Source organism: Barbus barbus, assembly GCF_936440315.1.
Source record: "Barbus barbus genome assembly, chromosome: 35".
NCBI classification, from domain to species: Eukaryota; Metazoa; Chordata; class Actinopteri; order Cypriniformes; family Cyprinidae; genus Barbus; species Barbus barbus.
In genome coordinates this window covers 20,125,454-20,269,632 of record NC_136763.1, presented here as the reverse complement: position 1 = coordinate 20,269,632, position 144,179 = coordinate 20,125,454, and the positions used below count along the sequence as shown (strand labels likewise).

The 144,179-nt window shown below is 36.6% G+C and overlaps 4 protein-coding genes across 9 annotated transcripts; 3 read left to right on the top strand and 1 right to left on the bottom strand.

Annotated features, from left to right (window-relative positions):
• The first annotated feature begins 23,442 nt into the window (after positions 1 to 23,442).
• On the top strand, positions 23,443 to 33,543 carry LOC306854869 (uncharacterized protein). The gene is made up of 4 exons (XM_079393149.1): positions 23,443 to 23,611; positions 24,757 to 24,972; positions 25,644 to 25,804; positions 32,213 to 33,543. Exons 1-4 carry the CDS (start codon positions 23,563 to 23,565, stop codon positions 32,258 to 32,260), a joined length of 474 nt encoding a protein of 157 aa, XP_079249275.1. The 5' UTR covers positions 23,443 to 23,562; the 3' UTR covers positions 32,261 to 33,543.
• Positions 33,544 to 47,013: 13,470 nt separating this feature from the next.
• On the top strand, positions 47,014 to 109,167 carry LOC306855322 (3',5'-cyclic-AMP phosphodiesterase 4C-like). Of its 3 annotated transcripts, none has more exons than XM_079393926.1 (15): positions 47,014 to 47,541; positions 96,579 to 96,755; positions 97,167 to 97,203; positions 98,680 to 98,750; positions 98,864 to 98,913; positions 99,069 to 99,181; positions 101,615 to 101,708; positions 101,893 to 102,062; positions 102,694 to 102,792; positions 103,044 to 103,208; positions 103,314 to 103,413; positions 104,450 to 104,604; positions 105,293 to 105,415; positions 105,566 to 105,748; positions 107,088 to 109,167. In XM_079393926.1, the coding sequence occupies exons 1-15, from the start codon at positions 47,336 to 47,338 to the stop codon at positions 107,490 to 107,492; spliced, it is 2,148 nt and encodes a 715-aa protein (XP_079250052.1). In that variant the 5' UTR covers positions 47,014 to 47,335; the 3' UTR covers positions 107,493 to 109,167. The 3 variants fall into 3 exon arrangements, with proteins under 3 accessions (XP_079250052.1, XP_079250053.1, XP_079250054.1); XM_079393927.1 differs by lacking the exon at positions 47,014 to 47,541 and adding an exon at positions 80,496 to 80,687; XM_079393928.1 differs by lacking the exon at positions 47,014 to 47,541 and adding an exon at positions 90,321 to 90,512.
• Positions 109,168 to 112,370: 3,203 nt separating this feature from the next.
• LOC306855340 (ras-related protein Rab-3A-like) lies at positions 112,371 to 136,082 on the top strand. Of its 3 annotated transcripts, none has more exons than XR_013782924.1 (6): positions 112,371 to 112,458; positions 121,314 to 121,541; positions 126,110 to 126,228; positions 132,023 to 132,147; positions 133,538 to 133,938; positions 134,226 to 135,067. XR_013782924.1 is itself a non-coding variant. In XM_079393957.1 (5 exons), exons 2-5 carry the CDS (start codon positions 121,314 to 121,316, stop codon positions 133,726 to 133,728), a joined length of 663 nt encoding a protein of 220 aa, XP_079250083.1. In that variant the 5' UTR covers positions 112,371 to 112,458; the 3' UTR covers positions 133,729 to 136,082. The 3 variants fall into 3 exon arrangements, 1 of the variants encoding a protein (XP_079250083.1); XR_013782925.1 differs by having other exon boundaries at positions 134,211 to 135,067; XM_079393957.1 differs by having other exon boundaries at positions 133,538 to 136,082.
• A 710-nt stretch (positions 136,083 to 136,792) lies between these two features.
• LOC306855343 (U6 snRNA-associated Sm-like protein LSm4) lies at positions 136,793 to 140,646 on the bottom strand (the record flags this gene model as incomplete). 2 transcript variants are annotated; one of them, XM_079393961.1, is made up of 6 exons in its annotated part: positions 140,498 to 140,646; positions 139,314 to 139,355; positions 139,003 to 139,101; positions 138,679 to 138,880; positions 137,554 to 137,634; positions 136,793 to 137,061 (listed from the first exon to the last, which is right to left on the bottom strand). In XM_079393961.1, the coding sequence occupies exons 1-6, from the start codon at positions 140,498 to 140,500 to the stop codon at positions 137,057 to 137,059; spliced, it is 432 nt and encodes a 143-aa protein (XP_079250087.1). In that variant the 5' UTR covers positions 140,501 to 140,646. The 2 variants fall into 2 exon arrangements, with proteins under 2 accessions (XP_079250087.1, XP_079250086.1); XM_079393960.1 differs by lacking the exon at positions 136,793 to 137,061 and having other exon boundaries at positions 137,534 to 137,634; positions 140,498 to 140,639.
• Between the last annotated feature and the right edge of the window lie 3,533 nt (positions 140,647 to 144,179).

Below are 144,179 nucleotides of genomic sequence, written 5' to 3'. Positions count from 1 at the left end.
GCTAAAAGTGCTATCGCCAGACCCGGAGATCGGCTGAATGGATTCAAAAATGGTAAAACTCAACTGTTTAACTCTTGGAGTTGTAAAATGAGCCTATTTTCAAAAAAAGTGGAATGTTCCTTTAAGATTTTGTATGGATACATATCAACAGTAGGCCTATATACCTATTTTCACCCTCAGTTTCTGTGTAAAAGTGTGTGTGTATCAGTGTATATGCAGCCCATTTTACTGACATCTTCCTTTCTTTCCCTTTCTCTTCTCGTCTCTGTTTCCTTTCTTTGCTTGTCCTCCTGCCATACTGTCTGCAATGCAATTTTTTAAAAAGACTGTTAAGATTTTGTATGGATACATATCTACTCCTATAAACCTATTTTCACCCTCAATTTCTGCGTAAAAGTGTGTGTGTGTGTGTATACAGCCCATTTTACTGACATCTTCCTTTCTTTCCCTTTCTCTTCTCGTCTCTGTTTCCTTTCTTAGCTTGTCCTCCTGCCATACTGTCTGCAATGCAATTTTTTAAAAAGACTGTTAAGATTTTGTATGGATACATATCTACTCCTATAAACCTATTTTCACCCTCAATTTCTGCGTAAAAGTGTGTGTGTGTGTGTGTATGTGTGTGTGTGTGCAGCCGATTTTAGCTGAAAATTGTGGCCCATTTTAGCTTAACCAGCCATTTCTACCTAAAATGACCTTTTCACAAAAATCTAAGTTTCTTTTATAAATTAAACTTTTTTTTTATTTGAAAGAGCATGTCAAAGCATTGTTCATAAACCTTTGCTTTGTTGGTAAGCTTATTTATAATTGCTTAAGTAGGCTACCCTTAATAGTGAATAATGAAATGTTCAGGCTCAATTACCTTACAATTTCTCTGATGAGCTTCATGTAACACTCTGCCCTGCCCGCCTTAAAAACTCAGACCAATAAAAATGATTGTTACATGTCAACAAGTGTTGAAGATGCTACAACTTTTTAGCCCATTTTAGCTGACTTCACCCTTTAGTGACACATCCTGAGGACAGCACAACCTTCATAAAGATCATCGACGACGTATAATGTCCTAAACCGCGTCTACTACCCTCGCACCCACAGACATACACAAACCTCTGGAATCGCTCCCTTCACTTCAAACAAATACCAACCCGGAGGTCAGAGCAGCGAGACCCACTCTTAGCGTCATGGTAACCGCAAGAGAACGTTCCTGTGCGCTTGGCTGTTTGCTTTTTCGCGGTCTCAGTTTCCCGCCCACTCGCGAGGCAATCCCCCTCAGCAGTGATCATGAGATACTGTCGCAGCTACGCCCACACTACAACTGAACACAGTGAGATTCTCCACTACGCAACATAGTGGGCTGAACAGTGAGCTTGACACAGACACACTCACCTCAGTCTTTACAATACAGCTGGCCATAGCTGCGTCCGATTGACGCAGTGCTCACTGTTCCCTTGACACTGAGTAGTGGACCACAAAACCAGTCATGGGTAGCACTGGTAGGCTATATTATTTGTAGCAATAGCCAACAATGTATGGATCAAAAAGGACAATTTTTCTTTTATGATTATTTCCAAAAATCATTAGGATATGTAGGCTAAAGATAATGTTTCATGAAGATATTTTGTAAAATTCCTACTGTAAATATATCAAAACTTATATGCATTGCTAAGACCTTCATTTGGACAACGTTGGACAACTTTTTAGCACCCTCAGATTCCAGATTTTCCAATAGTTGTATCTCGGACAAATATTGTCCAATCCTAACAAACCATATAAATGGAAAGTTATTTATTCAGCTTTCAGATAATGTATAAATCTCAATTTCAAAATATTGACCCTTGTGACTGATTTTGTGATCCAGGGTCACATATGTTCACTTCAAATATTCATCATATCAGAATAAACTTGTGCAGACTAGGGGTGTCAAATATGATCTAATAGATGTATAGAAATATATAGAAATTTATTATAAATTACCACATATAAAAAGGTATGCAACCGTGCCGTCAAAACCCAGAAGACGAATTCCCTCAGGAATGTTTTTTTTTTTTTTAATTGTTACAAGTCGGCCAGGTTCTCCGCTCAGCCAGTCACAGCGCACAGCCTCTCCTGAGTACTAATCATCTGCACCTGTTCCTCATCACCCCATCAAGCAGACACAGTTTAAAAGCACACACCTCAGCTTCATGCATTGTCCGATCTCGTTAATGCGAAGTGGACTTAACCTACTGGTACTATTGGCTGATACTAGCAAAGTGACTTACCTGTGTTACTTACCTGATTTCTCTTCCTCCAGTTGTGCGTGTCATCTGCAGCTCCATACTCCATGCTGAGGTGATGTTCCTGATCTCCAGTCCTTCAGTTCTCTTGGTCTCCGTCTCCACAAGCTCCTGAAAGGCAAAAGGATTCCTGTTACTCCCAGTATTCACCTCCCTGGACTAACTCGATGCTGAATTACTCACCTCAAGTTCCCCGTCTTCCATTCTGACCTAACCATTCAATAAACTGTTCATTGTTAATACTTACACCTGTGTCCAGATCTGTACTCACGTAACATTAATGGGGGCTGTACTAAATATAAAAGGACAATAGGCTACTTGGACGGACATTTTGTTCAATGTAAATTGCACAAACCCATTGTGAAAACATTAATTTTGAAAGCAGTTTATTTCTACAAGTCTATGTTTGTAATAAGTAACTTTAAGGATGTTTGGGTGGAAGTGTTTGCAGTTTATGTTGTACAACAGAACGTCAAGTTATGTTTACCACTGACCTTGTTTTACTAATGAATTAAGGTCATTATAAAACCTTGAGGAGAATCTTTAGGGAACCCATGGTGAATTAGTCTTCTGGGTTTTGCCATGACAGCTGCAGCACTCTATATCCATCCCTTTTGAAAATAAAACTAAATGAACGAATATAGCCAATTTATTACACTTGTTATTTGACCCATGGTGAGAGTAACTGCGCTGAACAGTTGCATTTCATATAATTTATGCCAAATGGGATACAGGATATATATTTCTAGGATAATTTCAGGTAAAAGTTTATTAAAACTAAGCAAACACACAGAATTCCCTTAGAATTACATTAGAGAAAATATGCTTGTCAGATAATGGGTGAATGACAACAGTTGCTAAGGTAAGAATGAAGGTAAAGTTTTCAAACTGGGGCTAAGAATCCATTAAAGTGTATGAGTAATTGATTGAAGTGTGAATGCATGCATGTGATTATGCAACTGAGCATTCACATACGTGATGTGTGCCTATATAAGGTATTTGTCTATGGAGAATGCATATTTACGTGTCTGTGTCTGTGCAGCTGAATAGCTGTTATCTCTGCAAGTTTCACTAAAAATGCACAGCATCAATAAAGCTTAAGGAGGGCTGTTGCTATGGTAACCACTCTAGGGTTTGTTCTGTTTTATTGTCAGGGCTACAGTGGGAATTCAACCTTATAGTCTGTTATTACAGTTTAGTCAGCTGTGCCATTAACATGCTGATTAAAGCTCATCTACTACCAATGTGGCAAATCAAAGGAGTTACTTGGCTGAATTGGAGGGCTGAGGCCCATGTGCCAATGAAAACCTAAATGTCCCAGACTCCCAGTCATTACAGTGCTCTCTGGTGCAATTTGCATAACTGTCAGTGGTATGACTTTCTGATATAACACTGCAATTATCCAGGCACCAGGGTTCTGCTAGCTACATTTACAGGGTGAGATTTAAATAGGATATATTTGTACAGCTTATCAACAATTTGTCTATTTGAGCATGTGGAACCCCATTGTACTCCAGAGCAGCTAGATGAATCCTATAAGACCCTTGAGGTAAGGAAGGGTGGGGAGTGTAAGGGGGTGTCATACACCCTCCTACTCCATCTTAAAGCCTGACACACACACAATCACCCACCTCTCATGAGACCTCCAGTGATGAGGTCAGCAGGCCCGCTCTGATGTCATCACTGCATGTGTGATTGTGTTTGAGTGTTGTTTTATTGTTCGCCTGCAGTGAGTATGACTCACATCTGAGGCCACTTGTACTCCCAGAAGCAAATGTAAATTTAGACAGTAAAATAACAAAATAATACTGATGAGTTGAAACAAGAGAAGTCAACATAAAGTGGTGTGTAGTCAATTTTATATAAGATATTCGACAACAACAACAACAGCAGGTGGTAAGTGGGACATAAAATGGTTGCACAATAAAGCCATGTTGAAGGGGAGGGGCTTAAAAATAAGGCAGAAATTAAAATTTGTTTCAGGGGTGGAGCAAGTTATTGCATTTGATGAAAGATTGAAAACAGTTTTTTTTCTTTGCAATAACATGACTGGCAGCTGGCTGCCAAACAAAAACCGTGAAATTAAAGTAAAATATAATATTCGAAAGAAGGAAAAATCAGAAAAATAACATTTTTTTCTGTAAAAGCTTTAATGAAAATTTCTGTAAAATTATTGTTCAATTAAGATATTTTACTGTAATTTTACGGTTTTTATCATTTGTCCTTTTTTTAAAGATTTTTTTTACAGTGCAATTAGTGCAATCAGGAACAGGATGAAAGTGTCATTTATAAAATTAAGAGGGTGAACAATTTGAGTTTAAATGACATTAGCCTTTGAGCTTTTAAATATAGGCGTAAATGAATCCCCTAAATTATAGTTTTGTGTGAACAGAAATCACTTTAAAAATTTAAACTACTTTTGACCAAAGTAATTATACAGCAACCAAAGACTCGTTATGTTCAATGGCTTTAACTAAACCTATGTCATCAGCGCTGTCATGGTTTGTTTATGTTTGGAAGGCTTTTGAAGGGTTTCCATGTCCACTTATTATAAGCGACACACTTATTAAGCATATGTGTTGTTTGGGCATGGCTCATAAAGCGATCCAATTTATGGAGTTAATGTGGAAAGGTGTGGGTCGCTATAATTTGGTATGTGTCCAAGATATCAATTTTGAATTTGAGTTTATTAAGGGGTTGTTATTGTTATTTTTTTCTAGTTAGATCTGGCAACACTAATGAGTGAAAACATACCCTGTCGAGTGGGATTCAATGCATTCTGTATCACACTAAATGTGTTGTTCAATTGTTTCTTTCCTTTAAGCTCCACGGGAAGAAAGGAAGAAGGAAAAAACATGAAATACTCACACCTCTAAACTGCATTGATTAAGACTTCAGTCATCGTGATTCCAGGTGAGATGTCAGTAAAATAATCAACGGCTTTGCTGTGAATGCTCTCACCTCTGACTCCTGCACAGGAGAGCCGTTTCTATCACCTCTCGCATTAACTGAGAAGGTCAGATGGTGTATATTTCAACACAGCTACACATAGCCTGTGGCACATGACACGTCTTCCCATTAAAAATTGCCTCTAGGATGAAATATTGCTCTGAGACAACTAGAATCCACCTGTCAAAGCTGTTAATTCAGTCCCTAAGAACATGATCTTACATTTCACTCTACTTGGTTTCTGAATTGTTAAATGTGTGGGCTAATGATCACAGGGTGGCTGGATAGATAAAGAGCATCCAAGTTATGTAATTTTCCATAGAACAGTGTTGAGGAAGAGGTTATGTTTGCTCTGCAAGTACTGTAAAGCCTTTTTATTACTGTGCAGGTAAAATGCATGTTCAAACTTTCAGTTCAGGAAGAATGCATGTGATAAGATAACATTACCATTTAAAAGTTTGGAGTTGGTCCGATTTTTTGTTGATGTTGTTGTTAAAGAAGTCTCTTATGCTCACCAGAACACCGAGCAACTGCATAGCAGCATAGTTCAAAGCAATCATAACACCCTAAGGTCCTGACGGAAAGCACCACGCTTTCATCAGAAAATTTAAAATTCTGGTTTACTCTTGGCTCCCAAGAGCTTCACATTCACTGGGATTGTTCACAAGTCATGCAAATGAGTTTATGTAAGAGTATCCTTATCCAAAAGTGATGCAGCCAAATGTGAGCATTTTGAGAACATTATTAAAAGCATTATTAAGACTTATTTGCTCAAATAGCAAATAAGAATGCAGTATGAACGATCTTAACATTAAGTGGGAAGTAGTAGGCTATATGTTTTATTTCGCTATCTCTCTCCGTAGGGATTCTCATCGTTAATAGGGAGGCTTCAAGTCATTACGGAGTTCGCACCTCAGCTAGTGCGACTTGTCACTCTTAGTGCCAGCCAAGCATCAGATGAAGTGTATTGGTGGGAGCTAAAGGTGGCTGTGGGTGTGTGTGGAAGGGTGTTAGATCTATCAGTCTGTCTGAGGGGGAAGAAGCCTCCTCACTGGGGGTCCAGATGCCGAGGTGTTGACACCTCCACCGCAGGTCATGGGAGAGTCTCTGAGAGTTTGATTAATGAAGGTGCAAGAGATGTGGACTGAGAAAGTTTGCATTTCAACTGTTTCTTTCAAAGACAAATCCATTTTTTATAAGTAGCCCAGCCTTCCACAGAATAGATCTAAGTTTGTCAATTAAATTATTGTTTAATTTATTAGCCAAAATGTCAATTTTGTTAATTAATGTCATGGCTTATTGTTATGATAACTTTTTATACTATTTTAAAAAATAAATACATATTAAATATATTTGAAATACATTTTTAGGAATAGTTCACCCAAAAATTAAAATTTGCAAACAATTTACTCCCCCTCAGGCCATCCAAGAAATACATGAGTTTGTTTCTTCATGGGAACAGATTTGTAGCATTAAAACACTTGCTCACCAATAATCCTCTGCAGTGAATGGGTGCCGTCAGAATGAGAGTCCAAACAGCTGATAAAAACATCACAATAATCCTCAAGTAATCCACATCACTCCAGTCCATCAGCTAATGTCTTGTGAAGCCAAAAGCTGCATATTTGTACAAAACAAATCCATCATTAAGAAAATTAAACTTTGAAATGTTGCTTCCAGCTGAAATAGGAGTCCTCTATCCGTTATATTGCTTTCTCCTGTGATAAAGTCATCTCGTCTGAAACGGGAGAGAAATCTGCTCAGATCAAGCACTGTTTACAAGCAAAAACAGCCTGAAACAGTTCTAAACTAATATGTCTGGATTTTGATGTGAGAGACAACAGGGGATGGACGTTTCCACTGGAGGAAGCATTATTATTTATTTTGGGTTTGCATTTTGATCAGAAGCAACACTATAAAGTTAAAATGTCTTAATAATGGATTTGTGTATTACAAACATTCAGCTTTTCATTTCACAAGACATTAACTGATGTACTGGAGTGGTGTGGATGACTTGTGGAATTATTGTGATGTTTTTATCAGCTGTTTGGACTCTCATTCTGACGGCACCCATTCACTGCAGAGGACCCATTGGTGAGCAAGTGATGCAATGCTACATTTCTACAAATCTGCTCTGATGAAGAAACAAACTTTTGATGCTGTGTCAGTATTATACTAAAAAAACAACAACAATCATGGCAATAAATAATTGAGTAACTGAAACTAAGAGACAGCGGGAGGAAGAGGTTGAGAGTTTGTAAAGGTGACAGAGGCTCAGTGAGAAGCGTGGGAATGTTTGCCCTGACTGTGGCCTGAGAACACACACAGCTGAAACATACTGAGTTTATGAGGCTCTTTCTGCTGTCTGTGATGATCAAACTAGAGCCAGTGACCCAAAGACACCAAATGAGCCATCTCTGAAAAGAACGAGCCAGAACCTGGACGGAGGCCTGGGAATTTGTTCTGTTTAGATTTACATATGATTTACATGCCTGCTGGTGATGAGATAGAGGAGGAGGAAAATTCTGCTAGTCATGACACATATCTTTGTTAGTCACAGCAAAATTTGCAATGGAGTATTGTTTTGCAAAACATGGGTTAAACTGACTAATGCTTTATCTGCCCAAAAGTGTCCACATGACCACTGTATACAAGATGCAGACTGGCGCACTTGCTTTCAAATTGCTAATAAATAAATACTATTTAAAAATTAAGCACTTGTAATTATATTATATTACATTTTAAAATGATCATAATCAGATTACAGTTACTTTTTTATAAGTTACATTTTATTCACACAATGGCTGGAATTTATTCAGAACTTTTTGATTCCCTTTGATTATTGATTTTTGCTTCACAACCCCCCTGCATTTAATTCATGAACCCCAGTTTGTGAAACCCTGGCATTATCTTAAAGTAATCTAAAAGTAATCCAAAAGTAGTCAGAACGCATTACCCAATATGTGTAATCCAATAAATTATTTATTACTGTAATTTGTAATCAGCAATGGACTACTATTTGTAATCTACCAGCACCAGTCTGTGTGTGTGTGTGCGTGTGTGTGTGTGTGTATGTGTGTGTGCGCGCACGTGTATACATTTGTATAGGTATGACATAGTTATTACAAGGTGAAGGTGATTTATGAGAACATTGCCCCATGTCCCCACTTTTCAAAATGCTTATAAATCATACAGAGTGAGTTTTTTTTTTTTTTTTGATTAGCTTGAGTTTAACATGTACTTTACCCAGAACTTTCATTTAATAAGTGGCAGTCCACCTGTACAAACTTGTGTGGTCAAACAAAGTTGGAGGAAAAAAAAATTGAAAGGATATCAAGATCAATATCAAGTTCAGTTGAATTTTTAGAGAAACTATTTTTGAATTATAAAGAACTATAAATTAGCTTGGATCTGATCCAGCATCAGTGTGTCATAATTCACTGGAAGCAGCTTTTTAATGAGAAACAGGAAGGACAGTAGGGTGGACAACCAGATTCAAGCCCAGCCTTTTCTGGTTAGAGCAACTGCTTGGACAGACACACACTAACACAAGGGCAGATGTGAGCGGATCCCACCCAGTGTGCGTGCATGATTGTACAGACAACGTGTCTCAGCAATGTGTCGCTCCCTGTTCTGCTGCTTCATCGGATTGTTACATTCCCGGTCTAGACTGAAATCTTTGCAAAGCCTCTCTGACCCACGATCCTAAAAATTCCAATCTCTCCTAAAATCTATTAGTGCAATTGTCAGGGTTCTGTCACTTCGGTCTAGTTTATTCATGGTTTTGTGACGGAGCCCTGACACTCCCTTCTTGTCTTGTTTTTTGGTGAGCGCGTGGCTTCGAGTGTGCTCGAGCTGCGCGCTCTCTTGTCTGCGTGCTCTGTTTCATGTTGGGGCGTGGTGTTCGGATCCCGGCACTCCTGTCTTGTTCAGACTCTGTTCTGGTTTCGTGTCGGGGTTCGGACACTCACGCTCCAGGTTTGTTCTTGCTGGGGAGCGTGCGATTTCGAGTTTGCTCGGGTCGTGCGCTCCTCTGTCCTCTGTCTCTGTGTGTGTGCGTTTTGTTCGGCACGCGGTTCGGTTTCGGCCGCGTGCTTTTTCTTGTTTTGTTTTGATCTGTGCTTTCATGTTTGTCATGTTTTGTGAACATGCAGCTTATGAGTCTCCTCGTTAGCTGCGTGTTCGTGTCCTGTCTTGCACATGGCTAGTGATTTGTTTTGCTGGCCATGTGCTTGTGTTTTTGTTTTGTGTGAGCACATGGCTTGTCTTGTTTGGTTCTATGTGCCATGTGCTCATGTCAATTGTCTTGACCCCACCCACCTTGTTTCCTAATTATTGGTTAAATTTCCCCACCTGTGTTTACCTCATTACCCTCCTCATTTGCTCCCTTTATAATCTCCTTGTGTTTGCAGTCCCGTGCTGGTTCGTCGTCGACCCTACCCTCATGAAGTCCTGTCCTGTCCTGCCTTGCCTTGCCTTGCCTTGTCTTGCCCTGCCTTGCCAGTGTGTTTTCCCCTACGGGGTAGTTTTTGTTTGTTTGTTTATTTTATTTTATAATTAATAAAGCCCGATTTTCCTCCTGCATTTGAGTCCTCGCTCTATCCCTGCACCCAACCCTGACAGCAATTTCCAACATTCAAGCCCTGAAACGTGTTGTTCATTCTTCCCATGAATATTCTCCTGCTTTCTCCACATTCCTCACATTTCTGTCCAGGGAGGATGCAGCTGCATTCCCAAACTATTAGTCTACATTTTCAAAGCAAACAATAACCAAGTATGTACGCCGGAGAGGGAGAGCAGAGTGTTCAGTAACATGTCCGGAGGTGGGATGGTTAAGGAGCGGATAGAGCGGAGTGTTCTGTAACTGACATTTATTATGAAGTGGAATGTCAGTAATGTGACTGTACTTTCCTGAGCTGTTGTTTTACATACACCTCCATGCATGGACAATATGACATGTCATATATGAAGTATGCAAAGAAGCTTGCTGAAACAGATTCACATGTTTGAGAATGAGCTGGACATTACTGGTTGTGCTTGCAAAATGTATTAATATACACTACTGCTAGAATGTTTGGGCTAAGTAAGATTTAAAAAGTGTGATAAGAGTACTTTTATTTGGCAAGGATGCATTAAATTGATAAAATGCGACAGTGAAGGCATTTAAGCTTTACTATAGATTTCAGTTTCAAATAAATAAAATGCAAAATGTGAAAAATAAAATGGATCACAATTTTCTACAAAAAATATTTAGCAGTACAACTGTTTTCAACACCTTGAGCAGCAAATCAGCAAATAAGAATGATTTCTGCAGGATCATGTGACACTGGAGTAATGATGCAGAAAATTCAGCTTTGCATCACAGGAATGAATTACATTTTAAAATATATAACAATAGAAAACTATTATTTTAAACTGTAATAATGTTTCACAGTTTTGCTGTTTTTACTGTGTTTTTGATCAAATAAATGCAGCCTTAGTGAGCAGAATAAACTTCTTTCAAAAGCATTAACACTAAAGGAAGAATCTGAGCTGTTTTTTATTTTTAATGCATTTGGCAGATCAAATGTAATATTGAAAATTTCAGTGCACTTAATAATGGCTCTTACTCTAGAGATGCTAATATGACATTTTCATTCTATTTTTTTTTTTTTTTTTTTTGTGAAAGTGACCTCATGATAAACAAGACTTCTGCAAGATAATTTTTTTTGAGTAAGAGGAAAGATGAAGCAGTCCAAATCCAGCAGATCAGAGCAACTGCGGTGTGACTTATCGAGATGATGATTCACGTGCTGTCAGTTGTGAAAGGTCAAACGAGTAATCTCCCTTTCTTTCCTCACAAAAGCAGAGACCTCACTAAAGGTTAGAGCGCAAAACATCCATCACACACACAAGCACGTGGGTCGCAGTGTGGGAGAGGGAGCACATGGGTACGAGACATTGTGATGCAGACATGTGAAAAAGAAAGTGCGAGGACAGATCTCTCCTTCAGTTGAGAAAGATGACAAGAAAACTTGCAAAATGAAAAGCACTGTTTCAAGTTAACATGAAATCAAAATGGATACAATTTACTTTCTTAATACGCTTTAGGTCTTATTGTGCACAAGTCATCAGATACCAGAGAATGCAGCTTTTAATGCATCAGTGTTTTTTTCTATCTATTAATTTATTACAAAATACATACATTAATTATTTGTTTTAATTCATTCATTGTTAAATTGTTACTAAAATTTGTTCTGATTTTTTATGTTATTCATTTCTACTTTAAAATCGCTTTTTGTGAGGCTTATAAAAATGTCAGGGTGGTACAACTGTCCTGATATCAAAATGAAGCCATGTGGCCCAAACAACATGCACAAATAAAATGGAATAAAAATAAAATAAAATAAAATTTAAAATAAAATAAAATAAAATAAAATAGGAAATTATATCACAGCGAGGGCCCATGTAGACCTTCGAGACTGTGTGTCAAGGTCAATAAGTCTTTTAAAAACTGATCAGATCATTTGACCTTTTCATGACATGGCAAGGATAGTTGCTAAAATGCAAAAAAATGTGATCAGTTAACATTTTTACTATGAAAATATTATTTTAAATAATGACAAATATTTTAGGAAAATTTATTTTTGCTTTTTGCTGGATGGTTACGCCACATGATATTTTAGAGTAAAACTTTTCTTGAAAATGGTGTATATTTTTTCCCAAAACCTTACGTGAATACTTAAATAACATTTCTAAGAACTTGGCACTTGTGTTTAAAACTATATTTTTAGTGTATGTTTTCTTTTCTTCATTGTGGTCACTTTCACGTCATTGACCTTAAAGTGATAATTCACCCAAAAGTGATCATTCTGTCATCATTTTCTCACACCCAGGTTGTTCCAAACCTGTATGAATTTCTTTCTTCTGGAACATAAAAAAAATGTCTTTAAGAATGTGGGTAACCATTCAATTGATTGTCCCCACTCATAGTTTTTTCATAGTTAATGGGGACCATCAATTGTTTGGTTACCAACATTTTTTAACAGAAGAAAGAGTCTCACACAAGTTTTCTGAACAACCTTGATTGACTTGATCTGCAGACTCCATGTCCTCAAAAGTGTGTGATATTCACAAGGTACCCCCGTTTTCTCCACCAAAAATGTGGAGAAATGTCATCAAAAGGCTAGTAGCTTCCCACAAACAACAGCAAACGCACATTCTGCCCTTCATTTTTTCTCCTTGAATATCCCGTTTCAGTAGGAAATGTCACAACAGGTCAGTAAAATGCCAACCTCGTTCTGGCTTTTTTGACATGTTTGTGTCCTGCTCAGTATTGTGGGAAGGATGCCTACAAAATCATATTCAAGCTGCTGTTTATTGTGGCTTGTGGTCTCTGGTCTGGCTGAACTAGAGCAATACGCCACGCTGAGCAGGTGACAGGTGACAGATTGTGAGTTTTTGTGGGGAAAGCACCACATGAGGCAATCACTCTGCAATCCACCATGTGCACAGAAAAACATCCCCACCAAATTATCCCTGGCATTTCTCCAAAATTCATACCCCTTTTACACAAGTCCACTCCCTCCCTTGCTGCCGCTGCTGGACGGTTTGTTTTTGAGAAGCCCACACGTGATGGGGTGGGAGGGGGTCTCTCTGAAAACAGGAACGACTTCCCAGCTCAGCTGCAACTCCATCAAAACAAGTTCAACAGCATCAAAACATGATCTCTTTTTGCTTTGCCTTTCGGAGAAAGGGCGAGGGGAAGCAGCGGGGTAACATGGTTGTTGTTTTAGAGTGTGTTTTTGTCCTTGCACTGTTTCTCAACACGGGCTAGAAAATGCCATGCAGTCCCTGCCTAAGTAAAATGAAACAAGGAATGCTGAGTCACGGAGAAACGGGAGAAACAATGACAATGCAAAAACTCACTCTCTTACCGTGTGGAACTAAATGGATGGAACAGTTTAACATGGCAACCAATGGACGCAAGTCAAAAAACATCAGTGACATATAGGAGTCCTGTTGTATAAAATCTGTTGGATGCTTTTCTTTCAGCGTGTGCATTGAATGAGTTTACTGATAATAACAGCAGTTCTTGTATGTTTTAGTTGCATTTAAGATTTTAAATGCATTTTTGAAATAATTAATTGATACAATACAATATCCCATTCAGTCTAAATGCAAGCTTGCTTTGAATTGTGACCAAAAAAGCCACAGTTGCAAGTCTGTCCCCAGTTATTGTCTGTCTGTAATAAAAATGGCCTCATCTACTAACAGTAAAGTTTTATCAGATTTGGGGATAGCCAGATCCATCAGTATGCTGGGAATCTAGACAGTAGTCAGCCGTCTGGCTGTCCAGGCCCGCCGGTTTCCTGCAGAAGCTCCTAGACCAGACCCTGAAAATCTCAGACCGCTTTGATGAGTCAAAGTCTACTGGCGACCTGATGTAACAGCAGAGGAATTTACCTCAGCCACCCTGACCGTCTGTCCTGCACAGCAGACTAAACAACAGAGAGAGGACAGACGCAAACCTGGTCTCGTATCGCCACCTGCTGGTTGGTAACGGTAGTGCATTGTGTAGGATGCATCATGCTGGACCCATAAAGACTTTTACTCAAGACTTTTACTTGCCCGTCGCGGGCTGGAGGTCCACCGCTCTGCACAGTTTAGCTCCAGCCCTATTCAAACACACCTGATCCAGCTAATCAAGGTCTTCAGGATTACTTGAAACTTCCAAGCAGGTATGATTTGGAGCTGGCTGGAGCTAAATTCGGCAGAACTGTGGCCCTCCAGGAATTGAGTTTGAGACCACTGCTCAAGATGCCATCAAAAATGGTCTAATAAACCAGTTTGTGTTAAAAGAATGTCAAAACATCTACATTTAATACGCCTTAGTTCACACAAAATGCATTTTTCAATTCCATTGCACTTTTTCTCTGTTTTTCTGCTTAAACATGCGTAAATTTGCGCTGGCGTCTTCCACATGACAGTTTTCTAAAAACATGCACCCAAGTTAAAATATAGTTCACGGTATTCTAAAATTTCAATTCCAAAATGGATAGTTCCGTTCCTTGATTCTGATTGGTTGAGCCATGTTTGAAACTGTTGTAAATTACTCATACACCTCTTTGTTTCTGTGTGTTGCTTGCAGCCACTTGTTGCAACCACAACCATTTCTGAGGAACTACATTGTTTGGTGGGAGAATTTTGTTTTTATTAATATCATTACATTTTATTTGCTTTGTTTTATTTTGTGAAACTTTGCTACATATATGGAATAACCAATTTATAAAAGCAATAATCCCCGTGAAGCCGTGGTTTACAGTGAATTTATAACAGATAAGGCGGTTTTAAGCACTCCATTCTGTGTCGTGCCTACGCCCCAGCTGTTCTCAGTTCACTGTAAACCTTGGCTTCAAATTTTAAAAAAGAACGTTATGAAAACATTTTGCCTCCATTCAGCATTGGGCGACGTTTTAAAATTGAGCGCCATGTTTTAGAATGCTGAGCCACGCACAGAGGCGAAAAAAGTACACAACTCCATTACTTGAGTAAAAGTATAGATACTGCTGCTGGTCAAATATTTCTCCATTGCAAGTAAAAGTTGTAAGTACCAAAAGTAAATTTTATTATTGTTGTGCATAATAGTTGCAATACATCTGAAGCAACTTACAATACATTACACATACAGACTAGCTTGTATTAATTGTAGTAATTTTGAATAAAGAGCTTTTAGAATGTTAAAACCAATTGGGGGGGGGGGGGGGGGGGGGTTATTTAACACTCCTACCCACCCCCACAAAAGCAGGATGGTAGTAATCTCACTCAGCTCTGACACGTCTATGTGTAGCCATTCATCCACATTTGAACAGAGTGGACAGTGAAATTGCTTTAAATACAGAGTGATAAGGAAGAAAAAAAATCAAACCTGCTTTAAAACCCAGCAACACAAGTGTAGCTGTATAACTTTACAACAGCAATACTGCTTCAACAAAAAAGCAAGACTTATTTGACATAAAAATTTAAAAATTCTAATCGCTCTCGCAGTACTTGTGTACAACTATTGTGTTTTATTAGGAGATGCACTTCTGTGGCTTTATAGGTAATATTTTCACGTACACAATTTAGCAAAATCAGACAATATTGTATCTAATATATACCACAATATAAGGAGTGGTATATATTAGATACAGGAGGCTTTCCTGTAGCTCAAATGGTAGAGCATGGTGCTAGCAACGCCAAGATCATGGGTTCGAATCCCAGGGAAAGCAAGAGCTGATAAAAATGTATAAACTGTAACTTGAATGCAATGTAAGTCGCTTTGGATAAAAGCGTCTGCTAAATGCATAAATGTAAATATAAACAATATAAACAACTTATTATTGAATTGTTGTAAATAATTATCACATTTGCAACTGGTCAGTGTACAAAAAATGCTGGGAAATCACTTCATGTAGCCCTACAAGAATGATAACTGATAAACTGTCTGAAGGAAAAAAAAAAGTCACGTTTCAGAGAAGAAAAAATCAGCCACTGACTTTCAAAGCTGTTAACGACTTTCTACTTCGAGGACCTTGATAGAAATGTAGTGGAGTGAAAAGTACAATATTTGTCTTTCAAATGTAGTGAAGTTAAAGTCATAAGTTTCCAGAAAAAAATAATACTCAAGTAAAGTACACTGTAAACAGTGATAAGTTGACTTAACTTAAAAAAATTGAGGAAACCTGTTGTCAAATTCACTTAACTTTTATTTTTTATTATTATTTACTTAATAATTTTGAGGCAACAGGTCTCCTCAATTTTTTTAAGTTAAGTCAACTTATCTCTTTTTACAGTGTACAGATACTCAAAAAGTGTACTTAAGTACAATACTTAAGTAAATGTACTTAGTTACTGTCCGCCTCTGGCCACACATGACTCGCAAAAGGTGCGAAATGTGAACACATAAATGCCTTATGTGCAAACAGCACCATAAATTTTCACACACAAAGTTAGTTTACTCACTCTCATGTCAATTCAATCAGTTAACCATTGTGATCTAGTAATTTATTTGGGCAGCAACTGCATGCTATAATTACCACAGAATTAGCCTTTGTTGATTCACTCCACAAACAAGCAGCAATCATGTTTACAGTATTACATTTACAATGTAAGTCTAAACATAAAAAAATGCAGCTTATATTTTTGTTAAAGCACTTACATGAATTGTTCCATACAAATAATTAGTCTTATTTAAGGTGTGAATTGGTCTACACTATTGAGAATGGACTACTTATTTCATACTAAATTTGCTGACTTCATACAATCATGACAGCAGTGGAGAAATTGTTATTAATTAATCTCATCATGCTAGGCTAAAGCTGACATGTACAAAGTTTAAGTCTTATGGTTTCAATACAGAGTGTTCTAATGTTTGTACTGCTGTTTTGCCCTATAGACGTCCATTGTAACTGGATGTCCATGGAAAATCGACAGAATTTTACAGATGCTGTCCATAAAGCTGAACCTGAACCTGGAATATTCCTTTAAATCTGCAGTAAGTACAATAAAGAGGACACATGCTACAGAGGATCTGGTTTGAGTGAGTCTTACTGCAGAGAAAGCTGAGCTGTGCAGACTAGTACACTCGGTGTACTAGTCTGTTTTTTTTTCTGTCCTAAAAACAGTCCGGGAACATGTTTCAGCAACAAAGTGTGGGAGGTGGTACAGAGTACAAACTGTATGTGCACTGCCCTTCTGGAATTCTCCTGAGCTTCCCGGCAGCTTTTGCAATGTCACATTAATACATTCATATATTCTACATGTAAAGGCACTCATCTGTAGAGTGTAGTGATTCAGTGGAATCAAGCTAGTTGCAAAAGCTCTATTTTCCCGGTGGGGCTCCCCTGTGGTCACAGCGTCTGACGATTGTTTGGCCCCAATCAGTACATGTCTGAGAGGTGGAGAGCACACAGCAGGCTTAGAGGGGTTTCCTGCATCCAGACTAGGTTAATGTTGAGTGGAAAAAGAATTAAAAAGTTCAAAAGATTTTCCAGGCCAGACTGAACTTTCCAGATTGATTTTTGAGTGCATTGTCAGTTGGATGCAGTGTGGCTTGTTGTCTGTCCCCCCCAGTGAAAATAATTCAGATAATGCACAGCTGTCACTGATAACATACAACTGAGAAAAAACAAGCAGCAAAAATAATACTAATAAATAAAATAATAATAAATTTAAATTAAAATAAAACAATGGGACATTGCAAAGAACAAAAATAACTCAAATTATTAATGTGCACTAAAATACAAATGAAATTCAATATAATTACAGAGAAAAAGATGAAGATTTGGGTGTCTGACTATTCTTTGAAAACTATAAGTGCCTTAATAAATTATATAAATAAATTACATTTCAATTAGATTATCAGTACATCAGTATATTTTAACAGACAAATTGTTAACCTTAATCAGAAACGTGTACTTTAAATGAGTTTGCAATACTACAAAAATACTGCACATTTACATGTTTCAGACTTTAATTTTGAACATATATAAACATCAAACAACTCACACAATCCAGCCCATAAAACATGTTAATTAGCACATGATGGTCTCAAATAGTTCAGACCTCACTGCTGCAAGTTTTTTCAGTGTTATAATAAACCTAACAGGATAATCCTCCAAAAAGCAGGCTTGACTCGCAAAACTGCACATGTTCCTTAACATGTTCTACGCCAGATGCAAAGCATCACTTGAGCACATTTTCCATTGTAAGACTTTTCCACAGGTTGGAAGCAGCTATAAATGTATGCAATATCAGCGAGACAGTCTTGTGAGATTTAAATGTGACAGTAAAATCTAAGAATGAGGCTGAAATGTTTTGACTAAGAGCCACTACTAGAGTAACAGCATTTACAGGCAACATTAATAAAACATCTGTTTTGCATTGAGCTCTATTTGCGCAAATAATTAATAGCTGAAACTTCCACACGCATTAGTTTCAAATGCATTTTTTAAAAGTAGCCAAAATATTGTTTGACTAATATTCAGTGTGTAAGTCCACATAATCACTTCACGTAACATTGCACGTAGCATCATTAAATGTTTTTAATTAAGTGTTTACATAGCCTCCAAGCATAGCCTTGCTCATATGACGTGGTCTTTGCGTCAAGGACTGGATCAGCACGGACTAAACAGACAAGCTGCTGCTCACAGTCTTTGGTTTTTCAGTGTCATGCATCTGGACAGCATGTTCTCCAGCCAATGAGAGCAAACAACTTCTTTCCAGATGTTTCCTTATAATCAGTACTGACATGCAAAGTGGTCATGAAACACAGTGTGTTAACTGCTTTGTGTAAGTAAACTTTGGAAGAAACAAAGAACGAGCAGTGAGAAGTTATGAAAATCTACAGCTACATTAAAAAGCAATAAAAAAGCATATGTATGCCTACATAACAAAAAATATCAATAATTTCAAAAATGCAAAAAGGTAAAATTATAAATATTAATATTACAATGAGTGCAAATCCTTTCATCTTTTACTCACCCTCATTTCATTCTCATAAGACTTTCTTGCCTTTCATTTTGGGGTGCACTAAGAACACAAGTAAAAAATAATTTGTGCCACTAAATTGTAGAAATGACTGTTTTCAAACAAGTTTCCTCTCTTATCTGCAACTTGTCAGTCAAACAGGCAGCTCCGCCCCCAAACTCACACCATTGGTTGTCATTTTTGCTATGCTGAGCTGGCCTGGCAAACAGGGCAATGTTTTGAAAGTGCTTTTTGAAGTGTTTACATTTATTCAGGGGAATTAACCTACAAATGGCTTACTAATTGTAGAGACAATAAACTGGATTAGAAGAAAGTTATTTAAACATGAATTATTATTATTTTTTTTTTAATCACAAAGCAGAAAAGTGCTGAAAAAAAAATATTGCCTGCACGAACTTAAACTTCTGTACCAAGATAAACTAGCATGTGCTCCAAAATGAGTCATAGAGACCTATTACATAAGTCAGTACAGAGAGAGGAATGTCCTGACTAACCACAAATCTGGTTCACAAAGTGGGCTCAATAAAACTGTGCAGAGACTAATGGATCAGGTGGCTTCGTGATCGTCCAAGGCTGCATGGAGAAAAAAACGCAATGAGGCTCAGCTGTGTTTTAGGGGCCTGAAAACGCACATTTTTGAAAACAGGTTTCAAAGGGCAAGTTTTTGAAAAAAATACCATTATCATCTCTGGCTGTGTCCAAATTCAGGGTCTGCACCCTTCGGAGTACTCATTTGAAGGATGTTACGTCACAGCGCCGCGACGAAGGCTGTCCAAATTCGTAGGATCCTTCAAATGCGGCCCACAAATTCGTCCTCCTTTCCCCGAATTGGAAGGATGGGTGTGGTGGATCCTTTCCCGTCCTACCTATCCCATAATTCTTTTCGGCAGAGCGTAATGGCGGACGAAGCGAGCGGTAGCGGAGTGGGAGAGGAGTTTCTCTGACAAAACAAGCTAAAGTTTATGCTTCGGCTCAATGAATTTGTAGGAGAAATTAGTAGAATACTTAAAAACAAATAAAAATAGGCTATAATGGCTTACCTGGATGTGACTGTCTTGTAGTCTGATATAAAAAACTCTCCAACAACGAGCAAAGAAAGTATTTAATTTATTTAATTGCTTTATTTCTTCCAAAATAATTAAAATGAGGAGAATAACTCTTTGTTTGTCCATTTTCCCGCTTCTTGCTTGGCGCTGTCACGGTTGCTAGGCGACAGGATATGAGCAACGGGTAAGGGAGGGAACTGAAAGAAGGGTGGGCTGTCCAAATTCACAAACACCGACTTCCGGGTTTTGCGGACGTCGGAGGATTCCTCCTCCTTCAACCGGGTAGGAAGGATCCTAAGGAGGATGCAGACCCTGAATTTGGACACAGCCTCTGTGTAAACAACAAAAATGTGACTGTGAAAACATGTTCAGTTCAGTCTATAGATCAGTCCAGTTTCTTTACACCGCCAACTACTGGCCTGGCATGCACATTACAGCATTTTTAGTTGTTTTTGCGAATCCTTGTGAATGGGGATTTTGACAACATTGTCATGTGTATGCAAAGCTTTTTAAAAATGTGAAGGAAAAACGTTTCCATTTTTAGTACATAATTTTCATGTAAACTTTGTTAAAATTTATTTATAAAAAAAAAAAAATTAAGCATTGCACAGCTCTCTGAAATTCTTAGTTGCAATCAGTCAACCATGGCATTCAGTGGTTGGCTATTTCTAAATGTGCAGTCATCCATGGCAGTACTGTAGGGTAACTGAAACTGGCTCTCTCTCTCTCTATCACCTTATGTGGACTAGATCTTATTTCAAACAATCACAGTTGGTGTCATTTTATGTCTCATTTATCAACTGCAGTGACCTCAGACCCCTTTTTCGCATTAAAAAAGTTACATGATAAATTTCAAACATGCATTACCTGGTTAAAATCCATTCCTGCTGGTAGATGGTGTAAACACACCAGTCTGAGGCCAAAAAGTCTGTTTCTGATTCTGGTATAATAAATCAATTTGTTTTTTGAGGGCTCAAAAAAAGGACAAAGTTGCTAGTGAAGGGCTTTGGGGACTGTACACGTTCATCAGAATCGCACTAACCAGCAGCCAGACCTGTGCAGTACATGTGTAGAGTGCTGAGCCTCAGGCTGCTCATTCAGACCTGGAATGAACCAGAGATTTAATCTATTTCCAGACTCAGAGATCTGCTATGTCACACTGACAAGGGACCAAACCTGTACATAAACAAGGATTTCCTTCTAGTGTTCCTCTTAGGACGCATGCTACATTCATCTACAATATTTTGCCACGGGGTTGAGGTCCTTAGAGGGCCATGACACAAAACAAAAATCCATACCGTGCACTAATAAGTGTTCTGAAGCCATTTGATAGCTTTGTATAAGAAAGTTTGAAATTCAAGTTTTTAGGAGACTTTTTTTATTCAGGTTGCAAAGTGACTTTAAGTCTTGTTATTTGAAAATTGTTCAAAATGAAGCAAGTTTATGCTTAAAAAAATCTGTTTAAACTTAACTTAATTAAAAGGGAAAACAAGTTTATTTTTCTTACTCCACACATTTGTTCTTGTTTTAAGCATAAACTCACTTAATTTTGATATGTTATTCAGAAAACAACACAACAAAACTACTAAGAAAACTTTTTTTAGTGATGGTGTTGCGAAGCCTCCCTCACAATGCTGACAGAATAACAGACTTTAAATCAATGTCTTACACCTTTGAAATATTGTGCAACATGCATTTAAAAAAGGTGGACGGACTGAGGCTCATTTAAAAAAAACAGTCAAACACTGACAGCTTCAGACACAAACACTATCCATCCTTATCATGAGTGTATTAACTGATCAAAACACGTTTTTTGGTTGTTGGTTTTTTTTGTGAATCAGCATTATTGATAGATTATTTTAGAGTAATTTTTTTATATATATATTATTTTTTTTTAAATAAATGATGTGTAAAATAAAAGGTTTACTGAACAGAAGCCTGAGTCTATTTCTTCATTTTCTACACTAGGGAGAAGGCAGTTGGTTGAAGTCTAACAGAAGGCAGCAGTCAGACTTCAACCAATCAGAGGCTTCATGTTGATCAGTTGAACATGTATAAAATCATGTTAATTGTTTTGCTAAAGATTCACCACATGTTAATAAAACTTAAAGTGGAGGCCAAACTTCTTAAATGATTCCAACTGAGTTCTGGCGAAGCAAAGAAGAATGCATCTTTTAAAGATTTTTCCCATTCATATATCCATTAAAGAAGCTATTTCCTTGCAACCTTGAGTGAATGTTGAATTATAATGTAGGCCTATTGGTTTATTCAGTTCAATGAATGTGAATGATCTTTACTTTTTTAATGGTGCATTACACTCCATTTTCCCCTACACTTATACAGGTACAGGAAGTCATTTTCAGGTAAACACTATCTCAAATAAAATCCACTCAAAGCAACAATCATTTATTGCACCGTTGTTGCAGCATCAACAGTAACACGAGTGCTTATAACACATTATTTTAGAGGAAAGCATTCCACCTTGTGGTGACTGCGAGAATAAACTCCAGCATCATGAAATGTCTACTGTATATTTCTTCATTTTTACATTTTAAATTAGTCTAAACTAGCTACATAGTTTTATATATGATTCACAGCAAACTATTAAACTATTAAATTAATTCAATCAGTAGTTTTCAAAGATGCTGGTGGTTGAAGCTCTGAAGATTTAATATGAGTCTAAAATCAGACATGAACATCACAGCATACAAACTTAATTTAACATATAATAGATAACGTCTGAACACTATAACACCACTAAACAAATAACTTAAAGTGACAATAGAAACAACTAGATAGAAGATAAACATTTGATGACAAACAATGATGTTGGCTTGACAAAGTCCGACCCGAAAATATGAAATAGTCTAAAAGCTTGAGGTTTGGAGGCATTATTTGTCAGATAGACAGAAAGAAAAGAAGTAAAATCTCAGACAGATTTTCAAACCAGTTCACTCCACATTAAACATAAACATTTTCAGACCCAATTAGACCTCATAAGATCACTAAAAACACATCACGTTTCTATGGATTGCAAGCATGTTTCTTGTGTTGTTAGCATGATTTAGCATATCTGCTGTCACTAGCATAGGCTTCAACATAGTTCTAGCTAGTTTTAGCTTGTTCAAAACATGTTCCTGACATGTTTTAGTAGGCTATACTAGCAGTTTTAGTTTATCAGCACACTGCTGTCATGTTCCTGGTGGTTTTTTAGCATGTTGCTAGTTTGTTTTAACACAATTATAGCATTGTTTTAGCATGCTGCTACCATGTTTTAACATGTTGCTAGCATAGCATGACACCAAACATCTACACTATATATATAAAATAGTAATAGAAAATTGATTGTTTATATAGCTAAATGTGGACAGGCTTTATGTTTTATAAACATTACCATCATAATTGTTTTGTTAAGCTGCTTTAAAATAGTGTGTATGTGCTATACAAATAAAATTAATATGACTTGTCTATACTGTAAAAATATCAGGTACGGTTACATCCAGGAATATTCTGTAAATGCAAAATTTACCTTGTGTAAATAGCAAGCAGGACTATCAGCCAATGCAATATTATATTTGATATTTGCAATAGGAAGCTGTCACTATTTTCTGACGTAATGGCAGGTTTATATTATACCAGTGCAAACAATTCTGACGGTTGACTGAAACCACTCCTTCTGCCACACGTCCACATCCTGCTGTTCAGGATCTTCTGTATGTTTGTACTGGGAGCTCAGCTGTGCTTTAGACCTGTGTGCTTTATTTTTATATCATAAAAACACTAAAATGATCTTCTCTCTTATTCTTCTACTTATTTGCGCCGCAGCATCAGAAGGTAAGACAAAATGCTTGTAATTTTCAAATTTTGCTGTTTGACTTCGAAGCAAATTATTTTTTAATAAAAAAAAATGAAAAATGGAACATACTGTATGTAGAGTTTAATATGCCAATGTAATGTTTGATATGTAAATGTAATGTTGCAATATTCAAATGTACGTTTTGCAGATAATCCTGCATTTATTTATTATAATTTCAAAAATCACATCTTTCAAGTCAACTAAAGAATACAATGTTCAAAAAATATTATGGCGTAGTTTAAGAACTTATATCTATTTTATTTCATTTAAATCACACTTTTATATGTATTTGTTCAAAATTGTTGGAATCAATATAATTTTAAACAATTGCATTTAATCGGTTAATAAGTTGATCATGGTTTAAAATTGGAACATGTAGGACTGGTTTAAAAATAATGAATTAAATATAATATAAAAATCTAAACCATGGTTGTGTATTTAAAACACATGCGTTTTTTTTTTGTTGTTGTTTTTTTTTGTAGTTACTATTAAATAAATCTCGTTTTTGTTTTATTCATGTATGACTGACAAATATACATAAAATTAAGTTAATTAGTTTATGTTAAAACTGTATAGTATTTATATGCAATTAAAATATACATAAATCCTCATTACGGGTATTTTCTTCCCTTTAAAAAAAAAAAAAAAGTCAAGAATATAATACAAGTCCGTTTTTACTCCACTTTCTGGAAGTTAAATGAATACAAAAATATTTACACAGCTTTCTGAAATACTTGATTCTGATTGGTTAATCACAGCATTTTGTCAAATATTTTGTATTAATGAAGCACTACAAACAAAAAGTGTATTACTGACCAATTTCCAATAGGTGTGCTCGTTTCATGTCTCTCATGCATCACTCAGTCTCTTTCTACTCACAAAATGAAAATGGTTTAAACGAGAGGCATAATGGACAGTCAGCCGGTCAATGTGGCAAAACAAGCCCTCTTCAGGGTTATACAAACACTATAAAAGGAATTGTTCACAAAATCATTATATTCTCATGGTTACTAATGTTGTTTTTTCTTTGCAACACAAAAGAAGAATTGTTAAATCTCATAAAAACACCATAAAATGACTGGAACGTTATATGATATCTTTGTCCTGCCCACTGGTACCACAGGCCCTGGAGATATTTCTGAGTCACAGACTACAACACAACTAATCACAATTCAACAAACAACACAGATGGATGTCAAAAACAACACTGAGACAGCCACTTCACAATCTACCTGGCTGCCCCAGACATCTGAACTGACCACGTCCGAACTGAAAATCACCACTGTCGACTCGAGTGAAACATTTCCAGCAGAAGCAAATACCACAGCCTATAGCACAGGTACAAAGTTAAATCCTTTGACTGCCATAACTGAAGACCAAAATTCACTTGCACAGTTTTTATAGCCGTGCTGGATTAGTCTATAAAATCTGTTGATACCAAGGAAGATATGTAGAGGCTTCAGTGATTATAACGGGAGTTTTTGAGAAAGTGAACTCACATTAGACAGAAGTCATGGACCACGTCAGTGTAACTATCTTTAGTTATATAATTTATTCCCAGAATGAATAACCGTTTTGCTAATCCGTAAAAAGAAATAAACATATTCATAAATGGTTCTCAGCTTGCTAAAGCCAGAATATGTTTTTTTCTTCAAAAGAAGTTCTGTTATTGACAATTATAATCATTATTACAATAACGAGAAGGCTAATAATCAACAAAAAAATATTTTGTCATGATATTGCAGCTTAACCCTCTAATGAGTTCCTGTTATTTCATTTATAGGCTATTTACATTATGCATTTTTTTTTTTGTGTAAATACATGTAAATAAGTAGACTGTGTAGAATGAACAGTATAAATGCCATGTCAGATACAGCTTCTGTTCCAAGTATAAAGACGGCTTTTGTTGATGTTGAGAAAACAAATATTGCCCCTTAATTTTTGCCCCTAGTTTGTAAAAGTCTATATTTTTTTATTTTTTTGTGGTTGATTTGTCTCTGTCTTGTACAGATCTGGGAGACAGAGTTGGACAAGATGTGGCAACAAATTCAGGGCTGGTTGCAGTGCTGTGTATTTTCTGCATTGTGGTGGCTGTAGTTGTTGTGGTTGTGATAGTGAAGGCTGTTCGCTCCAGGAGGCCACAGTTTGAGAGGCTTGATGATGTACCAATGGTGAGTCTCAAATTTAGAGTAGTGGTTCTAAATCATAGTTATGGGCCAAGTACCAAAGTTTTCTGCATTTTCTTCTGGCTGTGAGATTTTGGCAACCCATAGAACCCATATATATATATATATTAATATATATAAACCGCTGGCCACAAAAGTGAGTACACCCCTAAGTGAAAATGTCCAAATTGGGCTCAATTAGCCATTTTCTCTCCCTGGTGTCATGTGACTCGTTAGTGTTACAAGGTCTCAGGTGTGAATGGGGAGCAGGTGTGTTAAATTTGGTGTTATCACTCTCACTCTCTCATACTGGTCACTGGAAGTTCAACATGGCACCTCATGGCGAAGAACACTCTGAGGAACTCTCTGCTTCTGTCTGTTCCTGTCTGTCGTGCTGCTGAGAGGTTTGCGATTGTAGATCCGTGTAGTTTCGCTTTTTTGTTGAATCTCTAGCTTACTTTCACTCTCTGTTGTTTAAGTGGTAAAATATAACTTAATTCCCACCATATTTCTGATATTATCTATCAAACTAACTTGACTAATCTGATCGTTAGCTTTTAATCTAAAACCGTGAGTGCAGCGCGTTAGCATTTGTTAGCCGGTTAGCTTGTCATAAGTGTTTCTACTCGCGTCTATTACTGTTTTATTTTTTCTCGCTCCGCTTCATTTCTCTCTTGCTACGTTTTTCACGAGTTCATCAAACAACAGTGGTAAGTGGTAAGTTAAGTCGGTATCATTCATCAATCACGGTGAGTAATAGCTTCTTCTCCTGCTATTGTTGTTTGCACTGTTTGCCACATGTATAGTTTATCTCTCTCTGTCGGCGACGAGGGATTCACATGTGATAAATGCAGGGAAATAGTTAGGCTGACAGAGAAGGTTTTAGAACTAGAGACATGCATCCAAACTTTAGTTCAGGACAGTAAGAATGTGAGGGCTGTAGATACTGCTTTGGATGCGACAAGCTCAGGGAATCCTGTACATATTTCGGTTCCGGCATTAGAGCCCATGCAGCAGGGTGACTGTGAGGCGACCTAGTCACGGGTCAAAACACCGCTCTTCCGTTCCGATCAGAACATCAAACAGGTTCTCCCCACTCAGTGATGTACCCACTGAGAAACCTGATGAAAGTGCTCTAGTTATTGGTGATTCTATTGTACGGAACGACAATAGACAATAGACACCAGCCACCATAGTCCATTGTTTACCGGGAGCCAGAGCGCCTGACATCTTGGCAAATTTAAAAATGCTGGCTAATGCTAAGCGTAAATTCAGTAAGATTGTTATCCATATTGTTGGCGCTAATGATGTTCGACTTCGCCAGTCGGAGATCACTAAAAATAATGTTAAAGAGGTGTGTGAACTTGCAAGTACGATGTCAGACACTGTAATATGCTCTGGCCTGCTCCCTGCTTACTGTGGCAATGAGATTCATAGCAGACTGTTGTCACTCAATGTCTGGATGTCTAAGTGGTGCCCGCAGAATAACATAGGTTTTATAGACAATTGGACGAGTTTTTGGGGCAGACCTGACCTGTTGAAAAGAGATGGTCTTCATCCCTCCTGGGGTGGTGCCGCTCTTCTCTCTAGAAATATGGCACATTTTCTTAGAGTACGTACTTGACTAACTGGGGCCCAGGTCAGGAAGCAGACAGACTGGCTAAATCGACAGTCTGCTAGCCGCCTCACGTCACAGAAGTCAGTTAATTCTCAGCACATATAGACTCTTTCCCCTAGATATCACACTATAGAGACTGTGTCTGTTCCCCGAACTAGAAAATACAAAAAACGTCCAAACCAAATTATGAGTAACAACTTAATTGATGTTCAACAAATGAAAAATGTATATAACACAGAGAAACAAATGATAAAGCTTGGCTTATTGAATACCAGGTCCCTTTCTACTAAAGCGCTTTTTGTAAATGATATGATCACTGATCATAAACTAGATGTGCTCTGTTTGACAGAAACCTGGCTAAAACCAGATGAATACATTATTTTAAACGAGTCTACCCCCCAAGATTACTGTTATAAAAATGAGCCGCGTCCAAAAGGCAAAGGGGGAGGTGTTGCTACAATGTATAGCAATATTTTCAGTATTTCACAGAAGGCAGGCTTTAAGTATAACTCCTTTGAAGTAATGGTGCTTCATATAACATTATCTAGAGAAAAAAGTATTAATGATAAATCCCCTGTGATGTTTGTACTGGCTACTGTATACAGGCCACCGGAGCACCATACAGACTTCATTAAAGAATTTGGTAATTTTCTATCAGAGTTATTGCTGGCTGCAGATAAAGTCTTAATTGTGGGTGATTTTAATATCCACGTTGACAATAAAAAAGATGCATTAGGATCAGCTTTCATAGTCATTCTGAACTCTATCGGGGTTAGACAACACGTGTCAGGACCTACTCATTGTCGAAATCATACTCTAATACTGTCACATAGAATTGATGTTAATGCTGTTGAAATTTTGCAGCAAAGCGATGATATATCAGATCATTATCTAATCTTGTGTAAACTCCATATAGCTAAGGCTGTAAATTCAACTCCTTCTTACAAATATGGTAGAACCATCACTTCTACCACAAAGGACTGCTTTGTAAGTAATCTTCCTGATTTATCTCAATTCCTCAGCATATCCAACAGTGCAGATAAACTTGATGATGTAACAGAAACTATGGACTCTCTCTTTTCTAGCACTTTAGATACGGTTGCTCCTTTACGCTTAAGGAAGATTAAGGAAAAGAGTCCAACACCGTGGTATAATGAGCACACTCGCGCCCTAAAGAGAGCAGCCCGGAAAATGGAGCGCAGCTGGAGGAAAACTAAACTAGAGGTATTTCGTATTGCTTGGGGGGAAAGTACCCTATCCTACAGAAAAGCATAAAAACTGCTTGATCTGATTACTTTTCGTCTCTTTTAGAAGAAAACAAACATAACCCCAGGTATTTATTCAATACAGTGGCAAAATTAACAAAAAATAAAGCATCAACAGGTGTTGACATTTCCCAACAGCACAGCAGTAATGACTTTATGAACTATTTTACTTCCAAAATCGATACTATTAGAGATCAAATTATAACCACGCAGCCGTCAGCTACAGTATCGTAGTACTGAGACTGCTCTCATTAGAGTTACAAATGACCTCCTTTTATCATCTGAACGTGGTTGTATCTCCCTATGAGTGCTACTGGAACTTATCGCTGCGTTTGACACTATCGACCACAAAATTCTTTTGAATAGACTAGAAAACTTTGTTGGCATTAGTGGAAGTGCATTATCATGGTTCAAATCATACTTATCTTACCGCCATCAATTCTTAGCAGTGAATGAAGAGGCATCATATCGATCACAAGTGCAGTATGGAGTACCTCAAGGCTCAGTACTAGGGCCGGTACTTTTCACGCTTTACATGTTACCCTTGGGAAATATCATCAGGAAATACGGGGTTAGCTTTCACTGTTATGCTGATGATATTCAGCTCTGCGGCCCGGTGAAAGAGACCAATTTGAGAAACTTATGGAATGCATAGTTGATATAAAAAACTGGATGACGAGTAATTTCTTACTGCTAAATTCTGAAAAAAACAGAGGTGTTAATTATCGGACCTAAAACCCCCAAAACTAATAATCTAGAACACTGTCTAAAACTTGATGGCTGCTCTGTAAATTCTTCGTCATCAGCCAGGAATCTAGGTGTGCTATTTGATAACAATATCTCCTTTGACAGCAATGTTTCTAGCATTTGTAAAACTGCTTTTTTTCATTTTAAAACTATATCTAAACTGAGACCTATGCTCTCAATGTCAAATGCAGAAATGTTAATTCATGCGTTTATGACCTCAAGGTTAGATTATTGTAATGCTTTATTGGGCGGTTGTTCTGCACACTTAATAAACAAACTACAGATGGTTCAAAATGCAGCAGCTAGAGTTCTTTCTAGAACCAGGAAGTATCTTCACATTAGCCCGGTTCTGTCAACACTGCACTGGCTCCCTATTAAACATCGTATAGATTTAAAAATCTTGTTAATTACTTATAAAGTTCTGAATGGTTTAGCTCGTCAGTACTTGAGCGAGCTCTTATTGCATTATAGTCCTCCACGTCCATTACATTCTCAAAACTCTGGCCATTTGATAATACTGTCATACTTTCATACAGTATTATCATACTGATAATAATGTACGGAATACCTAGAATATCAAAATCAACTGTGGGCGGCATATCCTTTTTCTATTTAGTGCCCAAAATCTGGAACAATCTACCTAACACTGTTCGGGAGGCAGACACACTCTGTCAGTTTAAATCTAGATTAAAGACCCTTCTCTTTAACCTGGCGTACACAAAACACACTAATACGCTTCTAATATTCAAATTCGTTAAAGTATTGTTTGGCTGCATTAACTAGGCCACTATTTGTTACATCGTAAGAAGATTGACATCTACGCTAATATTCCGAGGTCACCGTATCCAGCCCAGATGGTCACTGCAGTCACCAGATCTAGTTCATATCCAGATCAGATGGTGGATCAGCACCCAGAGAGAACCTCTACAGCCCTGAACGTCAGCGGAGACCAGGACACCTAGATGAGCCCCAGAGACAAATCCCCAGTGAGGACCCCAACAACCATCGGGAAAAGACCACTGGAACCAGTTGAGCCCTTACAATCTGACTTTGCTGCAGTTGGAATTGAACTGCTGGTTCGTTTGGCCAGAGGAGAACTGACCCCCGGACTGAGCCTGGTTTCTCCCAAGGTTTTTTTCTCCATTCTGTCACTGATGGAGTTTTGGTTCCTTGCTGCTGTCGCCTCTGGCTTGCTTAGTTGGGGACACTTCATTTCCAGCGATATCGTCGACCTGATTGCAAGACACTATTTAAACTGAAATGAGCTGGATGATGACATCACTGAATTCAATAGTGAAATGCCTTTAACTGAAAATTTTGTGTTTAATCTTGTCATTTTACATTATTGACACACTATTTCCTATTTTGATATTGTGCAGTTGCTTTGACACAATTTGCATTGTCAAAAGCGCTATATAAATAAATGTGACTTGACTTGACTTGAGGATCTGAAAAAAAGAAATGTTGCTCTACATAAAGATGGCGTAGGCTATAAGAAGATAGCAAGACCCTAAAAATTAGCTGCAGCAAGGTGGCCAAGACCATACAGCGGTTTAACAGGACAGGTTCCACTCAGAACAGGCCTCGCCATGGTCGACCAAAGAAGTTGAGTGCACGTGCTCAGCGTCATATCCAGAGGTTGCGTTTGGGAAATAGACGTATGAGTGCTGCCAGCATTGCTGCAGAGGTTGAAGGGGTGGGGGGGTTAGCCTGAATCAAATTGGTCTGCATGGCTGTTGTCCCAGAAGGAAGCCTCTTCTAAAGATGATGCACAAGAAAGCCCGTAAACAGTTTGCTGAAGACAAGCAGACTAAGGACATGGATTACTGGAACCACGTCCTATGGTCTGATGATACCAAGATAAACTTATTTGGTTCAGATGGTGTCAAGCGTGTGTGGCGGCAACCAGATGAAGAGTACAAAAACAAGTGTGTCTTGGCTACAGTCAAGCATGGTGGTGGGAGTGTCATGGTCTGGGGCTGCATGTGTGCTGCCGGCACTGGGGAGCTACAGTTCATTGAGGGAACCATGAATGCCAACCTGTACTGTGACATACTGAAGCAGAGACTGGGCCACAGGGCAGTATTCCAACATGATAACGACCCCAAACACACCTCCAAGATGACCACTGCCTTGCTAAAGAAGCTGAGGGTAAAGGTGATGGACTGGCCAAGCATGTCTCCAGACCTAAACCCTATTGAGCATCTGTGGGGCATCCTCAAACGGAAGGTGGAGGAACGCAAGGTCTCTAACATCCACCAGCTCCGTGATGTCGTCATGGACTCCAGTGGCAACCTGTGAAGCTCTGGTGAACTCCAGCCCAAGAGGGTTAAGGCAGTGCTGGAAAAATTGATGGCCACAAAAAATATTGACACATTGGACCCAATTTGGACATTTTCACTTAGGGGTGTACTCACTTTTGTGGCCAGCGGTTTAGACATTAATGGCTGTGTGTTGAGTTATTTTGAGGGGACCGCAAATTTACACTGTTACACAAGCTGTACACTCACTACTTTACATTGTAGCAAAGGGTCATTTCTTCAGTGTTGTCACATGAAAAGATATAATAAAATATTTACAAAAATGTGAGGGGTGTACTCACTTCTGTGAGATGCTGCATATATATTATATATTTGTATAATCATAATCTGGGATCAGTAAGATTTTGTGAAGAAGTGTCTTATGTTTACCAAGTGCGAAATATGAAAAAGCTTATGAAATACAGAATTGACTAATTTGTACTATTTGTAATGATTCTTTTTTTTTTCTACTTTCTTTCTTTAGGGCAAGGTAAATGAGGATGCACCATTCGCCCGATACCCTCCAAAATAAATGCCAGTTTCTTAAACTTGCAGTCTCAGTGAACTACTTAGCTATGCCTCTGATATTTAGCTTGTTGTAGTTTTTTAAATGAAATGTGCCTTTTTAGCATATAAACTTGATGTGCAATACGTAGTGTATTAGTTAGAATATATGGTAATGCTGTGCTTAATTTTTTATTTAACAATAGCACAAACAGAGACAAATCTATAGTCAAATGATGAATGTAAATGTACATAAAGATAAATGAACTGGAGGCCACCTATATCATGATTTGCACTGTCAATATTTGTTAGAGACTATAACGGGGGTGTGGCATTTTCAGCTTGTCCTCCAGATGGCGACAAAATTATTCACAAGCAGTTTTACTGTGTGTATAATGTGGTCATAAAGACCTGCTCTTTTACTTTTATTTGAGAACCGAGACTGTTTTTCCTCATAATACCAAATACCTTTCAGTGCAAGTATTGATCAAGGAACTTTAACTATAAAACAATTCTACAATTGTACTGTAAACAAAAGCTAAATTATGCAATAAATTACTGTAAAATAGTAATACATTTAGCTGAATGCATAAGGGTCATAATTATTATTATTTTTTATGTTTTAATATTATTGTTTTACCTTTTTGTAATTTTACAGATTACTTATGGTGTTAAAGTTGAAAGGGCATGCTTCCTGTGTATTAACAACTGCAGAAAATAGGGGAAAATGTTTAAGTACAGTATGTGACACAGCTTGGCATCTCATTTGAAATAGCCTGCTGTTTGGGACAGCATGCTCTCACTGTTTACATCAAGACTTTGCTACCATGTGACTGGATCAGCGTCACTGAAATCAGAGTTTGAAGTCTAAAACCTTTCACCTCAAATATAAGCTGAAGTATGTGAGCGCGACACACCTGTACGACACTCCCCTACTACTGCACAGGAATTCACACGTAAGGCCTTTTCTTCTTTCTTAATGTTCTATTGGTGCATTTACAGATGTTGTATTCCCAGACGTTTTCACTCTATATTTAACATATTATTACCAAGCTCAGGGTCTTAGTGAAATATTTCACCTCAGTGGCTCAATGACACTTTCAGTTTATGATGCTATTCAAAATTATTTGTCTAAATCAAGACTCAAGGGTCCACTTGTAAAACATTTTATATGTTTGCAAGGGACTTTTTTTCTTTTTTTGAGCTCATATTTAAAAACAATAAGTTCTTAGCTATATGGTCTTTGATCTGTGAACAGCGGTTTAGTCTTTTGAATTTGTACTGTATAGAAAACCAAGGTACTGTAAATGGAAAATAATTAAAAAATGAAATACAATATATATAAAGTTAAAACTTGTCCTGTTTTAGGGGGGGGGGAAACGTTTTAAAAACTATTAGTTTCAGTTCAGTTCTCTTTCAAGAGTTTCCGTGTGCGAACACTGATCTAAGTCTAATAAACTCACAGCAGTCAAACAATGAATTTTTATTGGCCAATGTTTGTCACCATTGCACTTCTCAGGAGAATTGAATGTTTGGCATGGAAGTTAACTACTTGCATAGTGAATACTGTGTAGTATACACTATACTATCTATACTATTGAATCAGCAGGCTTTACTCCTTGATAAATGTTTCAGTAAGCTGGTTTCAATAATAATTCCCATTCATTTTAATAACAAAAGCTGTCGCTTTTTCATCTTAATGATAGTCAGTTGGCCCGGGACCCCCTGCAAGATGCTCACAGGACCACAAAACATTTTGAGCCACCGATTACACTATAAAATGAGCCATTATGACTGAGTCAAATAGCAACAAACAAATAATATATACATTTAAAAGTAATTTTCTTTTGCCTCCAGGCCAACGGCACAAAAACAATTTTAGTGTTTAGCAGATATTCACATAAAATCATTATCGTAAATAAAACAAAGATTATTGGACTATGTTTTACAAGAAAATACTATTTCAGTCTTTTTCAAAATTTCACATTTCTTTGAATAATATTTGTGAAATGTAATAGCAATTTCTGTGTAAAAATGTGTCTTTGTTACAGTGTAAGTATACATTTTTTGTATACATTTAAGTTCTGAGTCATATTAATTAACTACATGAACTTACTATATGGTTAGGTTTAGGATTAGGGTTTGGTTTAGGGTTACTTGCATGTAATTATGCATAATTAATTGTTATTATATTGGAAAGTACATTTAACGTATAACAAGGACACCTTAAAATAAAGTGTTACCAAAATTAGTTTTAAAGTAAATCCTACACCAACTGATTTCAGTGTAATGGTAACATAAGTTATAACATTAATTAATGCATTGCCTAACATTAACTTACTATGTGCAATACATTTGTAATAGTATTTAATATTTGTACGAACACACCTTTTCATTGTTAGTTCATCTTCAGAATTAAAATATTAAGAAGTTGTCTTGTAATATATGTGTTTAATAATAATTTCTATAATTGACTAATGTTAATGTCTTAATAATGCAACAATAATCTGAAAATAAATAAAAGACATACAATTTTAACTCAGAAACGGCAGGTAATTTTCACACACACACAAAATAAAACAACAAAAATGTTATTATTACTCAAATAAAATAATTTATACTAAAGTCATGATATAATAAAAGTTCTAAATCACCCGCAGTGTATAATCCATGTAATTGTGCTTTGAGAACAGTTTGTCCAACAGTCCACAATATTACATTGTGAAGAGATTCTGTGGAGGGGGGAAACAGCATAATCACTCAGAATGGCTGTGTTCAGGCAGGAGTGATTTGAAAACAGCACTGGAGAATTTGACTTCAAATGAAGGTTCAGACGCAGCAGGTGCACTTGGGTGCATGTTATAAACAGGCACAAAGTGCATAGAAATATGAGTCATAAGCTTTTGCCAATGAGAAAGAGCATATGTTAATGATAAATCAGCAGCAAAATCAGCATGTTTAGAGCAAAAGGACAATCATCATGACATAACCACAATAAATGCATATATGTTATCTGAATTGAATGCATGTATGACGTACATAGAGTATGAGTAATAAGTTGTTTATCTTTGTTTCTGATAAGTCATTGAGATGTGGATGCATTACTGGTGCTTTAGACAGATTTTAATGCCTATGAGCATTAAACAGCTCCTGAGAGATTTATGGATGGGCCATTTGTTTTTGTTTTTTTTATAGGTTCTACTGTCCTTAAAATGGATTTTGCTGAATTGTCATAATAAAATATCTCTTTCTGCTGTGATTCTGGTGCTGACCTGACTTTGCTGAATTTGCTAAGGTGTTTTGGCTGGTTTCTACAGCATTGTTTTGGTGTTAAGGGTTTAAGTTGTTGCCAATGGGTTGCTATGGCTGTCCTGGGATTTTTTTCCTTCAGGTCAGAAGAGCCCACCCTCAAGTCTGCATGATATTCTGCTAGACATATGTGAGGTTTTATCGACTTGTCATCCCTCCACACTGTAAAAAACTAAAAGGGAAAAAATATTAAGGCAACCAGCAGATTTTTGAGTTTTCTCAACTTGTTGTTTTAAGTTTATACAACAAAAAGTTGAGAATCTCCTACAAAAATAAGTTGAGAACTCAAAAATCTGCTGACGCTGGTTGCCTTAAAATTTTAAGTTGGCTCAAATTTTTTTTTACAGTGCATTTTTGGCATCCATAGCTCTATGTAATACGATCAGCGGTATAATTCATCCTCTCTCAGCATTATGCTGCATCTCCTGCTGTTTGATAACATTTATGGCCCTGCATTATAATCTACTACTACTACTAATGCATAACTTCGAGATTTTGGGCTGTTTGACTTTTCAGATCATCCAAAATACTATTTTAATTGTTGCTTTTATTACACTTTATCTAGGCTATTTGTGTCTGTAGATTTCAGTTACAATACTTATCTTTAAAGGCTGTTTATTTTGTCCTGCAGAAATCTGAAAACTCCACTTCATACAACTGTTTTATTCCTATTCTAAAGACTGGTTTTCTTAAAAGTGATATTTTCTGATTTCTTATTCAAGTGATAAAAAAAAGAGATCCAAAATCCCCTCTGTAAAAACCTTTGACTCTAATGTCAACAAAATGAAACTAAAATGTTAAACCTGGCTTAATCCAATGTTCAGATTTCTGTTCTGGACATGTATGCAAATTAGATAATGCCTCATTTGTATACTTAAATAGAATATTCCAGAAACCTTTTATTATATATATATATATATATATATTTTTTTTTTTTTTTTTTTTTTTGCAATTCTTAATGTAATCAATGAACTTGGGAAGCATGGTGATATCTTTTTTTTTTTTTTCCTGTTCACCTGGTGTGTCTTGCCTATGAATTGAATTGTAATTGAATATTCAATAGGTGAAATCATCTGACAGAAAAACAATTAGAAAAGGTTAAAAGAAATTAACAATTTGAAGAGTGTTTAATAGATTTCTTATGGTGTGTTTCTGAAGAGGAAAAACAAATTCCTAAAATTCAGTAATGGAAAAACAAACTTGATTTATCACTTGTTGTGCTCAACAAAAATTTTGCAAACCTGAAAGGAAAATTCTAACCTTTTTTAGCTTCTGAAAAAAAAAATCTATAAACGTGCCCAAAAGGAGACCAGTGCAAACTAATAAGTGCATATGGTGATTAACAACCTGAATTCAAATAATGTTGTTCCTATTGGTAACAGATCAGATATGAATTGTGCAAAATAGCCTAAACAGACATCACTGAGATGTAAATCTGACTGCAGTCTGCGCACAGGTGCTGATTAAAAAGTGATGTGTCTTGTATGACCGCTTTTAATATCAATCTGGCTCTAAAACTATTTTATTACCCTTTGTTCGAAGGAAAGAAAATAATAAAACGACATGAGGGTGAGTAAATGATGGCACAGTTTTCATATTCGCAACCGCATGCTCTAACAGCTCAGATCACCTCCCAGTCTCATAAAGTAAAGATATGAATAAGACATGACTAACATAATGTGACATATTGTGACACAATCTCTGTCTTACTCATTTCTCACTTTCAGGGGCCCCTTGAAATGTTAGCGTAGGACTAGACAGAGATGTACGATTTAATGAAAGTGTTTCTTTAATTAAAGTGCTTTATACTGATCTGCCACAGTACTTATTAAAAGTTTTTCTCGGTGCATCCAGCTATGAAGAAACTCATTGCTCAGATCTGAGCTGTGATGAAGCAGCAGATATGTTTGTCATCTGCCATATTTCAGCGTCTGTCTCTCTGAGGCATTCTGAGCGGCTCTCAAAAGCCACCTGTTGTGTTTGTACACATCTCTCACTGCATTAGCATGCCATTGATTTAGACTAATTCAGATCATCTTCAGCCCTTAAAACAATAAATTTGATCTGGACTTTTGACCTGTTGTTGAACCTGATAAACTCATTTTGAAGGTGAGAACTGTTGCAACCCAACAACTTTTTACTCAGGATGTTTTTTTAGTCTGTGTCACTCTGCTTCAAAGACGTTTTTACAGCAATTTATGGTAACACATGCCTGAATGTAGTGAAAGAATCAAGGTTTAACAATTGAGATGATTCAGAATTTTGTTTTTCATTCAAGCAGTAATAATGCACGTAGATTGTAGCCTTATGTAACTGACTAAACTCATTATAAATCATAGACGCATGCTCAAAATTGGACAATTCTGTCATCAATTACATTATTACTACTGGAACACAAAAGGACAAAAAAAAAAGCAAAAACAAAGTAGCACCATAAATGTAGCTTATACACAATTTATTGCCATTTCCAGCTGAAATGAACATCAGTGACAAACACCAACAATCAAGTTCATAACCATGTTTTGAAAATTGGGGGACTAATCTTTATTTTATTTATATATTTATTTTAAGTATAAATAAATAGAATGGAGAAAGAAGTTCTAGGTCAAAGTATAGTTGGGAAATAATGCACACATTCACATTAAAATGCACAAATTCAGTCCAATTTGTAGTTTGCATTGCTGGGTTTTACTAAAACAGTTGATATCAAAAGTTTCGCTACTTCAAAAGAAATTGGAAAAGAAATGGAACCTATGAAATTTGGCCATCAACACGTACTGTTCATCCATGTTAACGTGGCAATTTTGCATGCTTTCTTTTGTATGTGTAGACAAGCACATTCTGTGTTAAGGCATCAATTTTCACTGATTCTTTAGTACAAGTCGTGTTTGAACATGTAATATTTTTTAAAGCACATTTTCCTCTAAATTTACCCACATATTAATCCTTTCTTAGTTCATTGTGGTATTGCTTTATGATATCTACTGTGCTTGGGTAAATTAATTAATGTTGCAATGTAAATTAAGACTGTTCTGCCTGAGTAAAAACATGAACAGACATGACAAAACATGACATATGTTGTTTGATTTTTGCATATATGCATACTGTGTACTACATCCTTCATGAATAAAACAGGATGTCTGATGTTTGTATACATATATACCAATGTACCATTACGTCAAATGCAAATATAGTCTTAAATACCACAATTTCATTGGCTGTTGTGCATGTTGTCACGTTAACACGAACCAACAGTGCGTGCTGACAAGGTCAAATTTCATGCTTTCCATTTAAAGACTTTTGGCCTCATCTGCCTTTCATAATCTTTTTTCTACTTTACTTTGAAACATGAGTTGTGACACTGGACAAAAGTGCAAAGCCAAGCTAAAATTGGCATGGCTGCATCAGAAAATGCATTTTTTAAAGTTTTTTTTTACTCTATCCTTTAGCTTTTTTTTTTGGATTTTGTAACATTTCATCTCATTGTGAGGCAAGAACCAACATAAAGCATTGCCACAGTCCCGTTCATCTGTTTCGGTGAAAATTGAAGGCTGTTTTATTACTTTATAGTTTCACTTTGAAACTACTATGAAATGTGCATGAATCTGCAAAATACTATTTTGAAAAAGGAAACTCATTGCAAGCTAAACTGAAAAAGAGGAAATGCTTAATTTATTAATCTATTTTAAAATCAAGTGTAGATAATCAAGTCTATATAAAAAACAAAAGAAGAGAATCATCCAATGACATTCATGTTTCAACTGTCATTCTGTGTTTACAATGTTTTAGTGTCTGTACCGTAAGTGGGTGATCTAAAACAGGAACACGCTAAATTAGCACAAAGAAAATCACACTATTTCTAGAGGTGTAAAAAAGAGGATCTGTCGCTGAATAATCACTGAGGTGAGAAACATCAGCTGTTTGGTGTAGATTTTCACGAAAACAAAGAATTGTAGGGAAGTGTAAGATACGGTTTTTGCATATGGTTAGTATTTGTACTCTGCAGTGCAGCACCATGGCTGTACAATTCTCTATTTCATTAAAGATTAGTCTTTTATTTTTAGGTGTTCATGACAGGAATTAGTTTAACAATCCTATTTCATCACAGAAATACAATAATGTACAGTAGTTTGCTTTGCCCAAGTATTAATAAATTTCAAAACGAATAATATTGTAAGAAGATTTTACTTATAAAATGATATATTGTAATTAATTTGCTATGCAGGGAAAATAAGTGCAAATAAATTTCCACTTAAAAATACTCTGTAAAACCTACTTGGTATAAACAAAGGAGCATTATCAGATACTACGGGGTTATCGAGAGTCTGAGCTAATGATGAAGAAAGAAAACAAAACTGCGACTTATATAAGAGTTTGATTTAGTGCACAGATATTTTACACTGCTGATTGAACTAATGAATATGCTTCGGGTGTATATTTTTTGTGATGTGATTCATACGGTCGTGATGGAGACTGCTGGTTTGCCAGTGGCATTTAATAAAGAGAACTACTGCTAATGCCTCCAGGGCATGATACACACATCACACACAGAATTGGCATTCATCCATGCTTTCTACTGGGACAAAACAGTCTACTTACATTAAAATAAATAAATAGCATAATTACTCCAGTCTTCAGTGTCACATGATTCTTCAGAAATCATTCTAATATCCTGTAATAATATTTCTCATCACAAAAATTCAGCCTTGGTGAATATGAGACTTTTTTTCAGAATATGAAAAATTCTTAATCGTTCCAAACTTTTAAATGGCTTTAGGAGTGCTAATGCAACATCATAATTTCAGGGCTATATTTCTGTTATCAAGCCGAAATGGTGCTATTGTCAGAATCTAATGGCATGTAAAACGACATCAGAGTCTAATGGCACATAAAATTGTGGGGCATTTGGCTCCTATTAGCTTTGCAGATTTGGCATGTTAGCACACTGAAGCATCTCATGTTCTACATGTTCTGTATATCATCTCTGTCTGCGGTGTATTTTGGGGCAGATGGGCAGCAGTAGCTGGATGTATGCATGAGCTGAGACGGGCAGGATGCTGTAGAGAGGCCAAGCAGCTGACACAAGCGCACAATACAAACAGCCATCGATCTACATTCACTTTACTGTACATGTTAGCAATCACAGCAGACAGAAATCGTCTGACAGTGAAATAATGACACTATTCTTCAATCGTTGGCTGTGAAAAATCAGTGTTGTTAATCAACTGATCCAGAACCATTATTACAACGGCAATCTTTAGATATTGCAGTGTCTGTTTGAGAGATTCCCTGTAGTTCAGAGACTGAGTAATTGTAGCTATCACAGATTCACAGCTTACATCAAGCAATTAACACAAAAAGCCCACAGTTTGTCAGCCGACGTCCTACGGCGTCCTGCTCTTCATATTAGTCACCACTGCGGCTCCTGATTGTTTGTCAGATTCAAGGAAAAACTCAACTGGAGCATTAGAGAAGAGACTGTCGGGTCGATATGAGGACCTGTTTGCAGTCTTCCCAGATGACTGATTGATGACACCTTGATTCTTGTTAATAGTACGATCCTGATGTCATCACTGAGAAGATCTGGGATGTCATGTTGTTAAACTTAGCTGTGATGATTCTCATGCTTTTGCAACGGTCTCACACCTTACAGTGCCCTATGACTTAATTTATTGGCTCTCTTTTCTTAGATGGCTCAAAGTATACTTCAGCGAATGTGTATGTGTGTACAGCCTTTGAAAGTATCCACTTTCATTTGTAACACGAAAGCAAACCAGTGTGTTAAGCAAACCATTATGATTGCTAATAAATGAAAAGAATATGATACCAGTTTGCAATATCAAGAGATATACCAGATATTTTTGTACACGTAAAATAACTGGAAATGAATGTAACAGGATGCTGATAGTGCATTTAAGCTCTCCAGGTGTCAGGTGTATTCAAGTCGTTTTTGTGAGAGCAAGATGGCGATGTACCTTTTAGCCAGGTCTCACGAAAATGCGTGTAAATAGTACACCAAATAAAACCAAAAATTTGTGGTACGCAAAGATAGACTTTGGTGAGCATATGATATGCACGTGTTTGCCGTGCATATAATACGCAGTTTTCGAGTGTATATGATACGAAATTTGTTGGCGTGCATGCAGTTTTCGCTTACATATGATACGCATCTACCCCATAACCCTAATCCTATCCATCGCGTACCATATACACGCCAAAGTCCATTTTTGCATATCAATACCATGAGTTTTTGTTTTTATTTTGCATACTATACTATATATGCACTTTCATGAGATCGGGTTGACCTTTTCGACATAAAATTCAGCAAGCATTTTTACTTTAATTCTAACACATTTTTTCCTTTTTTGAAATAAACACATGAAGATTCTGTTAAATTAATTGGAATATATATTCTATTATTATTGTAAAATAAATTTTTGTACAATTATTGTAATAGTATTTTGGAAAAAAAAATACTGCTCATATTTTTCCCATAGCCTATTTACACAGCTAGTACTATGTACAAAACACTACATTTTATCATTACACACAGAGAACAGACAGCTTGCAAATATTCACAAAAATTCATAAAATTCAGTTTTCAACAGTGTTTCTCAGAAATCACTTTACTATACCTTTAATCGCCTCACAGAAGCACTCGCCAATGCTGCCGTTGTTGCCTTTTCTTGTAGTTCGTTTGGCATTGGCATTGGTGACAAACTAAGGCGCATTTGTGTGACTTCTACGTAAAAGAAAAATTTGAGTGAGTAACTATGCCGATGATGAAATTGACTAAAATTTACAGCTAGCAGTTGAAAATGGTACTGCAGTCCAAATTCAAAATATCGGAGAAAGTTGTTTCAAAGTTGTTTCAACTTTCTCCCGCCTTCTCCTCCTCACGCGGGTTGCCAGATTGAGGACAGCTTTTTAGATGGATGCCGAGGATTTTTAGGTCTGATACAATCTGCGATCTCTGATCCAGGTTGTTTGCTGGCTTCTATGACTGTGATATGCTGTGTTTTCCACCAACTGGCAAACCAGGGTGTCGAAATACTATTGGGTAAATTGTCAGTGGGCGAAATCACACAGACCAAAACAAAAACAGACATTCTGACACAGAATGCACATTTCAAACAAGGATAACTGGCTATAGCAGGTGACCTTAGCATGTTTTCTAAATATTTGTAAACACATTATTGTATTTTAATGCTATAATAAAGTCAAAAAAAGAATGATTAAAAACCGAAATATACTTTGAGCTTTAGTTAAACTTGATTTTTTTGCATGTCATACAGTTAGGGAGTTATATTTCTTTATATTTTATACTTAATGAGGAACATACGTGTTTATTTGTTTGCTTTGCAGTTCTCTCATGGATAATTAAAATTATCATCAACATGGTTCTGAAGTAATCACACTGTGAGAGTTGTAGACATGGAAAATATGGTATGTGATTTTATCTTAATGTACTATTTAATGTCTATATTCTAACAGTGTAAAAGATAAACAATCTATAATAAGTGAATAAGTGATTTTAGTAGTAGATAAATAGCATACATATCCTAGAACAGCTGTATTTTTGCTCTTCAGTCCAGTATTTTTGCTTAGCTGACCTGCAGGTATCTTCTTCTACTCAGAGACGAAGGGACTCTCTTGTATCCAACTCACTGGAGCTTCAGCCCAAAACCAGCAGTGCCATTCGCAGTAGGTTCTCTGGGCCACTCCTGCTTCCACCTTTGGCCCGCAGACACTCCACCTTGGATGCCAAGAAGTTAAAGGACCTAGAAGCACTGTATAAATCGGCCCTGGCCTGCGCAGATGCCCAAAAAGAAACAGGGTGAGTCATCTTACACACCATAACGTTCTCTGCCAAGTAGCTTTACTTGTACAAAATCCCAGCTGGGGATGCGGTCATAGCTATTCTTCAATAGACCTCTGCTGATTGAAGCGCATCCTTAGAAATCAAAGGCGGACTGCTGTTGTCATGTGCTGAGTGGTTTCCTAAATGGACACTGAGTGTGCAGTTACTGACACTGTGAGCAAAATGTGACTCAGTTCAATCATGATGCTTGCTGTTTTTATATAGTGTGCACAGTGAGTGTGCTTGTGTTGAATGTCACCGAAAAGGTACAAAAATCTGATCTGACAGGCATTACAAGGCATGAAGAGTGCTAGACACAGTAGAGATTTTTTTTTTTTTTATAGAGTGGGAATGTTAGGCTACTTCTGATACCTTTGCCTCTTTTGTATCTAATAAATTTTAATCACTTGCTAGTTCAAATGACCTGGGAAAGCAAATGAAAGAAAGGTCATGGAGATTTGAGCAGAGGGTGGGAACAGCTCCTGGGTGCTTCTACTCTGTTTACTGTTCTGGTAAAAGGGCACATTGTCTCGGAATGAGATCATATGATTACTAAGACAGAAATTCATTACATCCCATATGAACACACGAACATGCTATATTTAACTTTTTGGTGAGCATAAAAACAAACTTTTTTTTTTACTAAATGATGTTTTATTAACAAAGTTCGGGAGGAGCATGTTCAGATAATTAACCTAATTAACACGAGAGGAGAACAATCAGTAATCAACCCAGTTAACAAGATAAGAGGCGTGTATATATATATGCAGCAGACTTACCTCTGTTCATCGGCAGTTTTCCAGCATCCCTCAGCCACCCCTTCTCCTCACTTACAACAATTCCTGTCCTAACCTGTAGGGGGGGGTACTCTGGGTTCAGGCCAAAATTCTGAGCTCGGAGCCCTCCCCTCGGCAGCACACCAAATACGCATAAGCTTTATTCTATTTATTATATGTAAGTGTGAACTCGTGAACTGTGCATTGGAACACCTGATAAAAGTTTTGTGCTGCCACAGCTTGTCTAATTAGGTCTGTTCCTGCTGAGGGAAAAAAACATGTCGTATCAGCTTATAAAATGGTCAAACTTGTTTTCAGAACATAGCAGCTGGTTTGTTACTGGAAGGTGGTCTACCAGCTCTAACCAGATTTATCAAGGCCTGTCAGGTTTATCACAGTCCCACCAGCTGGTAGTCAATTTTCTAAATCAGCTTGAAGCAGTTGATGACCGGAAATGGCCAGCATGGTCCAGTTTAAAGCCATAAAACAACTACTAGGTTACAACATATAATAAAAAGGCTACCATAAAGAGACCCTAATTATTAAATGCAATCACATTATTATTATACTTAAATATATACTTTTTTGTAATTGTCCTCTTAACCCATCCTTCGGATGAGACGTTAAACTGAGAAAAGTGCTATATAAATGTAACGAGTTATTGTCATAATTGAAATACAACCGTAAATGTTTTGTGTAGTAGGTGATTTGTATTCTTCATGGAGTCTTATCTGTAAATGTTTTATTTATATCATCATCTACAATATAATAAATGATTTATCTTTCATTTATCTTTATTTATCTTCATTACTTATGATTAGCCTTTGGATTAAAAACAGTTCACTTCAGCATAGTGTTGAGCAGGAAAGTTTGGTTGTTGATTTATGTTTTATGTTTATTTTTATTCTTATTTGCATTCTATTCAGTGATTGTATTTATGTCTAAACATTCGATGACATTGGTAGCTGCCTACTAGTCTCTAGTAAATACTACTAGGCCTACTACTAGTAATAATAATCATATTAATCATAACTTTTATTATTATTGTCAATTGTATAATCTGTTTTAGCAATGCTTTTCATGCACTTGAAGCACATGTAGTGTTGTGTATCTTTGTGGCTTTAGAGCCTCCTACAGTTAAGTGAGTGGAATTCACTGTCGTAAATTCCCCTGTCATAATTGACCCTTCACAGGGAGTTTGATCGACGGGCAATCTGACAAATCATACGAATCTGCCAATCTTGTACAGCAAACAAACCAGACAGTAGAGTAGATTAATGTCGGTGGACATGAACTTGAAAAATGGTGTGTACTGACGTCTTTACGCGGTTGAAACAAGATACCTTTTGATGTTCATTCATTTTTATTTCATGCTATAACTAGTAGGCTAAAGAGGAAGAGATCGGTTCTCATGCCGCTTGAATTCAGGCGCTACAGCAATTTGTCACACATTAAAGAGCCACAAAATGGTATTTATTGTTTGAATTTCTTTAAAAAAAATTACAAAATTTGAAAGCTGAAACTTTGTTTCATACATAAAGTAACATGCTCTGTCTTGTCTATCGGTGTGTTGTCAGTTTTCTCTGTGCTTTATGATGTATTTTTAACTGATGTGTAGCGTGAGAACATCATGGCTTGTCGAACATAGCAACAGTAACGAAGGGATTAAGGGATAAAGCAGTCCTGGCTTTTCAAGAAATTCCTTACCCGCTCCCTTAACCAACAGCTTCCCAGAAGTGATGTTTGTGGGGGAGCGAAGCAAAGAATAAGAAGCCATTCAGCCATTAAATGTAGGATAGAGTGGGGGAAAACGCCCCTCCCCCTTAAAGGTGGAGTAAGTGATTTCTGGAAGCCAATGTTGATATTTGAAATCACCAAAACAAACACGCCCCTACCGGAAAAGGGTCTCGCCCCTATTTTGATAGCTCCGCCCCAAACTACGCAACCCAGGCAACGATTAGATCTTTGAAACAAAGCAAAACCAATGTTACACCGTGCCTATACCGGACGCCAGTGGCGCGACAAAATACTGTAGAAGTCATTATAATCAGTGATGCTGTCTACACTGGATGCTGCGTGGTTCGACACAACAAATCCCAGACAGAAAACTGCTGCCGCATTCTATGTATGACGTGCTGACAGAAATTTCAAATGATTTTCAACGGTCGCTTTATCACGTCCAGTGTAGGCAGACTTTAGCTGTTGTCCGGTGTAGACACGGTGCTACTCCTATCGAGAAGAAACAAAGCAACATCGGCGTCCGATCGTAGGCCTTCCGCTCCTTGAGTGCTCTCCAGCGCTGGAAAGCTGATCCGATATTTACACGGGTCCTACTTCTTGCCTCATTGTTCCGCAGACGTTTTCCTCTTTTGTTTTTTATCCACCATCTCTATCTTCTGTCGCTCGGCTCGGCTGTTCACTGAACGCTCTCTCCTCCACATCATGAGTAGACACGCCCCTTACTGCTGATTGGCTACAAGTTTGTTTTGGTACTCGGCCAGCGTTTTTTTTTTAAATTACATACCCCACTTTTAAGGACTGTGCTATTTTTTTCTGTGAAACAAAAGTTAAATATTTTCAGAAAAGTTATCATGGTTTTAGTGACAATGACATAAATCATAAACCAAAAATGGCGTTTTCCCCCACTCTGCCCTACCATCATAATGGTTTTGAAACTTATATTTCAAGGCACAAAACAGCAGCAACTCACAGATGTTTTAAGCCTGTGTGTATCAATGTTTAGTGCTCAGTTTGGGGGTGTGTAATGCAGTCTGGGCGTCACTATATAGCAGCGCTCTGCTGGATCTTATATCCGCCTCGCGCTCTCTCTCTCTCACTTCAGCCTGATTGAAGCTGCATATGTAGACGTTTCGTCTTTTTGTTTGCTGTGAGACGGCCATATGTCTCAGCCAGTGTTTGAATTCACTCCGTTTCTCCACCTGAACCAGTGACTGAGCGAGTGTAACTTTGCTTCTTCAAACACGCTGGTTTAATACACAGAGCATTTCTGTCGTGTAAACTTGCGCTGTTTTGGGCTCAGCACCACTGAAGGCTGAACAGCTGAATAGCTCTTCTGACATTGAGGAATTATACGCGTCCGTGAACTTCGACTATTAAATACCCCAGACTTTGGAAGGCAGACTGAACTTGTGCAGTGATGGAGTGCTCGGCGCTGAGCAGGGAAGGCGCTGGTTTGGCCAAACCACCCAAGCATCTTTGGAGGCAGCCCCGGACCCACATCCGAATCAAGCAGCGGTACCACTCCGACACCGAGAGGTACCTGTGCTGTAACCAAGGCACGGAGAAGCACCGCCCGGGTCTGAAAAAAACAGGAATGTCCTGGCCGTCTTCTTTTAATAAACGGTAAATCGTAGGAATCGGTTCTTTTGAAATTCAATAGAGTAGAACTTCCTCATGTGAAAAGACAACATGTGATCGTTGTTTGTGTCTCAGTAACTGGGAGGCTTTCAGTGAAACGTCCAATTACGCAAATGCTTGTTTTGTTAGAGTGCTTTGGTGTTTTGGTTTCATGCATCTAGTTCACAGCCTGCTTAAATGGAATATTTAATGTCCTCTAAATTGAAATTCTAATATCATAGTATTTTGTAAAAGCTGTTTTAACTATATAATGGAGGTATATTTAAATTTAGTTAATAAATCAGGTCAGTCTACCAGTTACCAGTTTAAAATGTCAGGTGGGGGCAAGTTGACACATTGATATGGAAGTTGTCACAAACGTGTTGTATGGTATAATTTTATTTAAAAATTATTAACTGCATTTTTAATTAACCAAAACTATGATTTTTGTATTTATTTACTTTTTTTTTTTTTTTTTGTACAAATATGTTTTATGGTTGTTTTAAATTAGGCTAAAAATACATTAAGCATGTGCATTACACCTACAGACACAGCTGTTTTTTTGTTTTGTTTTTGTTTTGTTAAAGTGTTATTCTCAAATCTGTGTTAATAAACAGCAGGTTCTCATTTTCAACCCACCCCATACAGTGTGACAATATGCCCCGGCAGAACGGAAGAAGAGTGTTTGTTTCTATATAAACATTGATTTTACAAAATAAACCCACCCTGAGAAATATTTACTGGACTATGAAGTAAGATAATAGGACCTTCCTACACAGCTAAGTGAAATCAGCATGTTACATGTGTTCCTTTCACCTGTTATCATAATGTTTCCTTCAGTCGAATCTCAGACTCTTCAAAAAAAAAAAAAATAGCTACAAAAAATAGCAGTACATTTAATTTAAACCCCTTTTGATTAAGCAACATTTTCACTAGTCACCCACGCAGTGCTTTCTTAAAATGAAAGCACAGATTATGCACAAATGTGGCCATGAGATGTTGTATTAAAAATAGCTGATGGTAAGGCAGCGTATGGTCTGTGAACGCTGATTATTTGGAATCAAGTTTTGAATAGCACTGAATCACAGAGAGTCAGAAGCAGGTGTACTAAAGTGACTCATAGTTGTGTTTTTACTTGTTTATTGAAGCTTTTACTTTTCCTGGATATGAATACTATCAAGCTTTGAGAGTTCTGCTGCATTCATTTCCTTCACATAACACTTTCCTGACCATGTGGATCTGCTTTTTTTGTACATCCCTTTGTCTTACCCAGAGACTATGATTCTGCATATCCAGACTCCAGTATCAGCCTTTTTATGCTTGTGATAATTCTCTTATAAATGGAAGTGTTTAGACTGAAGACTGATAATGCATCATGGTCTTTTAGGCTATTCCCTGGACACTAAAAAAGCAAAACCCAGGGGAGGTCCATTTAATTATCTTTAGACTTTGTATATACCCGATGGTGCTCTGGGTTATTGCACACACAGCCTTTGAAATGTGAAAGGGCTGTAGCTTCTGGGAATTTGAAGTGAACGAAACAGATTGACCCAAAATACAAATTTGGTCTGATTTTGTGTTTGCTTAAAATCATGTGAAAGAAAACATGCTTAGATTAAACAACACTGAGCAGAATATCTTAGTAGCGATTGTTAAACTCCATCTTACCTGTGTGTGTTTTCAGCTAATCAGTGCTTATTCCGTAATACAAAGAGAGTGTGTGCTCTCTGTGTTGCCGGGTTGGGAAGAGGAAGTAAAAATGTGTTGATTTTGAGAAAAAAGCTTTTATTGGTGGATTTAAATCCGGCCATGAAAGCTTGTAGAGGCTTGTTATCAATGCAAGATAATGCAAATGCCAAATTAAAATATTTTCAGGCTAAATAACTACTAGACGATTATGCTTAATAAATCAAGAGAAGCAGAAATCGTGATCACGATTAAAATACGATTCATCGTACAGCCCTAGTTATTGTCTTTGGAGTAAACAGGCCTTAATAGTCCTTTAATTTAGCTTTCTGTGGAATCTTTGGTTTGTGTGAGTGGGCAAATTTATGTGACTTTATCTGTTCTTCCATCTGTTCTTCCATCAACATTCATTAGGTTAAAGGTTCTGTAAACACCTGTCCACACTTTTTTTGGCAGGATTTATAACCATAATTCAAACAAGGATGAATAAAATGAAGCAAGCAAACAGCAATTACGGGAACAAGCACACCAATGCTATATTTTAGTGTAAGGATCAGTAGATAAATATGTGAAAATATTTCAAAGGCTTTGGGTGAGTTTAATTAGACATTTAAAAATTAACCATGCTATTCTGCAAAATAAATGCATGAAGAAGCATGACTTACGACAAGTTATTTCAAAATGCTGATCTGTTTGCACTTTGGAGAGTAGGAGGTGCATATGGTTGAAAATTCATAGCCTAAAATGTACAAGGAAAAGGGTTTGAGTGATAAAATACATAGTATAACAGTAGTATGCAGGTGCATCTGAAAAATCGTGAAAAAGTTCATTTTTTTTATTGTAACTTATTTCAAAAAGTGAAACTTTCATATATTCTAGATTCATTACAGTTTTTTTGTTTTGATTTTGATGATTAGAGCTTACAGCTCATGAAAGTCAAAAATCCAATATATAAATAAAAAAATCTCAAAATATTAGAATATTTCCTAAAATCAATCAAAAAAAGGATTTGCCAAACAGAAAAGTTCAAGTTCTTTAAAGTATGTTCATTAATGCACTCAATACTTTGTCAGGGCTGCTTAAGCACAAACTCCAGCATCAGTGAGGTGTAGCATGGAAGCGATCAGCCTGTGGCTCTGCTGAGGCACTATTGAGCCTTCAGCTCGTCTGGATTGTTGGATCGACTGTTTCTCATCTTTCTCTTGAAAATGTCCCATAGATTCTATATGGGGTTCTGGTCAGGCATGTTGGCTGGTCAATCAAGCACAGTAATATAAGACGTGGAATTTGGATCTACAGTCAGTTGAAAGCAAATCTGCAAAGGCTATGCATGGTTTGCTAGCTATGAAGATCTTTATTAGATGAACACCTTGTGTGCTGTCGGTTCCACGGGTATAGATTTGATTACAGCACACGATACCATGACATTACCAGTTTGTTGTACATGTACCTTACACATTAAATACAATGTATAATTTATTCATTAAATAAACTGTCACAGAGTATGAAATGAACACCCGCCAAACCCGCGTTAGTTCCAGGAGGAATGCCTTTGGCTTGACATAAATACTGATATTTTCACAATATTTACGCTTGCAGAAATCAAGGCTACATTTTTTTACACTTTGCAGAACAGACGGAAGAATATCCGTCAATGTGCATTTGTTTCGTTATGTTCAGATGTTCTGTAGCGGTCATGTGAGGAGTTTTCACTCTTCTCCGTGTCAGAGGTTATGTATATATATACATTTATAATACATAATTAATATACTTTAAAATATAATTTAATTCAGTGATGTAAATCAGAATTTTTATCAGCTGTTACTCCAGTTTTCAGAGTCATATGATCTTTCAGAAATCATTGTTTCACAAACCAGTGTTGTTGACAAAACAGCATATGCTGGTTATGTATGCTTTGAAGCTGGGATGCTGGTTTAAGCTGGTCTTTAGCTAGTAATGTGCTGGTCTTACGCTGGTCGGACCCTCAAATGGTTATTTTTTCCTGTTTACTGTCGTTGTATTTGGGGTCAATATGACCCCGACAATTGATGAGGTAATTGTAAAAAAAATATAAATTTTAATCATACAAATAATATATCATTTTTTTGTTTACTTCTCATCTATACATTAATGCTGTGTTTTGGGAGATATGAAGTACTTTTGTACGTATTTACCACAAAAATCCTCAACTATACCATTAACTTGAATGTGAAATATTAAAATTTTATTAAAAAAACACTTGATAATCCAATATTTAATTTAAATTGTTTCTGGATATTGATCTAGGTCTTAGTTGTAGAATTCTGCCATCTGCTGGTTAGAGATAAACTGAAAAAGGTTTACAGGAAGAAAGAAATCGTTTGACCAGCAGAGGACCATAGAGAGCCATTCATTTTACTGGATGTGGCCAACTGCGCGTATCACAACTGTTGCAATGCATTTTGTGAATTTATGTATATATAAACATTAGCAAATACATAAAAAATAAATATTCTTTCATACAGTCGAATTTTTGAAGTTTTTGATGCATTATGAAACTAAATGCCACAGAAATTTGACATAAAAATGCCACATAAAACACCTAGGACAAGACAGATTATAGTGATTTTAATGAACCACGTGTAAAAAATAATAATTTTAGAATGTAGAAAAAAATTAATAAATCATATGTAAATAAAACCAACAGCAATATGCATAAATGAACAGGAGTGAAGAGTGAACATCGAATAGCAATACAAACGTGTGTGTGTGTGTGTGTGTGTGTGTGTGTGTGTGCATTAGTTCTCACCCCTTTATATTTTTGTTCTGCATTTAGGGCTGTATTTGTTTTTGTTAAGTATTTTAAAAGGCAGTGTATATATATATATATATATCACAACTTTTGTGATATATATATATATATATATATATATGTGTGTATATATATATATATATATATATATATATATATATATACACATATATGTATGTACTGTATGTATTTATATATATTTTTTATCTAAATATCTATATATCTAAATACAAATTGACTATATTCAGTATATGATCCAAAGTAACTAGTAACTAACTACTTGAGTAGTTTTTTTATCCGATACTTTTTTACTCTTACTCAAGTAACTATTCAGACTATTACTTTTACTTTTACTTGAGTAAATATTTCTTCAAGTACTTTTACTGTTACTTGAGTACAGTTTTTGGGTACTCTACCCACCTCTGATAATATCATGGTCAGCAAAGTACTTGGAAGTGGTTTTGGCAGTGTGGGCAGGTGCTAAAGTCCTGCTGGAAAAGGAAATCAGCATCTCCATAAAGCTTGGCAGCAGATGGAAGCATAAAGTGCTCTAAAATCTCCTGGTAGACGGCTGCATTGACTTTGGACTTGATAAAACACAATAGACCAACACCAGCAGACGTCACGGTACCCCAAATCATCACAGACTGTGGAAACTTCACACTGGACTTCAAGCAGCTTGGATTCTGTGCCTCTCCACTCTTCCTCCAGACTCTGGGACCTTGATTTCCAAATGAAATGCAAAATGTACTTTTATCTGAAAAGAGGACTTTGGACCACTGAGCAACAGTCCAGTTCTTTTTCTCCACAGCCCAGGTAACAACCTGGTAACAACCAGAAAAAAATATTACCTCCTGGTTCAAGATCAGACCAGGACATGTTTCATCAGGACACCCCTGGTGCACTGAATAACTCTGTAAAAGCCTGTTATTCACCTTTTGACTTTAGTAAGAATGTAAATGCAGACTAGTAGATAAGACAAGCCTAACTGAAAGCTGTTTCTAAGCAGAGAGGAACTGAATGTTTTCTGCCTCGTTGAAAGAAGGCCATTTTGTTCCCTTAACTAAAGATTTTCAGTGGGATCCAATTTTGTTATTTTTTATCATTTATAAAAGAACTTTCATTTCGGAGTGTAATCTTTACACATAGTGTTGGAATCACTGGAGAGCACTGTCATTTGCAACCGTAAATTTTTTGTACTAGCTGTGCTTTTTCTGAATACTTAATGTTCTCCGCTCTGTTCAGCTTGCAGTGTAACTGCAGAAATGCACTTATCTGTCAGTGTCTGACAGTCAGAAAGAGGGTCATTATCTGTCTGGCTGCGAGGACCCATAAGAACTGACCTGACCTTGTTCAATGTGCTTTATCTCTGTCTTGCTGCAGAAAGTGAGAAGCTTACAGTTGGACAAAAAAGTATTTAGTCAGCCACCAATTGTGCAAGTTCTCCCACTTAAAAAGATGAGAGAGGCCTGTAATTTTCATCATAGGTACACTTCAACTATGAGAGACAGAATGGGGGGAAAGAATCCAGGAAATCACATTGTCTGATTTTTAAAGAATTTATTTGCAAATTATGGTGGAAAATAAGTATTTGGTCAATAACAAAAGTTCATCTCAATACTTTGTTATATACTCTTTGTTTGGCAATGACAGAGGTCAAACGTTTTCTGTAAGTCTTCACAAGGTTTTCACACACTGTTGCTGGTATTTTGGCCCATTCCTCCATGCAGATCTCCTCTAGAGCATGTTTTGGGGCTGTCGCTGGGCAACACAGACTTTCAACTCCCTCCAAAGATTTTCTATGGGGTTGAGATCTGGAGACTGGCTAGGCCACTCCAGGACCTTGAAATGCTTCTTACGAAGCCACTCCTTCGTTGCCCGGGCGGTGTGTTTGGGATCATTGTCATGCTGAAAGACCCAGCCACGTTTCATCTTCAATGCCCTTGCTGATGGAAGGAGGTTTTCACTCAAAATCTCACGATACATGGCCCCATTCATTCTTTCCTTTACACGGATCAGTCGTCCTGGTCCCTTTGCAGAAAAACAGCCCCAAAGCATGATGTTTCCACCCCCATGCTTCACAGCAGGTATGGTGTTCTTTGGATGCAACTCAGCATTCTTTCTCCTCCAAACACGAAGAGTTGAGTTTTTACCAAAAAGTTCTATTTTGGTTTCATCTGACCACATGACATTCTCCTCTTCTGGATCATCCAAATGCTCTCTAGCAAACTTCAGACGGGCCCAGACATGTACTGACTTAAGCAGGGGGACACGTCTGGCACTGCAGGATTTGAGTCCCTGGCGGCGTAGTGTGTTACTGATGGTAGCCTTTGTTACTTTGGTCCCAGCTCTCTGAGGTCATTCACTAGGTCCCCCCGCGTAGTTCTGGGATTTTTGCTCACCGTTCTTGTGATCATTTTGACCCCACGGGGTGAGATCTTGCGTGGAGCCCCAGATCGAGGGAGATTATCAGTGGTCTTGTATGTCTTCCATTTTCTAATAATTGCTCCCACAGTTGATTTCTTCACACCAAGCTGCTTGCTTATTGCAGATTCAGTCTTCCCAGCCTGGTGCAGGTCTACAATTTTGTTTCTGGTGTCCTTCGACAGCTCTTTGGTCTTGGCCATAGTGGAGTTTGGACTGTGACTGTTTGAGGTTGTGGACAGGTGTCTTTTATACTGATAACGAGTTCAAACAGGTGCCATTAATACAGGTAACGAGTGGAGGACAGAGGAGCCTCTTAAAGAAGAAGTTACAGGTCTGTGAGAGCCAGAAATCTTGCTTGTTTGTAGGTGACCAAATACTTATTTTACAGAGGAATTTACCAATTAATTCATTAAAAATCTACAATGTTATTTCCTGGATTCTTTCCCCCATTCTGTCTCTCATAGTTGAAGTGTACCTATGATGAAAATTACAGGCCTCTCTCATCTTTTTAAGTGGGAGAACTTGCACAATTGGTGGCTGACTAAATACTTTTTTGCCCAACTGTATATTTCAGTTTGCTGTGTGATATTACTCAGACATCCCTCTGAGGATTTCACTCTTGGTGGAACTTGCTAGGACAAGCTTTTACAAGTTTTTTTTTACAAATCAAATTCTGCACAATCCCATGACTCTCACTTACTATTTAATGGAATTACTTTAATGCTGATTATTGAAATATAATATACTATGCATGTATACATAACACTCCCTTGTGTACATAACTACCATTCCAAAGTTTGGGGGTCTTTTAATTTTTGTGAAAATCTCTTATGCTCACCAAGGCTGTATTTATTTGATTTTAAATGCGGTAAGAACGGTAAAATTTTGAAATATTATCACAATTTAAAAGAAATGTTGTATATTAGAATATATTTTAGAATGTAATTTATTCCTGTGATTTAAAATGTAATTTATGTCTGTGATGAAAATGTACTAAATATATATTAATATTTTGGTGAAAATTATTTAAAAGTTAGAGATAAGAAAAAATGATAGTACTTTTATTCACCAAGGATGCATTAACTTGATCAAAAGTGTCTAAAGACATTATAATGTTACAAAAGATTTCTGTTTCAAATAAAACAGAAATTGCTGTTCTTTTGAACTTTCTATTCAGCAAAGAAACCCTAAAAGAATTGTGTCATGGTTTTTACAAAGATATTAATCACAAAACTGTTTTTAACATTGATAATAATAACAACCATTATTAATAACCGATCATTAATAATAATTGATAATAATTGAGCAGCAAATCAGCATATAGAATGATTTCTGAAGGATCATGTGACACTGAAGCCTGGGGTAATGATGCCATAAATTCAGCTTTGCATCACAGAAATAATTTATAAACTTTACATTTTACATTTTTTATGTTTTTATATGAAATATATTAAAATAAAAACAGTTACTTTAATTTGTAAAAAAAATTCTCAATATTACTGTTTGTACTGCATTTGTTTTTTATCAAAAAATGCAGCCTTGGTGAAATATCTTTCTTTCAAAAAAATGTGTATATATATATATATATATATACATATAATAATTTTAGTGATGTCAAACGATTAATCGCATCCAAAATAAAAGTTTTTGTTTACATAATACACGTATGTGTACTGTGTACATTTATTATGTATATATAAATACACACACATACAAGCATATATTTTGAAAATAGTTACATGTATATACATTTATATATTTAAATATAAACAGTATACGTTTTGGTGGATGACTACTTCATAGGTGGCAAATGTACCTTGCAGTCTCACTACATCCTGTGCAACCATGAAACTTTACTCTAAGCAGCAGAACTGTATCGGGATCATTTTCTTGTGTCTCATAAATATTCTATATCTATTCTTGGTCGTCAGACAGCGCTTTCCACTTCTCCATGAGCTCAGCTTGCCCTTTTATTTCTCGGAATCATGAAGGGGAAGGAGCATTTAGATTCATTGGAGTCATAAGCCATGTAAAATCACACACCGCATGTCATGCATCAGGCCTGATTTAAAAGAACAGCCAGGTCTTAAATTGAATGAGTGTTTTACATGAGTGGAATATGATTGCTCGATTTTGTCAAGAGGGCAGATGATGCCATTGGGTGAAATCCATAATACTTAAATACAAATTACAGTCGTTTCAATTGTTTCAAAGGGTGTTCTAATTGATAATGGATGCTTCCGCAGAGCGTTCGCCTGCCAGCTCTGGAACCCAAACACAGCTTTGGTCTCTGATCTCCCCCTCTGCCCACCACATGGTGCTTCATCTGTGAAATTAAACTCATTTCTCTTTTGGTGGGAGTTACAGGGGTTAGGATGGGGAGCTGTTGTCAGATACCTCTCTCCACAGGCCATAAGGAAAATAATGGCCAACTCGATGTTACGACTGAATCTCCGAGCAACGTCTGCTCGCTCATCGTTATTAGATCATTAATTCTGTCCGTATTATTTCCTTCCTCTCATTGCAGACTCTCACTAGCAATCTCTCTCCCATCGGTGTCCAGCTGTCCATGTCGTTTTTCTCCCTATGGATTTCTTCAAAGCTTTGATGTTCGTCTCTGCTCTGTCTTTTCGTAGAGTATCTGGTGTCATACTGCATTTTAAACGTACATTACCAGTGAAAAAGATTGGAATAATTAAAATTCTCTCTCAATATTCTCTCATGCTCACCAAGGTTGCATTTATTTGTTCAAAAATACAGTAAAACCTATAATAGTATTATAATTTAATATCATTTCTGTGATGCAAAGCTCAATATTCAGCATCATTACTTCAGTCTTCAGTGTCACGTGATCCTTCAGAAATCATTCTAAAATGCTGTAGTTGTAGATTATTGCTGCTGCTGCAAGCAAGTACAGGAACTTGCTACTGCCAATGCATACGGCGATACGGCGCTGTGAGTATTTAAGACATTCTGCTTCTGCACAAATAGCATATAAAATAACCCGTAGGAGATCTATACAGGTGGAGCTGGGGAAGGTGGAGGGTTTCAGAGGAATTCTGAAAACACGCTGCAAAATGATCAAGTGGATGCTAACCAGCCATTTAAGTGTAAAGCAGCAAGCTCATAGGCTGTGTATGCAATATGAACCAATCAGCTTGTGCCAAGTCATTTAACGCTGTGATTATCATCAGTTACGTTAAGACCCATCAGCCTGCACTGATAATCTAGTGTTTCATGAAAGAACTAGGCATTTATAATGTAACAAACACATTTAATTTTCTAATAAATGCTGTACTTTTAACCTTTCTGATCATCAAACAATCCTAAAAAATAAAATGCATCACAATTTCCACATTCAAAAACAAAACAGTTCATTTAAATTGCTATATCTCACAATATCCCTATTATTGCTGTGTTTTTGATCAAATAAATGCAGCCCTGGTGAGCGTAAGAAGAGACTTATTTCAAACACATTAAAAATTCTAACTTTTCATGTTTCTGTTTTCAAGGTTGTAATATTTTGGTGAGTGAACTGTTATTTTTTATTTCGTCTCAAACTCTCTCCATGAATAAGCGCCTTGCGCCACAGACCACACAATCCCATAATGCTCATTCTGAAGGCAGTGATGATGTTTGCTAATACAGTGGTTGCTCTTGAAGGTTCCGACGGTGTTTGAGTATAAGCGCAGGCTTTGTTTGCCTTAATAATGATTAATGCTCAGGCTTGAGTAAAAGGTGCTGTTGCCAGATCAGAACTAATTCTCTGAGCAAACAGAGAAAGGACAGTGTTTGTTAAGTAACCCATCATGCCAGATGCCAAACAGACACTTTATCAGTTATTTGTGTTGTTTGATTAGCGCAATTACCGTTGCTCATATTTAGGGTTAGTGATTTAAACAAACTTCATAAACAACTTTGGTGCAGATCTTGTGACTGATTGTCCTACAAATGTACATAATAGCAAAAATCAACTGGTTTGTTGAAAGGTGCTATTTTTCTTTCAGATTGTGTGACAGACAAGAAATAAATACATACATACATACATAAACAAACAAACTAGGGGCTCAAACCATGGGTCAGTCTCACAAAACCTATCCATGTTCAAACCATATTTTACGAAAAAACAATCAAGCAAATACATAAAATATTGAATTTGAAAAATATCAAATTCAAGATATGACAATTAAGCATCCCCATTTTCCTTACCTTCCCCTTATGTGTGTGTGTGTGTGTAATTAATTTTTAAAAAGTTAAATGTAGATCATATGTTTAGTTGGCAATATTTCGAATTCGCTTTTTTAATATTTTCAGTTTTCATTTTATTTTTAGTTTGTTTTAGTAATTTTATAATGTGCAGTTTTATTAGTTTTTGCTTTTTTAAATATCGCGATGTGGCTTTCTCTTTTTTCAATTTTAGCAATTTTAGCACCTCAACTTAACATTATTCAGTTGCCAATGCAACAATCAAATTTTTACACTTTCTTTTCATTTACTTTTTTATTATTATTTCTGTGTTTTTTCTATTACTAAAAATGATTTTTAAAAGTTAGTGCCATCATGCAAAAGTGATAATAGACTTTTTTTTGCAACATATTTCTTTCTTTTTTTTATATGGACGTTTTCATGACTCATCCATTTGGAGATAAGAATATTCTAGTTGGTTTTGCCTATGTTTATGCATTTTTACTGATTAAATTACCATCCAAACAATAAAAGATCAAGTGTACTATACAGTAAATGCCCACCAGGGAACATTTATGATTGACGCTCCTGCTTCTTCAGGCCATATACTCAATTAATCAACCTCCAACACAGAGTAATCAGTAATGAGACGTATGGTGAATGGTGCAGCGGTGAAACACAATTGCCATATGGTCTGAAGAGTGTGTTTTACTATACTAGAATCACCGGAATTATATTTCTGCAGAGACGAAATATAATTTCCAAATATCTATATCTATATATAAATATATCCAAAATATCTTAAATTGTGTTCCGAAGACGAACAAAGCTTTTACTGGTTTGGAACGACATAAGTGATTAATGACAAAATTTTCATTTTGGGGTGGAGTAACCCTTTAACAGTTTTTTACAAAACATTGCTAGATGTTTCCTGTAATAGCAAAGATTTGATTTGAAACAGCAACAGTCTCATAGCTATTAAACGGTTTCTTGTACAGTTTCTTCAGTTATCTCAAAGTAAAAAAGGTGATGAAGTTTGATTTTATGGTGGCTGTGCTTTAAAATTCAAGTGAAGAAGGGTGTTGAATGTCTGACAGTAATCAGTGTTGAGTCCTCCTATAAGGTTAAAGGGATAGTTCATTATTTTCCCATATCACAAGAGGGCAGTGTTTTTAAATATCATTTCACATAATACACTGGCACTAAGGGGTAAAATGATGGAGCACAATTTCGATTTATTTATTACAGTTGTCCCTCTTTTGATCTGGGTCTGTGTTAGTTTATTCATTAGAGTTTGGCAGATTAATTTTGGCCAAAAATTATTAATAGTAAGGATGCGATGTAGGAACAGTAATGCAAGTTGTCACATAACACATCAACAAGGCCTACGCCGGTGCTGGAGATGTGGCTTTTCTTCTCATATCTGGCTGCTAATTGAAATGCTGTTGGAAGCTTTTACAGCATTTGCTTGGTCAGGGTCACCATGTCATCAGTAACACACTGGGACAAAATCCAGATTTATCCGAAGGGGGATGGGACAAACGCAGTGTCTCACGATGATAGCAGATGGCTAGATGGTACAAAACAAATGGTCCAGCCGGACTTCTCCACGACAGAGGCAATGTCCACCTGTTCCCAAAAAATCATCAGTACAAATAATCAGCTTCTCTTTCCCGACCTGAAAAGTATAAATATCTACATATACAATGGTGTGAAAAAGTGTTGGCCCCCTTTCTGATTTTTTATTTTTTTGCATGTTTGTCACACTTTAATGTTTCAGATCATCAAACAAATTTAAATATTAATCAAAGATAACACAAGTAAACACAGCATGCAGTTTTTATTATGAAGGGAAAACAAAATCCAAACCCACATGGCCCTGTGTGAAAAAGTGCTTGCCCCCTAAACCTAATAACTGGTTGGGCCACCCTTAGCAGCAACAACTGCAATCAAGCGTTTGCGATAACTTGCAATGAGTCTGTTACAGCGCTGTGGAGGAATTTTGGCCCACTCATCTTGGCAGAATTGTTGTAATTCAGCCACATTGGAGGGTTTTCGAGCATGAACCGCCTTTTTAAGGTCATGCCACAGCATCTCAATAGGATTCAGGTCAGGACTTTGACTAGGCCACTCCAAAGTCTTCATTTTGTTTTTCTTCAGCCATTCAGAGGTGGATTTGCTGGTGTGTTCTGGATCATTGTCCTGCTGCAGAACCCAAGTTAGCTTCAGCTTGAGGTCACTAACAGATGGCCGGACATTGTCCTTCAGGATTTTTTGGTAGACAGCTGAAATCATGGTTCCAATTATCACAGCAAGTCTTCCAGGTCCTGAAGCAGCAAAACAGCCCCAGACCATCACACCACCACCACCATATTTTACTGTTGGTATGATGTTCTTTTTCTGAAATGCTGTGTTACTTTTACGCCAGATGTAATGGGACACACACCTTCCAAAAAGTTCAACTTTTGTCTCGTCAGTCCACAGAGTATTTTCCCAAAAGTCTTGGGGATCATCAAGATGTTTTCTAGCAAAACTGAGACGAGCCTTTATGTTCTTTTTGCTCAGCAGCGGTTTTCGTCTTGAAACTTTGCCATGCAGGACGTTTTTGCCCAGTCTCTTTCTTATGGTGGATCATGAACACTGACCTTAACTGAGGCAAGTGAGGCCTGCAGTTCTTTAGATGTTGTTGTGGGGTCTTTTGTGACCTCTTGGATGAGTCGTCGCTAAGCTCTTGGGGTAATTTTGGTCGGCCGGCCACTCCTGGGAAGGTTCACCACTGTTCCATGTTTTCTCCATACTGTGGTTCGCAGGAGTCCCAAAGCTTTAGAAATGGCTATATAACCTTTTCCAGACTGATAGATCTCAATTACTTTCTTTCTCATTTGTTCCTGAATTTCTTCGTATCTCTTTGGATGATGTGTAGCTTTTGAGGATCTTTTGGTCTACTTCACTTTGTCAGGAAGGTCCTATTTAAGTGATTTCTTGTTTGCGAACAGGTGTGGCAGTAATCAGGCCTGGGTGTGGCTAGAGAAACTGAACTCAGGTGTGATAAACCACAGTTATGTTTTAACAGGGGGGGGGGGGGGGGGGGGTGTCTCCATCCAAACACTTTTTCACACAGGGCCATGTGGGTTTGGATTTTGTTTTCCCTTCATAACAAAAACCCTTCATTTAAAAACTGCATGTTGTGTTTTGTGTTATCTTTGATTAATATTTAAATTAGTTTGATGATCTGAAACATTAAAGTGTGACAAACATGCAAAAAATTCAAAAATCAGGAAGGGGGCCAACACTTTTTCACACCACTGTATATGTCCACAGGTCTCTTTAGCTTAAGCAAGGCAGGAGTGTCTGTGACTAGCTCTTACTGCATGTGTTTATTGTTAGACTGTCTGAATCGAATGCTGGGCAAAAGAGTGTGTTTCTTCAGTGATGGCCTTGAACGGAAATTTTTTAGGAGGGGTATGATGGGAAAAGTCCTTTGTTACATCATTTAAGGACTCGGGAGGCTTGTCTTTGACCTAAAGCAGGATTGCAAACTAGAATTTTAGATTTTCTGAACCATACGTTACTGCCACAATACTGAATGTTGTGGGTGGTTGCTAGGGCATGGCTATGTGGTTGTTAGGTTGTTGCTTAAAAGAGCCCGCCCCCAAAGTTTATAGAAATGGCACCGCTGTCTTCTTCAGCCTTAAGGTACAAATGTACGTATGCAAAGGATTACAATTCTTGGGGGTAAGGCATTACAGCGTGAGTAGCGTAATTGGATTACTTGTTCAAGTAACTAATAAAGTAACGCATTACTTTTAAATTAACAAGAACATACCTGAGTTACTTTTTCAAATAAGCAACGCAAGTTACTTTGTTTTCCCATTTATTCACTGACACCTCTCCTGTTCCTGTGTTGAAAGAATTTGGGAGTGAGGTGCAGAAGCACTTTCTTCAGCCTGAGGCTTATTAATTTCACCTTTAGAGTGAAAGGGCCTTTACAGTTGCCAAAACTATAACTTTTGGGTTTATTTGTTATTAAAAAAACAAATAAGCAAGTCCAGCCCAGGTGTCAAAAAGTAATATAAAAGTATCATAATGCATTACTTTCCACAAAAAGTAACACAATTAGTTACTTTTTTATGAAGTACTGCAATATTGCTTTTATTTACACATGGTTAAAATATGGTAACCTTGCAATTTAAATAAAACAAAGATTATTGGAAAACAAGAAAATGCTATTTCAGTGTTTCTAAATAAAAAAAATCATGTTTAATTCAATGTGTATATTCTTTGTAATTGTTTGTGAAATTTACTAGCAATTTCCTAGTGAAAATTGTTTCTACACCTAATTTGTTTGTGTAGTTTAAAATATTTTTCCTGTGACCGGCTCTCCCCTAATGCACTGTACCGTTAATTACTAATCCATCATAATATGATCATTATAAAAGTAATTATATTCGGTGATATATTTATTAAACATATTTAACAATGAGAATATTAGATATTTTGCCATCTAGTGAAAAAGTTATTGTGTAAAATTTTAAAATTGTCCATTTAATATTGCTTTATTGCAAATTATTAGATTGTTTTGTTTTTTTACACATGGTTAAAATATTGTTACTGTAGTGATAACCATAGTAATTTAGTGGTCGCTGTGGTTTTACTACAAATACTATAGTAGAACTACTGTCACTGTAGTAAAACCGTGATTTATTTTCATAAATGACTGCTAGTGACAAGCTTATGACTTTTTATAAGTTTTTGACTTTTATGATATTAACAATGATTACAGAACAGAACATGATACATTTGAACTTTTAACGTTTGATTTTAAAACATTTAATTGCACACTATATTATAGTATGTGGAGGAAATTTCAATTCAGTTTGATTTTGGTGAAAAACTCAACCTAATGGATCCATATTATGATCTATATTATGTACATAGCACACACAAATATAGGGTAGTTTAAATTGTAATAATAACAATTTAATAAAAAAAAAAAAAAAACTTTTATTTATGTTTCAATGCTGCCTTCAAATTGTAAACTTAAAAAAAAAAAGACCTTAGGGAAAAAAAAAAAAAAACTTAAAGACACATAAGGTTACAAGTTCATTTTGGAAATGACTTCCAATCTGAAGCAAGGTGACATCACTTAGGCGCAGTCATTTTTATAAACACTACCTCCAGAGCAGTCATCGTCTCACCATAGGCCCCGCCCACTGGCATTCAGTTGCTTTTAAGCCTTAAAGACCCCCCTAAAAAAACAGCCCATTTTAGAGAGTTTCAGAATGAGGATTGAAAATAATAATTTTTCCAAATATTTATTTGTTTTGATTTTGTGCAAAAAAACTTTATTAAAGGCTTAGTTCACCCCAAAATGAACATTTGTCCATGTTTTACTCACCGTCAAGGCATCCTAGATGTATATTACTTTCTTCTTTCAGATGAATCCAATCGGAGTAATATTGAAAATTGTCTTGGCTCTTTCAAGCTGTATAATGGCATGGGCGGGTGGTAGTGTTCAAATGTAGTCAAACAAAGCGCACGCATCCATATTAAAACACGCATCACACGGCTCTGGGGCACGAATAAAGGCCTCCTGTAGTGATTCAATGCGTTTTTGTAAAAAAATAAAAAATACATATTTAAAACGATATAAACAGTTTTGTGTAACTTCCGCTATCGGTCATACACGTCGTGTTCACAAGACCATTCAACTGCCCAATATCAATAATTCTTACCTTCCTTCAAGAGCAATTTGATAGTGGTCGTATGCCATCCACATTGAAAGTGTATGTGGCCGTTATAACAGTCTTTCACGCGCACCATATAACACCAGTAACGGCTCTTTCGCTTTGTTTGGAACACCTCAAATTGAGTTACGGCGTTCTGCCTTTGTTTAGCCGTGCGTCAAAATAAAGTTACGGTGCCGGCTTGGAGTTATACGGTGTTCTGCCTTTTTTTAACTGTCCATTAAAGTCTGCCGCATTTTAATTACGGTGTAGACAAATGAATTAGATCGCGATCTACCAAACAGCTCCATATAACAAAGCACTGTAAAGACTAGACTCCTTGGCAGCAATACATAATCGTGAATAACCTTTAAAGATTCTTTTTTCCCTTTTTGTAATGCAGATTATTCACCAGGCTGTCACTTCTAGTTGGATGCGTGTGTAATTGAATAACGTTGCATGTAGCATGATCAATCATAAAATCAGTAGCCTAACAGTTCCCAATTAAATCCATATCCTACCTTTTCTTGTAACCCGATAAAATCAATCCATAGAGCTGAACGTCGGAGATGTTTAATCCACACGCATTTCTGAGCATGCCTGCTTGCTGGCGTTTACATAAATCCACAAATCGTTTTTTTAGGCTATTTCATTCAAGTAAATATAAGCAACTATGCTATTCTTTTACGTTACTGAGCACAGCAAATAAATTGGTTGCAAAACGGTATCAACTTACATGTTTAACTTTTAGTCTGCTTGTTACGGTAAAAAAAAAAAAAAAAAAAAAAAAAAAAATAATAATACAGTCACATTACTATATGCAATAGCCAATATGAGATAGCCCATGATCAGTAGATTTTATACAGGTGTTACTATAACGATTTTGTAAATGGTGATCATCAATCAAATATTGATAATGTGGAAGTTACTGCCTTTTGCCTTGGTATGACATCTCACTTTTTGCAGATAATGCAAAGGCAGAGTACATTAACTTCAAAATAGGGGTAAAAATCAAGTTTGAGCTCACAATTTTTTAATGTAGATAATTTTCATTTCTAAAACATCTAATTGGCAAATTTCCAGTGTCCTACCTATAATTAATTTGGCTGGACAAGTAAAAAACTTTAAAGTAAATTTTCTCAGTTTCACACTGTAGCGAGTTAAGGTCTTTTGCCTTTGTAGGGCAGTAACATCCCCCGGAGCCGTGTGAGGCATGTTTTTTTATGGATTCGCGCACTTTATGTTACGTGTTTTGGACTGTGTAACAGAAATACTCTCTGACTGCAATGATAGAGCTTAGAAGAGCCAGTACAATTTTTAATATAACTCCGATTGGATTCGTCTGAAAGAAAAAAGTCATATACACCTAGGATGGCTTGAGGGTAAGTAAACAACTGGATAATTTTCATTTTTGAACAAACCCTTTAACATTATCAGTAAACCTCAAGGAACGCATTAAAATCATTAAAAAAAATCCATGTCATGACCCGTTTCAGCAGAAGAGAAAAACTCATACAGGTTTGGAACAACTTGAGGGTGAGTAAATGATGACAGAATTTTCATTTTCATTTCACTGTTCCATTAACATTCTGTCTATGTAGGCAGCTCACTAGGTTTCTGAACTGAGCAAGGCAGAAGTCAGTGAAGGTCTCCGTGAGCTCCATCTGTTGGTGAGATTCAGTGAGAACAGCTGTGTTTGTGCTGATTTGAGAGCTGTGTTTTCTGTAAAATCATAGAGTAACAGGTGTACAGATGGTGGTGTGTAATTTGTAATTGTTTGTTAAATTTACTAGCAATTTCTGAGTGAAAATTGTTTAACTAATATTTAACTGATTCAAATGGCTGATACTATTTTGTCTAAATCAAAAACATTTTAAATGCATGATTTTCTAAAGTTTAGTAAATAGTGCATTTATAATTATTATTTAAATGTATTATATTATATATTTAAAAATTATTAATAATATTCACTTTAAATAAGCATTAGATGAGCGTGTATAATTAAATATTCAGGATTGGCAGATATGCACTGAACAAAATTATAAACGCAATACTTTTGTTTTTGCCCCCATTTTTCATTTGCTGAACTCAAAGATCTAAGACTTTTTCTATGTACACAAAAGGCCTGTTTCTCTCAAATATTGTTCACAAATCTGTATAAATCTGTGTTAGTGAGCACTTCTCCTTTGCCGAGATAATCCATCCACCTCACATGTGTGGCATATCAACATGCTGATTAGACAGCATGATTATTGCACTGGTGTGCCTTAGGCTGGCCACAATAAAAGGCCACTCTAAAATGTGCAGTTTTACTGTATTGAGGGGGGTCCGGGGGTTCCGAAAACCAGTCAGTATCTGGTGTGACCACCATTTTCCTCACGCAGTGCAACACATCTCCTTCGCATAGAGTTGATCAGGTTGTCCACTCCTCTTCAATGGCTGTGCAAAGTTGCTGGATATTGGCAGGAACTGGAACACGCTGTCGTATACGCCGATCCAGAGCATCCCAAACATGCTCAATGGGTGACATGTCCGGTGAGTATGCTGGCCATGCAAGAACTGGGATGTTTTCAGCTTCCAGGAATTGTGCACAGATCCCTGCAACATGGGGCCGTGCATTATCATCCTGCAACATGAGGTCGTGGATGAATGCAGGCGTGCAGATGGCACTAGGGACGGGGGGGACATGACCCCCCCAGATTCATAGTGACCCGATCCGTCCCCTTCACTATCTCTACAAAAGGCAACATCAGTATACGGAGGATAAATCAGGGTTTCCACTATGTACATTAGCCTAAGTAGTGGCGGCCAGGCCACATGCACTAAGCCATTTTTGAAAAACGCTTTTGACCGCAGTGTCTGACCGAGTCCCAAAACACGTGTAGCCAATCAGCATTAAGGGGGCGTGTCTTGTACTGATAGAGCGAAGAGAGCGCTCTATTTGAGTGCACAGGATTCAGGCTCGAATTGGACACAGAGGTTGTGTTGTTTCTTTATGATAGGTGAGTAACGTTGATTTTGCTTTGTCTCACACAACTTATCCTTGTTGGCTTTTGCTTGAATATGCTTTTGTGTCATCTTTGCTTGTTTCCGCGATTGTCGTTGCCATGGTTATGTATGTAGGCTAGGCCTACATGTGGATACTGAGTTTTTTTTTAGTTTCACTTTAACTTTCGAGATTCGCAATCGCACATACTCTGTTTATACTATGGAGCAGCAGTACTAAGCCAGTACTACGAAGCAAGATTCACACTTCGGGCACAACTGCAGTCAGGTCGAGACCCCGATGAGGACGACGAGCATGCAGATGAGCTTCCATGAGACGGTTTCTGACAGTTTGTGCAGAAATTATTTGGTTATGCAAACCGATTGTTGCAGCAGCTGTATGGGAGTCTGGTCTCAGACGATCTTGGAGGTGAAGATGCTGGATGTGGAGGTCCTGGGCTGGTGTGTTTACACGTGGTCTGCGGTTGTGAGGCCGGTTGGATGTACTGCCAAATTGTCTGAAACGCCTTTGGAGATGGCTTATGGTAGAGAAATGCTCTCTGGTAGAGAAATGCGGGCAACAGCTCTGGTGGACATTCCTGCAGTCAGCATGCCAATTGTACGCTCCCTCAAAACTTGCAACACCTGTGGCATTGTGCTGTGTGATTTAGACAGATTTAGACAGATTTGTAAACAATATTTGAAAGAAATAGGCCTTTTGTGTACATAGAAAAAGTCTTAGATCTTTGAGTTCAGCTCATGAAAAGTGGGGGCAAAAACAAAAGTGTTGCATTTATAGTTATAATTTTGTTCAGTGTATATCCAAAATTACCCAATATCGGTAAAACGTTTTAAACAAAAACGCTAAACTCATTCAATAATCCAGAGTTTCCTGAAACTTTTTCTCTTTCAGTGCTAACTATCATATTTAGCATATTAACATCTTCTAAAATCTTTAATTAACACTTTACTCACCAGAGACTCGGCCGTCTCTGTTGCAGGTATGAATTTTCTTTATGCTTGTGGTTTGTTATGATATGCATCATTCACCTCTGCAGATCACGCGGTGTCCTCCAGACTAAAGCGTCGACCGTTTTCTGTGGGTTAACCAGGGTTTAAATGATCATATGCCAGAAGAGAAGTTTTGAATAGAGCAGCTGCATGGAGGCTTTGAAAGGAGGCTTTTGTTGGTTTCAGGTTTAGATCTTTTCTGCCCCCAGGTGCTGTCTCGCACCCTATTACTCCTGGCCAGAGCGCTTCTCTGAGGCTCTTGAGAACATACCAGTTTCTTGTTTCTAGTGTTTGTTTGTTCTATTTCATTCTTTCTGGGTTTTTTTTAACTGGGATCCATATGTGAAACATCCACTGAAAAAGCATTCTGATTATTTCATTAAGCAAAATATGCATGGAAAGAGTCACATGCAGTAAAACAACTGTTAGAGTGAGTGAGCCGCGCAAATGTTAGTGACTCTGACTTTCATGTAAACATTTCCATTGCCCCAATCTGCTGAAACAGAGTGCACAAATTCTTTCTGGATTCTGACGTCAAGCTATTTTCCACTTAAACGTCATAACCAGCTGAAGAAAATTTACTTTCAAATTGTGAATGCCTGTTAAAATGGAGATACGCTGATGAAGTATGTGCATTGCCATGCAACTCCTCAAGAAACTATTTCATTGCTTTTTCGATATATGCTGTTCATTCTTAACCACCATTTGGAGGAATGGAAAATAGCTTTTCAGGGCACAGAAGCCAGGTAATTAGCTGATATCAGGATTGAATGAGATTGGTTCACTGAACCAGTAGGATGTTTTCATGCCAACAATCCAAGACCCTAAAGGCTTCAGCATCTTCGCTCTTATGGTTCACCATATGAAATCCAGGTCAAAGCTATCTTTTAGCTTAATTTCAAACCATTCAAAACAATCTGCACATTCTCGTCTCTGTGAGAAAGAGGAAATCTTCCAGATCAGAGAAGTAGGCAGATGTAGGCCAGACTGTTAGATGGCTCTGATCCAAGCGGTGGAGTCATGTTCCTAAAGGAATAACTGCATGCTTGATCATACAGAACTGTGGTGATAACAAAACTGATTGCATCAGACATAGTAAGTAACTGATGAGAAGTGCAGGCAAACCAAGCAAAGTAGTGATGGAGCACAAAACTGGACTGGTTCTGACTGGATACAGTAATAAACAAAAGTTATGATCGCTTTGACGCAGTACTAGATGCACAGCTAGTTTTGGTTAGTTTGTTTATTGTTCGATATTATTTATATTAATGCAAATTGAAATTTTGAAGCGGCATGTGTTAAAAATGCACTGTACAAATAAACTTGAGTTCCTTACCTTGCCGAATGAATACAAACTGTGTTCAAATCAAATTTGAGGAGAGCTGAAGAAATTTACTTTCTTTGCTAATAAATGCTTATATAGCCAGAAACAATACAAATACAAATTGATGGGCTGACATACCCCTCTTTCAGGTCAACTCAGGTCAAACTGCAACCTTCATATTTGCAAAAATGTTGTTGTTGTTGTTGTTTTGCATATCACCATCACCAGTACCCAGGTTAAAAAAAAAAAAAAAAGGACACTTCCATAATGTACGTAAAGTGCTCTATTTTTGCGCACTAATTTTGCACTTAATATACTAAAAATGATTCTTTAGTACTTCTTAAGATAAACTAAAGATCAACTCAACTGTGCAATTTTAGGACACCATGAATATAAACTAAAATGTGCTTTTAAAATAGGCTACTATCTTTATATTTACAATAATGTATTTAGTTACCACTTGTAGTACCCTTGAACCCATCATTCATACATTATTACACTCAAGTGTACTACAAGTTGTGAATAAATATATTTTTCAGATACAGAGATAGTATGTTAAAAACCCATTTTAGTTCATATTCAAGGTCCCAAAAGACTTCTGATCAGGTTACCAGGCTCACATTGTGCCAAAATTAAAGGGATGGTTCACCCAAAAATGAAAATTACCCCATGATTTACTCAACCTCAAGCCATCCTAGGACTTTATTCTTTCTGACGAATACAATCAGAGTTATATTAAAGAATGTCCTGGCTCTTCCAAGCTTTATAATGGCAGTGAATGGCTGTTGATATTTGACAAGTCCAATAAAGTGCGTCCATCCATCATAAAAAGTGCTCCACACAGCTCTGGGGGTTAATAAAGGCCTCCTGAAGTGAATTGATGCATTGTTCTAAGAAAAATATCCATATCCAGCCACGAATTAGAAGTATAAAATGATGATTTGTAAAGAAAAATATCTAAGGATTTCGATACAAGCCAATAGGAAACTGGTTTCCTTCGCTCTAAACAAAAGTTTGTTCTTGCGAGATTAGCATATTCTCACTGGAGTAGGGATGTGCATCTCCATAAATGAGGCCGATGCATAGCCAACGATACGATACATTGTAGATATGAAGCAGCTAGCGATGCTATGCTATTCACCCCTATTACGATGCAGTGCGATTCGATTTCGATTAGATTCAACACAATGCAATTCGATGCAATACGATGCAATGGAAAAAATATGATCGCTTTTATTTCTTTGGTTCAGACAGACAGCAAATCATAAATTAACTTATGTGACTTCTGACTTCTAACTCCTCGAGGCCTGTTTCATAAAACAAGTTTACCAAATAGGCCAGGCTTAGTTATTTAGTCCAGACTCACTGTCAGATGATTTGGTTCCATAAAGCAAATTTAACAAAGATCAACTTCAGTCACTGTGGCTACTTATGCTGGAAAGCTAACCTGGTTCAGGGCAGGCAAACTGTCAGGCTAAGCTTTCACATACTATCGTAGCCATGCAGCCTTTCTCTCTGTTTAAACAACTGTACCTTTTATAGTTAGAACAGATAGCATTAGAACATTACAATCTAACATTGCTCTTTAAAGCAATGCTCTTCTGGCTGGTCTGCCATCAAACGCAATCAAACCTCTACAAATGATTCAGAATGCAGCGGCACGACTGATCTTCAACGAGCCCAAAAGAGCGCATGTTACACCACTCTTCATCTCCTTGCATTGGCTACCAGTGGCAGCTCGCATCCAGTTCAAGTCACTGATGCTTGCGTACAGATCTACCACAGGCGCTGCACCCTCCTACTTCCACTCACTATTACGAACCTACATCCCCTCCAGAAGTTTGAGATCTGCTAGTGAGCGACGCCTTGTGGTACCATCACAGAGAGGCTCAAAATCACTCTCCAGAACATTCTCGTTCACCATTCCTGGCTGGTGGAATAATCTTCCCACCCCTATCCGGAACGCCGGATCTCTGGCAACCTTCAAGCAACAACTGAAAACTCATCTCTTTCGGCAGTACTTGACTTCATCCTAAACTTAAAAAAAAAAAAAAACTTTCCCTCTATCTTTCTCTCCACCTACTAGTTTGTACTTATCTGAACAATGACTGAGACTTGGTGTTACGAGCACTTCCTCTGTCTGACTGCCTCTTCAAGATGAATCGCTTTTTGTATTCCCCAATTGTAAGTCGCTTTGGATAAAAGCGTCTGCCAAATGACTAAATGTAATGTAAATGTAAAGCATTAACAATCACTTTACTAAAAGTTAAAATCACTAAATTAAAACTACATTTTAATTGCTATAAGAAACACCAATTAACTCATCTGAGCTTAGTAATTAGGACTGCATTAGCTTACATTATATTTACCCACTACAATAGTCCCTTTACAGTTACTGCTATCATAAAATGCATATTTGACTCAGAATTATTGCGCTTCGTCTGTTTAGCGCGCAGCAGCGCTCGTCCACTCGCTTAAGCCCACTCCTGACAGCAAAGTGGATATATTTGCATGACTTTAATAACATTTACAGATGAAAAATATCCTTGTGACATGTCAGTTATGCACTGAGGAAAACACAGCGCATTAAATGCATTAAACAGCACAAATATATTCGCTGTTTGCCGTGGTGGATCGATCTGATCCATGATCGACACGATAAGGTCTGCTTAAGAATAAGCGTGCACAAATTAGTTAGATTGTGTAAACTTACATTGTCGTTTATAACCGCTTTAGCCACGATTGATTTGTTAGATTAGTTAGATTAGATTAAGTCAGGTTTTGGACTTTAATCCCCGTTTTTCCGTCATATTCACGCGCAGCTGTGATGAGAGAACGCGCTTGAGACACAGTTTTGAGAGGAGAAATCATTCTACAAATAAAATATTGGTCACTTTCTAAACAATAAAAGTGTAGCACATCCACTAGTAATTATATATAAATAAATCAGGTTTTACCGATGCAAATATGTTAGAAACGATGCATCGCGATACAAATGCCAACTCGTATCCGATGCACACTTTTTAAACCGATGCATCGCATTGTTAACTTTTTTTGCCGATGCACCGAGCGAATCGGGGAATCTTCCCATCCCTACACTGGAGCTTAAGCTACGCTTACATCCTACATCATCTGCTGGAACGCCACTCTTTCGTGTATGTAAGTTATAAATATGGATATTTTTCTTACAAAAATGCATTCAGGAGGCCTTTATTAATTTTATTAAGGAACTTTCTCTTTATGTGCTGGTTGGACATTTAGTAATGGAGTAGAGTTCAGATTGGACATAACTTCTACAGTAAAAGTTTAGATGAAGTCATTCTCTTGCTCAATGGAAGACATAAGTGTGCAGTGAAAATCAAGTATGCAGATAATAACATATGCATGTCAGAACAGCACCCGCTGTGAGAGTATGCTGCTGTTATCGCTTCATGCTGTTTGTGTGTGTTCACGTCTCACTCTGATGGTGTTGGCAGGCAAACAGGAGCCACCCATGGCAGACTATTCACAACACATGTGTATGAAGCGCTGCAGCGTGTGACCGCACACCACCCTCCAGGCTCAGTGCGCTGTACCTCCCCCTCTCTCTTTCTTTTCTCTTCTCTTGCTTATTCCCGCCTTTCCAACATTTAGCCACTAATATGGAAACTTAGCAGGACCTTGAACCTCTAAAATGCATCCCTAGGGAGTCCAATAATAAGTTTACAGGCTGGTGTTTTCCTTTTCTTTTTACTGCTCACAGGAGAGAGACATAATAGATTTGTGAGTTTTGTAACTGAATTATAAAAGCAAGCTTTAGGAAGTAGATGGAGTTTCGGATGATACTTATCTGACATGTTGAAGAGGAAACATATCTACATGGGATGGTCTACATGAGATAACTTTCACGTTCTTCTTCAGCAGACCCTAAGGATGAGGTCCTAATGTAGCCGAGACGTCTTTGTGTCAGACTTTGGCTCAGGCTCTTGAGGTCTTCACCTGTCTGCTCACTTGGTTGAATTTTACAATAGACTGAAACACTGAGGATGTTTCTTTTTGCAAAGCGCTGGTAAAAGACTTAAAGTTGTTTCCACAGCTTTTTGAAATGACGCACAAGGATTCTCGAATCCAGAGGAGGAGTTCACTCTTTAATTGTGGCTCAACTCGGAGACGACACTCGTGCATTGGGTATGTTTGGTTATCTACTGTGCATTATGACAGAAAACATTTTTATTGATTCCTGTGGTTACACTTTATTTTGATTCTTTAGAAATTCTACTACAGGTAACTATAAATATCTATATAAGTGTCTTTGCAACTATACAGTATGTAAGAGTATTGGTAGACTGTTAGGGTTAACAGAAGAAGTTGACGTACTTGCAAAGTTACTCACAGTATAGTCAGTAGAGTGTCTGTTGAGGGAGCATCAAAATAAAGCATTATTAAGCAGACAATCTACTAATACTTTAATGACTGCTAGTTGAAGTTGAAAGTTACTTATAGTCTAATGTCAACATGCGTTACCATTTTTATTGGTACAAATTAAGTTACGTATAGAGGCTGCTTTGTCAAAGTGTCGTATTTTGATCAGACAGGTCAACTGCAGTGTGAAAGGAATAACTAAGAATCGTCTGTCGCTGCAGGGCTGCAAAAACTGAGCTCTTCCGTTGAATGCAGTTCAGATTTATTACTTTGGCACACCTCACAGGAGATGGACAGTCTCAGCAGCTCAAACAGCTGTAGTATAGACGTTCCACTTTGTCTCATGTTCAGATCAAACTGTATGTCAAAGCCTGTGTTAACCCAAGTTCACCCAAAAATGACAATTCTGTCATCATTTGCTCACCTTCAAGTTGTTCCAAACCTATATGAGTTTCTGTTGAACACAAAATAAGATATTTGTGAAGACTGTTGGTAGCCAAATAATTTCTGTTTCCCCATTGACCTCCATAGTGTTTTTTCCATACTATGGTACTCAATGGGGACCAGCAGCTCTTTGGTTACCAACGTACTTCAAAATATCTTTTTTTATGTTCAATAGAAAAATCATACAGGTTTGGAACTACTTGAGAGTGAATAAATGATGAAAGAATCTTCATTTTTGGGTGATCTCTTTAAGCTAATGAAAAACAAATATAATGATATATTATTAGGCACGATATTGATGAGGATATAAATTCAATAATGTAAGTATACAGTATATTATATTATGTATTGTATATACTATACTATTTGTACAATTGCTGTAATAAATATTATTTTGTGTATTACTCCAAATACTTGGTTCTAAAGCTGTATGTGCAATATAATATGACAATAATTATACATTTTATTGAAATATTTCTGAAAAGGCTATGCTAATTTGAAGTGATTGAGCTACTTTTCTTTTGTCACTAATTTTAGTTACAGTTGTTGCTGGTGCACTCCAACACCGGTTAAAACATGCCACCTGATGTTATTTGCATGTGTTTGAGTAATGTGTACCTCGATAAGTGTTTATTAGGAATGTGCATCTCATGACTGTGGCCGATATGATACGATCTCGATGCATAGCCAATGATACGATACATTAAAGATACATAAGAAGCAGCTACCGATGTGATGCGATACTATTCGCCACTATTACGATGAAGTGCGATCCGATTCGATTCAACACAATGCGATTCGATGCGATACGATGCAATGGATATCACTTTTAATGCCTCGAGGCCTGTTTCATAAAACAAGTTAACCAAATAAGCCAGGCTTATTTCAGTTAGTTTGACTCATTGTCAACTGATTTGGTTCCATAAAGCAAATTTAACATAAGCCTAGATCAAGCTAAGTCACTGTGGCAACTTATGCTGGGAAACGAACCTGGTCTATGGTAACCTGGTTTTATGACAGCTGTACCTTTTATAGTTTGCAAAACAGATAGCAGAACATTAGAACATTACAATCTAAAATTGCTCTTTAAAACATTAAAATAATTAAATGAAAAGTTAAAATCACTGAATTAAAAATGAAAATAAATAAAGAAAATGACTTTTATGTGCAATAAGAAACACATTAACTCATTTGAGTTTAGTAATTAGTACTGTACTAGCTTACATTTGATTTACCTATTACAATAGTCCCTTTACAGTTACTGCTATCATAAAAATACACTTATATGTAGGTTTAAAATTCCACAAAAGACACATTTAATGTCCAACAACAAATATTTTAGCAAAATGTATATTTTACTCAGAATTATTGCGTTCCTACTATTCGATTGCGCTCCGTCTGTTCGTTGCTCTCGCGTGCCTAGCCCATGCACTCCTGACAGTAAAATAGATATGTTTGCATGACTTTCTAACATTTACAGATGAAAAATATACCTGTGACATGTCAGTTATGCACTGAGGAAAACACAACGTCTCAAATACCTTAGCACAGATATATTCGCTGTTTGCCGTGGTGGATCGATCTGATCCATGATCGACATTAAGGGCTACTTAGGAATAAGCATGCACAAATTAGTGCGATTGTGTGAATTTAATTTGTCGTTTATGGAACTCGTCAGGTTTTATTTTTCAAGTCAGTTAATTGGTCACTTTCTAAATAGGGGCGGTTGTGGCCTAACGGATAGAGAGTCGGACTTGTAACCCGAAGGTCGCAGGTTCGAGTCTCAAGTTCGGCAGGAATTGTAGGTGGGGGGAGTGAATTACCAGCACTCGCTCTGCCTTCAATACCATGACTGAGGTGAGACCCTTGAGCAAGAACCCCCAACTCCTTTCCGGGCACCGCAGCATTGGCTGCCCACTGCTCCGGGTGCTGTGTGTGTGTGTGTGTGTGTGTGTGTGTGTGTGTGTGTGTGTGTGTGTGTGTGTGTGTGTGTGTGTGTGTGTGTGTGTGTGTGTGTGTGTGTGTGTGAGTGTGTGTGTGTGTGTGTGTGTGTGTGTGTGTTTACTTGGATGGGTTAAATGCAGAGCACAAATTCCGAGTATGGGTATACCATACTTGGCCTCACATCATAATAGTGCAGTATAGTGCATCCACTAGTAATTATATATAATTAAATAGTTTTTTTACCGATATATGCAAATATGTTAGAAATGATGCATTGCGATATAAATGACAATTTGTAGCCGATGCCCACTTTTTAAACCGATGCATGATGCACCGAGCGAATCGGGGAATCTTCCCATGCCTAGTGTTTATGCATGGTTTAGGGTTGGTGATGATGTAAGAACAATTGCATCTTGCTCTTGAGTCGAGTCTGTTATACTGTGCAATGCAAAACCGATGCAAATTTGGGCTGCGTGTGCCATGTGTGACAGACACATGTAAACATAAGCATTAACAGTAACTACATGCTGTAAATATTCTGTATTGTTGTCTTTATTGATCACATTAATACTCTATTTACATCTGTAATATTTAAAAGCTGTGTAATAGGAGTCAGTATCATGTGACTTTGGCCAGTTAAACTACAGCAGAGCTCTGAGCTATTTTTAGGGTTGGTGTGATTCTAAACTCCTCTGTGAACTTAAATTTCTTCCAGATGTGCAGACTTCACCGCGCACGTGAACTCAGCCTGTGTTTGAGGACGCCATGTTTTAATAACGCTGTTGGAAGCCTGCTGGTTTAATGAATATTGGAAAGAAATCGCTGAAAGTTTTTTATTATAAGGGGGTTTTTCACTTGGTCGGTGAGCTCGCGCTGCGGCTGAACTGATTTGATTATAAAGGGAGCACTCTTTGCTTGGTTTCTGTATTTAACCTGTTCATAATTTGAATACAAGTTTTATGTTTCATACTGGAGTTTCAGGAGTGACAGTCATATTAAAATGCGAGAGTGTATCTGAAATTGTAACCATAGCAAAGGAAAAATTGATGTGTGCATTAAGCCTTGCAGTGTAATTACAATAGACCTTGTAATATGTTTCTTTATTATTCTATTATTTTCGTTTGATCTTTTAATGCAATGTTTACATGGCTGAACAATATTAGAAGACCACATGCTAATGTTTTAATGATTTACGTATAATTATTAATAATGTTAATAATTAACTAATTATTTTCTCATTCTTCTTCTTAAGTCCTAAATCCACTTTTGTTTGTTCTGTTTTCTGTGAAGTTTTGGAACAACAATGCTTTGCAGTTTGCTGGTCTATTTTTTGATTATCAAATTTTTCAGATGAACTAAAAAATGAGTTTCTCAGTCAGTGATCTCTTCCTGTATAAGTGGGTTGTTCTTGGCCAAAATCGGCTGCAAAAGTGAGCCAGACTTTATACTGCAGTCAGAGGTCTGGCCATGTGAGACTCGTGTTTGAGGAAAACTGTTTTGGTTCTATTTGTGTTGCAGGAATTTGAATACTGCACCAAAAATATATAATAAGAGTACAGTAAGGCAACTGTATTTTGCTTTGGATAATGAGCGCATAAGTATCAAATGATGTGAAGGTGCTGTGATGATTGAACTTGGGTCACATTGCTAATTTCAACCATACTGTGTCTGAAACCTTGGTGCCTCACTGGCTAGCCAGTCCCTAACTGAAGTAATGTTTTGTTTATGATGGAATTTGTTATGGAAATTGGTTTTAGACAGGTTTTTGAGTTGCAATAAATGTTTAGGGACAATGCTTATTTCTAGGGATGTAATGATTCCCTCAACTCACGATGCGATATGATTCATGATACTGATTTCTCAAAACAATTTTCTCAATTCTTTTTTATTTCTCAAACAAAATCCTGCAGAATTTCTCGATAGAGATCGCTAAACTCCATGTTTTCAGCTCATCAGTCCTTTTTCTATAGAGAGTGCATGGTTGCCAGGTTGGGAATATTACGTAAACCACTGCACAGAAAATGTATTGATTTATAAAAAAAAAGGTTTGAATGCTGGAAATCTGGCAACTGCAACCATGAAAGCTTGTGGAGGCTTGTTACCAATGCAAGATAATGCAAATTCCACATTAAAACGAAACATTTTCATGGTAAATAACCAGAGGGCAAATAAATTGAGAGCAGCAGAAATTGTGATCCCGAATTGAAGTACAACTTATTTGAGTATAGACTTCCTTTCAGTGTCTAGTTATACCAAAAAAGCAGGTGTGTGATTTCTGAGGATACTTAGTTCTGCAGTATTTGTCATGAAGTAGGGTTATTTAATGAACGACTTATACAAACAAACAAAAAAGTCACCTGCAGAATGCTCCTGTTTTTCTTTTGATCCTGATTTATTGTCTCACATGCTAGTGAACATATAATTTCTGGTAAAGCTCTGTGTGCAGGTTTCTCAGGTGAACTGGTTGAAATAATTCTCCTAGCAGTTCTCAATGTGTGGCTGCCCCCTTCTGGCTGAATGCTGAATATTAGCTTTGTGTGAACTGTCTGGACGTGATAGTTTGGTTTGAGAGTTTCAGCTATCATCAGTCCATAAATAATAGCAAGCAAAGACACTGTAATACACAGAGAGAGAGAGAGAGAGAAAGACAGAGAGGAGAAAGAGCAGTCTTTTGGGAATTTATTGCATGTGGAAAGATAAACTTTTGTAGGTGTGTGTGTGTGTGTGTTTACATAGCTCTGTCTCTGTGTCTCATAGTTGATCCTACTCACAGTCTCACACTATTCATACATGAATATCTCTGATGTTTTGATTTCAACAAATAAGATTTGCTTTCCAGCCATCATAAATGAAAGTGTCTGTCTGATCCATTAGGGGCTTGAGTATTAGTATAGTGTGTGTGTGTGTGTGTGTGTGTACGTGAAATCCGTGTTACGTTTTGTCTTCATTGTGTTTAAAGAATTTGAAAACTTAATAAACATCTAATCCCATGAGTAAAAGTGCACTTAAAAGTGTAATTCAAAAAATATATGTGCTTCAGTATGTATAATATGTAAAGTACCAGATTATAATTTTAACTGTAGTGTTATTCGATATTACATTTAAAGTTAATATATTTTAAATGTACTAATCTACAATTTAATTATTACAAATATATAATTACAGTTATCACCGATATATCAAATACGTGACATGTACATTTCAATAGAAATGTCATATTTCAGTTTATCATAAATGCTTGTCAGTACATTCAGAAGTGTTTCAAAGACAACAGAATTATGAAATTACATAAATATGACAAGAAGTCCTACTTAAGTGGGTCACAAAGCATTCAAAAGTGCATCTAATTGCATTTAATATAAATTTACACTGTACTACTTTTTATATAATTGCAATTAACATGCAGTATCTGAAAACATTAGATTCAGTTTGCAGTATAAGTATATTCTTTCCATACTAAGTGTGTACAAAAGTGGACTTCTTTTTCACAAGAAATGAGTATGTGCTGTTTATGTCACTTTGATATTTTGTAATCTAATGCAGTGACATTCGTACCTTTAGAGTTTGAGACATGTATGCAGGGATGTACTGTAAATGCTCCAGTAAAGAGTTAATATTGAGTCAGTCATCTAGTGGTACCGCCTTCTCCATGGGCTGTGAGTCACTGTTCAGCTGCCAGTCCTACAAACACACATAAACACACACACACACACACACACCCATATGAGGCCATTGCTGGTGTAAACTCATGTATACGAGTTCAGCTGTCTGAGCAGCGGAGGGGAGCGAGAGAGAGAAACTGGCGCTTGGTGACCTTAGAAGTTTGTTTGTTTGTCAATTATCCTTGTATTTTACAGCAGATTTACAGACTATAAAAAAATACATTTTATGAGGACTAAAAGGAGTCGGTGTGATTCTAAACCGAAGAATGACGACTAGGCAAAAGCGAGATGTCCGGGGGAACTCGGTCATGTCAGCATGGCTCCATGTGTTCATCGCTCAGTAACTCAGCGGTGGGAAGCATGTGTTTCAGACTACATGAGAGGAACAGCTGATTTCTGGAGGGAAACGGCAAAGGAGTGATAGACATGGAGGGAAATATGAGTTTGCCAACTGGCTGTGTCTTTCTTCCACCCAGCGACCGCACTTTTAAAGTTCGGAACGTCAATCTTTGCGGCTCCCCGTGCGCTGTCAACTGTCCGATTGACATTGTGCAGAAACGCAGGCGGTAATTGATAATTTTTTTATTTTTCTTGCTTGTGTTGTCTATGGAAACAGTTATGCAGGGATGGTGTTTGGGTCTTTAAAAGTTTTTTCTTTAAAAGTGTTAAAATACGTTTTTACCAGTTCAACAGGAGCCAAGTAAGCCAATAGTAGGTTGATTTCCACAAAAAGGGCGACACTGAGGGTCTGCGGTGCTGTCAAAATATTTGTTTGAGCGGTCTGACATCAACTGCTGGCTCAACCAATAGAACGCAACCTTGAAAACTCCATTCATTTTCTCCATAGGGAAATTGATTTTTAGCAATAACTGATCAAACTTTTAAAGACAGACCTGTTGTGAGCACAGAGGTTGGTAACTGATTGTATATGCTTTTGTTGAATCCATCTGTTTGCCCTAATTCAACATTTTCAAAATAATTGTTTAATATTGGAGTTTGTAGTAAAAAAAAAAAAAAAAATCCATTACTCATGATGATGGCAAAAGATAATTTTAGCTCCGCCCATTCCCTGCAATGACATAATAAAGCCGATCTCCCTACGCTCTCAAAATACTTAAATATTTGTACGTGTATATATATATATATATATGTATATGTATATATGCATATTTTTCATGAACCAACAACTCTGAATGAACAGTTCTATGTTTCTCTATCGATTTTAATTAATGTCATTCGCAGTGTTTCATGGGATTGTAGTTTCTTCCCTTGTTAAATCTGTTAAGTACACAGTCTTGTACCTTTGTTTTTTTGACTGATTTTCATATACTTTTTGCTTAAATTCAAAGTTTGCAATGTTGTGATTCTCCTCATAGTCTCCTCAAATATATATATTTTTTTAAATCCCTACGGTAAAATATTATGGGGAAAAAAATACTTCCGGAAAAAGTGGGTGGGCACCACTTTATAGCAAATGTTAGGGGTGGAGCTACTTGTTTGTCTGACCAATAGCAAATGGGGGCGGGGTTAAAGGGGAGATAGTAGTGTTTGGGGAAAAAAATTGAATTTTCTTTTTTTTGATGATCATAAAATGAAAGAGTATCAGTCTGATTTTTGCTATGTTTGCATTTTGGGTGATTCTGTTATGCTTAATAATGGCACATATAAGTTGAGGATGTCGACATAGTCTGCATTAGAAAGAAATGGCAACATTTCAATTAACTGGTTTTGTTTAAATCATAAAATATTGTTTAATACCCCTGAATCACCTAAATATATTAATTAATACCCACAAAACTAGCTTTTATAGGCTAAATAAGGTAGAAATAGCTCTTACAGTTTGTAACAGTTGCATGATTTCCACTATTTCCAGTGTGTATAATGCTAAATTCAGTAAGCAGTCTGTTATGCGAATGGCAGCACAGTTTTATATCCTGCTGCCAATATATTTCTTTGCTGCCAGCACCATCATGACATAGAGTAAAATTTATGTTTAGCATTCAGTTGCTAGTTTGTAGTTAACAGAAGCTGATTCATTTGAGGTCATTTGACATGTCTAATTATGTTGTGATTATCTCTGTTGTTTTAGTAGTATTTTAGTAGATATTTAATGCATAGGGATTTTATATTTGATTTTATCCTGTTTCAAAGATGTTTAAAAGCTTTTTTTCAAATGAATTCATTTCTGCCAAAGACTTACTTTTTAGTTTAGTCCTTCATATATATGTATATGTATAATTTTATTTTATTGCAGTATTCAGGGGGTGGAATGTGCTTAACATTTCATCCTTTTAATTGTTTAATTTACCATTTTATTATTCTTTTGATTTTGGTATGAAATGGCCTGGCAAGCTATTATAGGTTTATAATTATATAACAAATTATCTACACTATCATAAATGTACTGTACCATTGTATTTCCACGGTACTGTAATTACAAACCCGATTCCAAAAAAGTTGGTACACTGTACAAATTGTGAATAAAAACAGAATGCAATGATGTGGAAGTTTCAAATTTCAATATTTTATTCAGAATACAACACCGATGACATATCAAATGTTTAATCTGAGAAAATGTATCATTTTAAGGGAACAATAAGTTTATTTTAAATTTCATGGCATCAACACATCTCAAAAAAGTTGGGACAAGGCCATGTTTACCACTGTGTGGCATCCCCTCTTCTTTTTATAACAGTCTGCAAACGTCTGGGGACTGAGGAGACAAGTTGCTCAAGTTTAGGAATAGGAATGTTGTCCCATTCTTGTCTAATACAGGCTTCTAGTTGCTCAACTGTCTTAGGTCTTCTTTGTCGCATCTTCCTCTTTATGATGCGCCAAATGTTTTCTATGGGTGAAAGATCTGGACTGCAGGCTGCCCATTTCAGTACCCGGATCCTCCTTCTACGCAGCCATGATGTTGTAATTGATGCAGTATGTGGTCTGGCATTGTCATGTTGGAAAATGCAAGGTCTTCCCTGAAAGAGACGACGTCTGGATGGGAGCATATGTTGTTCTAGAACTTGGATATACCTTTCAGCATTGATGGTGCCTTTCCAGATGTGTAAGCTGCCCATGCCACACGCACTCATGCAACCCCATACCATCAGAGATGCAGGCTTCTGAACTGAGCGCTGATAACAACTTGGGTTGTCCTTGTCCTCTTTAGTCCGGATGACATGGCGTCCCAATTTTCCAAAAAGAACTTCAAATTTTGATGCGTCTGACCACAGAACAGTTTTCCACTTTGCCACAGTCCATTTTAAATAAGCCTTGGCCCAGAGAAAATGCCTGCGCTTCTGGATCATGTTTAGATATGGCTTCTGTTTTGACCTATAGAGTTTTAGCCGGCAACGGCGAATGGCACGGTGGATTGTGTTCACCGACAATGTTTTCTGGAAGTATTCCTGAGCCCATGTTGTGATTTCCATTACAGTAGCATTCCTGTATGTGATGCAGTGCCATCTAAGGGCCCGAAGATCACGGGCATCCAGTATGGTTTTCCGGCCTTGACCCTTACGCACAGAGATTGTTCCAGATTCTCTGAATCTTTGGATGATATTATGCACTGTAGATGATGATAACTTGATTTAACTTGATTAAACTCTTTGAATTTTTCTCTGAGAAACTCCTTTCTGATATTGCTCCACTATTTTTCGCCGCAGCATTGGGGGAATTGGTGATCCTCTTGCCATCTTGACTTCTGAGAGACACTGCCACTCTGAGAGGCTCTTTTTATACCCAATCATGTTGCCAATTGACCTAAAAAGTTGCAAATTGGTCCTCCAGCTGTTCCTTATATGTACATTTAACTTTTCCGGCCTCTTATTGCTACCTGTCCCAACTTTTTTGGAATGTGTAGCCCTCATGAAATCCAAAATGAGCCAATATTTGGCATGACATTTCAAAATGTCTCACTTTCAACATTTGATATGTTATCTATATTCTATTGTGAATAAAATATAAGTTTATGAGATTTGTAAATTATTGCATTCCTTTTTTATTCGTAATTTCTACAGTGTCCCAACTTTTTGGAATCGGGTTTGTACATGTTATTCTTTGAAGTTCCTTGGGTTGTGTACCATCACTGCGCACAATATATGACGTATATATGAAGGGCCACACTGTCACTGCCAAATGCTTTTGTTTGGAAATAGTAGTTATAACCTCCACTGATACTGTATGTAATGCAGATATGAAATATAATGCTGTTTTATATAGTCTCAGGTCTTTATCTCAAACACATCAACCACGCTGTCTTTTATCTCAGAGCAAATTCACGTCACTTTCAGGACTGTGCACAGCAACACAGTCTGCCATGTTCGGCCTCTGTTAGTGACCCGGAAAGAAGTGTGTGTGTGTGTGTATGCGCATGGAATATTTCTGAATCTACAATAAGAAGTCTTGATTCAATATTACTTTAAAGAGATAGTTCACCCCAAAAATGCCATCCTTTTCTCCTTATGTTTTTCGAAAAACTCGTTCAAACTGATTGTCCAGACATTGAAAGCATTTAGTGACCGCATCTGTCAGGACTGTTATAAATTATGGCTTTGACTAGTAACTTACTGAGAAAGTTAACTTTTTTAACATATTTCTCTTTATAGCACCATGTATGAATGTTTTTTTCTTGTATATATAATAAACAAACAAATAATTAGTCTTGATGTATAAATTCCTGCTGTATTTCACAATCAAATAATTAATGATTAATTATAAATTAATAATTATTATCAATGTATTAATTATCGTTCATTTGTAAGTCGCTTTGAATAAAAGCGTCTGCTAAATGACTAAATGTAAATGCATCTGATAGGATTGTTTTCTTACCGAAACCGACTCCAGAGATCACCTCATTCAAGCCATCTTGGGCCAATTATTTTGCTTCGGATCTGAGCATGATTGCCATGTTCATAAAGAATATGCCTAATCAAACCAAAGTAAGGGAGAAAACATGCCAGGTTCCCGAAACAAATGCTCCAAACGAGCCAGGTGTGAAAACCCCTTTAATATTTTATTTTGTGTTATTTTAGTATCACTGAGATACTTTTATAGTTTTTATTAATATTGTGAATCAGTTTTTATTTTTATATATTGTTTTCATTTCAAATTTGGTTAAGATTTTAAGAATTAGTTTATTTTTGGGGATTTTTGGTAGCTTTTGTTTTAATTTATATATGATTATGTAGTTTTGATAGTTTTTTTTGAGAGTTATTTTACATGAAGTTAATCTAAATGAAAATGCAGCTAGCCGAAATGAAACGTTTTTATATTTTATTTCAGTTAACGTAGCGAGAGCTGCATGATAAATGATATTTTTGATAATGATTTCTGCTCAAGCATAATCATGTGTGATATTTGCCTGCTGGTTATTTATTCTGAAAGTTTTAGTTTGGTATTTGCGTTATCTTGCATTGGTAACAAGCGGCCACAAGCTTTCATGACTGTGGTTGCCAGTGTGTTTTCAGGGTGTAAATCCCCAACCAGAGCCCCTACATAAATTGATACATTTTCTGCCTAACCTGGCAACCATGTGCACACACTTTGCTCCATTTCGGAAAAGCACTGATGAGTTGAAAACATTTAAGCTAGAGTTTAGCGTTCTCTTTTGAGCCAGTCTGTTTTCATTTGCTTGCTAAATCTGCTAGCAAACCATGCAAGTTGACGTTCTCTTGGATTTGCGCTTATGTGAAAGTGCAATAATTCTGATGAAAAGTGAAAATTCTAAAATGATAATAATTGTGATTGTATTTGTTGAGCAAAATAATCATGATTTACCATTTAACCACTATCTAATTTTTTAAGTACCATTTGTTAATGGTATTAATTTTAGTTTTAATTAACTATAAAAACCCAGGTTTATATGGGTTTACATTTCACCCAATTGTTTTTAAATTTGGGTAAAATGTTCCTTTATCTGCTTTTGTGGCCCAATTGAGACACATAGGACAAGTGGCTGCAGTTTTTATATTTGTTTTGGGATGATTATTACGTAATTTGAGCAGGATTGCAGCAGCCATGCTTGAATTACTCATTTATTGGAACATTTAGATTCAAGCCACATCTGCACCTCTAATCGGGGTCCGTCCATCTCCGCAGAGCTGTTCTAGGCCCATCATGCACTGAGTCTTTATGACTGGCCACTGTGCACTTTAATTGGCTTTGCTCAGTAAGCGATGCGTCCTGTCCTGTCACGATCGAAGCAATGTTCCAAATAAAGACCGATTCCTAATCAGAGACACTAGAGTCTGAGCTCTGGAATACAGCTGGTGTTCAAGTGAACGAGGGAGAAGAACTGTCCTTTATTACTGCAGACCTCTCATCGTGCTCTTCACACCAAGAGCTTATTGATCCCATCGCCCCAGATCTCTCTCATAACATGAGCTCCTGGTGGGATCGGCGTCCTGTCGGTCTCCAGTGCCTCGTGTTTGCCTGTTCAGAGTCACACATGAGCAGGAAAAAACACAGTAATGACTTTGAAAGTGTTTAAAATCATCAGCTGGAGAACAAGTGTGGTTCGGTTCATTCTTTGTTATTACATTTTATAATGTGTAATGGAGTTTATAATTATAATGTGATCTTGTCAGGAATGGGAAAAATTCTGAAATTTAGAATCAACTTTGAATATTTATAAAATCATAATTTCTGAAATTAGACACATTTATATAATGTAAATATTCAAAACATTTTCATGCAGACTCACAAAATGTTAAGCACAGTTTTTTATTTTTATATATATATATTAGGGCTGTTAACGTTAACGTGCATGCGATTAATCTAAAAATTTTAACGCGTCAATTTTTTTTTACCGCTAATTAATCGATTGATAAGGTTCAACCATACTAATAAGCAAAAATGACTTTAGATAAACTAACAATTGTACTGCATTGTTTTTGTTATTGCTGAAGAGTGTTGAACCTTCTTCTTAGGGCTGTATACCTTGGAGAACCTGGCGATACGATACATACCTCGATACACAGGTCACGATTCGATACGTACCTCGATACAGAGCTGTCTCGATACGATTTGATACAATGTGACACGATTCGATACGATTCAATAAAAATACATGGGCCAGAGCCAATTAGTTAATGCTGAACACATTTACTCAACAAACAGAACTCTGCATTTTTCTTCAATTTAATGAAGACAAAAGTGCATTATAACAAAGTGCATTTTGCTTAAATATTTGCAACTTTAAGTGCTCTGATTAATTGTACACAAATTGTATTAATCTGGAAATTACCACAAGTCAACATTTAACTTTCCAAGGGTACAGTCTGAGCTCACACAAGCACAAAATCTTCTTCTTATTATTCTTAACTTCTTATTAAATCTTCTTATAATTCTTTTTTGTGACACCATGTACTGCCATAACATATTTCACTATGAAATCACTTAAATGCTACATCTTGCTTTAACATTTTCCATGAGTTTTTTGAAACTCGCGGGTGCCGCTGCGCCCCCTAATGGCTGGGCGGAGTATCGATACTAAGGGCTAGAATATCGATACTGTATCTTTTTTTATTATATCGGTATGTATCTAAGAATCGATATTTTGAGCACACCCCTACTCCTTCTCCTGCGTTCTACTTTACAGACGTGAATTTACTCTTCCTTCAGCCTGAGGTTTATTCATGACACTTTTTGGTGTGAAAGGGCTTTTACATTTGCTATAATTAGAACTTCTTGTATTAAAAACAATCAAGCCTTGTTCATATTTAAAAAGTAACACAAAAGTAACGTAACGCATTACTTTCCATAAAAAGTAGCTAAGTAACATAATTAGTTACTTTTTTAGGGAGTAACGCAATATTGTAACGCATTACTTTTAAAAGTAACTTTCCTCAACACTGCTCATATGTGATAAGGGTACAGCGAACCAGTGTTGCCAGGGTCACGGTTTTCCCGCACAATTGGGCTATTTTGAAAATACAGTCGCGGGAAAAATTACAGAGCTGTGGGTTGCGGTTATTTTGGGCTACTTTTATAATATACCGCGGCCGCCCAAAGCGGATGCACATGTGATCGCAAAAGGAAGTTATTACAAACACTCGATGGTGGTTTAAAGTGAGTTCTGAGTAAAAGTGTACTATTAATCTCATAAGTTGTCTTATGTAGCATGACGCTAATGTTAGCTCTAATGCACCTGTAGAACATGCAGGTCCAATTCTTCTTCATAATGCATTTTGTCATAATACTTCATGTAAGGTCGCAAGAGTTTTGTTGTATTTATTTAGAAATACTTTAGATAATAGTTGGGTAAATGTATACTGGGATTGAAGCGATGTGGTTTGGTAAACATTTTATTGCCAGCATAAAGGCTGATAATGGCTGAAAAAAAAGAAAAAAGAATACTTATGTCTCATACTTTGCAAAGGTGTGAAAAGTTCTGTTTCCTTAAACTAGTTTGTCATGCTTTTCTTTAAAATCCTAGTATTTTAAATTTGCGATTAATCGTGATTAATCACAGTCCATGGCTGTGATTAACGCGATTCAATTTTTTAATCGATTGACAGCACTAATATATATACATTGTAATTTAGGTGTGAAATGTAATATGAAAATTATTCTTAATTGTTCTTAATCAATAATTATGGTTCTTATTGTCATTGTTGAATACAATGAATTTTTCTGAATTCAGAATTTTAGAATTAACTTTGAATATTTATAAAATATTTAAATTTAAAATTAAAATATTTAAAATGTAAATATTCAATGCATAATATTTTATGCAGATCCACAAAATGTTGAGCACATAGTTATGTAATATATAATTAAATTACAAAAAAAAAATCTAATTTGAACTAGCCTACAATTCCACATTCTGCTTGCTACCTTCAAATTCAGGAACTGAAATTAAATTTTGAAATTATGAAACATGTACTTCACTGGAATCACTTACATTGATGACGACTTGGATAACTGGGAATCGTCTCTACATACTGCTTCATTTTCCCACGTACAGTATTTGTACAAGCAGTTTGTTTTATACCTTGAGTAAACAGTGTGTACTAACATTTTACTTCTAACTGTGTACTAATCATTCTCACCAAGCTAATCTAAGGGGAAGTTGTGGCCTAATGGTTAGAGAGTCGAACTCGTAATCTAAAGGTTGCGGGTTCGAGTCTCGGGCTGGCGGGGATTGTAGGTGGAGGGAGTGAATGTACAGCGCTCTCTCCACCCTCAATACCACGACTGAGGTGCCCTTCAGCAAGGCACCGAACCCCCAACTGCTCCCCGGGCGCCGCAGCATAAATGGCTGCCCACTGCTCCGGGTGTGTGTTCACAGTGTGTGTGTGTTCACTGCTGTGTGTGTGCACGTTGGATGGGTTAAATGCAGAGCACGAATTCCAAGTATGGGTCACCATACTTGGCCGTATGTCACTTCTCTCTTCTTCTTAACCCTTTACCCTGAATGATACTCATTATGTATTACGTGTGAATCTGCCTGTTCTTAAAAAAAAAAAAAAAAAATAGAAAGAACATGACCGGAGTGGGCAGCCAATGCTGCGGCGCCCAGGGAGCAATTGGGGGTTCGGTGCCTTGCTCAAGGGCACCTCAGTCGTGGTATTGAGGGTGGAGAGAGCGCTGGACATTCACTCCCCCCACCTACAATCCCTGCTGGACCTGAGACTCGAACCCGCAACCTTCGGGTTACAAGTCTGTCTCTCTAACCATTAGGCCAAGACTTTAAAACCAAAATAAATAATACCAAAAATTTAAAAGTGCAGCATTTTGCAAATATAAAGATTCTAAATTAGAACTATGGCAGTTTATGTTATAATTTGTTTGTAATATTTTTAAATATAGTTTTATTATATTTAGGGAATTTGAAGGAAAATGTGTATTCAATAGTAGTGAAAATAATGTTACAGTGAAAAAAAGTGTAATACTCCTAAAAAAAAGATTTATTTTCTTTTTACAAAGTGCAGTTTCTTATTTTCTGTAAAGCGTGTCTGATCCTGAAGTTATCTGACGTGCGTTTCTGTGGTATTCTACAAATCTGTCAGCCTTAGCATGCTGTGACTTGTCTGCTGGCAAAGAGCACTCGTGTGCGTGTGTGTGTGTGTGTGTGTGTGTGTGCGTGTGTGTGCAGTCAGAATACGAGAGAAAGAGAAAGGACTGAATGTGTTTATGATAAAAACACTATATTAAGCTACTGCATTTCGATTTTAGTCTCTGGATTTTAATAATTCAAGGTCTTTAAAAGAAATATCAAATCAAACTGGTAAATTAAAAGTAAGAAATACATCTTTTTATTCTTCAGGAAATATTTATATGGTAAGGTGGTCATTGGATTTGTGTCCAGGCTTTTTACTAAAAGTCTTGAGAGTTAGAATGGCAGTCTGCTTGCGAACGCGACCAAGATCTGCTGAAAAGCACGTACTGTGGTAAGTTCACTGTTGACATTTGCACATTATACAAACTCCAGCATTTTGTCAGACTGCTCTTCGGAACTCTCAGTATTTTGTACTTTGCTCTTCCCTCTCTGTGGAAATATATGGATTTTGGTACACATTGCTGAATTCTGAGAAAGAAAGACTGTATAGGCTGTAATTGAAATATATTCTGACATTGTTCTCAGTATTTTATATGTTATTATAAAACCACATAAATATTTTAGCTGCTTGTCACGAGACTGGCTGTTTCTGATAGTGTTTCTGAGACTGGCTGATAACATACGCATGTTGACAAGACATTTTTGATACCTGTGTAGTTTAGTCTGGAAAATAGAGCATTGATTACATGTCTGAAATATTTCCTTTGATTATTAGCTAATATAAACAATCATTTCAATATATTATTAGCTGTTTATACACAATAATAAATACTATATTGTGTTCAAGACATCTTGAATTTATCTTGTGCTCAGAGTTTACCAAGATTGGCACAGTTCTACTGAGTAATGGATCAATATTCTAATGAATCTAATGTAAAATCATAAAATAGTTGAATTATGGCTGCAGCATAGCATGCAAACAATGATTTTACCGGTGATAAAATAAAGCAATGACTTGAATATCAAAATAATTTGATGTGAGATTATTTTAATAATCTCACATGGTTTAAACTTCACTATCAATGGTGTCCAAGTTAATGAATACAAAAATTAATAAATCAATAAAAATCCAGAATCAGTTCAAACTGCCACATTCAGTTAATAGATTCATACAGAGTTTGCATCTGATTCAGAGTTTGTGTCAATTCTGATTCTCTCTCTCTTTCTCTCTCTCTATATAAGATATATTACAAATATACCAACATGTACCAACATAGTTTGTATGGGTTAAGAATATATATATATATATATATAGATTAAAGAAATACTGGCCAGCTTTATAGAGAATAAATGTTTCTTTCAGAAGGGTCATCTTTACAGGCACCACCCAAGCCAGCACTTTATGACTCTTGCGTCTTGTTTTTTCCTGTGGCACATTTTTTCATCTGGGTTCCCATCTTTAAAATGCCAAGGTCAGGCTACGGGACCCACCAGGACAAAAAACATAAAACAAAGAATGGGATCGTGTTTGGCTTTTATTGTCAAAGAATCTCCCTGTTGTTTCAGTGTTTCAGTGGACAGTGTTCTTTAATGATAACATCTGTGTCTCAGTGCCAGTTCACCGCTTCTCATAAATGCCTTTGTGAAGCCCAGCTGCTTAGAGTCCATCCAAAACATCAGGAGGAAGGTTAACTTGAAGAGATAAAATGGATGTTTTTCCTAGAATAATATTCAAACTGTCATTTGAATCTTTTGAAGAAAAATGTGAAATTCTGTAAAGGCTTGAACAAAACTAAAAAAGAAAGAGACAAAAACGCACGAATGGTGTGTGAGATACACCCCATTCATCAATACAGATGCACATGCTTTCAAGTTATTATGGATTCATAATTAGCCCCATTTACTCTATCAAAATATAATAAATCATTCTGCTTTTTCACATCCCAGTCACGTTATGATTTCCGAATGGAGAGAAGCAACATTTTACCTGAGAAACTAAAAATAGACCCTCAGCCGCTTAACCTTCACCACAGATATAAATAAACCAAAAGCAGTCCTGGCTCACTTTCTCTTCAAGTCAGTCCGAATCAGAGCAGAGAGTTCTTGAATTCAGACCTACAGACAGTCCTACAAATGAAGGCCTGTTTCTCTTCTTTTTGTGTTAACAGCTTGTGGGCCAGAGGTCTTCATTTACTGGCAATCATGAATGAAAATATGGCTGCACGATAAGTCATTTCATTATCATGATGACGATTTCTGCTTCAATTGATTTATTATGCATTTTCGTATGCAATATTTGCCCACTGGTTATGTTGAAAAAGTTTCATTTTAATTTTGCATTTACATTATCTTGCATTGGTCGCAAGCTTTTGTGGTTGCCAGATTTATTAATTTAAATCCCCCAATTTTCTGGTTTACTTTATCGTCCCAACCTGGCAACCGCACACATCTACATTATGGTAAAAACAATAATGAGCTGAAAACACAGAAGTTGAACTTTAGCGCTTTCCGTTGAGATATTCTGTTCAAATAAGTGTAATACAGCCAGCCTGTTTTCTTTCACATAGTCGTCTACACTTTTTGCTTCAACTCAATCTTTGAGGAAACCATGCGAGTTGGGAAAATTCAGTAATTCTGATGACACATTAAAAAGAAATTAAAATAACTATAATCTTGATTAATAATTAAAAACAATATTTAAAAGATTCTCAAAAATATTATATTTGAGTAAAATAATCGTTATTACTATTTAGCCATTATTGTGCAATCCTAGCAGGGTCGCTGCTGGCCAAATGGGTGCCCTAAGCAGGATTGCATTGTTGTGCACCCTCCCTCAAATATTATGGAAGTAAAAACAAAAAACAAAAAAAACACTTACTATATGGGTCTAAATAAATATATTGTAATTAAATTGTATTATTTACAAATTACAATTGTAGCTCTAGACAGTTACCTATGGCTATTATTTTATTAATACAGTTGTCTGATTGATTTTATGGTCTCAAGCATTCAGAACTCACGCAAAAGAAAATTAAGCAGTTTTACTACGATAAAACCATGGTTAATTTTTGTAAGGGATGTGATGTCCACGTTTTTTGTTGAAGAAATTATAGAGGCTGTGTTATCTATAGCAAAAAAGTGGCCAAATATAAAAGATTAAGTGGATATTTGAATTAAATGTTTGGTCAATAGCCTATTAAACAAGGATTTGATCGTCCTGTAAGTGTAACAGCAGCAATTACCAGGTCTTTGGCTCCCTTTGCAGGCATTTGTAATAACATGTAATGTTAAAAAAAAAAAAAAAAAAAAGAACAATAGACACCATCACAAAATTTGTAATGATCTTACTGGTTATAATGGGACTTATATTGGTTTAACTGTAATGGACCTTGTTGGTCTCTACTGGTAATTGGTCACCTTTTATTGGTGGCTTGTTAAAACCAATAAATCCTAATGGAATATGTCCCAAAATACACAACAGAAAACCATTAAAAATGGTTTTAATGGTTTAAAATTTATGGTTTGTAATGTTTGTAATGGTATTTGTGATTCATTTGTGATGGTATTAGAATTTTCTGTGATGGTTCAATTGTTTATTTTCATCAGGGTTGTTTTATATAATACATTTGAAGTCATTTTAAAGGCTGTTGTTGGCTTGGTTTTGTTTTTATAACCACAAAAATATTATTTTAATATTTGTATATTATTATTTGAAGTAACAAAACCATGGTTAATTTGCGGTTAACATGGCTACAGAAACGTCTCCGGTTACGTATGTAACCATGGTTCCCTGAGTAGGGAAGGAGACACTGCGTCCTCTAGGGGTCGCTATGGGGAACGCCTCGGCATGACCGGTGTCTTGAAGCATATATCTAATCACGACAATAACATTGGCCGGGGACAGCCTATGACGTCACTACCGGCGCGGCCACAGTATAAAGGGGCGCCGAGAAAATACATCATTCACTTCTTCGTCTGAAGCTTGCGTCCGAAGCATGGCACCGAGCCTAAAGGACGCAGTGTCTCGTTCACTACTCAGGGAACCATGGTTACATACATAACCTGAGATGTTCCCTTTCGAGGGAACTCCGAACAGAATACCCACGCCACCATGCTGAGGGGAGTGCAAGTCAAGCACAAAAAGGTGAGCACTAAGTACCAACTCTACCGGGCTAAGGGAATTGCCCCTGGGACGGTTAGACGGCTGTCAGTGACATTATCCTCTACGGCCAAAGACCCGAGCTGCATACCCTAAAAAACTTACCTGTTAAGGGCTGGGACTCTTGGACCCAGGGTAGAGCTCGAAGGCATCATAAGAAAAGATTACTTTAAGGAGATACGGCCAAGTGCCTTGGATAGTAGCTAGGTCCTGGCCTGTCACCGAGGGGCTACCGCTTGCTCTGCACGAGCTCGCTGAGGGAACTGTCTCAACAGACCCTTGGTAATAACCCACTGTTCAAGCCCAGAAACATTGGGAGAAATATGTAGAGTGGGACCCAAGGTGAAACCGGGGCCTAACCCACCCAAAGAAAGGACACGAAGACATCAGAAAGCCAAGAAGGCTCCCGCAGAAGCCTAGCGACTTGGCAGCATGATCCAGCAAGCATGAGGCCGAAGATGAAGGCTATCATCCAGGCTGGATCTAGTACCGACAGGTGAGACCATCACCACAATAAGTCGACAGATTGTACTCACCCACCACCGCTCCCGTGCAGGCCCAACATGAGAGACTGCAACACAAGTGCAGGAGGGTCCTGCATAACCTCGGTCAGACAGAAAGGGTGGTGGCTTCAGCAAGCCAACACTTGAGCACGGAGAGTCATGTAAACTCTGCAGAAAGAAGGGCTCCCGGAGTGCAGTATAATGGGTTAGAACATGTTATAAATCATCAGTCCAATAACTGCAGACAGACCCACATCGTAATTCCTTACTGATAGGGAAATTACTGATAGGGAAGATTCCCGTCAGGTCCTTTCCCTGTTCTGCCTATGAACCACGAATCATGGGCAATGGGCAGATAATTCTCACTGCACCCGCAACGCGCAGCATGTAGCTCCCATGTCCCACGGGAGCTAAACATGCTCCGCTCACGGGCTAGATTACCTCCAAAATCAAGCGAGAACAGAGCCGCCGCCGCGAATGCGTCGCTATTCCCGCGAGAGGCGAACACGCTCATGTAGACACGGGTATTACAATTCGGGTAAAAATTTAAGCACTCACCTCCCCTCTCAGTAGTCTCGCAAATACATCACGATGAGCACAAGCAGTCTCCTCGTGAGTCAAGCACATTCAATTCATGCCTATTCCTCACGAGAAATAAGAAATGAATGCAACGAGTGCATTCAACTCCCTAGAGAGCCGAACGCGCTTGCTCTTCACCACACACACAACACGCGAGCTGCGTGAAAACTGCGGGTATCAGAACGTGCTTATCCCTCACAGGAAATAAGTAATGAATGCAAGGAGCGCATTCAACTACCTCATGAGCTGAACACGCTTGCTCTTCACCACACACACACACAACCCGCGAGCCGTGTGAAACTGCGGGTATCAGAACAAAGCCTCCGGCGAGAGAGCATGCACTCCTTGTCCTGCTTAGCTTCTGCTAACATAGACAAACTGGTCAGTGAAGACAAAGAAGAGAATGACGTATTTTCCTGGCGCCCCTTTATACTGTGGCTGCGCCGGTAGTGATGTCATGCAATTACATTGTCGCCGGCCAATGTAATTGTCGTGATTAGATATATGCTTCAAGACACCAGTTACGCCGAGGCGTTCCCCATAGCGACCCCTAGAGGACGCAGTTCGAAGTTCCCTCAAAAGGGAACCATAATTTTTGGGGGTTTTATTCATGTTAAAACCATGGCTAATTTTTGTAAGGGGACATGGAAACTTGGAGAGAATATTAGATGTGTTGGTGGTGGTGAAATTATTACTGACATTAAAACACGTTATTAACCTCAACACCCAAAAAAGTTTCACAGGATTATGAATGAAAATGAACGGGCTTCGTTTTCATCTTCTTTTTTTTTTCTTGGCGCCGGATATCTGATCAAGGGCATAGTTGTCCATCAATTATGATCATTTGCATTCAGCCGCGAGCGGGAGCTGGTGCGGATGCGGGAATGGCGCGTCACGTTTTTTGTTTTTTTTTCTGAGCAACTGGGATGGTGCCCTACGCAAACTGCGTACTCTGCGGGAGCGGCGGTACTGAATCCCAGTATATTCATTCAGAATATATTAAAAATAAACATAATTCTGTCCTTTTCTCTTGGATAATCACGTTTAACATTTAAAATAACACTTGTCCTTGCAGTTGCAAGAATGGCAGTGCCTGAAATGTATGTTGCCCTTTTCAGTATTCCTTTAATCAAGTGTCTGGCGTTTTCTTCTTTTTGGCTGTCAAAATGTTCCCTCACATAATTAACTTCACCTGTCACCTGTCTTTCTGTTGCAGTTTCGATGTGGAAAATGGGTTGTCAATCGGGCGCAGTCCATTGGACCCCAGTCCGAGCTCAGGTCTGGTCCTCCAGGCCAACAGCCAGAGGCGAGAGTCTTTCCTTTACCGCTCGGACTCTGATTTCGACCTCTCACCCAAGTCGATGTCCAGAAACTCCTCGATGGCCAGCGAGCTGTGAGCTTTCAACATGCACTAAAGCAAAATATGTCATAGTACTTTGTCACTGGACTGGCTCAATGGATTTTTCTATTTCCCTCTTAATTATTATTTCCATCTTTCAACATGTAGCTCTTAAGAGCAGTACATTTATTTATACATTTTTGAAAACTAAAGCGTCAAATTTAAATTCATCAATGATTAATTGAAGGAAAGGATTTAGTCTGTGATTGGAGGAAAATGGGTTAAAATATAAGAGGGATTTGGCAACCAAAGGGGAAAGTTGGTTTAGCATCAGAGAGAAATATTACATATGTACCAGTCAATCATTTACAATAAGACAATGAAATTGCTTTAAGAAAATAAATTCAATATTGCTATCTTGCTAAATTAGTAATTTAATCATGATTCTTGACTTCTCTTTTGCAGTCATGGGGAGGACATGATTGTAACGCCATTTGCTCAGGTCAGTTAGTTGTTCATTTGGTAATCTGAGATATTACCCCTCAAATGATAAAGTCATCATTGTGTTAAATGAGAAAGTAATCTACACTGCTATTAGAATTGCTTAGATAATGCTGAGGTTAATAGGTTTTAAACGGGAATTCATGGGTTGTAAAAAACTATATATATATATATATTGAAAATTTCTATATGAAACTGTTCATCTGTTATTCAAACAATTTGTTCAAACTGCTGATTGATTCAGAAACAAAGCGAGTGAGTGTCACTGTTGCACTCGTGCTTCAAAATGTCTTAGAAGAACCTTTTTTTTCTAAATGGTTCAGCACTCTTGCTTGCATGGTATTGCTAAATTATATCATACAATATAAATTAAAAACAAAAACCCATCCAGTGTAAGATGACGTACAGGTCCAGGCAGCAAAATTAAATGCATTAATATTTTAAACATTTTATTTCTTCAATAATTCATTGCACCAAATTAATGCACTAAATTGATAGACCTAATATATACAGTATGTAAAAGCTTTTATATTTGCACTTTCAAAGAGTTCACATAATAGTGCAAGGTACTGTTATAGTAATCTTAGCTCAAGGGGGAATATTATTAATTAATCATAACTCTTTATAATTAATTATAATATTTGGGATAAGTTAATAGAATTAGCTTGTTGTTATATCTTAAAATATTAAGACATTCATTTAAACATTAAGATGTATTTTTAAATAATACTAAGATGCTTTTTAAAAAAATTTTTTTTCCTAAAATCAGAAGGTATCAAGACTAAAATATTAACACTTTTTTATTTAGATGTCGATGTATCTATTTTTATATTTAGATCTAAAATACGTACACATTTTGTTTTAATATTTTAAGAATATCAAAACTATTAAAAGACCAAAGAATGTTTTCGGGGCAGTTAAATCTTCACTGGCAGGTATTAAAATGCCTCATATATGTAGTGTAAACTGCGGTCTCCAGTAGGACAGAGCGGCACAGACCTCTGGACTTATGGAACTCCAGGGTGACGTGGGCATCAAAGCCGAGGCTGAAGTAGTTATTGAACACGTTTAGAATTATACAATCAATTGACCAGGTCGTCTAGTGAATGTGATTATTTATGAATTCAAAGAAACCTTAATTTCCAGGGTAAGAGAAATACCCTTTTTTTAAGGTACAGTACTACTCAGAGCATGTAACAAGATCAAAATCGTTAAGTTGACTTTGTTGCAAGCAGGGAATCAGAAACAAATACTCATATAATTCATATAATTAATAAATGTGTGTCTGATTGGTCAAAATGCTACACTGTGCACATTGATTTAAAATAAGATCTGTGTAAGAAAGTGTTCTGTAGTTCTGTGGCCATTGTGTTGTGCAGATACTTGAATGTGTAATATGTTTGTTTGTGTGTGTGTGTGTGTGTGTGTGTGTGTGTGTGTGCGTGCGTGCGTGTCTGTGTCTGTGTGTGTACTGTAGGTTCTTGCCAGTCTGCGAACAGTGAGGGGTAACGTTGCAGCTTTAACCCACGTGCAAGATATAAGCAACAAGTGAGTCTGTAGCCGAAACACCTTCAGACAGTCGGTGAATGGAAGGATTAAAAAGAGAAAGATTTATAACAGTTGTCACATGAAGTCTCTTTAATCTTTTTCCTTCATAATAGGAGACTGTCAGGCACTACCCCCCAGTCTGCCTGTAAAACAAGCCTGTCCGGTGAGTGTAAGAACATGAACTGGTCTAGCCAAAGATAAGCACTTTTCCTTTCTGTAGACCTCAGGCAAATGTTTATAGATGTAAATGTTTGAACATCTGAATACTTACCAGTAACGTATTATCGATGTTCTGACGTCTGAGGTTGTTGGTTTCAGATGAGGCATATCAGAAACTCGCTGTCGAGACCCTTGAAGAGCTGGATTGGTGTTTGGACCAGCTGGAGACCCTGCAAACACGGCACTCTGTCAGCGAAATGGCCTCCAATAAGGTATTTAAAGCAATATTTCAGTCAAAAATGACATTTTGAATCATTTGCTCTCACAAGAAAATGAGATGATGTATGAGCTGTTCTTATCCATGCACTGAAAATGTATTTATAATGACAAAAAAGCAACATAAACTGTCCATACAGTGCAGCCTTTACACTATATTAGTACACTTCTCTTGCTCACAAGTCAAATATGCCATCTGTGGAGCAGATTTTATGTCATAAAGTCTGTAGTTCATAGTTTAACTTTTCATTGGCTCATTTAAAAGCTATTTGTTAACTATAACTATTAAAAATCATTGTAGTTCATTGAAATAGAGCTGAAATAAAATAAAATATAAATTGAAAATCTTAAGTCATAATTAGAAATGTTTCATTGGCAGCAAACTGAAACAAGATACACTATATTGCCAAAAGTATTGGGTCACCCCCTTCTAATGAACAGGTTTGACTACTTTAGTCATTTCTATGAGTACAAATCTTAATGTTTAAGCATATAATGATATTCTAGGGAATTGTGTGCTAATTTTATTGCAGGAGTTTGGACAGGACCCTTTTCTAGTCTAACATGACAGTGCCTCTGTGTATAAGGCAAGGTTCAAACAGAAATGATTGATTCAGTCAGTGTGGAAGAACTTGACTGGTCTGCATAAAGCAAAGTCCTAATCTCAGCTGAACACCTCTGGTGTGACTTTAAATGCAGACCTTGAGCCGAAAACTTATCACCAAACAGTGATGAGTAGTCAAACCTGTTCATTAGAAGGGGGTGACCCAATACTTTTGGCAATATAGTGTAGGTTGAATTACAAACATAAACAGAAATATTTAAAACTTAATAGAAATGAAAATTACTAAATTCATGAAACCTAAACTAAAATTAGAATATTAATAAAATATTCATATTATATAAAATATTCATAAATACCATTTTAGTATCAATAATACTAAATAATGAATAATGAATAAATAATACTAAAAAATAACACTGCACACATATCATTTGACTTCAAAAGACAACTGAATGAGTCATATGAACTACTTCTATGATACTTCTAGTAATAAATATAATTGATTAAATTGCCTATTAATACGTTTTTGGGTACAGAAAGGTAGTACATTTAGATTTTAAGATATTTATGTTAATAATAACATGTCAGTAACTTATAACTCAGTCTTTGAATTAAATTCCTGTTTGATGTTGTGCATGTTCCACACCCAAAGCCATGCATAAAAATAGCAACAATGCAAACAATGCCAGCATATTTCAGTACAATGAAGAGAAACTTGGACATAAGCAATGTTGACAGAGTAGTTTCAGTTATTGCAGTGCATGAGGCCTACTGTAGTACAGTATGTTTACTACTAGTCAAAAGTGTGGTGTTTCATTGCAGTGCTCCATATTCATTTTATATTATGTGTTAATCAGGGTTGATAGTCATTTTGCTGATGCATGATTACATACCCCTGGAATGCACTGTAGTGTCTGAATGAATGTTTCCCCGCACAGCTTTTGGTGTGGACTCAGTTACCATGGTAACCGGGTAACAGTGTGATGAAAGTGAATATTGTGCTACAGGGCTCTGATTCAGTGTGATACACACTCATTTTCTTCATCTGCTGTTCACAGTTCTATTCATTGTATCAATTGCTGTTGTTTTCATTGCACTGAAATCAGTCCCACAAGTTCAATAAATGGAGTGTATTTGAGTGCATTAGTGTCCGCCCACTTTCTCTGGTTTCGAAAAGTATTTTTCCCATAGGGAGTTTTTGCCATGAAGCCATGAACCAAATTAGCCAGCTCCGAGGAAAATAACGATCTTACAAACTTTCATTTGAAGCAAGAAATTATATGAAAACCAGACAAAAAGACAATGGTATGAGACTGTGTACTTAACAGCTTTAGTGAGGGAAGGAACTACAATCCCGTGAAGCATTGCAAATGACATTAAGCAAATTAAAAATGACAGAGGAAATTTAAACTATACATTTATCTATAGAAACTATATAGTTTATGTTCATTGCATAATATGCATGTCTATACAAAGTATTTTGAGAGCGTAGAGAGACCGACTTGATAACGTCATTCGCGGTGCTTCATGGGAGAGGGCGGAGCTAAATATCTTATTTGGCGTCTCTTTGCTCACTGCTCTCTGATTGGTGGAATTTCAAATTCAAATTCCTATTCCACATAATTCTTTTAAAAATAAGCTGAATTAATGCAAACTGATGAGTCCAACAAAAGCACATACAATCGATTAACAACCTCGAAGCAAGTCTGTCTTTAAAGTTTTATCAGTTGTTAAAAATACATTTCCCTATGGAGGTTTTATTTCCTGAACTCAAGAGAATATAGAATATAATGAGAATATGAATATAATTGAGAATATAATGTTTCTAATGTTTTATTAATTTTATGTGTTGTATTATTTTTAGTTTAAAAGAATGCTCAACAGGGAACTTACTCAGCTGTCAGAGACCAGCCGGTCAGGAAACCAAGTGTCGGAGTTCATAGCAAGCACAATTTTACGTGAGTGACTTTGTCATTTATATGTAATTTACAAATTTAGGAACTGGATTTATGATAACATGGTGTGTTCAGCATTAATTCAGAGAAATGTATATGGTATTTTTCTTCTATTTTCCCAAATTGCATCTTTCCTTTCAATTTGAATTTAACTCAGGGCTTTTCACGTACTCCGTTTGTGTTGCAGAAAAACAGCATGACGTGGAGATTTTGTCAGCAGCATGTAAAGAGGAGAAAAAACGCCGTCCGATGTCTCAGATAAGTGGATTGAGAAAACTGAGCCCCAGTCCGAGTCTCCCTCCAACATGCATCCCTCGATTTAGTGTCAACACACAACATGAGAGCCTCCTGGCTGAGGTGTCCCTTCACTTCACTCTTTCTAGATCAGAATTGCAAGAAATAAACTAAGAATTGCGATCGCCTTTTACCGAATCACAAAAAGGGAAAAAGTCAGAATTTTGTGCGTATATCTGACAGTTCTGACTTTTTTTCTTCGAACTGCAAGAAACAAAGTCTGATTTTTAAAAAATTCTGTAGTGGAAACAGGCTTCCATAAAAAATACACCAGTGGGCCTCCCCCTTTTTGACTCTAATTGTCCACAGCAATATTAACATATATTAATATAAGTATGTATGTATTTTTTTTTACTCCCAATTTCTACCTGATAAAATCATTTAGAGCTTGTAATAACTAGAAACATGCATAATTATTATAAAAATGCCCATTGAGGTTTTTTTTTATTCATTTACACAACTTTCACGAGGTGTGTTCATTTTAATTTAAGTGCATTTTTATATTAGTCAAGTATATTATTATTATATTAGTCATTGTTATATTAGATCATGGTTCCTGGTTTGTTCATTTCGATTAAGTATTTATGATATCTTTCTTTAAATGACATCAAATTCAGAGATTCATAATGCTATATTATTATTGTTGTTGTTAGTGCCCTTCATTGGAGTAGAATGACTGTATTTTTCACTCTAGGAGCTTGAGGACATCAATCGATGGGGTATAGATATTTTTAAGATAGCAGAGTATTCTGGGAATCGGCCACTGACAGTCATAATGTACACCATTTTTCAGGTAAGATTTTTGTCTTGAAATATCTCTTGACATAAATGTTCCACTGCTTTGCTATTGTATTTCCTACTATTTATAAATACTCTTGAATAAAACACAGCAGATACATAGTAGAACTGCCAGAAGAAAAAGATCATAATTTTATCGTTATGTAGCATTAACTGAAAATAGCTTACTTATTTTTTACGCTGACTTTAACTGCAGGTTTACCTGATATTTGATTACTGCATGTTTCTATATTCTTTAATTCACAGGAGCGAGATTTGCTCAAGACCTTTAAGATCCCATCAGACACCTTCTTAACTTTCCTCATGACTTTGGAGGATCACTATCATGCGGACGTGGCCTACCATAACAATATCCACGCAGCAGATGTTGTGCAGTCCACACACGTTCTTCTCTCCACACCTGCCCTAGAGGTCTGCATGGATGATCACACACATACATAGTGCTCATGGGAAGTGACCTCCAAACAAACCAGCATATATTTGTGTGTTTGTTTTTTGTTTTGTTATGACTTTCAGGATGTGTTCACAGACCTTGAGATCATGGCTGCTCTGTTTGCGAGTGCTATTCATGATGTTGACCATCCAGGATTGTCTAACCAGTTCCTCATTAACACAAGTATGACTCTTTAATGACAAACCATTCAAGTAACTGCCTAATCCATTCACTTAGGCTCTGTCCCAAACACAAACACAGTTTTTTTTTTAAACTAGTGATACACCAAAATGAAAATTCTGGGCCAAAACCAAAAATTCAGGATGCACTGGGCCGAAAACTGAAAATAAATGTTGATTTAAAGTTGTTGATTTAAACCATCAAACTATCACATTTATTTATTAGGCAACACTAAACAATATATCAATTGCACATAATTGTTTATGTCAGTTTTTTTGATAACAAAATTGTTTCTACATTTTTTGTTCAAATTAGTGCTGTCAAACGATTAATCGCATCCAAAATAAACGTTTTTGTTTACATAATATATGTGTGTATACTGTGTATATTTATTATGTATTTATAAATACAAACACATGCATGTATTTGTTTAAGAAAAACGTTTATATAATAAATATATTTAGATATAATATAAATATATAAATGTATATACATGTAAATATTTTCAAAAATATATAGTGTATGTTTGTGTGTATTTATATATATATATATATATATATATATATATATGCATCATAAATATACACAGTACACATACATATATTATGTAAACAAAAACTTTTATTTTGGATGCGATTAATCATTTGACAGCAATTTTTGGATGGTAGGCGTGCTACAGATAATGTTTAGTAAAGTTGACGAATCAGCGGAAAACAGTGCCAAATAAAATATTGATCTAGAGATTTAAGAGTCCATATCAGTATCGCTTAAAAACACAAAATCGATATTGTTAATCCAGCACTATAGCGTCCACACAGCTGACATGTTTACCTGTTGTTTAACCACAGTGTTTAAATAAACCAGACACAGGCAAAGTCAAAACGCACCATCAGAGAAACGCTAATTTAACGTCACTGATTCGGTCAATAATTTTGGCCCTCCAGAATTGTTAAAAACTCCCTGTTGCTGAAATTTCAGTGCATCACTACTAAAAACCCAGCGGGACCTTAGCAGGTTGTTTTTTTCTTCACTCTTTCAGACTCTGAGCTCGCTCTCATGTACAATGACGCCTCAGTGTTGGAGAACCATCACTTGGCTGTGGGCTTCAAGCTTCTCCAGGAGGAGAACTGTGATATCTTCTGCAATATCAGCAAGAAACAACGACAGTCCCTACGACAGATGACCATAGATATGGTGAGGCTTTTACACGTTGATGACGCATCTCTCTGAAATACTTGATTCTGATTGGTCAGTCACAACATTCCGGGGTGTGTTATTCGCCAACAGCTTGGAATGTTGTGGCTGACCAGGAAAGACATGCTCATTTGGGTTTTTGCGACTGTTGGTTCTTTCACATCTCTCATATCACACAACTGCCATCATCTCGCGCCTCAGTTATAGATTGTATTTACTGTAAAACAAAACCGTAGGACTTAAGTATTAATAGTAGGCCTGCGTGCGATGAAGTGTTCATCTTGTTACCAGAACGATTGTTTTGTACACTGTAATGGATTTAAGATAATAAACAGGTAGGAAACTCATACAGGTTTGGAACAACTTGAGGGTGAGTAAATTCCAGAATTTAAATTCTTGGGTAAACTTTCCCTTTATGGAGAACATAAAAGTGAATGGTTTATTTTACTAGCATAACCAGATGTCTGGTAGTAATGATGTATGAGCGACTGACTGTTTCTAAATGATTCATTGAGGTAATGAATGGTCTGTGGCTCATTTGTGAATCAGAATACTGCGGTGTCTGAATGACATGTGGAAAAAAGTCAGAAAGCTTTAACCCAGATAAAAACATTTGAAGTAAAACAAACCTTTTTAAAATGTCACATTTCAAAAACAGTTTTCAATGCTTCTAATGTCGCCTCTCCAGGTATTAGCCACTGATATGTCCAAACACATGAATTTCCTGGCTGACCTGAAGACAATGGTGGAAACTAAAAAAGTGACCAGTCTGGGAGTCTTGCTGCTGGACAACTACTCTGACCGAATACAGGTACTGCAGTCTCACTCTAGCACATGCATTACAATTCCTTACTAGAAAACTCTATTTAGGTCCACTTTTGGATGGCTAGTCAACTATCTTGGCTTTTTTCAGCCCTATTTGAACAGCTAAATTGTAAAAATTCTTTCTTTTCTTGGAAAGGTGCTTCAGAATATGGTTCACTGCGCAGACCTCAGCAACCCCACCAAACCCCTGGAGCTCTACAGACAGTGGACAAATCGCATCATGGTGGAGCTCTTCAGACAGGGGGACCATGAGCGTGACAAAGGTATAGAAATCAGCCCCATGTGCGACAAACACACGGCTTCTGTGGAAAAATCTCAGGTATGATTATGTCTATTTTAGGGGTTTGCAAGCTGGGGTTTGGGAAGGTCACAAAGGGGCGCTAGGGGGGTCTGCAAAAAATTGAGAGAACAAAAAATGAAAAAATTACAATTCGTTTTTAAGGCTATCAAAGGTAATGTGTGTACTTACGATATTATTAAAATCTGTTTTTATAAATGTGACCCTGGACCACAAAACCAGTCTTAAGTCACTGGGGTATATTTGTAGCAATAGCCAAAAATACATTGTATGGGTCAAAACTATCCATTTTTCTTTTATGCCAAAAATTATTAGGATATTAAGTAAAGATTGTGTTCCATGAAGATATTATGTAAATTTCCTACCGTAAATATATTAAAACCTCATTTTTGATTAGTAATATGCATTGCTAAGAACTTAATTTGGACAACTTTAAAGGCAATTTTCTCAGTATTTTGATTTTTTTTGCACCCTCAGATTCCAGATTTCCAGTTCTATCTCGGCCAAATATTGTCCTATCATAACAAACCATACATCAATGGAAAGCTTATGTATTATTAAGTTTCGACAAATTTACACTTATGACTGGTTTTGTGGTTCAGGGTCACAAATAAGTAAATATAGATGTAAATAAAAAAGTGTTTTCTGATAACTCTTTTATTAATTTGAGAAATTACTAAAAAGTCTTTGTAATATCACATTTAATATCACTGTATGAATGGGTTTTTACTGTAATGAATGGTTATTTTTTATTACATAAAAAATATAGCTGTATAAAACTGAGAGAGAAAAAAAAATGAAATTACAAAATTATTTTTTTTTACAACTGTTAAAACAAGTTAATATGTGCATTTAAGATGTTAATAAAATATGTTTAATATAATGACTCAACATTCACTAAATTTGATTCATGAAATAATGAATAGTCCATATTTTATTTTATTATTATCAGTAGTTTTTATTTGGAAGAAAATTATGAATTATGAATCTATTTTAATAATTTGCAAAATGACAGTATAAAATCCAGTTATTTAAAAAAATATTCACAATATCACTTCATATTTTTCTCAAACTGTATAAATAGGTGTTTATAGATCAAAAATATCTAGCTGTAAACTGGGAGAAAAAAAGTGAAATTTTACACACACAAAAAACAAACAAATCAGGACTGTCAGAGATAATATATGCATTTAAGATATTAATAAAATATGTTATGGTATTGACATTCACTTAATTTATAAAATACTAAAATCATGAACTCATGAGATAAATTGTGAGTTTTTAATTGTTAAAAAAATCTTGCCTGTCCTTTACTATACTGTACTAATGACGACCGTGTTTTTTATCCTTGTTTCGTAAGGTGGGATTCATCGATTACATTGTCCATCCACTATGGGAGACATGGGCTGATCTGGTCCATCCCGATGCTCAGGACATTCTAGATACATTGGAGGACAATCGCGAATGGTACCAGAACATGATGCCTCGCAGCCCGTCTCCCACCCCTGAAGAGCAGGACTCTCGGGCCACGCTGGGCGTCGCAGACTCGGCCGGGGAAAAGTTCCAGTTTGAGCTGACTCTGGAGGAAGAGGACGGAGAGCTAGAGGCTGAAGAAGAGCACACAGATAAAGACCGATCAAGGGCTTTGACGGACCCCAGGCATGCGCAGATGTCCCCTCGCGGAGTCGCTCCCGTTTTAGACAGCAGCGAAAGAGAACTGGACCAAGAAACAACCAGCGTATCCATCCTGCAGTTGGAAACTTAACAAGGCCCAGTACTAAGAGTGCTGCTTCACTTGTGTTTCTAAGTTGCACTTGGGAATATTTTGGGGTTGAGTAGAACAACCATACACTAAAAACTAAAAAGACATGGGTTTATCTGACCAAATAGGCCTGTATTTTGAAGCTATATTGTGTCCCAGACACAAACTTTTGCATAAGGACTGAGGTCGAAGGTGTAGATGAATGTTTTTGTGGTCTCATGGAGAAACATGAGTCTTCCCTTGAGTGACTGTCTATGCCAACTGCAGAGGAAAGCTGATTTACTCATTATGTGAACTTTTTCACTCGACTCTAGAATATTTATTATCTTGAACCTTTTTAATAATGAATAACTTAATGCTTTTGCTTTTTTTGGCCACAGAGAAATAACTTAGTCGAATGAAACGGGACAGTTGCAGGAAATATTAAGGCAAGACACCACAGATGAATGGAGTAAAACATATTTATATAACTAATAGATCACCATACTTCTCCAGCTGATTAATCACAGTACATTAGTAATAATAATAATTTTGTATAACAATTTTTTAATGTCATGTTAAAATATGTAAATGAAGCATTATATAATTAAATGATGCACTAATTTGTTTACATTTCCAGAACAGAAATCAGAACATTGATTTTAAAACAGCCTTTAAAAATATCTTTTGTAATTGAAATCTACAGACACAAAAAGATCAAGTGTAATAAATAAACACTCAAATATGTATTTTGGAAGTTTTATTTAAACTAGTCTAAAAAAATGAAGCAAAATGTAAAAAAAAAAACTATGGTTTTGCTTGTAGTGTCTTGCCTTAACAGGTTAGCGATAAGATTGTGATCGTTAACAACCTCAGGATAATGTTGATTTCTTTTTAATGTAGCAAGACTCCAAAGTGCAGTCACTAAACTATCTGTTTATAATCTTGTTTTGAACAAATAGGAAAAAAAATATAATCTAAAAGCCACATTGGGCTCATTAGACGACCGTACGGAGAATCCCTTTACAAGCGTCTTTGTACTGAAATACCTTTATACCTCTTGACACATTAGCACTATGTAGACATAATGATCATATCGAAAGAAACAGGGTTGATATTTGAACTGATTTGTGAATAAACTCGAATGATGACAAATCTAAACTCCCTTAAACTCGACACTCGTGTGTGAATCAGTGTTTTACAGTGGTTTACTCTGCTGTGCCCATGTTAGAGATTGCCTCCACTGGGTGCTATCAAGAGCTGAAGTGGATCCCAGTTTTATTGTGAGGTGGATTTAAACAGGAAGTTCTGGTCTAGATCAGCACAAACAACCCTTACTCTGAGCCAGATGCGTGTCCACCTCACATAAAGGGCTGTGGCTAACTGATCCTTAAGATCCTGTTCTGATATTGTCTTCATTTTCAGAGATCTTTGCCTCAATATATTCCATTAATCTGAACCTGTTTATACACAGTCAGAAACATGCTATGAAATTGGAGGAGTGTGCCATTTAAAAAAAACAACATTTTTTAATACTAAACTGGGATCAGAGAAAATTGTGTAATAAAATTAAAATTAAATAAAAATTACTATTTCATTCTAAATTCTTCTAATGGTTTGAAATTGTGAGATTAATCACAATTATTGTTTGGGTAGTGCATATGTAATCATTTTGCTATATATAAAGAATATTTTATTTATTGGGGTTTGACTACCTCTTTTTCTGATCAATCACAGATGGGGATGTGTTTGGGAAACCCGTTTGAAAACGATTATTTTCATATACAGTCATGGCCAAAAATATCGGCACCCTTGGTAAATATGATCAAAGAAGGCTGTGAAAATTAATCTGCATTGTTAATCCTTTTTATTTGAAAAATTCTCAAAAATCTAACCTTTCATTGGATAATAAGAATTTAAAATGGGGGGAAATATCATTATGAAATAAGTGTTTTTCTCTAATACACATTGGCCACAATTAACGACACCCTTCTATTCAATACTTTTTGAAACCTCCATTTGCCAGTTTAACAGCTCTAAATTTTCTCCTATAATGCCTGATGAGGTTAGAGAACACCTGACAAGAGATCAGAGACCATTCCTTCATCCAGAATCACTCCAGATCCTTTAGATTCACAGCTCCATGACGGTGCTTCTTCTCTTCAGTTCACCTCACTCATTTTCTACAGGGTTCAGGTTAGAGGACTGGAATGGCCAGCAGAAGCTTGGTTTTGTGCTCAGTGACCCATTTGTGTGTTGTTTTTTAGGTTTGTGTTTGGATTATTGTCTGGTTTGAAGATCCAAACATGGCCCATTATAAGATTTCTAACAGAGTCAGTCACTTATTGATTTTTTCTCTGTTGGTATTTGATAGAATCCATGATGCCATGTGTCTAAACAAGATGTCCAGGACCTCCAGCAGAAATATAGGCCCACAACATCAAAAATACAGCAGTATATGTCATTGTAAACATGGGGTACTTTTTAACCCCGTGTTCACCAAACCCATCTTGAGTGTTTGCTGCTAAAAAGCTATTTTTTTAGTTTCATCTGACCATAGAAGCCAGTCCCATTTGAAGTTCCAGTCGTGTCTGATATGCTGGAGTTTGTTTTTGGATGAGCTAGGATAATTTTTCTTGAAACCCTCCGAAACAACATGTGGTGATGCAGGTGCTGTTTGACAATTTTATTCAGGATTTCTGACCCCGAGACTCAACTATTTTTTGCAATTCTCCAGCTGTGGTCCTTGGAGAGTCTTTAGCCACTCAAACTCTCCTCCTCACCGTGCATTAGGACGATAGACACACGTCCTCTTCCAGGCAGTTTTTGTAACATTTTATGTTGATTGGAAATTTTTAATTATTGCCCTGATGGTGGAAATGGGAATTTTCACTGCTCTAGCTCTTTTCTTAAAGCCACTTCACTAATTTGTGAAGCTCAATTATCTTTTGCTGCACATCAGAAATATATTCTTTGGTTTTTCTCATTGTGATGAGTGATTAAGGGAATTTGGGCTTTGTTTTCCCTCCTATTTATATTTCTGTGAAACAGGAAGCCATGGCTGGATAATTTCATGTTCATAATCACCCTGGAGTGCTCAAAATTGTGAATCTGAATATACGTCAGAGATATTTTACTCATAAGAATTTCTAGGGGTGCCAATAATTGTGTCCAACGTGTATTTGAGAAAACATTTATTTCATAATGATACCCCCCCCCCCCCCCATTTTAAATTCTTATTATCAAATGAAAGGTTATATTTTTGTGATTTTTTTTTAATAAAATATCAAAAGAATTAACAATGCAGATTAGTTTTCACAGCCTTCTTTGATCATATTTACCAAGGGTGCCAATATTTTTAGCCATGACTGTAAAGTAGCCCAGAAATGAGACACTTCATCTTTCATTTGTTAAGAAGATGGAACCGTGACACATAATTATTTTATAATTAAAAAATATTCCCTATTTAAGAGTAGTCAACAGTGCTGAAGAGAATCTGTAGCCAGACTGATAAAAGTGCCACTTCATCCAGTAGCCTTGGCCACACTCGTTCTCTGAGATCAGAAAAGCCGGTGTAGAGCCTTAAAGCACATCCCTTTAGCTTCAGTGCCATTACAGCAGTGACTGTGAAACATTCATCATTAAATGATGTTTTGCTATATGATATTAAAAGAACGATGTCTTCTTCTCTGTAATAATGTGTAGTAAATTTATGTGTCCTCTGTATGTTAGTATTACTGACATTGTTAAAGATTTGTTCAGATTGTTTACAGGTCAAGGTCACATTTGTTTCAGAAAAAAATTGGTTTACCACAGTGTGTTTCTGTTCTCCACTGTCAGAGCCAAAAATTCTGATTGTTCTGAGTTGCCAATAAAAATCATTAAATAAATAATATGGGGTTTTAAGCAATCATTCATAAATGAATCATTCATAAAGACCAGAGATGCTTTATAGCTTTGACTATGCTAATGCTAACCACATCTCTCCAGTTATTACAGGCCTCTTTGGTGGTATGTGGTACAATAATGACGGATTCTCATTCTAGAAAGCGTTTGATTGGCTAAAAAAAAAAAAAAATTGTATGTGCCCCATGATGAGTAAGCCTATATTTTTGGTCCATTTTTCTGGAAAATAAAAAATGTAGGTTATTTTAAATACATATCAATTGGGTTAATTTTGTCGATCTTCAACGTCATACTAATATAGATACAACATACAAACTAACAGGTATGAAATAAAGGTATGTTTTTACTGAGTAATTTACTTAGTTGCAGTGTATAATAATAATAATAATAATTTTTATTAGCCTACATATATGTAATATAATAGTAAATAATAATATTTTGAGAATATATGCTTTTGTTAAGAAATTACTGCGTTGTACACTTTTTCAGGCAATTTAGGAGGAAAATTCCCCATAAAATACAACAGTTAGTACAGTTTTTGTAAGTACAGCAAAAAAATAAATAAAAAAATGCTAGCAGCCTACAACTATCATCAAAAAATGTATTGTTTAAATTAAACTTTTTTTTTTTTTTATGATTTTACATTTATGACAATAATTACTATACTGCATTTGCGTTAACCATGAATGCCATGGTGATTTGTTATAAGAAACATGACCAACTAAAAAAAGAGCCAAACATTGGTTACATATCAGTGTGGCGAGAAGGACACTGACCTGCACCGTTAATGCAAACAAATCCCTGTATCAGCTGCTCATTTTCTGCGACCATTTTAAATGATTAAATATGGAGAGACCGAAGCCACGCTGCTAAATAATGAATGATGCTGGTTTTAAAGCGTCTTGAATATTTTACGACCTGTGGGTGGGACTGCATTGTTAGCGTTAGTTCTCCGAGCCGTCAATCAAAACCCTGGCCCCGCCCCCTCTGTGCGTCACACCTCTTTCAAAGTGACGTCAAAGTGTCTGCAGGTGTTGGAAGAGGCGCAGTATTGGCGTAAGTGACGCTTAAAACGGCTTTTACGGTAAGTCAACCGCAGTAATACGCGTTTTAAATATTTGACGCTAAGTAATTTGCAATCCTTACCGCACGTGTGTGTTTTCCGCTGGGAAAACGGTGAAAAATGAGCGGAATATATGAAGAATAACCTTCATTTGACATGGATGCATCCCATTCTTCTGTTTATACTCCGCATGAAAGACACATAGCCTTTGAAGCCTTGGCGTTACATTGCACGGATTCAAAAGATTGTTTGCCTCTTCGATTTATATATATGTATATATATCTAAATGAGAATAAAGAATCGTTGTGTTCTTTAGCATCATCTGAGAAGATGGTGAATCAGGTGAAAATATCCTCCGCAGCAGCAGCGTTGCATGGACATGTGCTGTTTGCTATTATGTAAGGATGCTCTGGTCTTTAATTTTACTTGAATTTTATATATAATAAGCTACCAATACCATTTATAATACTGCACATGCGTTTTGTTGCGCTAGTCTATGATATTTTCCTCCATCGTTCAGCAAAACTGCTGTTATTGGTCATTATGTACTGCTTCGGACCATTTCCTCTCATTTGCTTCTGTATATATCGGTTGCTTCGTGTATAAACGTTTTAAACCAGCCTAAACTGGCTTGATGGTCTTCCAAGCTGATCTTTTGGCTGATTTCAAAGTGGTTTTGGTCTCTTTCCAGCTTGGCCAGGCTGTGAGACCAGCTCGACCTGCTTAAACCAGCAAACCATCTTAGACTGGTTTAAGGCGTTTTCTTTGATCTGGGTTATCTGACTGGTATTTTGAAGCCAATCTGCTTGACGGTTCTTGGACAGCGCTGCTCTAACCACACAGTGTCCAGTGCTGTAGGTCTTGATTACCCAGACTTTTGCATTATTGAGGATTTGAGTCTAAAGGAAGAGAAAGGCACTCACTGGAGCAGAGTGTAATTGCTGCTGAAACCGGCTATTTTACAACAATATTTAGCCATAAAGATGTGTTCCGTCCCCCTCCCCAAGGCGGTCCGGCAGTCTGTTTTTGTTAGGCTGAAAGATCAGCTGGTCTAAAAGTTAGCCTCTATTTTTAGTCTGCTGGAGCCCTCTGTTATCAGGAGAGATTCTGACTTTAGGATGCCTTGGTGCTCTGTGAATCTTTCCGTCACACCAGACGCGGCGTGCTGAATCGCAGATCAGCTTCCAGGGTCTCCTGAGGAGAAGCCTTTTTGTTGAATTTGTGCTGCGTCTGGTGGAAGTTGCTTTGATTATGATGAACACACATAGATCCAGGCCATGGTTGAAGCAAATTAAACTTGTCAAAATCTCTAATACAAGTTAGAACAGGAATATTCAGTTTTCTCTTCGAACATCTATGAGTTATTTCTATCTAAAGATCATGTTGCCATTAACCCAGAATTTGATGCCAATCTCCAGTCCCAATGAGTCTTTTGCTAGAATCCAAATGTCTGTGTTCAGGTTGAATTCTGGTTGCTTTATTGAATATGTGTCGTATATGTGGCCTCCAGTTATGCTGGGGAATCTTTTTGTAAAAATATTAAAATTTACTCATATAAACTTATATACATGTTGTTATGTGGATCACTTCAGTTTTATTGTAACTGCATGGAAATGAGCAACCTGCACATTCTTCAGAATTTTTCCTTCGTATTTTGCAATATTAAAAGTGGTCCGTCAAAATTATGACTGAAGACATGTTAAATATCACAACTGACTTTATAATTGTTACTCTCTAGAAATATAAGGTCAAGCACATTGCATTGTAGGACACAGTATCAAACAGTCTGTTCTGTTGTGTACTGTGCACAGTATGCATGCTATATAATGTAAAAATAGCAAGCATATGGTGTGAACACAGACTCTATGGAAGTGTGAATTAGTGATGCTCCGATCAGCATTTTTGGGGCCGATCACCGATTACCGATCACCAAAATCATGATCTGCCGATTGCCGATCACTGCCGATCACAGAATGGCAGGGGAATGGGAATCTTTTATCAGTAGAAATATGCTAGAGTCAAGAAAATCTTAAAGAACCACCAATATTTATTTGATTGTAGTTAGAAAACAAGATAACATAAGGCTACTGTATGCCATCTTTTCCAAATAAGGCAGATTAACATTTTTCAAAACAAAGAGGGGTCAGGCAGACTACAATGGATGTAGTTGAGGAACTAACTACATCAGATCCAAAAAATAAAATAATGTATAGCTAGATTAGCTACTGTAAGCCAATGCCATCCTTCATAAATAACAAGGCAGAGAAACAAAAGGAGGCCAAGCAGATAGTTACCAACCCACATGAACTTGGGATAGGATGAGGTCACATTTAGGCCCAGGCTACTTGTAAAATGTAGTGTTTTTTAATATAATAAAATTAAACAATTGGCCACAAAATGTTTCAAACGAAAACTTGCTTGGCCTCACAAAGGACAAAATCATTCAGGTCTCAATCATAAACTAAAGGCAAGTTTCTCTTGATGACTATGAGCATCTCTGCATTTTTTGATGTCAGACGGTTTCTTTTGTCATCAATAACGTTTGCAGCCGTGCTAAATAGTCGCTCACTATCCACACTTGTGCACGGTGAACAAAGATATGATCTTGCTGCCTGTGCAAGTGCTGCGAAACGGCCTTTATTCGCCTGCCAATAAGCAAGTGGATGTCCACTGTGTGACATTACGGGCTCTGCTAGATATTGGTTGATCTGCGAGACTATTGTGATTTCCTCATCAGTTTGTCCTGTATCCTCCTCCACCAGTTCAGCAAACATTGCCTGTAAAGAGCAAGCTGGTGGGCTTTTGTCTGTTGACCTGCTGGAACCGGGCACCTCCACGCTGCTTGGCAGTTCAGTGCTGCAATGGGCTCCAACGGCTTCCCGAAACAGATCATGCACAGTTGGTTTGAGTACCTCTGGAAAGTATCTGTCTTTGTACCTGAAATTAAATAGATGTAAAAATTAAAAACTATGTGAAATCAATTAGAGTGACATGCCATGCACACATCCACACATCCATTTGTGTCAGAATGCTCATTTCGGTTAATTTTCGACAGACAACCGTTTGTTATCCGATTATTAACCGTTAACTGATAAGATTATAATATTGAATTGGCATTAAGTAAAAAATTAAATTTACGAGTGTCTGTGAGCCGTAAAAAATAAATAAAATAAAATCACGGGTTTAACCTGCAAACAGATCAACAACAGAACCTGGATTCATATAAAATGTTCACACACCTGCAGCATTTCTGACAGTGTCAACAGAGAAAAACAGAATAATATAAATAAAAAACATAAAATAGGCCTAAAATAAATATATTGTTTTAACTTAAACACTGAAAAAATTATGACTACAAAAAGAAAACACTGAATCAGTTTTCAGCTGAAAACCGGATTTATTTATTTTTTTGAAATATGTCTGTAGGCTATAGTTGCGTATCGATGCGCCACATTGAGTTAACAAATATAGGCTATAGCCTATATAGTTTTTTGTAACCATGCAGAAAAAAAAGGCTATTAATCGGTCAAAAACTTTAGGTTAACGGTTAAACGGTCAATGTGAGCAATGCAGGTTACATCTCAAACCATGAAATAGGTCTACTTGATAGTATTTCCAACTATGACAAAAAATATTACATAGTTTAAAAATATTTTAGATTACTAAAGCCTAGTAAGCCTACTATATTAATTTAATACTATATTTGATCCCTTCAAATAAGGCATAAGAAAAGCATAATTACGTATTTTAAACAAAGAGGTAGTTGGCCTAAGACTGAAAGACAATGCAAGACTAATGATAAGTGATAAGTTTCTCTTACCTTGGATCTAGGATCGTCGCAATTGCATATAGCTTCTGTGTATCAATGTCAGCAAATCGTCTTTTGACAGCTTCCAGTAGCACTGTTTTTGATGTTTTCACGCCATGGTCAGACTCCGTCTTCTCCAAGAGTCGGGTGAGAGCTCTTATACACGGAATCACATCCGCAGCTGACGCAGTTGAGGAGCTGATTTGTTGTGTCAGCTCTTCAAACGGGGCAAGGATGGAGATCATATTTTCGATTAATTTCCACTGGTGAATTGTAAACGTGCATGGCAATTCGTATTCTGCAGCATATGCTGCAAGCGCCAATTTCTGCTCTAATAGACTCTGGAGCATGTACAATGTACTGTTCCATCGAGTGGACACATCCTGGCGAAGTTTTTTAATAGGCTGGCCGAGTTGCTTTTGTACATTTTCCAGCCGGCTGTATGCCAACGGCGAATGTTTAAAGTGACCAACTATGCGTCTCCCTGAGGCTGTGATATCCGAAATACTTCGCTGGGACAATACCCCCTCATGCACAGCAAGCTGGAGAGTGTGTGCCATACACGGCAGGCCAGGGAAATCTGCGTCTCTCATTGCTTTCTGCATGTTTTTGGCGTTGTCGGTTAGAATTGCGTGGATTTTCTCTTTTTGGATCCCCCATGACTGAAACATGCCGCTAAATGCGTTCACCAAAGCCTCCGCAGAATGTGACCCCGTGAAATCCTGACAGTGTAGCACAATGTTGTGTCTTTTGAAGTTTGAGTCAATAAAGTGCGCTGTTAAGCTTAGCAGGGACATTGGACAGGCGTCTGCACTCCATATATCGCTTGTGAAGCTAATATGTACGCTATCATTCAGAAGCTTGTCAATGTGTGTGTGCACGGATTTGTACAACGCGGGGAGACACACATCAGTTAGATATTTCCTGCCTGGGGGGTCGTATCGTGGATCAAGGCAGGTTAGCAAGCGACGGAACCCTTTATCCTCCACAACGGATAGAGGTTGTTCGTCGAGGCAAATGAATTCCATGATTCTGGACGTGATGTCTTTCCATCTCTTACTATCCCGGCTGTATGGTTCACGTCTTTTAAAGGCATCACTCACAGTCGGCTGATTGAGGGATGGGGATGTTTGCGTCGGCTGGTTTAGTCTCTCATACTCTGCATATTCAGCTGTTGTATGGCGTGTTCGAAGATGCCTAATCATGTTGGTTGTATTAAAATGCCGTTGGTGTATTCCACCTCGAGGGATTTCAGCACGACATGTATTGCATATGGCTAATTTTATGTCTTTGTCTGACACTTTGAAAAACCTCCAGACGGGAGAAGGAGAAGTCATTTTGCTGCTGTCTGGCCAGCTCTGCTCTGCTGTTGTGTTCCCGCGCGCCACATGCAGAAAAGTTGCGCAAGTTATTTACGTCACGTGATCGGCTTTTTTGATCGGCGCTTTTGGGGGTTGCCGATTAAGCTATTTTTAACCAATATCGACCGATCATGATCGGCGGCCGATCAATCGGAGCATCACTAGTGTGAATACAGACTCTGTGATAGAAGTCTGTCATGCTGAGATAAACAGGAATGTTTAAGGTGAAATGTCAGCTTTGAATCTCTCTTTCTCTTTTATATTTGTGTTTGAGTTAGAGAGCGGCTACTGTATGTTGTGAATGGAATGGTAGTGTTTTTTTTTTTTTTAAATTAAATACTATGTGTATGTAAATATATATCTACTAACCGTACTGTATATTTTGTGGCCGGATAAGAACCAAACATCTGCCCTTGTCAGTGTGAAATGCTTGCACAGTATTTCAGCTCTTCGGCATTTTCTTTCTTTTATAGCTAAATGTGTCTGTCAAACATCCGTGAGATCTGATTAACCCCAATCTGGTTCTCCATGCTCTGTTGAGTCATTGCAGTGCGTACAGCGTGGGAGCTCATGTTACATTTGTCCTCCAGATCTCTTTAACTGTCTTTATCTCTTTCTTCCCTGCTCACCTTCGATATCCGACCTGGTACTTGTCTTACAGAAAAGTAATCAAAGTTACCCTTGGAGGAATAGTTAACCCATAAATGAAAAATTGCTGAGTATGCATTCGCCAAGCCATCCAAGATGTAGATAATTCCATCAAATTTGGAGAAATTTTGCATTCCATCACTTGCTCACCAATGGCTCTTCTGCAGTGAATGGGTGCCGTCAAAATGAGAGTCCAAACAGCTGACAAATACATAATACACAAGGAATCCACTCCACTCCAGACGTCAATTAATATCTTGAGAAGCGAAAACCTGCATGTTTGGAAGAAACAAATCCGTTATTATGATGTTTTTTAACTTTAAAGTGTTGCTTCTGGCTAAAATACAAGCCCTCTATCACTTCCTCCAGTGAAAAAGTCATCTGAATCAGGAGAGAAACATGCACAAATCAAGCAACGTTTACAAGTGAAAACAGTCCAAAACAGCTCTAAACAAATATGTGGGTAGATTTTGATGTGAGACGAAAACACAGGATGGGCTTTTCACTGGAGAAAACGTTATTATGGATTATGGACTCATTTTGTCTGGAAGTGACTTTTTGAAGTTAAAAACGTCTTGATGGATTTGTTTCTTACAAACACACAGCTTTTGGCTTCACAAGGCATTAATTGATTAGCTGGAGTGGTGTGGGTTATTTGTGGATTATTGTGATGTTTTTATCATCTGTTTGGTTTTATGGTAACACTTTAGAATAGGGAACACTTATTAACTATTAACTATGACTTTTCCCGCAATAAACTCCTAATCTGCTGCTTATTAATAGTTAGGTAGTTTTTAAGTTTAGGTATTGGGTATAATTAGGGATGTAGAATAAGGCATTAATATGTGCTTAATTACTACTAATAAATGGCTAAAATTCTATTAATATGCATTCTAATTAATATTAGGGGGAAGTGTGTGTGCACGGTGTGTGTGTGTTCACTGCTGTGTGTGTGCACGTTGGATGGGTTAAATGCAGAGCACGAGTTCCGAGTATGGGTCACCATACTTGGCAGTATGTCACTTCACTTCACTAATTAGCAACTAGTTAAGAGACCCTAAAGTAAAGTGTTACCAGTTTTATCTTATTCTGATGGCACCCATTCACTGCAGAGAGGATCCATTAGTCAGCAAGTTACGTAATGCTAAATTTCTTCAACTGTTCTGGTCAACTGTTAAAGAAACAAACTCATCAACATCTTGGATGGCCTAAGGGTGAGTGCATTTTCTGCAAGTTTTCATTTTGGGGTTCATTTTTGTTTTTCTCATTAAGATATTAATAGTGATTTGATGTATTTTAAACGATTACAGCCATAAAGTTAGACAATCACTGATTATAATGATCATTACAGCAGCTCGTGTGAACTTCAGATGGACCGTAGAATGAGTCACTTGTCACATTCTGATGGAGGTGTTAAAAAGACGAAAGGTCCTGTGCCAAATATTGATTTGACACCAAAAGAAAATGTCAGATTAATGCCATGTCCTGGCAGCCGCTCAGTTTCATTTTGTTCCGAGTTTCTTGCCTGACTGATTTTCAGTAGCTGGTGACTCTACCGCTGCTGTTTGGGGGATGAGTGACAGATAGTGAAATGGACGAAGATTCACTCAGCCAAAGTCAATCCAAATAAACAGTCATTTTGAAGTATAGAGCTTTTGCTTGGTATGCCATCCTCAGCAAGCTCCTAAATGTAGCCTACTAAATCACAGTGGCTGTGTGCCAAAACCAGGTTACCTGCCTTGCTGTCTACTTTCTACATAGGCATCTAAGTCGAAAAAGCTCTATTCACATGCAGCAGCTGCTTGCGTCATACAAATATTAGTATGGCAATCCTGGCATGAACTACAGCACAGGTGATTTATACAGTCAAAAAAAACCTGCCTTAATGGTGCTATTTTTTTAAATTAAATTAGATTGCGTTAAAGCGTCATCTCATTAACTTTGACAGCCTTATATTGAGATGTGAAGTCTGACCCCTTTTGATTGACGGGATGGCCAATATTGCAGATCATTTGCTTTTACCAGAAGAACGTATCTTAGAAGGAAACGTAATGTTGGTGCTTAACGATGCTACAGTATTAGGGCTGTCAAATTTTTTTTAATTTCGAATATTCGTCGAATTTAAAATAAAAAATCCACATTCGAATGCAAAAACGCTGCACTCAAATTTTAGGTGTGTGTCTGGCAGCCTTAGGCTATATGTGGCACACAAGATGCGATGACGATGTAAGTGTCGTTGCATTTGAAATGCTTTTTCTAGTTTAACCCACTGGATGTGGCGCTGCTCAATCAAAATATAGTGGAAAAAGTGAACATCAATGCGGAGATGTTGTTGTTTACCTTAAAACTGGAACCAAGCCGTTCACACTGAAAGCATATTATTGTGTTTTCTATAGGGACAGATCTATCACCGTTGCTCTCGCGTCTTGAACAAGAGAGCGGCATGTTTAGAAAGCCATGTAAAAGTTCAACTTTTAAAAAACATGTCTCGACTTTATGGCGTTTTTTTGCATCCCACTGCATCTCATGTTTTTAAATGAAAAAAGGCTACTCTTTGTGAATGGTTTTCAGTCTTTCGTATTAAAAACATACTTACACGATGCTTGTTTTTTCTAATTCTTTAAGCAACGTAATTATATATGTTTTATAAACATTATTTTAAACATTATGCACTTTTTTCAAAGATAGTCTTGTTTTTCTTTTTTATTGCTTCGAAGAAACGTGCATTATTAGTAGTGCGGTAACATTTTGCTCTGTGTTCTCTTGTGGCCTAAGGAGAGAAGCCAAAAGCTTTTTTCCCCCTAACAGAAATTATGCCTTTTAAATTCGAATATTAATAATATTTAAGTACAAAATTCGAATTTAGTTTTTCAGCCAATTTGACAGCCCTACAGTACATGCTAACTAATATGCATTTTACTCTCAGCTTTCAGTGTTAATTTTCTAACAGTGTTTATGGTACAATTTGTGTTAATGGTTATAAACTGATGCTGCTACATGGCCTATATGCCCTAAGACGTTATTAAGCAAACATTCTCTTTTTTTTCTGCATCCTCCAGATGGCTTCAGCTACAGATAACCGTTATGGACAAAAGGAGTCTTCCGACCAGAACTTTGATTACATGTTCAAAATCCTGATCATCGGGAACAGCAGTGTTGGAAAGACCAGCTTTCTTTTTCGTTATGCAGACGACTCCTTCACGCCAGCATTTGTGAGCACGGTGGGCATCGACTTCAAGGTGAAGACCATCTACAGGAACGACAAGAGGATAAAGCTGCAGATCTGGGTGAGGTCATGGAACACATCTGTGTAGTGTTTAAGGGCTTGTTGTGGTCATTGTTTAATGAAGACAAGAAGAGGTAAAAGGTGTTTTTTGGATAAAAATCATAGCAGCTAATTGCATTCTAGCCATTTTCTTACTGGAAGGTCCAGAGTAGGTGATTTGTTGAGAACGATTACACTGGTGTTTAAGTAAAGTCAATGACATTGATTATTAGTATTGACTCAAGTCTCATTTCAGACTTATAAATCTCATGGAAATTTCAGAAACAGAGCTTTGGCTTAATGGACAGGAACCATCGCGACCTGCTGAGATTAATATGTAAAATTGCAGAAAATAATTCCAATTTTGCGAGAAATGCCATAAACCTAAATATTTTAAATCAACTAATGGACCAAATAATCTGATTAAGCCATTATGGTTTAATGGAGAAATGTTGTGGTCACTCAAAAAAAAAAAAATGTTATGTTATGTTGGATATAAAATTTCCAATAATTTATTATTGGAATTAATAATTGACATAAACTAATATAATTAAACTAATAAATTAAACTAATAAAACTAAACTAATAATAATCTGATGCATATTTGTCAATTAAACAAAAATGAAACATTTCTATAATAGTACTAATATACTGAATGTGTTTGAAACAAACAGTAACCAGGTGTATATATTTGTCATCAATCAATCCAAATTGTTTCAGTCTCATACATTTTATAATTGAATATTGCTTGTTTTACATTTAGCCATATTTTAACCAATATTTGTAGTTTTCACAATGAACATATTCATGCAGATTCTCAGCTATTTGAATTAATGCATTAAAAAAAATCATTTAAATAAAATCAAATAGTCAGTAATAAAATTTACAATGTTTTTTTTATAAATTTTTTTATTTTATTTTTTTCTTTGAGTGCAGAAATCTTACTGGTTTCATTTATGTATGACTGACAAATATTCTTAACATTCAGTTTATTATTTTATGTTAACTCTGTGTGTAATTCGAGTAATTGGACATTTTATATGCAATTGAAATACATGCATTTTAAATTCAGGCCTAAATATTTTGAGTGTACAGAGATGTGGAGAGAAAGAGAGAGATGTTCAGTAACCAATAGGGCTGGGGAGGTTTGCTGATGCACTAGATGAGTAACCAATCAGAATCGTTTGATGTATCAGGACCCATCCCCCAGTGCCTCAAATTTCCCTCTGGTGGAATACGACCCTCCCCCACCCCACTGACCCAAGCAGACACACACACACACACACACACTCCCACTATCTTTACCATGGACCAATAAAATACTGTTGTGCATCATGCAGTGAAGGTACAAAAGACATGAACATTTGGCTATATTCAGAACTGAATACTTGCTTGGCGTTTACTGAAACTGCAGAAAATGTACTATATATCCCCTACTATATTAAAAAAAAAATAGTATGTGTCAGACAGTACTATGCTACATTGTCACATGACCTCAAGTGTGATTCATAGTGATGTCCAGTTTTCATCTTGAAAATGTCATTTAAAAGCATTTTAACCCTGTAAAGCCTGACATTTAAATAAGAAAATTATTATTTTTTAATTGAAACTGGTCATTGAGCCTTTAGACAAAATACATTTTTAAAAAATCTAAAATTACAATTTTTTTTTGTTCACTATCATATTTGATACAGGTCTTTGTGGCTTAAACAGTGTGATATAGAAGAATATGGAGCTCATACTCGAGGAGGAAAAACACTTTTTTATGAAACGTTTTTATGAAATTTGGTGCAGTTGCTGATATTTATGACAAAAAAAGAAAGATGAAATACTGATAGCTTGTAATGTAACTCAATAAGATCTTTATATATAGTATAACTTACATAAAATACATATAAATCTTGGTTGTCTGTTTCCTAATAATATGTCTTAGTAAGGTTTTAAATTTAAATGCTTAGTTTTAATGATAAAAGCTTTAGTTTCAAAACATGACATAATACAATGCAATAAAATGATAATTGATAATTTATCAAAAGCTTTATGATCATATTTGATACTCACATTTTGAGTTATTTTTCTAATAAAGTAAGCCTAAAAGTTGCTTCAGTGTTCATCCTGAAATATTACTAACAATATTAAAGAGAAAAATCATTAAAGATTTCAAAAGACTCATGTATCTCAACCTGAAGTTGGTCATTTTTAGAAACTAAAAGGCCTTTTATTTGCTAAAAAAGTATCAGTGAGACGACAGAAAGCATGTAATAGTAGGGTTTTCTTCAAAGTTTTGATCGTGTTGATTATTTAGATGCCTTTTGTTTCAAATATGATAGAGTACACTTTATGGGGTTGATCCAATTTTGTGCAAAAATGTCTCACTCTGATCAAGTGATGTCCCAAGAGATGTTAGGAATTGCAGTTACTATTGCTTGCATTCCACTGGTCACACTAGAAATAGGAAGTCTAGTCAAGCGCAGTATAAAATGCAGTGTGCTCTTTTGTAGTCTGCGTAGTGTATGCTTTTGGATTTTTGCTTGGCATGGATGCAAAATTAAATTTGAACATAACGGTGATTGTTTCACATAATGCTCCGTACAGTTCAGAGACAGTGTAACAGAAAACAGAAACTCTACCCTGGATTGCTGCATTCTTGTGAAAAGATGCTTATGTATTACTGTGATATCAGAGTCAAGAGCCAAACAGGGTTTGCAGTCTCACAGATCTTGGGGTATATTAATAGAATCATCAGTGCTGCTCAGGAGACACCATTTTGCCCTCGTCAAGACTTTATAGGAATTATAGGTTACGTTTGTGAGGATTTCATTTGTTGATTTATGATAGTAGTAGGCAGATATGTGATGTATCAATTCTTCTCTATAGACAAACTCATAGTTCTTTCATACTAATGTTTCTCTCAGAAAGCCTTTTGTGGTGTTGTGGAGTTGCTATGATGTAAATATAACCAAGTAGTGAAAAACAGCAAAAATAGCACACAAAAAAGTCAAAAAATATACCAAAGTTCAGCAAGACGAGGAGCTTGCACATGTAATGTAATACTTTATTTAGCCCAAAAAAGTGCATTGTGCTCATAGTGCAAACTAAAAACTGCTTTTTTTCTGTGTTCTTGCAGGATATGTGAAACAAATATTATTGAATTTCTTCCTCCTTTTTCCAAAAGCTGTAGTTCTTTGTTGTCAGTCCCTAGACAAGCCTCCTGCATAAATTGGGCCTGTAATGACTGAATGGAGTGTGTTCATAAATAACAGGCTCATTTCTCTGGTGCAGTGATGCAGAGATCAGTTCCTTACATAGCAGATGCTTATTGTTATACTTGCTCCTCAAGTTTCTTGATAGGAGGAGCTACATGTAAAAACCGAAACCAAGTATAAATCCTGTTTTCCTGGTTTTGTGAAAAAAGAAGTCGTTGAAGGAATATTCAAGGGTTTAGTACAACTTTTACAGTCGACAATATGCTGTTGTTTATTACAACATTTCAGTTTTTCTCTGTTTGTAACTGATTTTTTTTATTTTGTTTAATTGATTTTTATTATTAGGTTTTATGTTTAAGTCACTGATGCTTGCCAAGGCTGCATTTATTTGATCAAAAATCAGTAAAATAACTTTAAAGAATCATCTATTTAATACAGGGCTGTCCAAACTCGGTCCTGGAGGGCCGGTGTCCTGCAGAGTTTAGCTCCAACTTGCCTCAACACCTGCATGGAAGATTGTAGCATGCCTAGTAAGAGCTTGATTAGCTGCTTCAGGTGTGTTTAATTAGGGTTGGAGCTAAACTCTGCAGGACACCGGCCCTCCAGGACAGAGTTCGGACAGCCCTGATTTAATATGTATTCTTGAATATCATTTATTCCTGTGATGCAAAGCTGAATTTTCAGTCTTCTACTGGAGTACACCAGTCTTCAGTATCACATGATCCTTCAGTAATCATTCTAATATGCTGATTTGCCACTCAAGAAACATTTATTATTATTATCAATGTTGAAAACAGATGTGCTGTTTAATATCATTGTGGGAACTGTGATACACTTCCATTCAAAGGTTTGAAATAAAACAATTAATACTTTTAATCATTAAATTAAAACATTAAATTGATTAAAAGTGATAGTGAAATAATTGTTACAAAATATTTTTTCAAATAAATGTTGTTCTTTTTCAGCATCGATAATAATAAAATTTTAAATAATTGAACACCAATAATAAATGGTGATAAATGAGTATCAAATCAGCATATAAGAATAATTTCTGAAGGATCATGTGACACTAAAGACTGGAGTAATGATGCTGAAAATTCAGCTTTGCATCACAGAAATAAATTACATTCTAAAATATATTAAACAGACAGTTCTTTAAAGTAGTTTTTACAATTTTTTTTATCAAATAAATGCAGCCTCGGTGAGCATAAGAGATTTATTTCAAAAACATAAAATCTTAATATACTATAAATTAATCTTATATTCTTATCTTACTGTAATGGCTTGACTGGTAACAATCAAAAACATATTCTCTTTTTGTAAAACACTGGTCTTGCATTTGTTCCTATTTCGTCTTGTGCATTACTGGTTTGTTCTTTCACAGGACACAGCGGGACAGGAACGCTACAGAACCATCACCACCGCCTACTACCGCGGAGCCATGGGCTTCATCCTCATGTACGACATCACCAACGAGGAGTCTTTTGCTGCAGTACAGGACTGGTGAGTGAACTAAACACGCAAAACCTCTGTGTGGATGAGTGGCGTAGTTCGTCTACTACACAAACTCAAAACACGTGACACTTGCTGTGTTTTCAGCGTCTGCTGTTTCAATATGTGAGAAGTAAACACATGAACTTTATCTCCAGAGCTGCTCTAAGACTCACTTCAGTACGGTGGCCGAGAGAGCTCAACGCGCTGCAAATAGAAAAAACACCTGCAAATTCAGAAAAGAACTTCCTCAATTTGGCAACACACACTCTGCAAATGCTCACAACACAACCAAAGAAAGAAACACACTGCTAATAAAATTTATTTGGTTGTATTGTGAGCATTTGCAGTGTGTTTCTTTTATATGTTTGTTCTCGGCCACCGTACTTCAGTAGCTTAGAAAGACTTATAAAAACGAGTAGAAAAACTATCGTCAAACACACACTGGATCTCAAAGTTCTTCACAACAAACTGGTGAAAATATTATCACAGAAATGTATTACTATTTTATACTAAAATGTACTAATAGTATTATTTTTAAGGGGTTATTATCAAACAAGCTGTAAATGTTTCCATCCATGTTTTCGTTTGCAGCATTGTATTTGACAAAAAAAAAAGCAATGTTTTGTTATAAATTGTTCATTTGATTCAGGGGCGGACTGGCCATCTGGCATTTTTGGGCCGGGCCTATACATCTTCTCATACCATATTTGTCTGATCGGCCCATAAAACTCTTAGCAGCCTATAGTTTTTCTGCCTAAATAGTTGACGCGCTGTGGTCTTTGCGGCTGTTTAATGTATTTGTCAAAAAAAGTCTGTTTAGGATTTTTTTCCCCCCAGACAGACCGGCCCATGAGACATTTAATCAGCAGCCCATTGGTTATTTTCTTAATTGACATTGGGCTGACCGAATCACATCTTTAAACAACTCCCCTTTTGGTCTCTCTCTCTCTCTCTCTCTCTCTCTCTCTCTCTCGCTCACACACACACACACACTCACAGTGGTGTATTGTAACGAAGTAATAATACTTCGTGACAGTGCTTAAGTATTTTTTGGGAGTATCTGTAGCTTACTTGAGTTTTTATATTTCAGCCAACTTTTACTTTTACTCCACTACATTTCCTAATTAAAATGTATACTTTTACTTCGATACATTTCCCCGAAGCATATTCGTTACTTTCAACAAAATAGTCAGAAGAACACAGACTGCAGGAAAGCAGGTTTGAGAATCAGTGGTCTGGCGTTTGTAAGTTAGAGCAGCTTTGCTCATCTGCAAACCGTGCAAACAAGTGCGCGCACAATCGCGGATTATTCATTTTCCACTCTGGGGTCTGGGATGTGTGATATACAGTATATCTTCTACAATAATAGGGTAAGTGCTGTTGTAATGATGTGCGATCTGACATTATCAAGTAGGCTATATCATCAAATCACACACAGAGTGCACGCACTTGATTTATTAATGTATTAAAAAATTCCAGGCATTCTAAATTATAGACGGCAAAAATGCTTCTGTATGCTTTTTATATTTATATAATATAGTTAACTTCTATATCTATATCACACAGTACAGTTTTTCTGCAGATATCAGCATGAACACATTTAATAATCATTTCATACAAGTTCAGTAAAGCAGTAAGTGACTTACATTTTGGACTTATTGCTTGTTTTTGCTAAATTTTGCCAAAGAAAATAGTTCCAAACAAAGATCACAGCACTGTTTTGCGTCTCTGAGCAATGGACGGTGTACTTATGGAATGAATCTGCTTTTTGAATGAATCGGTTGAATAAATGATTCAGTGATTCACTCATTAACACAGTCAAATGCTCTGTTCCTGAATGAATCAGTCGTTTGAATGAATCGGTTGAATCTCAATGACTCACTCATTAATGGTCACTTTCTGTCACCAAAGTCTTTGCTGTCACCTACTAGCGGTTTTAATTTCACATTTTGACAATTTTTTTTTTCATGTTTTACATTTTTTCAAATATCAGTATTCAATGTTTTATGTTAAAAACACAACATTAGGCCTATTTATGCATCTGTAACTGCAGTTTAAATGCATCCATGTCCCCTGTGAGATACATTAAACTGTGTAAATAAATACATCTTAATGCTATTTCAGATGCAGGTTCCAGAAATGTTTTCTTATGTTGGAATGAAAGACACTAAGTACCGGATGAAGTGCTTCCTATTCTTACCCAAAAATACAAAATGGAAGAAAGAGTTCAAACTGAACACAATCTTGCTACTAAAGCTGTATGAATATTTATATATATATATTTATTTGCTTCTTTTCCATTTTGCGTTTACTTGTACTTTTACTTTCAATACTTAAGTACATTTAAGATTTTTAAAAATACTTTTCGTACTTAAGTACAATAAATATCATATACTTTAAGACTTTTACTCAAGTAATATTCTAAACGAAGACTTCAACTTCTACCAAAGTCATTTTTTGGTAAGATACCTGTACTTTTACTTGAGTATGGCTTTCGGGTACTTTATACACCACTGCGCACACACACACACACACACACACACACACACACACAATATGCCTTCTTATGCTTTTAAAGTTTCATCCAAGGAGTTAACAGATTTGACTAAGTAAGTTTACAGTTTATTTAATGCTATACTATGGGAAACAGTGATCATCTGATCAACAATTAATCATGTCTCTTCCCTTTCTCCCTCAAACACACAGGCACATACACAGGATGTCATAACTATATAGGCCTATAGTTTTAGGATTCATCAGTGTGGATTATAGTTTTATTATATTAATAAATTACACTTTTTAGAAGTTTCTAATGTATCAACTCTCACTGTTTCCTACCTATTATTATATTGCTTTAGTGCTTTTATGGAGTAGGAGCTGGTATACATATTCAAGGGCGTGCAAAGATGGGTAGTATTTTGATCGTATGTAGTGGGCCGATTTTTTTTTTTTTTTTGTCCCAGTCCAGCCCTGATTTGATTACATTTTACATTGTTAACAATGTAATTCATGAGACATTTTTGATAGTCATATTAAATAAAAATAAGAAAAGAAATGGGGCTTCTAAATTAAAAGGTACTATTCTGTGCTAATCCGTTGAGTTTATTTGTCAAGTCAGATCACCTTTATTTATGTTGCGCTTTTATACAATACAGATTGTCAAAGCAATTTACAAATAGCGTCTGTGTAATCAAGCTCACAATATTGCAGGAAATTAAGTGTCCCCAACTAAGCAAGCCAAAGGCAACAGTGCCAAGGTATGGGATTAAATTTGTGCCAATTAAAATGAATGTAATTTTTCAAGAAACGTATGAAAATATAAACTGAAACGGAATAAAATGTCTTTGAAACTGAAAAAAATAATTGCATGCCAAATTTTTGACTTTGTTTTTAATACACTGCATGTTTTGCGACTGTTTTCTCCTCTTTTATTCGTTGATCTGTACTTACAAATACGCTTCCAGAGTTTTCGTTTACGATTCTGAAGTTTTCGTTTACGATTCAGAAGTTTTCGTTTGCCATTCTGGCACAAATCTCTTGTGGGGGCGGGGCTAGCAGCGGTGTGTTCTCATTGGCTACTGAGTTTTTGATTGACAGCTTCTTGACCTGGAATTGAAGGCGTCAGTGTTGCGCCCCCAATGGGGATGTGAGCGTCTCTTAGCGGCTTCCTATTTCATTTTAGTGATATAACGTTAGGAGTTTTGTTTTTGAATTCAATCTGTATTTATCTGTTGGTACTACCACTGCATCCTCTGGGTCAGCATCAGAAGTTTATGGAAAAGTTGCTCCGCTCCCTGGAAATTGAGAAAGATGTGTTATAGTCTAACAATACCAGCTGCTTTGAACTCCCATGACACATTTCAAACTTAAAATATTTCAAACAAATAAATGCACAATATAATTATTTAATTTTATATGTATTAGTAATTTTAATTTAGCAATAAATACATCAAATTTATGCACCATTTATCATCTGTAATACCGTTGTGTAACCAGTAGATGGCTGTATAGCCCTATATATCCATGACTGTGTATACCCTAGTTGCTCGAAACAGATTTCAGTCATAATTATCTGTATGTATTAGGTTTTGCATTTGGATAAATATTTAGGCATTATTAAAGACTACTTTTTGTCAAAGTTTGTTTGTTTCCCGCCCTCCCCAAAATGTTCTTCTGAAGTGACCATTTTTGCATTATTATTAGTCAAATCTGGACAGAAAAAGCATGGTTAAAAAGGCTTTACATTGCAAAATATTGACAGTGCACTTGTAAAATAGCATCGGTCATTGTCAGATACAGTACATTTAGTACTGTACATTACGCTATGTGATGGGGGGGGGGGGGGTATGAACTAATCGAAGCAAATATGATCTAATTGAAGGCTATAATTGTATGTAGATAATCAGGTCCAGAAATGATTAGGCTAAATCAAGACAACTTACCTTGAGTATCCTGATAACGACGATAATTGATGATACTGATGATTTAATTCACGGTGCTATTCCTAAGAAATCATCTCAACAATGTAGTGTAGCAGCAGAACAATACTGATAAAATAATAATAATAAAAATACTGATAAAATAATAATACAAAAATATATTTTATAACATTAAAATGAAATAGGAAGCCGCTAAGAGACGCTTACATCCACACTGGGGGTGCAACACTTACGTCTTCACTTCCAGGTCAAGAAGCTGTCAATCAAAAACTCAGTAGCCAATGAGAACACACCGCTGCTAGCCCCGCCCCCACAAGAGATTTGTGCCAGAATGGCGAACGAAAACTTTAGAAGCGTAAATGAAAACTCTGGAAGCATATTTGTAAGTACAGATCAACGAATAAAAGAGGAGAAAACAGTCGCAAAACATGCAGTGTATTAAAAACAAAGTCAAAAATGCAATTATTTATTTTTTCAGTTTCAAAGACATTTCCGTTTCAATTTATATTGTCATACGTTTCTTGAAAAATTACATTCATTTTAATTGGCACAAAGTTAATCCCATACCAAGGAACCAAAACTCCATCGGTATCAGCTATGCATTATGCATGTTAGTTTTGTGAATTGGTATGTTTCGTCACGCCGTGAAGAAATATAGGGCTGGGTATCATCAGCATAAACGTGAAAGGTAGCACCATGTTTCCTGATGATATCTGGAATATTACAAGTGTAACATGTAAAGCATGAAGAGCAACGGTCCTAGTACTGTGCCTTGTGGTACCCCATACTGCACTTGTCATCGATATGATACCTCTTTTTTCACTGCTACGAATTGATGATGGTCCGATAAGTATGATTTGAACATTGCAAAGCAATTCCACTAATGCCAATTTTCTAGTCTATTTAAAAGAATGTTGTGGTCTATAGTGTCAAATGCAACGCAAAGATCCAGTAGCACTAATGGAGAGATACAACCATGATTGGATGATAAGAGCAGGTCATTTGTAACTCTCTTGTGAGCAGTCTCAGTACTAGGATATGGTCTAAATCCTGACTGGAAATCTATATATAATTTTTCTCTAAGAAGAAACATAGTTGTGAGGATACTGCCTTTTCTAGTATCTTTCACAGAAGAGAGAGATTTGAGATTGTTGAAAATTATGAACAAACAAGTTATGTATACATTTATTCTCAAGTTCTAACAAACACGTGGAAAGCATTTTCTTTCCAATTAATGGTAAATGAATCTTGTAATGAATAAAGATATCGCATGATATGGAATAAAAACATTGTGATGATAAAGCTCAGCCCAAGAGGAAGGTTTAACAAGCAAACATTTCATCAAATCTGACTGTCTCTGGCAGGTCCACACAGATTAAGACGTACTCATGGGATAACGCCCAGGTGCTGCTAGTGGGCAACAAGTGTGACATGGAGGATGAGAGGGTGGTGGCCTCTGAGAGGGGACGACAGCTCTCCGAGCATCTCGGTAAGTCATGATTGCCGGTTGGCTCAATATATTTGGATATTCACTATAGTTTCAAATGTACTTTCAGATATGAGTCTCATATTTAAGGAAATATCCATTTGGTATTCGATACCATGTTTTCCAAAATATGTTATGTTTTTCATCATCTGAAAAGTGCTGGAACTTTTTCTTACACAGTATGGAAAATTTTGGAATTTTACTTTAGTCATTTCTATAACTATGGAAAGAAGAAAAGGAGTGTGGAAAACTATAGGCCCCATTAATTTTCTAAACTGAAATTGAGAAATTCTAAAAATAAATTCACCATATAAGCAGAGTGTTTTGCATGCCGTTTGGAGCTTGCAGTCAATGAAGCCAAATGTTTAGTGATAGTTTAATATGACTGAATGAATAACAACGCATATTATCATAACGCAAATCTGTCTTTATCATAAGTAAGTCTCTTCGCTAAAGCATAACCATTTAAATCAGACTGTACTTTGCTGTTCGATGATCATGCTACAACAAACCACGATTACTGTATCAAAGCGCTAATTCAGAGGTAAATATATTCAGGTTCCAATGTGTTTTAGGTTTCTTCTCATCATGATATCGCTTTGAGAAAATCAATGCATATGGTGATCATGTGAGATTGAATCTGTGCTGTGCCTGAGCAAATGAAGATTCAGAGATGACTGTACTATATACGCAATATAATGCTGAAAATAATGTAAAATAAAGCTACTTTATATTTTTTATAGTATATGGAGTGATAATGCCTGATAATAAATGATTTCATCATGTATAGTATTGGATGTATATATGTATGTATGTATATGTGTGTGTGTGTGTGTGTGTGTATCTACACACTCTTGTTCTCTGTTATTTATTTTTTAAAAGACCCTCTTACACTAGTGTTCTCCATTCTTATTTTATTCCATCTATTTATTTTTAATTACTATAAAAAATAATAACTTGACCCTCTATCATTACCTATTTATTTTCTATGTTTTATTCCTCTTATTTAAAAAAAAACACCATGCTATGTGTACTGCGTAAGACTAAATGGGACTTGTTACAACAAACATATATATTTTGTTGCTCTTTTGTTGGTTTAATTGCTTCTAATGTCCTCATTTGTAAGTTGCTTTGGATAAAAGCGTCTGCTAAATGATTAAAGGTAAAGGACATAATAGCGTGCATAGTCACAAAGTGACATACATGTTAAAAGATGGATAAAAGATTTGAAATATGGTCTGAAAATTTTACAAAGAAGTTTGAGTCTGGAAAAGCATGGACTTTTTTTTAATTTTGAAATGATAAAATGTGTGAACGTGCTGCTATTGTAGGCAGCTCACTGGGTTTTAGAACAAGTCCTTGGTCTTGACTTGGTTTCTTCTTTTATCCACAGGTTTTGAGTTTTTTGAGGTCAGTGCCAAGGACAACATTAACGTTAAGCAAACCTTCGAGCGGCTGGTAGACATAATCTGCGAGAAGATGTCAGAGAGCCTGGATGCCGCCGATCCTGCAGTGACGGGAGCCAAACAGGGGCCGCAGCTCACGGAGCAACCCACCGCTCCGCACCAGGACTGCGCCTGTTGAAAATCCCACGGCTCTATCTGCACTGCCTTGCACCAACACACAAAAACCACCCGTTTAGGTATTTAAAAAGAACAAGAAACATAAAACCCTCAGTTCCCATACTGCCTTCTCTGCCCACACCCTCTAGCCCCTCCCCCTCCTCTCCAAATTCTCAAACTTTAATGATTTTATTCAATATTCAATCCATTCAGTTTTAAAAGGAATGCTATAGTGCACTTTAAAGGGATAGTTCACCTAAAAATGAATATTCTGTCATTATTTGCTCACCCTCATGTTGTTCCACATCTGTATAAGAATTGAACAAAAGAACAAAATGTGTTTAACCAAACAGTTGCAGGTCTCCATTTACTCCTATACCTATAGTATGGAAAAAAACAACTGTTTGGTGACCAACATTCTTTAGAATATCTTCTTTTGTGTTCAGCAGACAAAAGAAACTCCTACGGGTTTGGAACAACTTAAAGGAGCATAAATAATGACAGAATTTTCATTTTTAGGTGAACTATGCCTTTAAGGGTTTGATTAGGCCTGAAATTATGATTAAGCCCACATTTTGTTTAAAGACTTTATAATTAGGCCTAAATTTAAATTTTAGGAGTGTGTATTATTAGGCCTTAGTTTGGCATAGCACACAGAATCGGATTTCGATGCTTTCATTTTACTTCATATTTTAATATTTTCTTCTTCTACTCTTCCTTATCTTTAAATTATGAACAAATATAAAAAAGCGAAATAGACAGAGATTTCTGTATATTTATTCCAAAAAGTGTACATAATAAATACAGTTCAGTATTTAAATAATACAGTTAGAAATATATATCTAAAACATTTTTGTTATTTTTTTTTTAATTCTGACAAATATAAAGAAAGAGAAGTCAATGCTGTTTTCATGGTAATTCTTTGCAGTGCTCGTCACAAACCTTTCTTGCTTATTTGTATCTGTGACATTGTATCTTGTTCACTGCCTTGCCTCATGTAATTTCAGTCCCGGGACTGAAAGCCAGATATCATACACAAACATTCCTCAATGTAAATTTGCATGGAAGGAAATAAAGCCATTTAGGCAAATAGTGGTAGGATTCCTTTCTCAATGCTTCGTTAGGTCTAGTCAAAATCCAAGTTTGATTTGCGGCCATGCTGTTGCTTATTTCATTATAGCAGCAGAGCCATAAGCTCGACCTACTTACTATCAACAATGCTCTTATACGCTCTCAAAAATTAGCAAAGGTTACTGAGATTTTGACTGGCATTTCCCATAATGACTTTTTGGACTGGCGTGTTCTGTGAAAGATTTTACGTGGCTACCAGGCCTGCAACTATAATGCAAAAATCAGTTTGCAAAAAAAAAAAAAAAAAAAAACCCATAAGTATTAATGTTTACATGTGCAAGATCCTCCCTGATTATTCCTGCATCTTTCCTTTGCTATTCTGTCTTCCTTTTGTGAAAACGTAGTGTAAATACATTTTAAGTCTTTGGTTTTATGTGTGGACTGTGTTGTATGGATTATGGGCTTTAACAAAATCTAGGTGATATTAAAATATATATATATAAAAAGAGGATTTAAAGGATGTTCTTTACCTGCTGTGTATGCCTGCTTGTGAATGAATGTCACTTTATTACCGAGCAATATTGAAGAAAATACCTTTTCATGTGTTGCAGATTATTTATCATTCTGTTAACAGAACATTTTCGTAGGATAGAACGGAAATGTGATTAAGTGGTTTAAATCCTAGTCGCAAAGTACTGTTGCAAACCAAAGCAGGCAGACAGACTGACAGTGCTGTCTACTGTGGAGCAGGTTTGCTGACATTCAAAAGCCTGACTGTATTTGTGGCAAATGCTGTTCATTATTTCAAACTAAAAAAAATAAAATTTAACGTACATGTCAGCAGAGCCATTGCTACATCCATGAAGCCTGGGACGAGTTGTTTGTAGTCGGGTCCCCTCTCTTTTTGGCCTAATAAGCAGATGCTATACAGTAGATAGAGGACCTTAGTGAGCAACATGCATATCAGAAATGAGAAGATGGAGTTTCAATCTTTATTAACATCACAGCTCAACATGTAAGGTATCTGCTCCACGTTCAGATTGTTTATCATGACTGAGTTTGTTCTCCATTTCCTACTTTTTTTATCTAGATTTATTTGTATTCATGCTTTCCATTGTGATTTAATTTGATTTTTCTGATAATCTAGTGTAATGTACAAGGAAAAAACATTAATATGCAGTAGTAAATGTACTGTATTTACTATAAGGGGTTTGGTGTCAAAGTGTCCAGTGGTGAAATTTACCAAATCAACCGTCTATGTTGTGAAAATGACTGAACTCATAAAAAATAAAAGTTTGTGCCGTTTACTTGACTGTTGCACTTTTTTATTTAACTTTTTGCCTGTTTTTCTGAGTTTGTTTTAGACTCCATGTTGAATTTAAGGCGTATGAAAACGAGGCTGTGAGGAATGGTCCTAGATCACGTTACGTTCATTTTCACAACTTTTAAAACTATTTTATGGAGTTTTTGTTTACTGAAAGTTTCTTAAAGACGTATCGTCAGCTGAGCAATCGGCAAACACCAGTTACGTTGCATGGAACGTTCTGTAGTTCTATACAGTTCCACAATCTTAAAAAAAAAATATGGCGCTACCCTAAGGTCTATTTGGCTGGTCATCGAAAATGGATAAATCTCTATGCAGTTTCATTGACAAAACAACCACAAGAGAAAGCTAAAGACTCAACTATCGGCGTTGACCTAATAATAGCAACAGTCCCACTAGGAAAGAACCTATTTTTTATCCAGTTTTGCAATTGCATACAATTTTGGAACAACTTGAAGGTGACTAAAAGATGAAATTTTTCAATTTTGAATGAATGAACTATCCCTGTAATGCAGAGATGACTCTCGGCAAGCTATTTTATGTTGACTTTCCAAAGATAGTCTAAATTTATTTTCAAGACCTTAGTTTTGGAGTTGTGCAGATGGGTAAAGAGTGCAATTACCCAAGACATTTACTGAATGTTTCATACATGCAACTTGTTTAGATGTAAAAGAGCTCTCACACAGAAATTAACAGCAATTGCAATATTTAACAAAAATTATTTATTCACAAGTGCATTATACACGTCAAATTACACCATGGTTGTATTTTAAAGCACAAAAACAAAAACTTAAAACAGCAATGTGAAAACATGCACCGAACTGTGAGATAACAGAAAATAAAAACTATTTGGAGAAAATGGAAGAGCAGTTTTGCATCAACTTGTCCAAATTAAAATCTTCACAGAAATTCAGGACGTCCATTTCAAATTAAGCTCACTCTTTCTGGTTGAAGATCAAACTGAGAAAGTAGATGAGAAAGTATGAGGACAAAGTATGAGACAGACTGTAAAAATTCACATGTGATTTTCCAATAAGAACTTTTACAACAAACTCATTTACAAGCCTCAGTTAGTGCATTAACTGACTCAGACACTGCAGTCTCTAAGAGAAAATACTATATGAATGACTTTATGATGTTAGCGTGTGAATGTCAAGAGACCTGAAAATGTGCTCTTGTGTCTAAAGGGAGCTAAACCGGGGCTGTCCAAACTCGATCCTGGAGGGCCGTTGTCCTGCAGAGTTTAGCTCCAACTTGCCTCAACACACCTGCTTGGAAGCTTCTAGTATGTCTAGTAAGAGCTTGATTAGCTGCTTCAGGTGTGTTTATTAGGGTTGGAGCTAAACTCTGCAGGACACCGGCCCTCCAGGACCGAGTTTGGACAGCCCTGAGCTAAACAAACTAACACATGAGGAGATGATGTGTTTTATATCTAGTGTTGGTTTTTCACACCTTGTGGTTTTCCAGGCTTTTTGTCTTGTTGCTGTCCACGGCCAGTTCCCGTCATGCCTCTGCCACGGCCACCAAAAATACCTCAAAAGAAAAATAAAAGTCTGTCAACTGTGTATGCATTTCAAAAACTGTGACTGCAACATTTAATATGTTAAAAGGAATTATATAGCAAAAGTTATAAATTTTTTACAAGAGCATGCAGCAAAACATTAAACGCTGTTCATACTTTTATTATGAAATGAAGATTAACTTGCAACCATGCGAAAAATTGGTAAACCATGATTATTTTTCATGCAAAGTGTTCAAAAGGCAATATCCATTCTAGTTTTTTATATTTACATTTTTTTTTTACTGACAATGTTGAAAGTAAAATTTACATAGCAACACATCTAAACTGTTACATGCAAACGTGTTTAAGTTTGTTTGTTAGAGGTTAAATATAAATACAATACTGCTCATACTACTAAATAAGATGTCTACTTCATAAACTGTGTGAAAATATGAAACAATATTGTTCACATCCTTATAGAGATCATCGATTGACCTTGGCAGACATCTAGTGGAAAATTGTGGTACTGCGCCAAACAAAATATTACTAAAAGCAAATTTGTTTATATTTTTTTTTAGATATCAACCTCAAATTTGGAACACAGCTTGTTTAGTTCTATAGCTTTGATTTTCTAGCAGTTTTAGAGTCCAACATATTTTAAAAGATATATTTTATATTAAATATAAAACCATTGTCAGCTTTCAAACGAGATCATACTCGTCTGTGCTCCAAAGACCTCTAAGTTAAAAATGTCATTTTGGAGTGTATGCTCCAAAAGTGGGACTGATCATTACCAGGTTAAAACGAAGATACTTGATGGTAGCCATTGACTTCCATAGTATTTCCTTCCATACTACAGAAGCCAATGGCTACCGTCAACTGTTTGGTTACAAACATTCTTCAAAGTATCTTCTTTTGTGCTTAACAGAAAAAAAGATACTCATGCAGGTTTAGAACATCTTGAGGGTGAATAAATAAAGAATTTTCATTGTAGGTGAACTTTCCCTTTACGTTCACTTATAAATGAAACTTTTGTCACACTATTCCTTTAACAAGGGCTCTGAAATGTGTCTAACCTCTGCCGGCTCCACCACCTCTTCCAGGTCCGCCTCCTCTGCCCTTTCCCTGTGGCTTGTTCTGCTGCATGCCCCCCCGGCCACGTCCCTTCGACATTACTTCCTCTTTCACCATATCTATGATCTCATCAGGGATTCGTAAGTATTTAATGGTGCTTCCTCTGATGTAGCATTCCGGCATCCTCCAAAATTTATCTCCATCCTGCAAATCAGAGCAGGCAGACACAACCATTACATTCCAGCACAGACGGTATGCGATCATGTTTATACGATATACGAATATTCCAAAGAACACTTCATCTCGAGGAACGCGGTTTTATTTACCCGTGAAGTGCAAATAACTTCTCTCAAGTTGATGTTCATCCAGTTGTCACAGCTGACCAGATGGCCGTTGTACGTCTCACCATTCTTTAACTCCACCAGCTGAAAACAAAAGCAGACCAGCTTAATTGTTATTCTGCGTGTGGATTATAGTGATGTTTTTAATCAGCAATTTGGACTCTAAATCTGACGGCACCCATTCACTGCAGAGGATCCATTGATGAGCAAGTGATAGAATGCTACATTTCTCCAGACCGGTTCTGTAAACTATTCCTTTAACTGAGCGCAGGCGATGTGAGCTGCCTCATACTCACCATCGGGTGGTTCTGTGCTGTCTTCAGTAAAGATAACGGGAGCTAGGAGAGAAGAAGAAATCAAATGAACCAGTAAAAGGTAGTTATGCTTATAATCAGTGTTGGGAGTAACACATTACAAGTAACGCGAGTTACATAATCAGATTACTTTTTTCAAGTAACTAGTAAAATAACGCATTACTTTTTAATTTACAAGAAAGCATCGGAGTTACTTTTTCAAAAAAGTAACGACAGTTCTGCGCATTAATTCATCTAACTCGTAAAAAAAATAGAGTGAAATGCAAACTCAAAATATGACGCAAACCTGCAATAATTAAATGTTAAATAACAGATGTATCTAATCCCATTATTATTAACCAATGTCTTTGCTGCTGACTTTTGATGATGTAGTTCAACCATACTAATAAGCATTTAAGCAAGCTAACAGTTCTGCTTCATTGTTTTTGTTATTTCTGAAGAGTATTGAACCTTCTTCTCCTGCATTCTACTGTACAGACGTGAATTTACTCTTCCTTCAGCCTGAGGTTTATTCTTTACAATTTTTGGTGTGAAAGGACTTTTATATTTGCTATAAATATAACTTTTTATAAGAAAAACAAACAATCAAGCCCTGTTCATATTTTTAAAGTAACGCGAAAGTAACGTAACGCATTACTTTACACAACTACCGCAATTAATTACTTTTTAGGGAGTAACGCAATATTGTAATGCATTACTTTTAAAAGTAACTTTCCCCAACACTGGTTACAGTATTTGACATAAAAGCTCTTAATGGAGTGACTACGGAGTAAAGATTTACAAATCTGCGCTGAAACACAAGAACTGCAATTAGACTAGAATTAATCATATATTAATTATATAGTTGATCTCATTCAATTCTCAAATATTTCTTGGTTATGCGAGTAAATATTGTTTAAAATAAAAGTATGATATTTAGTCCAGAGACTGTGTGCTTCTGTTCGGCTGACAATAAAGTGCACTCTGTCGGCACTGGCCAAAATCTGTTTACTACAAAACTGCATCGCTTGTAGTGAATTGTAACGAGTTTTATTTGTAAATCAAGTAGTAATTGGCTTATGTGCAAAACGCGTTCATTTAAATACGAAACGTTTCCCAAGTATATTAGCTACTTCTCTACTCAACACAGCAACTGTGCTTCAGTTTAATTAGCCTGCGTCGCTTACCATGTCAGCTGAGCTACTGATGAGTCTTTTTAAATCCCTAATAAAGATTTAATCAACTAAGCTCTTAAATCACGAAGGTTTCTTCTGAATCTTCTTCGCAACACAAGGTACTCTACAAAACGTTTACTGTTGTACTTCCAGGTGAAAGCGGAAGTTATCAAAATAAGAGTCTCAATGGTAAATATTTTCTGCATCGTGATATTTATTTATTTAGGGACACACTCAACGTCGCTCATAAATGCGGTTTATTTTGGATCACAGATATTATTTTATACATTGAATTCTAGGACATTTACGTTATATACACACATCTGAATGTACAATATCAACGCTTCAAGAATCCACTGTTTTTTTCGGCTCTTTTTTTGTTCTGTTTCTTCTTTTTTCTTCCAAATCTGGATCCTGGAAGATGCGGTCAAAAGAATAACGTAAATAAAATAAAATAGTAATAATTAATTAAATAAAAATAATAAAAACAACATAAAAAATTGTAAGTTTAATTATTATATATATATATATATATATACACACACACACCACATAAAATCCTGATAGACAGGCTGCTACTTGAACTTTTCTTCTAAAAAGTCTAAAAGCATGCATTTAGAATAAAACGACTCACTTTTCCCTCCAGAATCATTTGCTTCCTTTTGTTTATCTTCTTTTTCTCATCAAAATCAGTGGATTCCAGTCTCTATAACAGAACTAACAAATGTAAGATTTTGACTGGGTGTTATATATAAAATGCATATATGTACATTGAAAAAGTGGTCTCTCACAATTTCACACTGTCGTGTTGTTACATTGACTTGTGTGAGGATCCTCAACACCTCTTTCTCTTCAACAGCGTACTCTTTTAGTTTCACCTCTAAACACACAAAACAGTAATCAAGTGAATTTACATTTGGGTGTTTATTTTACAGAATATATTTAGATTTGTAAGTGGTCTTTTTTTAAACAGAAAGCAAACTTACGGATCTGTTCCTCAATGGCATTGATGAGATGGATGTCATACTGTGTGACTAGAGTGATAAAACAGTTCTGAATGTGGATTTGACAATATAGTGTTCCGGCCTGCTAGTATCATTTATGAAGTGAAAATAGGACTGCATAATCGATCCAAAAAAACTATTTTAACAGTAATACGAATATTAACACAACCTCTCTTATTTCTTACAGCTAACTCTTCATATCTCACCAGCTCGAGCGGTTCGTCCCACTCTATGGATGTAGATTTTCGGTAAACCCGGTGCATTGTGATTGATAACAACTTGCACCGTAGGAATATCCAAACCCCTTTAGATAAGAACAGGTACATGAATGTGGAGAGAATTAGACAATGGTAAAGAGATGGCGAGCAATTCTGAGATATGTTGAGAAGTATTTTCTCTGTACCTTGCAGCAAATCTGTGGCTATGAGAATTTTAAAGATATTAGACTTGAACTTTGCAAGGTCTCTGAAAATGGAAGAACATAAAAACCATTAGTAGGAGACATTAGGCACTGAGTGAGAATCAATTTTAACTATGTAGCATGTTACTTACCTGCTTCATCATTGAGTGCAGGGAGATGGTTGGGAAATTGAATTCGCGCAGCATCATTGCTAGTATCTGACAGTTCCTGGAACATTCATAAACGTTACACAATTACGTTAACAATATCTGTAATAGATTTTTACATCTTCATATGAAAAAGTGGTTGTGAGATACATGAATATTTCCAAAAACAGAATAGTTTTTTGTAAGAGATATTAACCATTAAAGAAGCTACATGGATGGAGTACCATTAGGTCTCCAAAATAATCTTTGTTAAATTATCTATGAAGTTAAATTTGTGGCTTTTTTAACTCTTGTAAAACATATTTAGCCTTTTCCCCATATTGGAAATTAATTTAGTTGATAAACATGAATATGTACACCTACTGACAAACCATCACAGTATGAAAAATGAATCACTTTTTTCATCTGAAACTGAACATTTAAGCAAGTAAAATAAATGTAATAAATTTTGTAATATGATTTGTCTAGAATTAATATGATATTATTGTGTTGAGCCTCCCATACCAGATTATTTTTTGTATACTAATTAAGGCCATTTTGTTGTACTCAGATTTTGTACTCAATAAAAAATTAATACATTTAAAAAAAGACCACGCCCCTTACGGCCTACACGTTTTGACAGAGGTTATGAATGATAAAAACACCAGCCTGGCTACCTTATTCCCCCACATATAAACATCTGTAGGTTATGTGCTTTATTCTCATGGTGGGGGCAGACGTAAGGAGAAGGAGCCCGTGACTGCTGTGCTCAGTGGATCAGTGGAGTAATCAAATCATTTTTGTCAGTTTATACGATAGAAATAATAGTAATACTCCTGACATTGCAGTGGGTAGAGGAACATAAACCTAAGAATGTTTTAATTTGTTCTGACTCAGGCACCAAGATATTCTATTTAGCATCTTAAAAATACATTCAAGATTTGTTCAAAATGATACAGTTTTGTATGGGTCCCGACACACATAGGAATAAGGGGAAATGAAGAAGTGGACAAAACAAGCTTTACAGAGAGAGACAATAGAGATACAAGTTACATTAAGTAAATCAGAGATTAAGGTTTTAATATGGACTAAAGTGATTGAAGAATGGCAAGAAAAGTAGAGCAATGGGGAAAAGTGTAGATTTATTTACAACCTACTTAAAAAAATATAAAGTTATAGCTAAATCAAGGAAAGAAGAGGTTATTTATAACAGAATAATGTTAGGGCATTCAAATTTAAATAGCACACTTAAAATAATAGGGAATGTTTTTGTTGTTGTTGTTTTTATTGAGACCTTATACATAAGTACACCCAGAGATGGGCACAAATACATCAAAATTTAAAATATAAATACAAAATACTGTGTGGAAATATGTATTTAAATACAAATACAGTATTTTGAAAATACACAAAATACATTTGAAATTGGCCATCCAGTGAAGTAACTCTAAGGCCTGTTTACACCAAGAACGATAATTATAAAGATAACTATATTAGTGTATTCTACAATGCAGTTGTCATCTGTCACTTTAAATGCTCAAGCTCTTTAAAGCAGAAATGATTCTGATTGGCTGTTAATGTTTTTAACATTCATTATTTTTTGTGCTGTTATGGTTATAGTTGTGGTGTGCTATCTGCTATTCACTTAGATTAAGGATGCACTCACACTAGGGGATCTGATCCGTGCTTGAGCGCAATTGACCCCCAAATCCAGTTCATTTCACAAGTGTGACTGCTGTGTACCGTGTCCAGTGCAGTTCGTTTAACCATGCCCTGGCCCGCTTGAAGAGATGTCTCGGGTGCGATACGCATGCAGTGTGATCGCTAACCGGGCCGGAGCATGGAACAGTTAATGTAGTATTTTTGCTATTGTTATCATTATGTCAGCAAAAATCTTTATAACTACTTGGATATCACACTTTTCAATTAATTTAATTTCAAGTACATTTAGATTTATAATGGGTCTGGTTCTCATCTTATTGATGAACAGGTAATATAGTAATGTAGCTGCCTCTGTAATAATCCTATGGAAAATCGCACTTGGGCTTTAGTACAAGGCAACTGTGCCTAGTGTGAGTATACCGTTAGAACATTTTTTTTTTATTATATTTTTATTATTAGCATTATGGTTTATCTTTGTCTTG

Coding starts and splice junctions, on each gene's coding strand:
- LOC306855340 (XM_079393957.1), top strand. CDS start 121,314: ATGGCTTCAGCTACAGATAACCGTTATGGACAAAAGGAGTCTTCCGAC. Junction 121,542..126,109: donor GGATAAAGCTGCAGATCTGG/GTGAGGTCATGG, acceptor GTTCTTTCACAG/GACACAGCGGGACAGGAACG. Junction 126,229..132,022: donor TTTGCTGCAGTACAGGACTG/GTGAGTGAACTA, acceptor TGTCTCTGGCAG/GTCCACACAGATTAAGACGT.
- LOC306855322 (XM_079393926.1), top strand. CDS start 47,336: ATGGAGTGCTCGGCGCTGAGCAGGGAAGGCGCTGGTTTGGCCAAACCA. Junction 102,063..102,693: donor ATGAGAGCCTCCTGGCTGAG/GTGTCCCTTCAC, acceptor TTTTCACTCTAG/GAGCTTGAGGACATCAATCG. Junction 102,793..103,043: donor TAATGTACACCATTTTTCAG/GTAAGATTTTTG, acceptor TTTAATTCACAG/GAGCGAGATTTGCTCAAGAC.
- LOC306854869 (XM_079393149.1), top strand. CDS start 23,563: ATGATCTTCTCTCTTATTCTTCTACTTATTTGCGCCGCAGCATCAGAA. Junction 23,612..24,756: donor TTGCGCCGCAGCATCAGAAG/GTAAGACAAAAT, acceptor CTGGTACCACAG/GCCCTGGAGATATTTCTGAG. Junction 25,805..32,212: donor GGCTTGATGATGTACCAATG/GTGAGTCTCAAA, acceptor TTCTTTCTTTAG/GGCAAGGTAAATGAGGATGC.